Source organism: Syngnathus leptorhynchus, chromosome 14 (genome assembly GCF_054491065.1).
Source record: "Syngnathus leptorhynchus isolate UIUO chromosome 14, UIUO_Slep, whole genome shotgun sequence".
In the NCBI taxonomy this organism is placed as follows: domain Eukaryota; kingdom Metazoa; phylum Chordata; class Actinopteri; order Syngnathiformes; family Syngnathidae; genus Syngnathus; species Syngnathus leptorhynchus.
Window position 1 is genome coordinate 9,372,424 of NC_141208.1, and position 135,969 is coordinate 9,508,392.

The window sequence follows — 135,969 nt, forward strand, 5'->3', positions numbered from 1 at the left end:
TAAGACCCTGGAAATCCCGTGCCATACTGATTTTGGACAGTCGGAAAAAATTGCCTATTTGGAAACCCAGTCATGTAAGTCTACCTGAACCTTTTTCCATCAAGGCAACAGTGCATCAATCAATCTCGGTTAGTTATCATGACGGGCTGCCTTACATCACCTGCAGGTTTTGTCCTCAAATTTGCCAACATCCAGATTCTTGGCTTCTGCGACGCTCCATTAGCGCAGGAGATGTCTCCGCCGGTGTCAATAGTCACACATGCGCCAGCTGAATAATTGATGATGATCAGCTTGGGCACTTCTACCTACTATCCCTGTTTAATTGCCCTGATACTCACAGAGGCTCGTGGCATGCAAATGCATCATCTTTCCACCCCTAACCTGTCTCGTGTTCCAACCTAAAGGGCTTGCTCGCTCGTCAGCGTGGCCCTCAGGGAGTCATGTAAAGACACTAAAAGCTGAAGTGTTGGCAGGAGCCTCTCACACTTCAACGAGCCTCAAGGCTGATTTTGTGGAAGCGAGGCTTCAACGGTAATGAACGAGCACTCGGGGGGTTACCGAACACCACAGTAGGCACATGTGGACTTGGAACTGACATTCAATCCATGAACATCAGCACCTAAGAAAGTAACTTCCAAAAAATTGGTGAGTCCTGATTTCGAGTTACTCCTTTGTGCTACTAATCCATAATTATCTACTAATCTACTTATTCTTCAGCATCAAATGTGTCATCATGGCAGGATGCGCTCATCTATTTATATGAAAGATGACACCTCAGCTGTGTGCCGACGCACCCCTGCGGTGGCAACATGAGGCTCGCATCACATGCAATCAAATATGCAGAAAAGGCTTTGCTAGCCCAAAGGAGGGTGGCGGGGAAAGTCGGACTAGCAGGCGTGCTCAATCAACGCCGGAAAAGATGTCGCAATGACACAAGTCGACTCGTTGCTATAACGCGAGCACGGGCTTCATTACTCTTCATTAAAAACACATCTTTTATCCCAGACATGTTTTTTCCTCACACCCCCGAGGAACAGATGTGCGGAAACAGCTTGACATTTAAATGACAGGAAAATGGGATCTACCATTCCTCGCGCATTTGCGAGACACCTTTTTATTATGACGTGTCATTAGCGGCTAAATGAGAACCAGTACAGTTGCGTAGCCTCAAGGGTGACAAAAATGATCTTCTGTGAAGGCTTATCTGGTTATGTGGCACTATAAAGACTCCGCATGGTCTCACCCATTGGAGTCTCACTAGACAATCAATCCAATACAAAAGAGATCTGATACTAAAATTTTGTCTCTACATAGATACCTCTGTTTTGATTGGCAATGTCAGAGAGATATTTACAAAATATTTACGAGTGTGTTTACACCTAATATTTTGATACATGAGGCTGTCAAAATATTACATATAGTATAGATAGAAACAAAGATTTTAAGGCACAAGGTCAGTTTGTACTTGCCAACACGGCATTATAAAAAAAGACTGATCAATTATTTTAAAATGCCCAACTGTAACTCCAACCGTCTCTAATGTACAATTCAGCAAAGTCAATATTCCAGCTGTCACTCATAAGTGCTGATGTAGCTGCGGGTCGATGCAGCAAGTACCCGGGAGTTGGAAATGGCTGCTAACTGTCATCCAAGTTCTTTTGATTAGCGCACGCTCGCAGAAACGATGACTAAGGCCGATGTCAAGTGCGGCCCCCGTTCTGTAGCGTTGGCCAGAAAATGGGATCAAGACATGTTGAGCAAATTGAAAAGTTGATGGAAGAATCTTCTTTGTCAAGTCTTGCCAAAGAATATAATTATGAATAATGGTTTGAAAGTTTTGAGGCAAATCATTTCGTAACACCTATCCAAGCCAAAAATGACAAATGGAAGAGAAGTTAAGAGACGTTTAGCGAATCAATTTTTCCCAATGATGTGTGAAAAAATTGCGAGCATAAGACTTGCCCTCAATGCCCTGTGGTCAACATTTCTAGGAAGCTTAGCGGAATGTTCCGTGTCCTTTTGCGATTGAGCTTAAAAACAGCATGCAGGAGGCTCCACTAATGCCTCTGAGAAGTGTGACTTTTGCCGCTGCCTCCTTGGTGTCGGGTTTAAGAGAACATCCGCCCCGGTCGAGAGGGCGGACAAAAGAGATTACGTCCGGTCATAGGTTGTGATTTAAATCAAAAGGTTTGTTTTCAAGGGACGGGGTGACCAGTTCAACACAAGTATGTAAATTGTCATGTGGTGTGTGTGCCCCCTGTGTCTGAGCATGAGGTCATGGCATTGACACAGAACCCCACCTCCCCAACTGTGGGTGGGGAGCACGGTTCTATCTGTGGAACTGACAAATGACAGGGCCAGCTGGGGAATGAAATCCTGTAAGACTGCCACCGTGTCTGTGACGAGCAGACCACGCGCAAGCCCCCCGCAGTGCCCAGTTAGCTCAGGAAGGATTCGGTGATAGCACCTCGGTGTGGCCCAAGCAACGACTAATGCAGACGTCTTGTGGCTATGGGCGGGAAACAGTCTCATGGCTTCTCCAACAAGGAGCTAAGCGAGGTGAGTGTGAGCCAAGGAGGCCGAAGGAGCACCAGTAGCGACCAGACCAGCCTTTCCTCGGCCGCAGAGAGAATCCGCAAACACGCTATGGTGCATTTTGGCTACAGCACCCTGAGCCTGGCTATGCGCGGGCTTGACGATGCCCCGGCCGAGTTGTGGGAGCTGCGTGAGCTGCAGAAGCTCAACCTGTCCATGAACTGCCTGTGCTCGCTGCCACCAGCCTTGAGTGCGATGGACAACCTGGTGGTGCTCAACCTGTGGGGCAACAATCTGAGCAGCCTGCCGCCCGAGATCGGCCTGCTGAAGAAGCTCCGTGTGCTCTTCGCCTGCCGCAACCGCCTCAGCGAGGTGCCCGAGGAGCTGGGCTCCTGCACCTGCCTGGAAGTGCTCAGCCTGGCCAACAATCAGATTAGCAGCCTGCCCGGCAGTTTGGCGACCATGGGCAACCTGACCAAGCTTAACCTGAGCCACAACCGCATCGCCCACATCCCTACCTGCGTCTACAGCATGAAGGGCCTGGTCTTCCTCCACCTGGCCTGCAACCGCCTGGAGACCATCGCCGACCAGATCCAGGACCTGGTAAACCTCAAGATCCTCATCGTAGAGGGGAACAGTATCCACACCCTGCCCAAGACACTCTGCTTCCTGGAGTCCTTAGAACTCCTCAATGTAGACTTCAACGAACTGCAGAGCGTGCCGGTGGAGATGTACCTGCTTATCCGGCTCAGGAGGCTGGCCTGCCATCCTCTGGACAAGGGGCTCCATATCATACATAATCCCCTGCTCAAGCCCATTCAGGAGGTTTTGCAAGGAGGACTCAGCTCCCTGTATAACTACCTCAAACCTACGTGAGGCGCCGTCGACGACCGGCACCCGGCCAACATTGGACACGTGGACGCTCACGCCTCAAACAAATAGCCGGCCCACCACGGATTCCACAATCACTATTACATCACAGGGCATTTTTGAGGCACACAAATAGATTCAAAGTGTCGTTGGCTGTAAATAAATAACTACAAACCGCCAACACGTGCGCTATGCCGAACGCGCGTGTGAGTCTAATCCACAGTTAAGGGTTAAAAGGAGGCGACAAAATTTCACAAGTCCACATTTGGAGGCTGATTAGTGGCGAGTGGTTGGTGCAGAGGTGGATAGCACACATGGTTTGTTGCATTCAGGTCACGGGTATCAGGCAGTGGAAAGAACAGTAAAGCAGAAGGGGAAAACTTATGCAACAAGGAGCTGACAAGAAATACCTCCAGTGTGAGATGCATTACTGAAGGATTTCTTAAGGTCCGTAATGGAATTGTCAGTGACACATTTGTGCTAGGAAGTTAATTATGAATAAGTAGTAAAATGCTCAAATAAAATAGGAGGCTAATCATCACATTGCGAGATTTGAATTAAGTTTAAAAAAAACATTTTTTTTTTACCATTTTGTTTTAAGGATTGAAGCAAAATAAAAAAAAATACTCATCTGGTTATTTCATGTCACTATGCAGTTTTTGTTGTTGTTGCAGCAAATGAGTTAATTGAGGTTCTGATTTTATTCACTTGTTTGCCAGCAGGGTTGTAATATTATTGCTTTATGTATTTCTGTAAATATTTTATCACCATTGGAATAGTTTCGAGAACACGATCAACCGTAAACTTTTCATGATTCTCTGGTCTTTATTCTCAGTTCAACACCAAGAAAAAAAGTGACCTCTGCTGGAGCTTACGGGTTATTTCAAGTGTCAAAGTAGAAGAGTCTTCACTCTCTTTGACACAGACAATGCTGAACAAGATTTTCAAACACAGCACAGCTGCCAGATCACGTCCTGGCCACATGACCACAAATGTGTCTTTTGGCTAAATGTTACATTAATCAATGTCTCACATTGCTCCATCCTGGGGCTGGTTCTTTCAAAATCTCCATAATAAAAATAAGATAATAAAATCCAAAGTCTTATTGGAGTACATAACATGACCATTTTGCCTTTGTAAAACTAAACCGCTTTTTTTCTCCCATGTAGAAAAACATGTTCACCAAAGTGACTGAAGATGGTTCCTTGCCCGTAAATGGGGGAAAACAAATGCAAAGAAACATCATATACAAGAGTCAGCTTCTACTGAAAACAATCACCATCAAAATAAGGATGAGTCAAACATCATTACTACACCATCTTTAGTGAACATCACTTAGATCATTATTAATCCATAAAATATGTAAGAGTTATCATTTTGGAAGTATCGTTTTGGCCCGAATATAAGACGATGTTTTTTGCATTGAAATAAGACTGAAAAAGTGGGGGTCGTCTTATATTCGGCGTCTAGACATTATACCCATTTTCACTTGTGCGCAGCGGTAAATTAAAGGTTGCTGGTATCGACTGAGAATGTTGCTGTGATCGTGTGCATCTTTGACACAAAGTCAGTATATACATTTCATTTTTACTACTGTCCACTGTTGTGCCGTTGTCCGATCGCGGTTTGCTTTGTGTGCGCGCCGTTTGATTGACAGCTCCGGCGCGCTCCTTTAAGTTTGCCCCGTATTGTACGAGTAGCCATTACGCAGCGGCTCGGCGACTAACGGTCGCCAGCAAATGTATTTTGTTGTCTCGATCGATGACTTATTTTTGGTGTGTTGCCGAGAGTATTTCATTTATGGTTATTTATTATTAATTTTTGCCAAGAATCTTTTTTTTTTTTAATTCAATGTTTTGCCAGGTAAGCCAATTGAAAACATTTTATCATTTACAATGGCGACCAGTGATTCAGTAAGGCAATCAAAACTGAACCACGTCTTCCCTCCTCTGTTCTGACCGACACCCGGGGGCGAAAAGAGCATAACTATCCGAGCCTATCCGAACTATACAGTCCTCAGGTTCCCCAACAATAGCGGTAGCAGTTTGCATTATTTTATTACAATGGTTTTCCTTATTCAAATTTGTCTCAAGACTAAAGTTAGTTAGACTTTACTTTGATGGTTAATGCAGTTATTGCAATTTTGTTGTTTTATCACAGTGGATAGGTTTATTTACATTTCAAAAACCTGAAGCCATTAATTTACAAATGTGATTGCACTTTAGTTTACATATTTGAATGTTCAGATATTAAGGTGTGATAAACAGGTTTTGCATGATTTCAATGAGGCATAATATCATGCTTTTTCTCTCAAATACATTGTTATAATCATTTGTTTCAGATGTACTGTTATTATTTTCTGTATATAAATTAAATTTGGTGTTCAAAAAGTCTTTTTTCAAACTTGAGTCTTGAAAAAGAGGGGGTCGTCTTATAATCGGGGTTGTCTTATATTCGGGCCAATACGGTAAATGATTAAATTACTCGTATTGCTACTGCTGTGGCAATTCAGACTATATTTGATTATTTTACTTGCTACAGTCCAAAAGTAACACATTCAAATCTCAATCTCCTTTTCTTCCTGCTTAAATTTAATGTTAGTTTTACTTGGATCCCTGTCAATGCTGATTTTGTCTATTCCCCCCTCCCTTATTTCTTTAGTTTGTTATTTCCTCCAATTTCAAAGTCAAAGTCAGCTTTATTGTCAATTTCTTCACGGTAAGACACACAAAGAGATCGAAATTCCGAAATTAGTAATTATGAATATTGCTGTTGTGACAGTTAATCATTTATGTGTCATGGTAGGTTCCATTTCCTGTTCTATGGTTATCATCATCTTCAACAAGCCCAAATTTGAAGTGGCGTAAAAAAACAATATCATCGGATGTGTTATTACAGCTCATCAGTGCCTCACAGAGCCTTTGACGATCAAGGAGGTTAATTAAAAAGCAAGTCTCTTTCTTGTTCTCAGGATGAAACTGTGCCATTGCTCCACAAGACACTAAAGAAACCTCATAATGGCACCTATTGACAAACATCACAGAGTTGACACTTAACTACTCCCTCTCATTTATCTCATTATGTCTGTTTAATGGATTTTGTGTCGCTGTTGGTGGGGAGAAATATGATAAAGGAGTATGGATTTGTATGATGTCACTGTCAATATCAGTGGTTCAGCTGCACAGGATGTTGGCCAGTGCAGCGCATAAAGCAGACATTTGTGTTCTAGTTGGTATTTTTGTACATTCTTTGTCATTTTGAGGGGTGTAGGCATGACAATGCACAAAGAGGCGGCGGCCAAAACAATTACAAATCATGCCTGCTTAGTGACACATAGTATCCTCTGTATCTATAAGCACATTTATGTTTTTAAAGTGTATGTTTTCTTCAGCGTTATTACTTTAAACCTCAAATAGTACTGGCTGGTAACAGGGTGGACCATGTTTTTGTTGCTCTTCTCTATGACGTCATACCGCGCGACGTGTAATTTTTTTTCTCATCACTTTCCATTCTAAACGATAATTTATCTACTCTCATATTGGTAGACAATTGTATTCATTCGCCACAAAACAAATTTATTGTTTGGGATGATTGACTTATGCGTCTACCCCGCTCACACACGCCCTCTCCCGGCCACGAGGCCCGAACACAGCCGCCAAGGCGCCACTCACTCCATCCACGCGCAAGAGTGCAATCGACTCACTCACAGTCCTCCTACGAGTGTGGACGCGGAGCAAGGAGGAGGAGAAGGAGCAGAAGCAGCAACGGAGCTTCGACAGCTCGCCTATAAACAAAGCATAAAAAGGGACGACCAAGGAGGTTTTTTTTTTGTCATTATTTATTTTTAAGGATTCGAGCCGTCCAAGTTGCGAGACAAGCGCCGAAGAGTTTTGTTTTGCCAACCCCGCGGTCGCCTCGGTGCGGTCGACATGGATAAAGTTGTCGGTTGGTGGTTTGCCACCTTCACGCTGCTGCTATCCGTCCGGGGAGAAGTTTTTAAAGGTAAGTCAACGCGCCTGATACATACACTGTGGCAGATTTGTTTTTTTTTTCTTCCAATTATTAGGATAATTTGATTTGATGCGACCCTGTAACCGGGCACGGTCACCGGGCGACAGTCAAGTTGAGGGAGTTCAGTGTTTGTGTGCGTCTATCTTTATAAGTTGCCCTGTCTAATGTGATTAACCTCAAACGGATTCCCCGTGTCACCTGCGAAAATAAGAAGGTAAAAGCCGAAGTCGAGCTAAAACATTCATTTCATGCAACAGTCAGCTTTCACGGCAACGAATGTGTTTCTCATGATGTTTTGATGCTGTGTTTATCATGCTAATCTAATCATTTCCATGTAAAATTGATTTGGAGAGGAGAAAGTTGTGGGAATGCGCAGTATTATAATGCCCGAAGGTCCTGAAAAGGCTCGTATTGACATCCGATGAGCACATTAATCCATTTTGCATCTGATGAGCCCTAATGGATGACCCATCTAATCGATTCATCTCCCAAATATCTTTTTTTAAAGCTCTTATTTAAAAGTTGTCTGACCGACTATAAGCACTACCGCAGTGGTGCTGTTGGGGGCGATATTGCACACGCCTACAGCATCAATAGATGGAGAGGATGCAGATCTGAAGGAAACTTTGAACAAAGTCTTGTTAAATTATCAAATATTTTTTATTATTAAATAGTACTGCTTATTCAGTCACACAACATAAATGTGCCTCATCTTGTCCTACTTTAGTGAGGGTGCAGAGATTTATTGGCGGGGGCTCCCAACGGTGCTGCAACTGTCGATAAACGTTCTCCTAATTGCACACGCGTGTGTGAGGGAGGGAGTGTGTGTGTGTGTGTGTGTGTGTGTGTGTGTGTGTGTGTGTGTGTGTGTGTAAATATGTAAACCAGGAAGAAATCAATGTTTAACTCTTTCCCCTTGTGAGGTGACGGATTAGCTGCACGGCGGGCTCGAATGTTTGCTATGGAGGGGACGTGCTAACAGCTCATGTGCTAATCAAATCACGCACAGTGTTGGTCCACTTGGACCCCCTTCCCCAGTTTCAGCCCCTAGAATTCATCTTCAAATTTAACCTTTTGTTGCTCTTTTGTTCCTCCGCACATCGCCTCCTCATCCTCCATGCTTGTCTTCTCATTCCCGGGATGCCCGGAGACAACAATAAATCACTTGTGTCGGGCTTAGTTTTCTCCGCCATACGACAGCTAGCATTTTCCTTCCTGAAAGTTTTTTTGGGTTGTTTTTCGTTTTGTATTTTTTTTCCTCTGATGTCTCTACTAGGAAGGGCTTTTGTGAATTTTATTTTTTATTTTTTTTAAAAGCTTCTTCAGTCGCCACTGCAGCCCGTTTAGGCGGGAGATTATTTGGGTTTGCGCTAACTGTATACTCCGCATTCTGAAATAAAGTGGTGAAATCCATTTTGCTAAATAATTCCACACTTAACTTTGCTCTCATTGTAGTTACTACATGTTTACATCTCTCCTGCTGCCCATTTAGGCAGACCGCTAGTAATTGTATCCATCTTATTCCAACACACTGAGTATATGCACTGTTTTGCAGGAGGTTTTTCTTGCTTTGGTCCTGTTAATCCATTTGTATCGTGTTGTATCAGCTAGCTCGTGCTAACCTAACTTGTCCAGTGTCCAAATGCCCTTCATAAACTGTTGATATGGCGTGAGAGGCAAAAGTTGAATATTTGTTGAATATTTATGAAATATTCATTTAATATTAATTGAAAGGTGAATTGGGTATGAAATGACCCATCTGCTTATGGCCACTGTGCTACCAAGTTGTGAAATCAACTTCCTGTTTCCTTCCTGTTCTACAGCAGCATGTTTAAATGACAGGCTGATTGAGCTTATTTTGTGTCCTCTGCAGTGGACGACGAGTGCATTTTTTGCTTTTTTTTTTGGGCCAAATTAATTAAGCACCAAATTTAGATCTTCTGTTAACTTCCTGTTTTTATGTCTACAGCAGTTTGTTTGGTCAGGTAACTCATTGGGCTTGTACTGTCCTCTCTATCCGTTGCCAAGTAGTTAAATCCAGTTTTTATGTAAATTTGTTCCAAATAATCCTTCACCGAATCTTGCTTCTTTGCTTTTCAAACAGATCCACTCCAATTCGTTCTTGTCTCAAACCTTAACTAACAGTTTTATCTGCTTGCTGTTGCTAAGGAGGATAACATTTATACACAAAACCTCCTTCAGAAATTCATTTTGGTTGTTTGCATAGCGTGTATGATATCTCCTGCGACCCATCACATTCAATTCCAGAGAGACTTGTGTTCTGTTACGTTGCCCATCCTTATTCCAGAGACGAGCCATGTGCCGACCACGGCTTGTCATTCTTGAGTGACTCAGTCGGTCGGGCCTGATTGGCGTGCGCACTCGGACCAAAGAGAAGCAGGCACAGACTTTCCTTGGTGAGATAAACAACTTAATTGGAAGCAATCATTTAGTTCTTCACTCATTTTTTCTCTCTCCCCGGTTCCCAGCTGACTCGGATTCAATAGAGTTTTTCTGCAAGATGTCCTGACGGATGGCAGCTTTCTTTTGTAGGCGCCATTACAGAATTAATTTAAATATGCATGATTTTTTTTCTCCCTTCCAACCATGTTGGAGGATTGATGATTGTACAAAGCAGCCAGCGAGGTGTCTACATTTGCTAACTTTGCTTCTCAGACACTTTTATTCTGATGGTAATGAAGGCAATGGAAAGCAGGTTTTTTTTTGTTTGTTCGTGGTGTGCCTCCCCCCCTCACCAAAATCCATACAAAGCCATCATCTCATTCTGAGAAGTTTCACTCCTTAAGCCTCACCTCCCTAAAAAAAAAATGACATTGATTGTAACTGTTTGATTTCCTTTCCTGAGGAGAAATTTGAGAAATTTCTCAAATGCTAAGTGCTGCTATTTAAACGTGTCTTTTGATGTGACGACTGGCGGGGTAGCATTATGTTTATTTATTTTTTTAAACCACGTGGAGAAGCCCAACAAAAACACTCAGTTGAATTTGCATATTATTTCGTGTCTGATGCCTCAATCTTGAATGACAAACAGGACTGTAATCATGTGGCGGTGGTTATCACATTCACCATACTTAAGTGTGTTCTGGCTTGAAGGTCGGGATACAAAAACTGGATTTGAGGCAGATTAGTTTGGAAGTTTTAGAAATGCAGGTTGAGAAACCTGCTGTGAGTTACGTGCAATGTGAGCAAATCCAAACAGAGGATTAAAACTCGAGTTGTGTTTTGGTGTGCTATTCCTTCAAAAAAGAAAAGTGACACGCAATTAGTACGGACACACCCAGTTTGTCGCCTAATCGGGCTGCTGTGGTGATCCAAGCAGGAAGGAAGGAAAATTTAATGCCGGTTTATTTGGAAACAATACAAGGACCAAGCACTTTGGCGCCTCAATGGCCTGCATAACCAATCAAAACAGGATTTATTTATTTTTTTTCTGCAAGGCTGTGAGAAAAAAGTACTTTGCGATTGTGACACAGCAGCAGCAAAAAGCACAACACGCAATTATTATTGCCACAAATAGTTTTCCACCTGAACAGGCAAAAATAAGCGTAGAAATAGTTTGATGTGGGATGATTTGGAAACAATGCTTTTTGCTACCAAATAGTACAATCCATTATTTCAAAAATATCTCTACCTTGAAATTTGCTTCTTTTTGTTTCCATCCGTCCCCTTTAGGCGGCAAACTGGTTGCACCTGTACTTAAAAGTACAGTTTTTTTTTTCTACCAAGTAATGATATAATGCAACATTGTGGAAAATAATCCCACACCAAATTTTTCTCACTTCATGTTTTCTTTCTGTTTCAATCATGACAGCCACCCTTTTAGCAGAAAATTTCCTTTTTTATGCTACCAAGCAGTAAAACATGGCCACTTTATTTTGTTGCCGTAAGAACATTCGCAGTTGAATCACTGAGGAGTGAAGAACGTTGCAATTAAGAGAACTGAGGCCCACTCAAGCCCGTTTGAAAATAGTCCCACACCGTACACATCATGTGACTTCCTGTGACAACCAACACAGCAGCCCTTTTAGGTTTCGTCTTTGGGGTTGAATTCCATATTTTATCGTCACATTAAAGATTCTACTGTATTGCACTAAAAAGAAAAGACAAGACACTAAGATTGTGACGTTAAGCACCACAAAAAAAGAAACACATCCAAAAATAGCCGTGGTGGTGTAAAAAAAGAGCGGCCCTATCCTGAGCTCTTCCAAGCAAGCGTGGTGCAAACTCATCAGTCCTTATCTCACGCGTCCCGAGGGTGCCACTCCACATTCGATCATTAGCCGCTGATTTGCCAGCCATTTTATTTACATTCTTGAGAGGCCATAATAGTTTTGAAGTCGACTCTCTAGGCAGCGGTGGCGGTGACGGCGCTATGAGGGAGCTGTTGCCACGGAATGATAATTGGCCCTGAGATGATGCGACTGAGTGAAGGATGCCGGACAAACAGAGGCGCTCTAATTACGGAGTGCGGAAGGAGGGAGGGGGGGGGACTAATGAATTGCACGCGGGCCGACGCAGGGGCCGTCTAATGAAGCGAGCGGCGCGGGGACTGTTTGTGTGTCTGCTAGGCACGCTTGAACAATTATGCGATTGCGTCAATACTTGTAAGGAGAAAAAAAAAGTGGTGCGAAAAACAAGTTGGGATGCAGCCAAGCGCGACCGTGTGCATCGTAGGTGGCATGGTGTTGAGTAAAAGTACACTAATTAATGCTCCCCATTGTTATTAATGATGATGACCAGAAGAAGGAAGAAACTGACTTTTCCAGGATGTTAAAAAGGTTTAAAAGGAAGAATGGCTGTGCTGGAAGGAGACTTGCCAAAAATCTGCCAGTGTTGCTGTTAACTAGTCGCAGTGCAAGTAGTGGCACTAGGGGGATGTATGTAGGGCGGGCAGGGGTGCGCCACTACTGCTTGTTCCACCTTGTCTCCTGTTATTTATTAAGCATTTGTCAAGGCTCTGGCGGCATGCAAGGTGAACTCCGCCCCCTTCATCCGCTGGAAGAGGGGGTGCTGGGCTAGTTTTGTGTGTGTGTGTGTGTGTGTGTGCGTGCACGCGTGTGTGTGTGCGCTTATGAGTGTAACCAGGGGCAAAATTTTCCATTACTGTCAGCGTGAATCTGTTGCCGTCACATTAGCGAACGTCACGCTCGCTCATTAATGCATTAGGGTCTCGCTAGCTCGTCAGCCATTTGCACCGGGCCGTTTGCCCTTGTGCTAAAAAGGCCGCCCGGCGCTCCACCTATTGACCATTTAACTGTTCAATAATGAAGCCATCCCCCAGGATGAATAGACCCTCGGTGGGGGCTCTGAGTAAAGGAGAGGAATAATAAAAAAAAAGCCTATATTTCGAGGAGAGGGCACACATGAAGCATAATTGACCGATAATTCTGATTTTACTCCCGTGGCTGGGAATCTGCTTCCTATTTCTGTAGACAGTTGTTCTGTAAAGGGCCACCCAACCTCTCTGCTTTTAGTAGTTGTTGTGTTCTGCCACTTTTCTGCCTCCCTGTAAGAAGGACATAGTAAATAATAGGCCAGTAGAAGCAAAAAAGAAAAAACGCATAGACAAATGTCAGACACAATATGAAGCCGAAATGGGCACTTGGGATGCGGCAGTTTCCTTCTCTGGCAAGTTCTGAGCTGGACCAGGAAATAAATGCTGATTCTGCTTTTCGCTTGATCTTTTCAGCATCATGGTGCAGTATGTAAACGGAAATATTAATATTGCTACTTTTGCCGTCTGACATCCAAATTTGTCTTCGTGTCTTGTCAACAACGCATGTCAAATTGATAAATGAGAACCCATTTTATGACGGTCACTTGTTGATATTTGTCTGCTTTGCTGCGGTAGTTTCTTTGCTTTACTAGAAGGTGCAGACAACCTTGGAAAATGCAGGTGAATAACTCTACAATTATGCTGATTTTCAATTCAACGACCACACTTTCCTAACATCGTCGCCTTTATGTCTCCATGTCATCTGACTATTTTCTATTCATCGTCAACTGATAAGAAAACCTTCAATAGAAGATCAACAAAATAGAGATTTATATTTCTGCCTCTGCCAAGTACATCGACTTGTGTTGTGTGTCACCAAGTGTTTCGTTTAAGTCTCCAAGCCTTGAACGGCTCAATAACCGCACGGTTCCAAACCTCCTCTGGCACAAAGCAGCTGCTGTTGAGCCTGAAGGGCAAAACAGATGGAGCCCCAAATCTTGAAGCATGTCACAAGAGTTGAAGCTGTTTTATCTGCCAAAGCAAGACCAACTCCTTGTTTTTGCTTTAGGCATGTCACGCAGATAGTACGGTGTATGCGACCCAATAATTTCGCGTCATAGTGTAATCTAATTTTTATGTTGCTGAAGGTGTTGTATTTCAGTAAGAAGTGCCTCAAGGCTCTATTATTGGACTGTAGCTGTTCTACTAAAGTGGACAGGAAACTCTCAATAAATGACAGCTTTCTCGATTACAAGTTATCCTGCTGTCCCATTCGTTTGAGAATAGTTATTTTAATCCCTGAATCTGTATTTCATAATGCGGGTGGTCAGTGTCAAGTTAATTTTTGTCAGCCTGGCTGAGCACACAAGGCGCTGCCAAGCACGCCAAGTCTCACTCTCACCCTCAAAAGCTCACTTCGTTGACGACCAACAGCTGCATGGCCAAACAATAACGAGGGAAGGATGAGGCTTGGCCTGATGCTGCGCTCCCACCCTGTAATCACGCAGCGAAATTACAGGGCCGCTGGAGTCATGTGACGTGCGGCCTGAGCGGGGAGGGTAAAAAAAAAAAAAGTTGAAACACATTTGAACGTGCATCTGTGTAAACAAAACAAAAGAGGGTGCAAAAAGGTGACATCACTGGGTACGTTGCCATTTAACAGGTAATTTGCATTGTCTTCAGTCTGTGCTAGTTTTATTTTTTTACTCAACATGCGTTGCAATCTTAATTCATTTCTTTTTTTTTCTGATTGTTTTTAACATTTTGATTGTTTCACTATTTGATATTTTGCATTTTAGTGTAATACTTGTTAAGCTTACCAAAAACACATGTTTTATCTAAAAAGATTTTTTTACCAACTTTTAGAAATTTCTTACATTCATATTAAATGTCCTTGTTTTCACTTTATCTGTTTTTAATTTTTTTTATTTCATTTTTTCACATATTTAATTGAAGCTTTTATCCAGGTTTTTCTATTTAATTGTTTTTATCTACCGTAATTTTTGGACTATAAATCGCTCCGGAGTATAAGTCGCACCAGCCATAAAATGCATAATAAAGTGAAAAAGAAAACATATAGAAGTCGCACCGGTGTATAAGTCGCACTTTTGGGGCAAATTTATTCGTCAAAATCCAACACCAAGAACAGACATGAACGAGCAACAACAGGCTAAACGATAGATAGATATGCTAACGTGACATATACACAAACGAAGCACTGAGAACGGGCCTGACGTAACATTCAGAGTTATTCTAATAACTATTACATAAATAACACATTTATAAAACCATCTGTGTCACTCAATTCATTAAATCAATCGATTGTCCTTTGTGTAAACAATGCCGCGTACGCGCGCCGTTGGACTTGTTATTCCACAGACCCATATAACAATATATAAAGTATATTTCAAATAACTATCATATTACAACAAATTATCAAACCATCTGTGTCACTCCAAATCATGAAATCCATCGATCAAATTCCTCGTCCTTTGTCAACAACGCCGCGCGTGGGCCCTGACGTCAGCCTCGTTGTTATTCCACAGATCTAGTATATAACTATATTGTAGCGTTAACAAAGTACAAGCAAAGACGTGGGTTTGGTAAACGGCTCTTTATTTAATAAAAGAAGAGTTCAAGAGAGCTCCATAGAATAGGACTGGGCATGCGTAAAAGCCATGTCCGAGCCCCATCAACCGTCCCCGGACAGCCCCCAGGCTGAGCGCCGGCCCCAGACTTCCATCCACGGAGGTGAACGAAAGCTCCATAGAGTATGAGCGGGCGTGCGTAAGAGCCATGTCCGAGCCCCAGCCACCGTCCCCGGACAGCCACCTGGCCGAGTGCCGGCCCCCGACTTCCATCCACCGAGGTGAAAGAGAGCTCCGGCGAGTCGGACCGGGCGTGCGTAAAAGCCATAATAGTTTTTCAAACCTTCTGTGTCAGTCCAAATCATTAAATCCTTCAAACTCTTTGTCCTCCGTGTCACTTACAAAGCCGCTAATGATGCCGGTAGTACGTGGGGCCCTTCGTCATCTTCGTCATCCTGTGCGCTGCTGACGTCACTTGAAATTCTAATTACAGCAATCCCTTGCTACATTGTTGTTCGGTTATCGCAGTTTCCCCCCCCCCCCCTTTTTTTTGTTTTTTTTTTAAGAATTTTGAAAATTTTTGAAAAAATTTACATATAAGTCACTCCTCAGTATAAGTCGCCCCCCCACCCAAACTAAGAAAAAAAACACGACTTATAGTCCGAAAATTACGGTAGTATATCTTTACTTCTCTTTTATATATTTACTTTCCATTTGATAATTGTGTTTTTACTACCTCACTATAGTACACATTTTATTTTTTTCTTTATTTCATGCTTTGATTATAGTGTATGTTTTGACTCACTCTTTTTTTTCCTACTTAATATGTATTACGTTAATACACATAGCCTCCAGGATTAGTTTACTTTGGCTACACTCCAGCGTCACATATCATAACTGAAAGAAAGCCCATTAAAGTGGCCTTTTGAGAGCACCATCGTATTTTGCTTGGTGTGCTCTCCGAAAGCTAAAGTATTTTGAAGTCCCTTATGAATATTTTTTTCCCTCAATTTAACCCGCTACCGGAGCTTCGGCTTGACTCAAATGTAAATATATCTTTTCCTTTCCTCCTCTAAGTCTTTGAGCGAGTCCCCGGGCTAACCACGGATTTCCCTATTGCCATTCCTCGTCGATCTTAATGTGGAATTAGTCATAATAGGATTCTAGCTGGAGGTAGGCAGCCCAGTTTATTCAGGCAAAGATGCCGGGGACTCTGACTGAATTTGTACCCCTAAAACCCCCCCTTTTTTTCCCCATGTTTGTAAATGTCCACCGTGCTGCAAACTTGGGCATCTTGAAATGACGGTGTAGACTGTAGACCAGGGGTCGGCAATTACTTTTGGATGCGGACAAAAATAAAATTCAGACAATGGCATTGCGGGCCATTGCTTTTTTTGGGGAGGGGGGAGTCTCTACTATTTAAATTATTATTATATTATATTAAAATAAACATCATCTTACTTTTAAAATGCATTTAATTTAATTCCATTTGAACAAACCTTATTGTTATGTTGTTAATTTAACGAAATATAGACTATTTTTTAGCTTGCCCACAGAAGGAGGGAGACAGGACACTTTGAGTTTTTTTGCCTAAGATTACGGGCACTCGCGTGTCAATACCGTTCTGACCTGTGTGTCATGGATAACTGAAACAGGATCTTCCACCTGTTGTTGTCACTCAGGACTATCATACCTCAATAAATGTTTTGAATTTGAAACATTTGTATGGCATACAACAATCCCATCAAATGTTTGCCCTTATTTTCTTTAAAAAAATATGGGGTTGAAAAATATATTTTTTTATTTCATTATTTCTTTTTTAATACATATTAACGTCATCTCGCGGGCCAGACAGAATAGATGTTGGGCCCCTATTTGCCGATAACTGCTGTAGACACTCAAACTTTCTTTGCTAAAAAAAGAAAAAGATGGGGAATACACTGGCTAACAATTGGAAAGTTATTTCATAAGTTACAGCATTATGAGAAGGCTGAAAAAAAAAAAAAAAGGTTTTGTTGGAAATCATTCTTTTAGATGACCAGGGTGGAGATTATGCTTATGGTTCGTGCCGAGCTCAATCTCCACCACCGTGGTGGTGGCACCAATTAGCCGGGCCCTCGGTTTCAACTGGGCCTCCGACGCCGTCGCCTCCTGTCACATCCCGGATAATAAGTCGACATGTAGTCACTAACCGCTGCGCTCCGTACATGCTGAGGTGCAAACAATGTGTCAGTACACCAGTATCTTATGGACCAATAATTACAGGAAAGGCCACAGAAAAAAAAACCCATGAAGGATCTCGATGCGTTTTGATGTTCGGGAAATGCCAAGGAAGCCTTGAGCCTTGGCATTGGAACCGTCGTAACATTCTGCCAGCCAACATTACATTTTTGCATCCTGAGACTGCAAGGTGTTTAATTCCTGTCCATTGTGCCCCTTTACTGAAATGTTTCTGTTAGTGAAGTTGATTCAAGTAGTCTAGTGTGTGTGTGTGTGTGTGTGTGTGTGTGTGTGTGTGTGTGTGTGTGTGTGTGTGTGTGTGTGTGTGTGTGTGTGTAAGTATATATGTGTGAGTGTGTGTGTGTGATCCTCCCCTGCTCTACATGCGCACATGAAAGAAGACACAAGACATTTCCATACGAGATTAAGTGCGAGTGCGTAATTAGAGACTCAGTCAGCGGTGACAACAAGAAAATATGTGATTTTCTCGTCCGTGAGATGAAACGGGGAGGCGGGCCCGGTCGCTCGAGGTTGAGCGGCACATTTTTAATTGGATGCAATCCCCAAAGGTGGCCTGGCTAGTCCCAAGGCACCTGAGTCTAGAAAAAGATGGATTAGGATTAGATTTATTAATTATGATTTTTTTTTTTTTGGTGCATGCATTCGTGCACGTTGAGTGCCAGCGAAATAATGAGGTGTTTGCCTATTCTCGGCTAAAGCGCTAACCATATTTATGGCACGTCGGCAATTTCCCTGAAGATGTGTCAAATGCTTTTTAGGCGTCATCAGCATTATAGGTAATTTCCCCATCTCAGAAAGGATCTGTGATCGCTTTGTAATCGTTCAAATCGTTGTCAGTAGTTCAATGTGAATGGGACTCAACTCTCGGGCTGGATTTGATGATACATGCGTCAAGTGGCACAATTGGATTTGGGATTCAAGACTCTTTCAAATTTGATCTGGAATGAGTCAGAGTTTGAAGTAGAATTTCAAGGAAGGGTTGGAAATTGGGATTCAAATGAAGGATAAAGTTTCATCATTCCGATTGAGTCCGTCACGCCTTGTAAGGTTTGCCTTCTGAGGAGCTCGGCTATGCGTGCGTGCTGGACTCGACGTCTCTTAAAAATGAGCCAGGAGACAGACATGCGTTGACATTGCGGACGTTAGCCTGCGTGGCCGCGTGCCCAGCTGCTGCGAGCAACACGCTTAATTAATGCTTCGCCTCACTTACTGTCTCAAGAAAGGACTTGGTGTTCAAGTATGGCTTCAGGTAGAAAATAAGTATGCATTTAAATAAGGATTTGCATTTCAAGTGAGGTTTTTGTTTCAGGGTGTGAAAAAAGTGTCAAATTAACGATGAAAATTAGCGTTTCATGTTCAGATTATTTACATTAGGCTTCCTGAAAAGGTTTCAAGTTCAGCTTTCTACTCCGACTACTGATTATTTAATTAATATTTAATCTGTCAATTATTTGTCCAATTCGCCAATTAACCGGTTGATTGTTTTTTTCAATTAATCCATGATTTGGATTTTAAACTTTTTTCTAGATCAGGAGAAAGAACACAAGACAAAAAAACCCAGACTTCATCTTTGAAGATTCTCTGTAATATGTTGAGATTGGCTTTGTGCCATCTCAGATGTAACTCTTGTTTCTTGGCGGCAATTTTCTCCGTGCAATCAAAAGACTTAAGAGCAGCAGCCTTGAACACACAACGTCCTTAAATCAGCAACCACATGCTCAGCAGCCAAGCGTCAAATTCCTCCGCTAATCAGTCGACCTCACTGTCTGTTCGGGGCCTGATGTCAGGCCGGCTTCCGCTCTGTCGGCCCCCGCATTGACGCTAACGCAGCCTAATATTGCCAGCCGCACTTTGGGAAGTCCAATTTGCACTGAGAATAATTCCACTCGGCACCTCACTCGCAATCAGACCGACGGCATCTGATTGTTTCAAATGATGGGCAGAACCCGTGGAGTCAACTGCGTCCAATTGACAGAACAAAAGAGCGTTTAGAGCCTTCTGAAGGACTACTCATTACTCACATGGTGCACATAAAATTCTTGCCTGACGATACTCGAAGAACCGACATGCTGAAAGTTCTCAAAATTGACAAGAATCCTGCTTGAAATGCACTTGAAGCTTCAAATTCTTTCTTTATAGAATAGAATGAACGCTCTCAGCGAAGTGAGTACACCCCCCTCACATTGTTTTTTTTTTTTTTTATTATATCTTTTCATGGGACATCACGGCAGCCATGTTGTCATCACGTTAACGTCGACACTGCCTGAGTATAGGACATTGGTAGTCTCCGGGGAAGAGATGTCTCCGGCGGGACGCCGGATGACACCTCACACTGAGCCACCTGCCATTTAGCAGCGTTAGCTTACTCGCAAGTGACATTTAGGGCCACACACCATTCACTTGCTGGTTCTTCAGCAATACCCAGCCACAGACATGTGTGCGGTGCCTTTAGGGACCTCCAGAAATTAGGAACACACAACTCCCCGTGCACCCCCCGCCGGCGTGACCACCACCAACTTAATCCCCTCTCCCCTCTTTCTCAACCCTCCCTCCAAACAAGCGGGTTTTGTCAGCCGCCAGGGCCGCCACATCCCTCTCTGAGGCTGCCAGCGGAAGTGATATTGCGGCCTGCCAAACGCTCCGGGAAAAAGAATGGAAGAGGACCCAATATGCATATTATTCTAATACCGGCCGTCGGTGCCTGGAATCGCGCAACGTGATACCGTAATGAATGTGCGCTGCCTCGTAGGGGTCTACATGAAGCTGTTTTGCCACAGCCATGAATAATTCATTACCGAGCCCAAAGGCGGTGAATCAAGCAAAGCAAGAGCTAAGAAAATTAGCTACCAATTAGTGTTTATTTATGGCCGCTGTGTGTTTTGCTTTCGTCCTAGCGAGGGAAAGGGAAGTTTCGGTTACCTGGTTGACCTTGAGGCGAGAGTGGGACTCGAATCAGATGGACAAGGAGGAGGAGGGGGGGGCGACAACCATTTTCTGCAGTTATTTTATGCTTGCAAACATAATTGTGTGCCCAAATACCTTTACAATTTATTTAACAAGTCTGTTTTAGTAAGTTTGAATATGTTCACCATTCATTTGTTGATTTTAAAGTGTCTTTGACCAGCATCCCTTAGTTCGTTGATCTGACATTTGTGTGTTTTTATGATTATAGACATAATACTGTTGTATTATTCAAATGATAGATTTATTTTCGAGTTATTGGTTAATATATTAATTAATAGCACAACTTTCCACACATTTTCCCTGAGACTAACTGTACTGTGTTTTTGTCATCTTTGTATTGTGCTACCAAATGATATTCTTCTTATCGAAGGTACAGAGGAGAAACCGAAGCTAAACCAGTAATATTTTACTCTGGTATTGATCACTATCAATGTTGGACTCATGATTATGAACGTTGGTATGTGTTTTTATAACATGTATGACATCATTGATGGTATGATACAGCACTACCATCTGTAGTAGATGGTCTGTCTCTCGACAGTGAGACTCGACAGCACCAATGGTTGTTTTAGCATAATTAATTTACATATACAAGCTTTGATTAGCTTTGCTGTCATCCATTTTTGCAACAAGGAATTTTTTCGTATCATATCATGGATGGTATGATATAGCGCCGTTGTCGGATGATTCACATGACCGCGGCCCGTCATATGCATTAGGCCACAAATCCTCGCTTGACTGTCACATCTTTCCACATTGACACATAAGAGACTTTGTTGACGCAGGCAGTCAGGCACTGCTAAATCTCTGTCTCCTTGAAGACTCCCCACCTCATCCTATCTTCCTCCCCCACTTTGCCCCCGGCTCTTCCTACCCTGGCGCGCTGGCAGCCGGCCCGGATGCATCGCCGGTCGTCACTTGTCAGCGGAACGACACGACACGTCGCTCCAATTCGCGGCGCATGTCGTTGAAAGCGAATTTCCCCCCCCCCTACTGAGAAAAATGGCCGCCAAAATAGCATGTGACTGCAGATAAATAAAATAAACAGAAACACTTTGGGTCTGATGTTTTACCTCACGTACGAAGAAGAAGACGATGAAACTTTAGGTTGTCAAGGTCAAAGAAGAGATCCCAAGCTAATTCAATTAAAGACAGGCAAGGAAGCCTGTGGAAAATCCCCACAATCGGTTGACAGGTGGATAAAGAGGAGAAAAATACCCACCAGAGATTGGCCAAGATAACTCTGTGCTGTCTTCTATTCTTCTTTTCTTTTGTGAAGCTTTGATTTGGAAGGCAATGCTGAGGATGTCTCTCATCCAAAAAGGCAGAATTGCACGCACGGCCTCAATAAGGCAGAGCAGTTGTGCAGAGGAAGTGATAAGACAAGCCGGCAGACGGCCATTGTCCTCTTCTCACTTCAGGTCACATCATTAAGGTCTCGTTCAGAGTGTGGGGGAAAAAAAAGGGGAATGAATTATAGAGTGAATCGTTCTAAATTCACAAAAGTCATTGTTTCAGCTCTATTGTTTGTCTATTAGCTCCACAAAATCAGCTCAGCTTTGTTTCTGAGGTCATTCACTGAAAAGGATGAGTGTACAAGAAAGGTAACACAATAATATACTATGGAATGAAATTTATAAAGAAATCTCAAGCTTTTATTTTGACAAAAATAGCGTGCGTTTTTTAGATCCCATTTTGGAATAAGGTTTTAATATACAACGTAGTTTTTGTTTCTTTACCGGCTGTTGGCAGGACATGCATGTGACCTTTTTTTTTTTTTTTTTATTACGTGAAAATCCTCGAAAATTCACATATTTACTGTTGGTTGGCTCGGTTACTGTTTTGTTAGGTTGCCAGATATCAAAACCCTCATGTGAAATGGTTTGACAAAAAAAAACCAAGACCTTCAATGGCTTGGTGGCCCACAGCCAGGCCTCATGCAAGTGTTGCAACATTCCTGTCAAATTTCTGTGGATTCCTTGAGTGTTGCCTAGCAATAAATAAATAAATAAACAAATAAATAAATAAATAAATAAATAAATAAAACAAAAGTTCCTATTTTGCGCTGAGCTACTTTTAAAATTGCAGACTTGTTCTTGTTTCTTGTCTCCTTCCATGTTACAGATGAGACATGATTGCGTCAGGAGTGTTGAATCATGCCGATATCATGTCGTCTCTTTTGGCTTTGCTGCTGTCACGAGTCGTCAGTTTGTTCTGTCACATGCCCGTCAAAGCGGTTCTGTCGTGTTCCCAGACAGTAATTAGCCACGGGTCCGACCGCCCCAAATAATGTTTGTGCATGTCAGCAGTAAAGGAACTCGAGGTTAATGTTATGTACTGTGAGTTCGCTGGAGTGAGAGAATTTTCATATTCATTTAAGCTACATGTTCGCTCAATGGACAGTATCGATAACCATGCTACTCTTTCATATTTAAAGGCAATAAAGACGACAGTGTCCGTCCAATGGATATAATGTACCGATAGCGATACTAATTATTACTGTAATTTTTGGACTATAAGTCGCTCCGGAGTATAAATCGCACCAGCCATAAAATGCACAATAAAGTGAAAAAAAAAATACACAAGTCGAACCGGAGTATAAGTCGCACTTTTGGGCCAAATGTATTTGTCAAAATCCAACACCAAGAACAGACATGAACCAGCAACAACAGGCTAAACGATACAGTATGCTAACATGACATATACACAAACGAGGAGCTGAGAACGGGCCTGACGTAACATTCAGAGTTATTCAAATTAGTATTACATAAATAACATGTTTATTAAACCATCTGTGTCACTCCAATTCATTAAATCCATCGATCGTCCTTTATCAAAGTCAAAGTCAGCTTTATCGTCAATTTCTTCACATGTTAAGACACACAAAGAGATCCAAATTACGTTTCCCACCGTCCCACGGTGACTAGACCACAACATGTAAACAATGCCGCGTATGCGCCGCGCTCCTGACATCGGACTCGTTGTAAGTTGCATCTCTAATTATTCCACAGACCCATATAACGATATATAAAGTATATTTTAAATAACTATCATATAACAACAATATTATCAAACCATCTGTGTCACTCCTAATCATTAAATCTATCAATTAAATTCCTCGTCCTTTATGTCAACAACGCCGCGCGCGCGCCGCACAGATCTAGTATATAACTATATTGTAGCGTTAACAAAGTACCAGGAAAGACGTGGGTTTGGTAAACGGCTCTTTATTTAACAAAACAAGAGTTCAACGAGCCAACAACTACTGAACTGTAACGATAAGAACATTTACAAGTTGCGACACGAAATAAAATATATCAAATAACTATAACGTAAATACGTTTTTCAAACCTTGTGTCACTCCAGATCATTAAACCCTTTAAACGTGGGGCCCTTCGTCATCTTCGTCATCCCGTAATCGAATCCTTTGTCCTTATGTAAACAACCGCCGCGCTGCTGCCGTCACTTGCAGTTCAAATGACAGTAATCCCTTGCTACATCGCGGTTCGTTTATCGCGGTTTTACTACATCGAGGATTTTTGAATTTTGAAAATTTGTGAAAAAAATCACTCCTGAGTATAAGTCGCCGACCCACCCAAAGTATGAAAAAAAATGCGACAGATAGTCCGAAAATTACGGTACATTGATAAGGATTTTTCAAGATTTTTGTATTTTTATTTGATTAAGGTTCATGCGAAATCAGAATGAATTTTTCATGACCTGTCAGTGTTTTTTGTGATCCGGTATCAAGTAAATATGAGGTCAGTACTGCTACCACAAATACATTTTAATAATTATTTTCTCACTGACAAATTAGAAAATTTGGTCCAAACCTGCAATAAGACAAAAAGCATTCAGAGCGGTTTGAGTGAATAATTTGGTGTATTAACACTATGTTTCATGTCGACGTCATTCATGTCCTTGATGTTGGGATAAATGACAGCGCCTCACGTTGGGTGTGTGAAAGAGCACTATGGCAGCTTTCCCTTATTCCATGATTGATTCGTCGCCTCTGGCCAAACTGAAAGAAGCTCTACTGGCTTCTAAGACGGTCAAGCAGGAGCTCTCGGAGTGACGCCTGACCGGATGAGTTGCATCCCCTCAAATGTATGATTATTATTATGAGTGGCATGACCTTTGCAGCCACATTTTCTCGGCAGACATGAAGGATTAGATTTGACAGATGCAAGGCTGCCCACAAGCACTACAGATCAATTTGGATTTAAAAGTTTTGAAGCGTTGTAGAGATTGGTAGCAGGAATTCATTTAGACAGTTTTGATTGGGAGCGTGATCAATCAATAGAATCATGCGGTGTAATTGTTTCATCTTGAATGCCTTACATACCTGAGAGTACCACCATTTTGTCGCCGGCCATTTAAGACAAAGAATTACTCCTACTGTATGCTATCCAGAGATATGCACCCAGGAAGACTATGCAATGTTGTGTGCGTACCTGTTTTAGCAACTCTGTTGCAAATCAAAACAGCAGCAGTGACCGAAACATGCAGTGTAACAGGTGGTGGCCCTTATGCAAGTCGTTAACAAGATTCCCCAGGGCAAGTATTAAAGATAAGCGTATTTTATCTCTGACATGGTCACCCCACAATATTGTGTGTCTCTGTGTAAAATTTGAACTCTAATGCTGACAAGGGCAACAGAATGTAAAACGGTTAAGTCTTGATAAAGCCGATTTCATGTTGCGTGGGTCATTTTTTAAACTTTGACTTCTGTTATAAATATGCAAATGTGCAGATGATGCACTAATAGACACTTACTGAATGCATTTTGGACATGTGCAGATTATTTCAAGTGTTCCAATGTGAACAGTGATAATACCGGTAATTTGGTGATACTGTTGGGACTTTTAAAGTGCAGCTACTTTTTGATGTGTAAGAATTTGAAAGGACACTTGAATTAGAAAATAGGTCAGCATCCGTTGAACAATAATTGGATTTAAAAATTAATACTATTAATGCGGTTCTGGCAATTCTATTCTTTGGCGTGATTTATTCATGCCACTTGACTGTCTGAGAGGTCTTAATTGCGCTATGCTATTTTGTTAGGGAACACGTAGAGATAAAGCATATGAACCAGATTGAAGCAAAGCGAGTCCATCTGAAAGGAGACCTCACGCTTTCAATGTTGAACCTGGGAAGATGAAGCCTCCAGATGATTTATGGCACTTTAGAGCAAGAAACAAAGAGCACCTGACATGTTTGAAGTGGGCGTGAACACCCTAAAACAGCACTTTTTGAGAGCGTGCTCTTGCCAGGATTGAAATCTCTTCAGATGCATCTGTCAAGGCTACGTCATTTGCAACCCTTTGATTCGAGCTCACACCTGTCTGTGCATGTGCTGGCTCTGCAGACCAATTACAATAGAATAGAATTGAAAATAGAATTTAAAAAATATATATTTGCAATGGGGGAATTCTGATTTTACAAAAAGACATCAAAGAATAAAAAAATCCCCAAATATTTTACCAGCGGGAAAAAACATATATCTATAGAAGTGAACAGCAAGACTCATTGGTATCAAAAAATATACGTATCAATAAATAGTTTCTATATAAATACGTCAAAAATGGAATAAACAGCAGTAATGCTATTACCATTGAAATGATGTAAAAACTAATGACTTGAGATTTTTTTGTAATAGACGAGGTTACAATTTTCAAAACGCGTCTCGTCTGAAAAATTACCGATTAGTTTGATGATCGCCTAGTAGTCAATTAATTGTTGCCCCTCTGAGCAGAATCCTATACTATTGCATTGCTAATGACATTTGAAATTGTGGACGTGATTCATATATAATGGAAATGCACAGTAAAATTAATTAGCTAAGTTAGTGTGGGAATGAAAAATTAATAAATAATGATTGCACAGTTGTTTACAAGCTATCGAGGGCAGCGATGGTTGTAAAGTCAAATTAAGGCAGTAACTGAGGGCATAAATGCAGATTGTTGGTATTTCTGCTATTTTCACATGATCATACGATAACCCAGATTCTTCCCTCCAGAGGAATAGTTTCAACCATTCTTGTCGTTTTCTAATTAGCCTCACAGTTTCTATTTCTTTGACTTTCAACCTTGAACCCCTCCCGATTTTGCTACATAAGTGATTGTTCCACAAAACAAAAAAATCTTCTTATTTATTCCATGATCAAACGCGGTAATTCTTCCCTTTTTGCGTGAACTTCTCCCTCCGGACTAATTTACGCTATTGTTACCATCTTGTCTGACAAATTAGGCACTGAGAACGACATAGAGGGAAGAAAAGAAAAAAGGGAAAAGGAGGGTAAAGCCACTGATAGCTACATTAGCATTTCACCCGCGGTTTGTAGGGCGGCTCAGGCAGAATTCAAAGAAGTGTTGATTTAGTGGAGCTTGGGAGGATTGAAGCGCCTTACACTGAAGGGTCATTGACTTTCGGGTCTGGATGTTGTTGTCTATTGAGGGGCAGGGGAGGGGGGGGATTTAGCACAGAACTCTTTCTTCTTCGTTTTTTTTTTTTTTTTTTAGATCTCCCAGTCCGGAATCTATTATTTACCAGAAACCAGTTTTATTTCTCCTTACATCTTCTTCTTCTCCTCCTTCTTTTTCTTCTTCCCAGCATTGATTGACACCTGGCTGCACCTGCATCAAATGTGAAAGTAAAGGAAGTTTCGGTTACTTGCGGCCTCGGAGTATTGAGCTTAGCGCTGTTAGGAATCGATGCCGGAGGCTAATTTTGGTGTACACCATCTCCTTGTCTGCATTCAGTGGACAGCGGGACATGACACAATAAGAGTATCGGGCAAGTTACTTCCAATTTTTTTCGGTTTGTTTTAAGCAAAACAAGCCAGATTTATTGGCATAGAGGTTTTTATTTATTTTTTTAAATTTTATTTTTAGCCATACTTTGAAGATGCTTTTAGCTATCAAACAAAAACCCTGTACTTACATCATGGGAGCAAAAATATTGCGATCAGCACCGCTTCGGTCATTCATGGTAAATATCATTGCTGGCGAGACCTCCGCCAATGCTTCCCATTAGCGACCTTCCTACCAAACCGTCCAGCTCGCCAAGGCAGAAATCCGCCCGTCGGCCCAATCCACCTCCGAGTCTACACTTGTTTTAACAAACATCTCGTCTGCTGTTGGTGGCCCCCGAAGACCAAGAGCGAGAGGCAATCTCGGGTAATTTAAAACCAATGTCGACTATCTCCCTCCATTGCGGCCAGCGTAGAGCTGCGGAATCCTGCGGCTTAAGCCCCTTAGGGACTGATAGGCCTTTTCACTCCGGCCCTATTTCACTTATCTATTGGCAGCTCCTGCCAAGAGCCATCTCTGCGCTGAATTGCATGTATATATATTATCTGTTTGGGGACTTTGAACTGCAGGAGAGGATTTAGACAATCAATCTCAATATCATTATCAATCACGTCTCGCTGTTTGCCACATCGATTTGCCAGGAAATAAAGAAGTCGGCACTGAACGTTTCCACCGGGTAATCTGCCGAGCTAAGCGGCCCGGCTCGCTCGTCGCCCGGCGTTTTGCAAAACAAAGTGATGTTTTGAGGTCTCTTTCAAAAATGCGCCGGGGAAATTCATTACTGAGAAGAAAGCCCTTCCAGCCCCGCGTTGTCAAAATGGCTGCGATCAACTTGATGAATGCACTTTCCAGTCGCGCAAAACATCACACGCAGCCTTCCCAGCCACTGACAATGACAGACAGCCTTCTACTCGTATATGAGACATTCTGACGGATGATTTTTTTTTTTTTTTTTTTGCTCGACTACTATTTTCTCAGTCAGATTCTTCTTAGGATCCTGCTGAAGTAATTGCAAATATGATGCTAATTAGCGCTTCCTAGAATTCCACACTGAGTGACCTCTCATCGGTTTAAAGAAAAATTAAATGTATGGTGTGTCATAATTTTTCATAGCTTGAAAGTTTGAGATGGTGATTTTGATTTTTGAAGACAACTTGTTTTGAGCTACAAAGCTACACTGTCTTTTTCAGGACTCCATGTCTTTCATATTTGTCCTCGACAAAGCTCCCCCCTCAGTCACGAGACGGCGTGTGCGAGGTATGCTGCATGCCGCATGCCGCATGCCGCAGTACAGCGCAAAATTTTCAAGGCAAAAAAAAAGAAAAAAAGTCGACTTTTTGTTACAGGTGCTGGAACAAAAGGCCTTTTAAGTCTGACTTGCGGGTGAAAATCTTTAGAAGAAATTGGCGGCGGCACGGAGGGGTAGACGTATTGATTGTGGCCTCTGGCTTCGTCCAGGAAAAAAGATGGATAGATTTCTTTTGAATGTACTCTGTGCAAGAATATAAAGACTGTTATGCGTTGGCACTCGGGTATAAATTGTTTGGTGGCACATCCAGCGGGCCTGCTGTTTTTTTTCTTTTTAGCTGGATGGCGACGGGGCGGATGATATTAACCACCCGTCGAGGGGGGTGGCATTCTGATGCCATTGATTGATGCCTTCATTTGCATGTGGGGCGTCTTCACCTCTTTCCACTGATGGATTGGGGCCACCGGAAAGTTTGTGTCATTTCTAGGTGACAAGATCCAGAAAAACGGATCACTAAAAAGCAACACTGGTGATTTTCCAACGACTGCCACCTTAATAGTATCAATCGAAGCCATTGCCAATGATTTATTGCTTGTTCACAATGGATAATTGTATAAATAATTGATAAATAAATAAACAACTCCCATAAATGTCTGCTCAGCTAATTTGCTTTTCTATTTGACCAGGTTTTTGTTTTTTGTGTACATGTGGCTTCTTCAGACAGAAAAAAATATTTTTAGCCACCTCACTGTTTCACCATTTCACAACGGTTTTGTAAATATCAGCGTGTACCACGCTCTTTGGTTTTGTGAAATCACGCATGATCACGTAAAAGGACTTAGGAAGCTCTAGCAGCACTAATGAAGGCTCTAGCAAAACTGTTAGCATGTTAAGAGAACTAAGAGAAAATGTCTGAATGCAAGAAATCCATCCATCCATTTTCTGAACTGCTTAGTCCCCACGGGGGTCACGGGCGTGCTGGAGCCTATCCCAGCCGTCATCGGGCAGTAGGCGGGTGATACCCTGAACTGGTTGCCAACCAATCGCAGGGCACACAGAGACGAACAACCATTCGCACTCGCACCTAGGGACAATTTGGAGTGCTCAATCGGCCTATCAAGCATGTTTTTGGGATTTGGGAGGAAACCGGAGTGCCCGGAGAAAACCCACGCGGACAACATGCAAACTCCTCACAGGGAGGGCCGGAGGTGGAATCGAACCCGCACCCTCCTAACTGTGAGGCGGACGTGCTACCCAGCGCACCACCGAGCCACCCTGCAAGAAATCCCAAACGATCAAATTACTTTGTGGGTGTTGTGTAAAACACGAGTACAGAGAATAATGGTATTTAAAATACACTTTGCTTGAAAGGCCGTTAGCTTAATGCTAACACACATAATTGGAAGCACCATGGCGTTGGCACAAATGGACTCCACCATTTAATATCATCTTACCCGACCAATACTGTGAATGAACAATTTGCCTCGATCCCAGAAAACTGGATTCCTGTATTATTCTGTCTACTTTGAAGACAGCGAGCGACACTGATTCATTATTAAATGTGAAGAGTTCATTTGAAATGACCCCCACCCCTCCCCCAAAAAATTATTCTTTTTGATGACTTTTTCTTCCCGCTCGCCATCTTCTCCTCCCCTTTCCCCGCCGAGTCAGAATACATTTCGCCACTGGCCGACGCCATCGATTTTGAATATCAACCCTAACCGATAAAAGCCACCTCTTTTGTACGCGGTCGTGCTGTGAGAGGACGGTGGGCGGCCTCGGGAGATGCGGGGAGGCGAGGCAAAGGATCTTGGAACTATTGAGTGCAAATATTGATGGAAGCCAGCCAGTGGCACCGAAGCCGCGGCCAAGGAATCATGTAAATGTCCGCCGACTTGCATCTTGGCAACGCATATATTTGTATTTATTTCAAACTCTGAGTATAAAGTACATGCTCTTTTATTCTTAGTGGAATTTTGTGAAGGTAATGGAGGAGGTATTCATAATATCCATGTGTGAATTTAGTTTGTTGGATTCACTTTTTTTTCATTTTTTAAATGATTGTTTTGAATTTCCTGGAATGCTTCCCATTACTGTGTTATGGATGTCTGTGGCTAATCTGCCAATTGTAAAAATTGAATCTCAAAATGTTTCCATGGCAAATTGTGGTATTAATAATACAAAATTTTTTATGTATTATTTGAATTTTTCTGTACAAATTATTCATTTTGAATGTCATTTCAAAGCCATTACAGTGGCAGTGGAGATATTAATAATCTCCATTGAGAATTGTCATTGCTATTCACCATTTTAAAGACTTAATATTTATTCTAATCTTTCCATAGCAACAATAAAGTTATTTAATAAATTCCAATCCAAATATAATTGTCAGCCAAAAGAAAGAAATACAAAAAAATCAAACTCAAAATATTTTTATTTTTCTTCATACACATGACTGTTGCTCATATTATGCTTTTGAGAGCAAGTGCTTTTGTTGCCAACAATATCCATCTAAAGTTAGCTTGCATAAAGTCACGTTCTTTGCTTTAATGACCACAAAAAATATCCCGTGGACCATTCCTCAACATGTTACCTCTGACACTTTGGCATTTTGTATGTCTGCCCACCCCACCACCACAGCCCAAAGCAGACAAGTTGGCAAATAAATCATTAGCGGCTGCCCTATACAGCTGGATATTAATTATCTTGTGATCGCCGCTCATTTGCACGTTGTACTGAAAATGTCACAGCTGAGATGAATTGGAAAACATGGAGAAGAAAAAAGTAAAAAAGCACATCAGCTTGTAGCCTTTATGCTGCAGAATGTCAGAAGAGATGACATATTGTTTTGGTTTGCCGTCTCACAGCAACAGTGGATCAGGAACATGGAAAGTTGGGTGGATTAATGTGGTCTTATGTGGGTTTTATTTTTGTTTTGTTTTTGAGGGGGGGTCGATTTGTACCTCTAATGAAAGCCCATTTCTGAAAGGAAAAACAGCTCAAGTACTCCACGTGGCCTTCAAGGTCCCCGGAATAAAAGGCTGTATGTAAGAATCGATCATGCCAGTACAATAGCGTCACAGCAATAATGCTAGGGGGGGAAAAAAAAAAAAGATCAAAAAGGCGCATAGGTTTGAGTGTTGATGCAGGAAGTCTGAACCAAATTACGGCAACTTTCCTCTTTGTGGATTATTTCAATCATTGACCAATCATGTCGTGGACTATTTTTGGAATCGTTGTTACTCTTCATTCTGTTTTGGAAAATGGTGATTACAAAGAATAACTACAGAGAGGATCGAGAGCATGAATCATTTAATGCAAAGATTGTGCAAGCTCGTTGTGGACTATTTTTTTAACTGTAGCTTAATTTTCCCATTTTTTTATTTCAAATATACAAGTCGGGTGATGGTTATCGGGCATAATTGGCGACAGGGTCAATTGTTTTAAAAACTACTAAATATATGATGACAACTAACTCATAAATAATGACTCAAAATAGATTTTCTGTGTATGATAATTTGGCAAGGTGCTTGACCAAAATTACTTTGGGTATTTTCTAGTTGTGTTTATTTTCTGTCTTGATTTTAAATTCCTTATCTTTGTCACAGGTGACTGTAACTTTGCAAAACCTCTGGCAGCGTGTGGCTACAGCCAAGGCAAAGACGATGACCTGGACTGGGAGCAAGTGAATGCACAAGAGAAGACTTCCTCTGATCCATGGATGCCCTCAGGTAAGGATGGAAATGCTAGTATTTTAATTTTGTTTTTTATGTGAAGTTTTGTTTTGGTTTTCATATTTTGTTTTTTTTTGTGCAAAAAAGTGAGCCGGTCATTTATTATTGGGTGTGTATAATCAATTTTCAAAATAATTATTATATTATTATAATATAAAAAATAAAAGTGATATTCTGAGAAACGGCATTTGATTGCCCACTGAAGTTGTCGACACGAGTTTCCATGAGTGAAAATATTCTTTGTCTGGTATCCACCTTTTCCAGTCTCAATTGTTGCATTGCTAGGCCACAATGGATTTTCAATATCAATCTGCTGCTAAAAATGTTTTGTGTCAAATGTGGCAAGTGGTCAAGGCTCAGTGATGAACAGATCACCACATTTATGAGCATTTCTTTTTTTGAAAAACATTTCAAGTGGCGATGCCTTCAATTACCCCCCTGTCGATGCACAGCCATGGGTCGGGATAACAATCTCTTGCGAGAGGTCATTTTCGCTGCAATTCCTAAGTATGGGTGAAGAGTGAGGCGGTAATCGGAGGTGAGATAGCTTTTTACGCCACCCCAACGCCTTCGGAGCGTAAAACAATTCCAGCATTCAGGCACGCTGTCTTTCTCCATCCCTTTCAGAGTGGTCAAAATGGAGGAGGTGGAGGTGACAATTTGACATGACAGGTTGAGTGCTGAGGAAGATGCTAATTAGGCTGCGGTGGAAATGAACAAAAAGGACAAGCTCAATCGGTGGGGCGGTGCTTCAAGTCTGCACGGAATGGCTTTTTAATCGGCGGTGGTGAATTTCAATTTAGACCAAGCATGAGGTGTTCATGTGACTGCGGATTATTTCAAATTGGTCTTTTATTGTGCAACATGGGCATTTTGATTAGCAATTGCTGAGTTGTCATCGCAGGAATTAAGACAGGTATATTGTGAACACAAATAAATACATTTTGGTTTCCGGGCTCATCGCCTCTTGTGAAGTAATGTCAGAGCGGAAACAAACTGATGTCAGCAAAGCTAGTTAGCTGGTTAGCTAACATGGTTAACTAGCATCTGCCTCAGTAGCGAGTTATTTCACCATTTGTAGACACGAGAACTCTCGCTGCTGATTGGAAATATTTGGCGTCATAATAATACAGAATATGAACATCACCTTGAATTTGTTGAAGAGTGATAAGTGACAATGTGATTTAAATGTGATATCATATTGGCGGTAATGCTTCTTCTAGTGGCGACTCTTCACGAGCATGAACCGCATATCCTTCCTCAACCAGGATTCAGAAAATAAAGTCTGAGTTACTGCCCCCTGTCTACCTGCCAACCTTTTATGATTTTAGTTCTGTTATATCTATTTTGCCAAATGGTTGATATTTAACTGGCAAGTGATGTAGTAACATTAATCACAACGTGTTTTAATTATCGTTAAATTTAGAACACGTGCGTGGTGTTTATCTGTTGGTCACCCTCTTCGGAATTCTGCCGTGACCTTTTGCCCAGCCTCCCTGTGCCCTGACATTAATCAAAAGTGGAAAGCAATTTCTTCTTAACATTTGGCCACACATGGCAAACGGGGTTCTGGTTAAAATTAGCGAGGGCTCTGCTAATTGACCGTGTCACCGAGGGTAGACCCGACATAATCGAGGCCCGGCGCAATCCATCCTTTGGCGAGGAAAACAACATCCATCACCGGCTTTGTTAGAACATGAAAACTTTGTCGTTCCATTAGTGCCATTCCTCAGGTGTCTGGCAGTGTCTGTGCATTTTAAGCAGAAACGTGGCCTTGGAGTGACTACAATGCATTCTAATTAATTCTAGCATGCGCCTCACTGATGGAAAGGCTCACATAATTAAAATTGATCGACTTATTATAATTTTAAATATCACTATAGGGAGCCCATGTGGCTGGTACAAGGAATGAGGAGGTTGTATGGACCTGAAGTAGAGTTTAACCTCATGCCCGACAGCCATTTACATACATGCACTTCATCATGCTTTGCTGTGGACTTTTGATTGTAGATGACTTCCAATTATTCTATTTTGTTCTATTATGCAAGGTGAATGCATAAATTATTTCCAGTGTTCATGATTTTTTGTATTTTGCTCAGTCACGGTCCAAACAAGTAACTGGTGAGCGTGATTATTTGTCATTTTAGTCATGTAATGTGTGTAATTTATTTTTATGATTTGTACATGTACATTTTTATTGATTCAAGAGTTTTTATTCACCATGTTTGAGCGTGCCAAACAACGAATTTGACTTCGATACATCACAGCCTCTGTTCAACATTTAGGTGACTAACAAGACTCAGGACATGTGAAAAATGACAAATATTGTCAAACATACATATGCATACACAAACACACAATATACGCTTATGTTGTGGGACTTTTGGAGAGGTTCCACTGTTGTCTGTAAAAAGAACCTCATTCTGCCAGTCCTGCACTATTGTTTTAGGTGTCACTATCCAACAAGGCAACAAAGGACCTGACCAGTATGCTCAATTGGCCGGCGTGCAACATATTTAGAGCGAGACAAGAAGTCATTAAGCTGGAGCTGCACTTTCCGTTGTGCCCAGCATAAGACACAAACCCTAATTAATCTCAGTTTGAGACTCTTCCACCGTCCTTTTTTGCTGTGATTCCTTGAAATGAGCCCCAAGGGAGGGCCGGGGAGGCTGCAGTTTTTGGAGAGTCAGCTGGGATTCTCTTTTCAAAAGCCGCGTCCTCCCCAAATAAATAAAAATAAAAGACAGGGGTGGTATTAACGGTCTTCGAATTGGTCCGAGTCACCCTATAGATGCCCAAGCATGTAATCAGAGCTGCAGGGAGGCATAAACAAGGCCATTTGCCAGTCACATGTAGCAATTAGGAGGATAACGCATCGAAGCAAACAACCAAAGGGACGGAATCACTTGTCACATTTCCTTCGTACCAGGGGTTGGATGACAGTGTTCACTACGCAAGTTTGATTTACACCACATGGGTGACACCATTTGCAAATATGTTTACTTGCAGAGTATATTAATTTGAAAATAAAAAAATAAACATTATTATTTGGTTATTTGTAAAAGATTTTTTTTACTGTATTTTACTAAACTACATTCTCTAAAACTATGTCAAAAATATGGTGACATCATCACCATAAGTAGGTCAAACTGGATTGACTTAAATAAATTCTACCCAGTTGAATATCAATAGTTTGTAACTACAAATAATGTAGAAAAATATTAAATAATAATATTGAAAAGTATTTGAACCCCAAAAAAGTCTTATTCATTCATTTGCTGAACTGCTTATCCTTGCTTTTTGTACTTTACGATTTGTACCAATCTCAATAGAACAGGTTGTCCCTTACAACAGGTTGTCCATTGTTGTTTTGGATGTACTTTGAAGTGAACGAGCAACGAGGGACGACGGGAAGGGCATCCTGAATTGAATCAGAATTCAAATCACATCAGCCAAAGATGGGATTTGCCGCCGTGGGACGCAGAGGAGGAGGGAGGGAAGTCTTGGCCTTGGGGGTGCGCTCTGTTTCACAAAATAAACTAATTGCTTTTAGAGCCATTCACAGGTTTGTGTGAGGTCCCGCCGCAGAGTTGGCAAGGTTAAGGAGAAAGCCCATTATCCGATTAGAAGACCAAACGCAACGTCAAATTATGTCATCTTGATACATTTGTGGATTAATTCCCGTGTGGGGACACACGCGGTGATATTTGAGACGTTTGTGCATGCATATGGAGCCGCGGCAAACTGGATTTGGACAAACGGGATTAAGACGGCAAGAACACTGTAATGTTACCGTGGAGGACTTCTTTGCATATTCCAACTTCATTGTATGCACAAGTTTGTGAAAGTCTGTCATGGAATGTAATAGGGGTGAATTGTTGCCCGCCAATGACGGAAGCAGGCGGGATCGGTGGTCCTGATTGACGCTTTGAGGTGTCTTTTCATCGGGGCCACCTTTCATGTTGGGCCATATTAGCAGCCGGGCCATTTTGATGGCAGGCATGCAGGACGGACAGACGGCCTCGTCTTCATTGACATTTCCCGAGTGGCAACTGCACTTTTCTGCCGCCGCGACCTCTCAGAATTTTATGAGCAAATGAGAGCTGCGAGGCTTTCGGGGTTTCAAAAGCGGCCCTTCATTTTCATTCAAGCCCTCCTCATCCCCGCCACCGCACACATAATGATTTTCTCAGAGTTCAGGACCTGAGCACCGGAAAAATAATGAGTCCACGTCTTTATTGCAAATTATATCTTCTGCTCTGAGCGTCATTTGCTTTCAAATTCAACTAAACACCTTCTAACTGTAGACTTTGATCATTGCAATTACATTTTTTAAATCTTTATTGTGGCATATGAACGCAGCGTTTTCGTATTTGGACTTGTGGAAATACTGTATCAAATAAGAATCATGCATAAAATGACACTCATTGATACTATATCATAAATACATTCTCTCTCTGAATTGATTATTTGTCCCCATCTGTTTGACAAACATGTCAATCATGATTAAACCTTATACATTTTTTAATGCTTGCCTTTGGAAAGTGTATCAAGACAGCAAAAAAGATGCACAATCTTTATTTTGTCGCACCCCTGCTTGCCATAGTTAGTTGATGCAATTCAACACAATTCAGTCCTATATAGTAAAGGTCTCTAAATAGGTCAGAATCAACCAAAGTTGGGCAATAAATCAAACGACACAAAACAGAATTCTAAGGCTGGTTGTAATCTTGTGTAGCCCCTCAAATTTTCTTTTCATTCCAAATTGTACAATTTCAGGACTAGCAAGATGGTGTCCAGGCATCACTTTTTTATTCAATAGGGCTATGGCCTGACTAAATGAAGCTCCTCCTCTTACTTCAACACAGTTCCTTAACACCAAGATGGTGCCAAATTTGACTTGTTCAGCCTTGGGAAAGACGTGGACTTCACAGTGCTAGATTAAATCATTAGTGGCAGTAAATTAGCAAACAAGTAATGGGTGAGCAAACAGGAAAGAAGAGAATTCAACCCCCCAAAAACCCCAAACGTTTTCCTGTCAATTAATTACCATCCAAGTACTATCACCTTCGCCATTTTGTCTTCCGCCCCTGTGACCACGCATACTGTGTGGACTCGCCACAACCACCACCAGCTAATTAGCCAGCAAAAGCACACGAGTGAAAGATAATGACACTGATCTCAATGTCGTGCTAGGTGTATTTTTCCTTTTTTTTTTTTTTGCCTTTACTGGTGGCGTGTTGAAGATCAATTAAAAATGGAGCGCACTCTCAAGGCTGCCTCACTCGGGTACTCGGGCCATCAGATTTCTTATTATTACAAATGTAGGCCACCTTCACCTTCCATTACAATCACGAGGTGCAGAACACATAGTGAGGCTATGAAAAATGAATTAGATTAGAAAATGAAGTGTCCCTGACGTTAATGTTGCTACTCTACACATGTGAGTGTGAGAAACTGAAAAGAAATGTGGATCTTTGAAGTTTGATGGCGGGGGGTCTTTGATTTAGTTCATCAATCAATGTTTAGTTCTATCAAATTCACATGAAGTTCATTGTGGATTAATCTCAGCCCAATAATCGATTGATACGTTTTAATGCTTGTTGATTAGTTTAATCCAAAATGACTACCCAAACATCAAAATAATGTATCCTCTAAATATAGAGCGACCGAATATTGACATTAGCATGCTTATGATAGTTTTGCGACATGAAGATCAATACAGTAATCCCTCCTACTTCGCGGGGGTTACGTTCCAGACCCACCCGCGAAATGGGAATTTCCGCGAAATAGAAACTAGATTTTTTTGAGCTATTCTTGGAAGATATTCTATTTTTATCGCTGACATCAACCAGCTCGCTGCTAGGGGACTTTCATATCAATGGACTGTGCGCTCCGCATTCATGCCTTAGCGACGAGACTAACAGTGTATTGCTATGTCCAGATGAAGGCCACCGCCGGTGGAGAGTGTTATATCTTTACTATTTTCCAGGTTCTGATGTAGCAAGCATGGTTCGGACAACGACGTGATGGATACTGCTTTATTCCTTTCATCACAGTCAGTTCACTGGCCGTACATCACAACACTGAACGTCCCCGAAGCTCCCCCTCCCACATCCGGGGTTTTCCCACTACGGAACATGAGTTAGTCCAAAATATACAACATCTAAATATACAACAGAGAGAACGCCCTGAAGTCACATGTGACGATAAAGTATACTGTACTGACTCTTTAATTTATTCATTTCAAAACAAGAAAACGACTTTTAAACATAAGCTATCATTATTAAAGGAAAATGAAGAAACTCAAGTGGCCGCGAAACCTCGTGAAATGATGAAATTTCTGCGATAAAATCATTAATTTATTTTTGAAAACCCGCGATACAGCGAAGCCGCGATAGTTGAAGCCGCGAAGTAGGAGGGATGACTGTATATAATTTTAACTATGGAGATGGGACAATGCTGTAAAAGAATCATGCAAATTTCACTGGGAAATATAAAAACATAAAATAAAGATTGGTTCTCTGACAAACATGTCCACCTAATGTGCTATTATTTATTCATTAAGAGGACTTTTTAAAAAACTAGGGGTGTACGCCTGTGATATTTTCCTTCCTATTTACCAAACAAGAAGTGCTTTGCTGCTGTGATCGAGTGTCAGCGTTGACATTGCAACATGAGCCCCAACTCCACAATTCATCAAGTCCTCTGGAGGTGTTGATGCCTCACCTCACCACATGGCAGATGGCTAAGTATTAATAACCTAATATCGGCCGTCAGCCGACACCTGAAACGCGTCAAAGTCGGCCGCTTGTTGGGGCTTTGCTTCCTGTATCAGAAATAATGATATGGCTTTAATCAGAACGCGGATGAGAATAATGAGCCGCACACCGGCAACCGTAATTATGGTGGCCTCACTCATTAGGGGCACTTACCGCTGTCACCGTATTTGGATCCAAATACTCAGCTAGCCTCGGGTTCCAACCAGATGGCCATTCCCAACCTTCTCCGTCTCTCCTGAGCTGTGCTGCACCTGTTGCATAACTTATTCATCAAACACCCCCCCCCCCCCAAAAAAGGGATTTTTTTTTTTTTTTAGCTTGCTCTGGGTCATCTCTGGAGCTGTTTCATCTTGCGATTTGTTCGGTTGCCATGGAAATTGCCCGGCGGTGGCGGTGCAGAACGTACATTCTTGAGTAGCACAATTTATTTATTTCCATTAAAATAGAGCATCCGCTGAAGAGAATAACCAGTCTAATCGTTTTTAAGGCAGGGGTGTCAAACTCGTTTTTGTCGCCGGCCGCATTGTAGTCATAGTTTTCCTTGGAGGGCCATTATGACGATCAACGTCTTCTACTGTATATACATACAGTATAGGCCACTAAACAAACTGATGAATAAGTAGTTTTGAAATCAGAGACTAGTAAAATCGGTTCAAATAGTTTAAAAAGATGAATGGTAATAAAAATTGCTAGCAATAGCTAAGTGAATAGAGATGCAAAATTTTTCTTCACGGGCCACATAAAATTATGTGGCGGGCCGTATCTGGTCCCCGGGCCTTGAGTCTGACAGCTATGTTTTAAGGTAATTAAATTTTACTCTCAGAACCCTAGGGCGGTATAGCAACATAAGATGTGATGGCCCTCAACAAAAAGGGGCCGGCCAATTCAAATTCCTCGAATTGCAGTCCTGAGTGGCTCTTTAACACCAAGCAAGCAACTTCCAGGGGTGGATTTTCAAATCCTTCTAGTGGCTCTCTACTCAACCTAAGATCTGAAGATTATGGTGTTAATTTTAAACTTATGGTCATCTGTGACATGAATTGAACATGCAGTGCTTCTCAAGAATCATCTTATCGTTTTAAATTAAAGCCATAATTATTGCGGAATACAGAAAGCTGCTACATAAGTCTGCATAGATGTCCCAAGAATAGAGTGGCTTAATGAGAAAATGCTCTTATCTCTTGATATATTGACCTCTCCGACTATTACCATTAATAAGAATACAAAACAGGCCATCCTAAAGATGAAAGATATTCGTGGCGACAGTTTTCCTTTCGCGAGTGAGCAAGAGCAAGTGATGGGAAATCAATATGTGCCCCCCAATTTAGATTTTATTGCTTGGGTTGGATATTAAAAGTTAAACTAATGCCCCCCGTGTGGTTGCCAATAAAACACAAGTGAGAAATATTATGCTGGCAGACTGACAAGACGACACATTTGTTTTTGTCGTCGTCCGAAGCGAGGCTGTGCGAGGTGGAGCCGAACGTTTCGAATCTCTGTTGTTAAAGTCAACATCTTGCGACAGGCTTGGACGCGCCGGCGCTAAAAAGGGGGCGAATGACGCCGAGTGCATCAGGCGCCCTCGGCCCGCCGCTCTCTCACAATAGCCTGTTTGTTCAGTCAATGAGTCGAGCGCGCGCCGCTTGTCTTGTTGTGCCGCGCTTGTGACGCTCGACGATTCCATCTGTCTCTGACTCGAGATAACGAGCGGGTGGGGTGGAGGGATTCTGTCATGTTTACACGACCAAGCCGGAGTTTAGGGGAGGCGTAGAAGGGAGCCACAGTTGACAGAATCCTCTACTTAGTCCCCCCCCCCCACCCACCCCAAGCCGGGTTCCCTGAGCAGCAAGTCGTAAAAAGTCTCGAGATGCCATGCCCGTAAAGAGACAGAATATCTAACATTTTGGCCAGAAGAAACCATTTTAGATGTTTTCCATTTGGACGTTTCCAGGGGTCCTTCAGGTGAATGCTGCCCAAAGATTTGGTCCAATCACAACCAAATTTGATGTACTTGCACTAGACAGATTAAGAGAACTTGAGGTTTTGATTGTTGTGTGTGGGCAGAATAATGACAAAAAAATGATGACTCACCATGAAAACACTCCCACCAAGCCAGTTGGCAACATGAGATGTATATCACGAGAAGAGGCCATGTCTAAACAGACACAGCAAGTCTGCCATTTTAGTTTGAAGCTAATATCTTTTTTACCCCTCTTTTTTTCTTTTTTAACTCATTCACTGCCATTGATGGCTATAGACGTCAAATGCCCATTGTGCTGGCAGTGAATGAGTTAATATTATCTTATACTAGAGATTTTGTCTGATCGTTACCAAATTTGGACTCCATTTATTGGGGTCTCTTGTTATCTACATTGCAGGTGCAGCCTTTATGATGGTCAACACTTCTGGACGTTTTTCTGGGCAGAAGGCTTCAATGCTCACCCCCAAGTTACGGGAGAACGACACCCACTGCGTCATCTTTCACTACTACATCGGCGGGCGGGACAACAGCCACCCGGGCCACCTCAACGTCTACATCAAAGAGAACAACAGCCCTCTGGGCACGCCCGTGTGGAACGTGTCCGCCCCGGCGTCTCGCGCTTGGGGTCAGGTGGAGCTGGCCGTCAGCACCTACTGGCCCAACTTCTACCAGGTGAGGAAACCCCCATCTTCTCTATTTGCCTTATATGACAAATAAAAAGACAGGGCTTTTGTGGTGACTCCAAAGTCATTAAAGCCTCTTAGCAAGACCAAGGCAGCAGACGGCCCTTCTTTTGAGGAGCCCCAAAAAATAGTGTCCCATTGAAAATACCTCGTATTGTTTCAGAGGCTACCTCTGTATCCATGGTAATCCGTTAGCCGGCTCCTCCATCTCAAGCCTATTTCTGAAACTCATTTTCACTTACCGGTGCGCATCAGCGACGGCCGGGGCAGGGTGATTTCACACTCGCCTTCCTATTAGTCTTTCGCCAGGCTTGTTCCCCGAGCCCACCAAATGTTAATTGATGCAGAGAGACCCCGTAACCTCCAGACGGTAAGGCCGGCTGCTCCGTCGGTGAATTATTTCATTATGTGCTAGGTGGGCGGTAGTGAAGAGAGGAAACCAAAGGCAGCCTGATAGTTCGGTTAACAAGGGACACCGCTGAGTTTCTCGCTGTCGAAGACAAGATAGGAGAGGGCACTTAATGAGAGGTCCGCGGACACCAGAGAGCGAGAGGCAACAGTTGAGAGCTTCTGCAGTAGCCTTATGAGACAATTTAATGCAATTACAATCAGATTGAAACTTTTGTAAATTATTTAGTAACTTGGTGGTTTTATTGATAGGTGAATTTAAGTCTCTATTGAAGGCCCAGGTCCGCCACCGACAAAAGACTGTGTACCTGTTCCTGTGGATGCTTTGTACCTGTACCTGTGGGGATGTGCATCTCATAAAGAATTGTTTTGAATGATTTCAAATTAATTTTACATTTCTCTTGAAAATTAAGAGCTTTTGAAAAATTTTTGCTATTGCCACCTGTAGAAATAGCAGTCATGAGAGTGTCTCTCATTTATTACCGTGAGCGTTTTAAGGTCGCCAAGGAGAGCAAACACATACACATATGGCAAAGAATCTTCTAAGTTTTGTCCACTCCTAATGAAGGCTAAACGTAGTCCTACACAATAGACAAATGTCTCAGAGCTTTTGACGACCATCTATTCGGAAGACAACTGAGAACAGGTTCCTCTGGAGCAAATGTGACTAGGTGAATATTTCTAATGTGAAAGGTGGCAATTATCATGATTAACTGGCAAGGAACAATCACATTAGAATAATTATATGGCCCAATTTTGCACTATTTGTAGAACAAACTATGAATCGAAAATGAAGCGTGTCTGCCCTAGCGCTGCGTGATGGAACGGCAAGGGTAATGATCCCCATCCAACCCGCAGCCACAAAAGCGTTTAAAACGGTCGATAATTACCAACACGCCGCTAATTACGGCTATCTTTAATTGCCTGCTAACCTACACAATTGTCAAAGGGAAGCCACCTGATTCTTAATTATTTTTTAATTATCAGCAAGGCTTCTTAGGCTGTCACGCCAAGGAGATTGGCTAGGTCATCCAGAAAACTTTGAATTCTCGTGCAATTACAACAATTTTTGGTCATGTGCTGAGCTGTCGTGCGCTGTGAAAAAGCCCCACGTGCTCATCCTTCTTGATTTCAATACAGTGGGGCCAATGGCCGAGCTAATCAATCCCACTGTAATGTACTACTTAGTAACATCCCTTGGCGTGTGGGGTGACGGCAGCATTGGTGTGCCACCCGTCCCTCTGACAAATGAGGGAGTTGAACTTTTTCCGGCGACATCGTTTGCGGCTCGCGATTACCCCTCGCGAATACGAGGTCAGGCCCAATTATGCCGGGCGCTATCATTGACGCCGGAATCAATTATATCGGAGCTATTAAGACGGGTTGACTGATGTCTGTTGCGCAAACAAAAGGATTTCAATTAGGCAGCCGGGTCCAGTTCATTTGTCTGATGGCAACGCGCAAAGTGCTCTGCCTTTTAATTTCCTTAAATTAATCTGTAATGAGGCCATCATTGGCAGCCCAGATATTTGCGTTCATATTTTGTGCGGAATTAATAATTAGACAGCCTTATCTGAAGGCATCCGGCCTCCCCGATGACAATGAGCTAGCGCGTGTGGAGGCTGCAAAAGGAATCCGAGATGCTCAGTGAAAGCCTTGGGACAGCATTTCAGTGCAGCGTCTTAAAGCAGAAACATGCCCAGTTCTAGCGTATGTATGAATGTATAGGTGAATGGAATGCAGGACATGTGTAAAGGAGTCAGCTTGCCCCACCCTGAGATTGGCAAGGCGCGGACATTCTGTTTCCTTTTTTATCACAAGCAAGTGAATAACTGACATTGTGCAGGGACACACCCTCAAACAGGCCTGTGGAGCCTTTTTTTTTTTTTTAACCCAGCATCTCATGCAATAGAAACGGGATGACATGGCTTTCCACATGACACTGCTGCATGCTTTATTCAGAATTTTGGTCAGTCAGATCAACACTTGACATAGCAGCTGTGCAAATTAGTCATCAGACAAATGCCATAATGCTACCGCAAGCAAATCTTTTTACCCCACCTCTCAACAAATTTTCCCAAACCCCAAAGCACTAGTCCCTGATTTACGAGTTGAATTAATTCCGAGACCACAGTTGCAACTCAAATCAATTTCCCGACTAAAATGAATCCGTTACCACATATTTTGTTTATTTTCCAAAGAAAAATTGCAATATATTTTTAATCTCAATAAAGACATTATAAAATCCAATGGAAATAATTTAAAGCGATGGTTTTAAAAAAGTATAATTTAAGCATTTATGTGTCAATCAAGTTAGTTCTGAACATCCACAGCCTTGCTTATTTTTTCAGAACACTTTTTTTGTATATACGCATGACTTTTGAAATGCAACTCCAATGCAATCCGAATGACCTTGCGCAAGTAAACCCAATGGAAACTGGATTACGTACCAAAAAGAAATAGAACTGATAGTCTTCCACGTGACACTGCACATCAGCTTGGACATATTACAAAAATAATGCAATTCACTCGCTCTCCTAAGCACTCAGGTAGCTTCTTATTTTTTTATGGCCCGCCTTATGAGTCTTCTCTCTGCTCCCCCAGATCGTGTTCGAAGCCGTAACCTCTGGGCAGCGCGGCATGCTGGCCATCAAAGACGTCCTGGTCCAAGGCCATCAGTGCAGTAAGTCCCGCCTTTTCTTCTTCTCCATCATAAAACATCATCAAGAAGCCATTGTCCCTTGCATGACACCCTTCCCAATATACACTGTTGTTCTCTTCAAGGCCCACTCGTCAAACAAAGGACAGCGAGAAAACGTTCTCCTTGTAGCTCCCTTAAGATTTACGAGCATACGGTTTGCCCGGGATGTCAGAGCGAGAGATTATAGAGGCGAAAAAAAAAAGTTGAATGAAAAACAAATACCATCTTGATTCTTTCATCCCTGAAGGATCTTCAGCGAAGCTGCTCATCTCTCAGGCGTTAAAATTCCTGTTGGTATGCTACAAGTAGCGGTATATTTAGGACTTCACATTTTGGGCTGCTGCTGCTTTTGGGACAGTGAAACCTTGTTAGCATTGTGCAATGTATCTGTGTGCTTTTGAGTCCAGGTGGGAAAGTGAAAATAAAACTTCTGTCTGAAACTTTTTAGCCACTCAACCCATACGTTGTTAGCGCACATATTTTTTTTCCCCACTCCCTAATTTAGCCCGAACCTCTTTAACAAATACACCAAGAGGTTCTTGGACTCTGATCTTTAAATCAATAGTTTGTATGGGTTTTCATCTATTGATTTGGACTCCACTCTGGCCTTCATACAGTTGCTTCGTTTAAGACGCTGATTGTTAAATGCTAACGACCTTCTAACCATCTGAAAGTGGCCCAATTCCTACAACTGTTGTGTCAATACGATAGATTGGTACAGCGATGTGTTGCATCTGAATGCATCCCAGGCGATCGATGATGCTTTTTGCGACGTGATGAATGCTTGAATGTGAGGGAGAAAGCCCGAGTTGGAATCAATGTTTCTCTCAGTGGCAATCAGCTCTCTTTGACTGATAGGTAGCGCCACCAAAGGATTTATTTTCAAATTATTCGACCAATAGGGTTATTGCCGTGAACCTCCACCATCATTAAAACATATGAAAATAAAATGGACTAGTCCTTTTTGGAGCTGAAGGATGAGGTTGTTAAAAGGAAAAAAAATCCTCTAAAGCACAAGTGGAACTCTTAACGATGAAAGCGGTAGAATTAGATTTCTTTTCCCGCAGTCTTTAGAGATTCCGTTACGTTTCAAATCAAGGTCGTCCTGGCAAAATTGCCCTATTTTTCCCTGCACTCATCAAAAATGTTCCACATAAGTTGTTTCCCCGCATAATATCTGTCCATCCATGTTCTAATGATTATGAGCACCGTTTGGGAAGGTGGAAAAACGCTTTTTGTCAGAACACTTTGCTGCTTTCAGTGCTGGGATTAGGACAAACAACAGTGCAGATTAGTCAAGCCTCAAATAACCAACCTCAACACCAACGCTCAACTATTCTCTAACCCTAACCCAAGTATCCAGAAGTCTTTCACTAGGAGCTCCAAACTTTAAGTACAATCTCTAAACCTTAATCCCAAAAACTAGTTCTACCCCAAAACGCTTATGTAAAAGACTAACTGTGGGCCCCTGAACCGAACCACAAAACCAAACACTTATTCTTACACATACTCACTTTGACCCCTCTTCATGAACCCCGTAGCTCTAATCCTTAACAATCTATGTGAAAATACTTTTGTAAGAGTGGGGTCGTTAATCTGTGTGTGAGGAAAGTCAAACCACAGTGCAATTAGCAGAAGAACGGCCTCTTGCGTGTCATTCTGGAGATTTAGGTAGCCGCCTTCTCCCTCCCAAAGCGATTGGAGCCAGAGACTTCATGAGGTAGCACATAGTAAAGTATAAAGGCGGCATCCATTTAAGTCTCCCTCGCTCACTCCATTTATGTTTACAAGCGAGTTCTGCCGCGGGGGTTGTAACTTCACTCACAACCTCCACACACACACACACACACACACACACACACACACACACACACACACACACACACACGTCAGATATTCAGCTTCATGGTTTAATCTCGCCTTAAATTCAACGCACCTGCCTGTTGAACGTCTTTTTTGTTCTTCTTAGTGAACACGCCACACTTTCTGACGATAAAGGGAGTGGAGGTCAACGCGGGACAGACTGCGTCTTTTCACTGCACCGTCAACGGACGCAAACGGGACAACTTCCGCCTCTGGCTTCAGGTGAGGCTTTTCTCCATTTTCTAAGAGAGTCTTGGTCTAGGTTTGTACTTGGACTCTTGGTCTTGAGTCGGTATGATGCATTACTCTTTATCTTGACTTTGTCTTGTGTTGCCTCAGTCTTGGTTGTGACTTGGTCTCACATTTACTTGGTCTTGGTCTTTATCTGGTCTTGGTATTGACTTGAATCTCACGCTATGTTTTGGTCTTGATTTAATTTGACATTTACTATTTTTAGTCTTTACTTAGTCTTATATTATGCCGGTCTTTGTCTTGACTAGCTCTTCCACTGCTTCTTGGTTGCATTGGTATTACCTGATCTCACATTGTCATGCAATCTGTTTTGGTCTCGATTCAATCTCTTGCCTTGGTCTTAATTCATTCTAACATAACCTCCATTTTGGTCTTGACTCTGTCTCTGTTCCTGTAATTTTCCACTGTAACACAACCTCCAAGATTCCGTTTTATCATTTTTTTCAGTCTTGAAATCTGAGCGACAAGTCTAAAGTTCAAGGCGTGACATTCACACATTGCTTCATTGCATCCTGGATGTAACCTGCTGGCTGGCAGACAGGGGATTACAGGTGTCAGCTCACTGCCGTATGCTCTTAACCCACATAGACCGGTCGGCCGGCACTGTGGAGAGTGCCTTCTATATCCGGCACACAGCAGTCTGCCGTCGACCTTGATCCGAGCGACAAAGGTAGTGCATCTGGCAGCCGGAGCCTTTTCGGCCTTTTGACGCTAACGCACGCCGTCACTTGTGTGATCAGCGGGCTTAAAGGTCCCGTGCCAGGTACTCCATCATTTTCACAAATGCCTGCTCATTAGCCGCAAACCAAACATTAGGCCAAATCCCGGCTCGATGACAGCGGTGAAGAAATGTTTGTAATGAACAAATGCTCCCCCCCCCTCCATCTGCCTGCTGTACAGGGTGACAGCTGGAGACAAGCTGCTGCCTCTCGCTGTGATTAATGCATCACTCACAATTGGGAGTGAGGCAAACAAATAAAAGTAAAATTTCTACAGTACAAGGTGAAAGTACTTGCACGGTTGTATTCAAACAGGGAATGGGCGGACGAGAGGCCCCGATGAAGGCCACTAAACCTTGGAACAACCGCCGGTTCATCGGCACCTTCGATGTGGAGAACACCACCAAGGGCGACTCGGGTCGGTACCGATGCATCGTCCACTCCGACAAAGGGGTTGGCGTGTCCAACTACGGCGAGCTGACCATTAAACGTGAGTGTTGATTTCGAATCGTTCAGCTGCTGGATTTTACACAAAAATGATTATCGGATTTTTCACCGTTTCCCGTTGTGGTTGAACCATTATGTCATATGTAAAGCACTTTGTTAGTATAAGGATACGAGAATTCAGATTTATGAGCGTGTACACAGAATAAAACAAACTAAAAGTCAGGAAATCATAAATTTGTTAAAAATAGGAATAATAATGAAAAATTCTTTAAAAATATGGAATTCTTCCCAAACCTTTTAACAGTGTATGATTATAAATCAATGTATGCTTTTATGGCAAATTATTTGGGTGACCGTAAACAATAAATGACCTGAGTACAAAATTATAGAATACTTTGTAGGATTCAGTGGAATTTCAAAAAATAGGAGGTTGTCATTGTTATCCAAATCAAGTTCCCTTTTCAAAATCATTTTGGACATTTTGGACTTGGACGCTCTTTAAATTAAGCCTTGCACTAACCTTCATGCAAAGTCAGTGGGAGATGAACAGCAAGTGAAAACTGTGTAAACATTGTTTAGGAAACTTTTAACCCCTTTGACTCTTTTTTTGTAATGGTGATTTGTTATCTGGAGAACTTTTCCGCTTTAAGATGAGGACTGTCCTTGAGTGAACACAATGACGCTTTAAAGGATCACAAAGGCAAGTGGCGGCTGGGTTTACAGTAGCCTCACTGATGTTTGACTCCTCCAGTCATTTGATATGAATTTATGGAGTCGTCTCTCGCTGCAAGGCCTCACTTTCCTTACAGCCCCTATAGTCGTCCAGTAATGGCCTCCTATATTTCTTCACCTCAATCTTCTCTGTGTGCTCTCAATTGAATTTACTGCCTTGATTTTTTTTCCTCTCTCCCTGCTGTCTCTTTCTTTCTTTTTTTTTGTCTCCGAGCCTTTGGTGATTGATAGGTTTAATCCTGCTGCTGCAGATCGAGCTCTGTCAATCACACCAGAACGGACACAAAAGAGAGTGGGTGAGGGCGATAATGTCTAATAACCCAGATCAGCCTTCCCTGTTAAGAACTGACTTTGAAAATCTTAACCTCTTGTGAGCTTTTTAGCACAATTTGCTACAAAACATTGTTCACTGTGTAGATTCGGATATTACGGAAACCCCCGGGGTCATTAACACTTCCTCAATGAAAATTCATCCTTTGGACCTTTTCCAAACAGCACTAAGCGTGAGATGCCTTCGTCGTAAACATTTGGTCGTAATAATCCTCCCTTTAAAATCTCTACGAGGAAGAAAAGCCTCGTTTTCACACTTCAAAGTGTCATCTCCTCTTATCTCCACATCCGTTGCCATAAAACAAACGCTTAACCCCCGCCCCCCGACCACAACACTCCTCGGAGCCATGACTTGAACCCCCCCATTAAATGTATATGGGGATGACCTCAGAGTGCGGATTTTTTTCATCCCGCCAAGCGCCTTGGTCAACAGGAGGAGAATGAATGCTTGATTATCCCTGATAATCACTCCTGATTTTCATGCCAGATTTATGTGGAAGTGTGCCGTGCCATATGGATCGAACCCGCCCGCCCCTCCCTTTTTCATTCTGGTGATAGACCTCTCCCGTAGCGTTTCTGAAAGGGATGATAATTATTCCCCCCCGTCTAGACCCGGGCGCCTTTTCCTTGGGTTCACTGAGCTCCAGCTGAGCATTCTGGCCAGTGTCGGCACTAATGAGAATAGCCACCAAGAAGAGGGGATGGAGGGGGGATCGAAATCAAAACCAGGCTCGCTGGTCATCTTCCCAGAGGCGATCTATTGTCTTTTCCAGGCCAGTTAGAAGAGTAACGAGGACCTCCCCCATCTTTAAGAGAGAGGAGTACTAGGCTGTCGGCAAATGAAAGCAGGATTTATTATCATGAGCATGAATCAACAAGACAGTGGCAACGCTTGGACGGCTGAAAGGCTTTGTGTGTGTGGGGGGGGTGTAGGGTTTTGGACACTTGCAGGAACTGGAACTACCATAATTTTCGGACTATAAGTCGCGGTTTTTGTCATAGTTTGGGTGGGGGGCGACTTACACTCAGGAGTGACATATGTGATTTTTTTTCACAAATTTTCAAAATTCAAAAATCCGCGATGTAGTGAAACCGCGATAAACAATCCGCGATGTAGCACGGGATTACTGTCATTTGAACTCCAAGTGACGTCACCCGTGCCGCGCGGTGGTTGTTTACATAAAGGGCAAAGGATTCTATCACAGGATGACGAAGATGACGAAGGGCCCCACGTACTACCGGCATCATTAGCGGCTTTGTTTGTAAGTGACACGGAGGACGAAGAGTTTGAAGGATTTAATGATTTAGAGTGACACACAAGGTTTGAAAAACTATTATGGGTTTTACGCACGCCCGATCCTTCTCGACGGGAGCTCTCTTCCACCTCTGTGGATGGAAGTCAGGGGCCGGCGCTCGGCCGGGTGGCTGTCCGGGGACGATGAATGGGGCTCGGACATGGCTTTTATGCACGCACGCTCCTATTCTATGGAGCTCTCTTCCACCTCCGTGGATGGAAGTCGGGGGCCGGCGCTTGGCCGGGTGGCTGTCCGGGGATGGTGGATGGGGCTCGGACATGGCTTTTATGCACGCCCGCTCCTATTCTATGGAGCTCTCTTCCACCTCCGTGGCTGGAAGTTCAGTAGTTGTTGGCTCGTTGAACTCTTGTTTTGATAAATAAAGAGCCTTTTACCAAACCCACGTCTTTCCTGGTACTTTGCTAACACTACAATATAGTTATATACTAAATCTCTGCAGCGCACGCGCAGCATTGTTGACATAAAGAACGAGGAATTTGATCGATGGATTTAATGATTTGAAGTGACACAGATGGTTTGATAATATTGTTGTAATATGATAGTTATTTGAAATATACTTTATATATCCTTATATGGGTCTGTGGAAGAATTAGACATGCAACTTACAACAGGTCCGACGTCAGCATATGCGGCGCATACGCGGCATTGTTTACATAAAGCAAGATCGATGGATTTAATGAATTGGAGTGACACAGATGGTTTTATAAACGTTTTATTTATGTAATACTTACTTGAATAACTCTGAATGTTACGTCAGGCCCCTTTCAGCTCCTCGTTTGTGTATATGTCATGTTAGCATACCGTATTGTTTAGCCTGTTGTTGCTGGTTCATGTCTGTCTTTGGTGTTGGATTTTGACAAATAAATTTGCCCCAAAAGTGCGACTTATACTCCGGTGCGACTTATATATGTTTTTTTCACTTTATTGTGCATTTTATGGCTGGTGCGACTTATACTCCGGAGCAACTTATAGTCCGAAAATTACGGTACTGATACCGGAGTTCCACCAAAACTAGATTTTATTTTTGTGTTACAGGGTGACATTCATTATTTTTCTGTCATTTTTCCTAATCTTACTTAGGCTATCCTGAATTTAGTATGATTTTGTACACAAATGGTGAGGATGCAATTCTGCTCGGACTATTCTGTTGTTGTAGTTGGGTTTTTATTTTGGGCGGGATGGGTTGTTGTTTTTTAACAAAATGTTGCACAAATTCTACTTGGACTGATTGAAAATTAGTACCTACATTATTTTCTACAAAAGGGTTGTGTAAAGTAAGATTCAGCATGATTTCATGCAAAAATATTTCTTAATCAAGAATTTAATGGTTACACAAATCATCCTTACTTTATGAAATAATTGAGGAAAATGACACAAAAATTTGTCAATTGAGAGAATTTCAATATTGCCCCCCCAAAAATGTTCGGTGGATTTGATCGCTCAACACCTATACACTGCTCAAAAAAACTAAAGGAACACTTTAAAAACACATCAGATTTCAATGGTGAAAAAAAAAGTTGGATATCTATACTGATATGGACAGTTTAATGTCTCAGGAACAAAAGAATGCCACATCTTTTGATGGAAATAAAAGTTTTCAGCCTACAGAGGGCTCAGTATATAGACACCCCAAAAATCAAAGTGAAAAAATGATGTGGCAGGCTCGTCCATTTTGCCGAAATTCAATTTCTGCAATTCAAAACTCTTTTCAATATCTTGTGTAGGCCTCATATGTTTGTATGCATGCTTGACAACGTCGCGGCATGCTCCTAATGAGACGACGGATGGTGTCTTGTGGAATGTCCTCCCAGATCTGTCTAAGGGCATCAGTGAGCTCCTGCAAAGTCTAACAAGGAGCCCGGCGGCGTCTGATGGACCGAAACATTATGTCCCAAAGGTGTTCTATCGGGTTTAGATCAGGTGATCGTGAGGGCCATTCAATTGTGTCAGTTCCTTCATCCTCCAGATACTGTCTGCATACTCTTGCCACATGAGGCCGGGAATGTCGTGGATCAGGAGGAACCCAGGACCTACTGTACCAGCGTAGGGTCTGACCATGGGTGCAAGGATTTCATCCCGATACCTAATGGCAGTCAGATTGCCGTTCTCTAGCCTGTAGAGGTCTGTTCGTCCCTCCACGGAAATGCCTCCCCAGACCATCACTGACCCACCACCGAACCGGTCATGCTGAATGGTGTTGCAGGCAGCATAGCGCTCTCCTTGGCTTCTCCAGACCTTTTCACGTCTATCACAGGTGCTCAGGGTAAACCTGCTCTCATCTGTGAAAAGCACAGGGCACCAGTGGCGGACTTGCCAATTCTGGTGTTCTATGGCAAATGCTAATCGAGCTCCACGGTGCTGAGTAGTGAGCATAGGGCACACTACAGGACATCGTGCCCTGAGGCCACCCTCGTGAAGTCTGTTTCTGACTGTTTGGGCAAATACATTCACACCAGTAGCCTGCTGAAGGTCATTCTGTAGGGCTTGGGCAGTGCTCAACCTGTTCCTCCTTGCACAAAGAAGCGGATATCGGTCCTGCTGATGGGATGAGGACCGTCTACGGCCCTCTGCAGCATCTCTTAGAGTAACTGCCTGTCTCCTGGAATCTCGTCCATGCTCTGGAGATTGTACTGGGAGACACATCAAATCTCCTTGCAACAGCACGCATGGATGTGTCATCCTGGAGGAGTTGGACAATCTGCGCAACTTCAGGAGGGTTAAGAAATCGCCTCATGCTTCCAGTCGTGATAATGACTCTTGCTAAAGCCAACACTTGTGGAAAAACCGTTCAAAAAGATCAAGAGGAAGGAGCTTGAAATGGCCTCCACCTGCAAAACCAGTCCTGTTTTGGGGACCATCTCTTTGTTGCCCCTCTAGTGTACTAGTTAATTCCATCAACACCAATGCAGCTGAAAGTGATTTAAAAAACCCTCTGCCACGTGCCTGACCAAAACCTTATCAGAAAAGTGTAATTGGATTCATGCCATACCCTGATAAAAAACTGTTCCTTTAATTTTTTTGAGCAGTGTATATAAAATAAACATTTCTCCAGGAAGATGTTAAGCAACGATTCATGTGTTATGCAAAATTATATATTTCCACCATTTTCTGAGTGTAAATGTCCAGCTTAAGCACAATATGTTCATATTTTCACACATCCAACACATCTATAGTAGACTAAGCCTTCCGTTAGTCTGCAGATGCTGCTATCGAGGACGTCGCAGCTGTTGCCATTCCGATTGGCCGTGTGGTCAAACATCGCAACGACAGCTGCTCGCCGACCCCCGCGTTTGGGTGCTTGTGTCGCATGCCTACCGTCGCCCATCTCTGAGCCTCCAAGCTCGGTCAAAAAAACCAAGACGTTAATACCCCTGACGTGTGCCAGCGCTCGAGTGTTTCACACCGTTAATCCGTAATTTTCAACATACCAGGCTTAGTGCACCTCCATGCTTTCGTCATCGTAACATACTTGTGCGAACACAAAGGGGTGCAGCACCTCTATCAGGATGGCGGGAAATGTTTTCCAAAGGCTGCAGATACCCAGTGTTTTGACCATGTTGGAATTCAATACATTTTAGGCCAAATTGCTCAGCCTTAGTTTTGACTTTTTTTTTCAGAGCGTCTGTTAAAGATCTGAGAAGGCTGCCCAAGAAGCAATACATGACACCCAATGATTTGCCATTTGTTTTTGGAATGCATTTGAAGGCCTGTGACATCTCTGTTTGGGATGTTAAAAGGGGCAGCGTGGCTTAAAAAGACTCAGACATGTAAAGACATCTGACCTGAAAAGCCATCAAAACAAACACAGATCCTGATGGATTAGTTGGTTGGCTCGAGGTGATGTTGGACAGCTTGGATTAGATCCAGTTTAGGAACCCATGACTTGAGGTCAATGTGAGCTAACCATCTGCTTATTATGAGGGACAACCTCCATCGGCTATCCTCGAGGATGATTTTTAAGTATGCAAATCAGAGTTGGATAGAAAATTAAATATGATTTAGAGTTACAGGGAACATTAAATAAACTCAAAGTTGTGGCCAATTTAGTGAACACAGTCATATGATAGAAAGGCCAGAAATAGATGAAAGAACCTGTGCTGACATTTGGTGGAGGCTCATTAAGACTAAGATGTCATAAGGTTTAAGACAGATTAAACAAATATTGGGAACGCGATAAAGGAAAAGGTCACTGTCAAAGTCGTGACGTTTATAACGATGTCTTTCACACAAAGCCCCAAAAAGTGGGATACTTCCATGACTGTGTGCGTCACGTCATTTTATGACCAGACAATTACAATATCTCAGTGCTAGCTAGTGCTAATTCACCAACGTCATGCCTGTGTTGTTTGGATACTACCTCCAAAGACGTGAAAACGATCTGGTAAGTATTAAATTGGACAATTATGTTCAACACAACAGGGCTTCAGAAGTGAATGTTTGGAGTTAAACTTTCCATGGCTGTTCCAGTTTCCCACTCTCCTACTGCTCCCCTTGTTCTGAAATGACCTCCTAAGGTACCAAATTGCTCAGTGACAATTGCTTTCAACACAATGAGGTAGAAGAAGTCAGTCTTGTTAAAATTTGTGTCTGAGCTATTCATCCTCTATTATTTTCACTTTTGAAGGTAGTATCAGAGCCAATAGTACCGACAGAAATTTTAGCAGTGTCAAGTGTGAAATATTTGTGGGACAGTAAGAAATGCTTTTGACACAAAAGGATGACAGAAGTGAAGATGGTCATCAAGCTTGCAACTAGTTGTACTATGTTCATTTTGTTTTCGCTTGTCAATTATTTACTGGTTCTTTTCTCACAAACAAGATATTTAGGTTGCATTACTGACATGTTTCGGCTTGTACTTGTTTGTGATAAAAGAACCAGTAAAATAAGCTTGCAACTAAAACACGTCTCCCCCTCCAGAGCCTCCGGTGCCTATTGCGCCACCCCAACTGACTGCCGTGGGTGCCACATACTTGTGGATACAGCTCAATGCCAACTCCATCAATGGCGATGGCCCCATCGTGGACCGAGAGGTGGAGTACCGCACCGTGTCGGGCACCATGTATGACCTACAGCCCGTGGACAAGACTACGCACAAGATTGGACACCTGGACCCTGACACTGAATACGAAATCAGTGTTCTTCTCACCAGGCCTTTGGAGGGTGGCACTGGTGCACCCGGACCACCGCTGAGGGCCCGAACCAGATGTGCCGGTGAGTTTATGCTCAAATTACTGTCAATTTGGGATAACATTAGTCTGCCTGATTTGCATTGACGTTAAGTTGTACATGAACTGGCTAGCTATGAGAGGTCAGCATGAGAATCTAACTTGGCCATATTTGTCGACTTTCAGTCAAACATTTGTGATTTATTTTGACGTCTCTTGCAAGGTTGTTCATGGAATAGGCAAGCTAGTTTGTAGCTAGCGTAATACAGGTAAACAAACTTGGTGGTCTGTGTTTATGAGTTTGTACAATTTTAGTAAGACCGCCAGTTAGCCATTGATGGCTAATTAGTTAACAGCTAATGCGAGAAGCTAGAATCACAATGATACACAACAGATGAGGCCAACTCCCACGTGGCGCGGCCCAGCCAGATGGGAGCAAAGTTGCTGGCATGATAGATGTGGAGTCTGAGCAGGTGTTTGGAGTCTGTGTAGATGTGGTGTACTGCCACAAATGAGGTCACAAGGCTTAGTACAAAGAGAAGCTAACTGTATGGCAAAAATAACAGTTGGGTACATACCAAATCAATAAAGAGTACCTTTACAAATGTGAGGGATATTTAATTGGTATTAAATAGGCAGGATGGGAAGGAAGGCAGCTTGAAGAGGACTCTGAGTGAAATGGCTAGCTAGGTCGTGACTAGCGCAGGAAGCAACTGCAGCGTCTCATCACCGAAGGATGTTAGTGGTAGTGCCGTGATGTATGTTTGCCAATGGGGCTGTTTCCCATGCATTTATTGATGATGTGACTGCTGACAAAAACAGTGGGATGAATTCATAAGTGTTTTGGGCAATGTTATCTTCTCATACTCAGCCAAATGCTTCAGGACTCAATAGAGTGTCAACAAAACCTAAGTGAAAATTCCCCAAGAACAAGCGTTATTTATGTCTATGGATATGTGTTGGTATTTGGAGCCAAAAAGATGAGAATTCTCGGTTGACCGGACATCTTCGCTTCAAAAACGCGTGCAGAGTTCTTGCACAACATTTTTAGTTCAAACGCTTATGCAGCAACGTATTGTAGCTGTCATCATCTTTACTCAGTTTTCACTTTTCATATGAAATAATTTAAGTTCAAATGCTGTCAACATCTTCACTCAGTCAATTCTTTTTATTTTTTCATATAAAATCATTTAAGTTTGAATGCTGACGTGGCTAAAGTTAGTGGCTAACATCCGAAGCTAACTTAGCTGTCGGCTCTAGTCAAAAACTTGGTATGGCAACAAGTCCTTCCTTCCCATCACAAATGACACTTTCAGTGTAATTCTTAATGTGCTGTCATTTACCAAAAAGAATAAACCCTGTCAAGAGCGTAAATCAAAGTGAAGCACTTTGCGAAGCGCTCACCGCCGCCCCACTCAGGAGATGCGTGAAATCTGAGATAAAGCTTTTATAGGAGGGACTAGAAACGGCGAATAAATCGCGTCTCGGCTGGCGTGTATGCGGAGATGTTATGAGCGACGCGAGCCGACTGAATGAGCGCTTCCGAGCGAGCGAGGGGAGTGCGACATCCATAATTTAGCAAAATGGATGGAGGGAATGGGAGGGGCGCTCAAAAAAAAATCAGTGAGAAAAATTACAGCAGATAGCGTATGAATAATTAAAGGCGGTGAATGGAAAACATTTAAAGACCTTGAGAAGCACTTCTGTTTGAATTTATAAACACGAGGAGAGAGCGCCAAGCAGCACCACTAAATTAATGCAACTTGAGTTCTCCAGTGGCTCCCGAGTGGAGGTGACAAACAGCCGTCGTGATGAGTTTTAGCATGCAGCTATCAGCAGGCATGCTTTAAAAAAAGGCTAATGTGAACAAAGTCTAATATGCATGCCAGGCTAGTCGTTGGTGAAAAGGACTGAAGTCAGAAGTGAACATTATCATATGCTCCATGTTGTTATACTTCCCAATTTAAAAAAAACAATAACAACTTTCAGACCTGCTTCTAAATGTTTCTGACCTCTCAATTGATAACATTTTATTTCCAACGAAGTGTTGTACATGCACTTCCCTGGCTCACCTTCAACTCAATAGACGAGTCGGTGTCTGAAGATGAGGAAAATAACAAAAACGCTGATTCTATACCGTCTGCTCTGCCGACTCTTGGTTGAGGACGCGTCCTTGAGTGATGCGCAAATCGCCTTTTTGCAGAACTGACATTATAGGAGCACAATTCCTTTTACTTTCAACTGGCTGTGATAATAGGGAAAAAAATATTTTTCATTGTAGTCGTCCTACTCCTTCCCACAGAACTCAATCTGCTTTTTTTTCCCTTTTCTTGCCAGGGCCAACTAATTATGAAGCTCTTTTCACTCATCTCACCAATGCTAGATCACGTGACCACTTGCCATTGTACGTAGCTGCCCATGCTTTCAGACACCATGCGTTGAGGAGGCTTTTCATTCTCAGTGTTAATTAGATCTGTCTCACCGGTAAACAACAACAAGAAGATGGATGGGGTCCATCTTCAACTTTTACATGGGAACATGCAGATTGTAGACTTGGGGTGTATTTGTCAACCATTTTAGTTGGTGCAATTTAAGCGTAACTCATGTTCCTTATGCTTCCATATTCTTCCTTATTCCTTATATTGTACTAATTTTCCTTATTATTATTATTATTAATACAGTACAGATGCTATTTGTTAGCTCGTCTCTGGCATTTTACATTGTTTGTTAGCATTGACCTAAACAGACTTAATTAAGGCAGTTATGTGGTTGTGTTAAATACACAAGACAATTTTCAGTTTTATCTTTAGTTTGACCGTCAACTTCCAACGAACACTTTGAACGCTTTATTGATTGATTGATTGATTGATTGATTGATTGATTGATTGATTGATTGATTGATTGATTGATTGATTGATTGATTGATTGATTGATTTTACTTCATATATGCCATATGACCTATTGTATCTTAAGGCACCACTGTGTGTAATACAACTATATATGAGGTTTTACTTTTGCCATTGCTTGGAGTCAACAAAACACTACGGTGTTGTTAAAAGTTTAATACACCTCTTCGCTGGGGGGCTGGAAGTGGTTATCTCCATGCGACAACGGACCCTCGACAGTGTTATCCTAAAGTGTGAGTTACCACCCCGGGTGGCGCTCTGCCGGGGCCACCACCTGATCATTTGGAAAGAGAGCTTGTTAAACTTCACAGGAAAATGGAAGAGAGAGTGCTATTGCCAAATACTGAAAAATGAAGACATTTGGAAAATGCTAGCAAGCTGTGAAATCTGTGCACTTAAGCGAGGTGGATAACAAGAATAAAATGCACAAGCAAATCCTTTAAAACGAAGAAAAAGTGAGCGGCCGACAACTACGGTGCTTTAAATGTGAAACCTCTCAAGCCTCTGCTTTTGTCTCTTAGTGAATGCTGAATGTCCTCGCCCCGGCATTAGAACGTCCTTTTTTTTTTCTTGTCGTGGCAAACATTGCTCAGTTTGCAAAGCGACAGATGCGGCCCCGCAGATTTTCATTAGCGCGTCCCAGACAAGCGAAAGGGAGCGCGAGGAAGTGTCCCGTCCTGTCTGGGGGTGCCGTGATGTATCGCACCCGGGTCTGCCAGTCCTAACCACTCAATTAGGAGACGAGGCTGCCGCTCGGCCTGTCACGGAGAGAAGCCGGACGAGATCAAGAGCCGCTTCCTCTGCAGCCGGCGTCATCCATCTTGCGCTGTTTGACTGGCGGCCCGGCAGTGGAGCGGCGCAGGTTGGGGCCATTCATTCCGATCTGTCCCGACTAAACATGAATAATCTCGTGACCTTCAGCGCCTGCGAGAAGGAAACGAAATCTCATTTTGTGCGGACACCAAAATAGTGTTGCAGCCTCTTAAAAATGACCACGCAAGGGCTACAGCCTGGGAATTTTGCTGGTTAATTTGTAAAATGTCGTTGAAGCATTCTCGAAAGTGCTGATTCCCAACCACCATGCCCTGAGACGTTCTCGTCTTAACTGCGTGAAACGATCCAAATATTATCTTTGACAAACAATGTACTCGGTAGCTTTGCTCAGATATCTATTCCCAGTGACATATAATGACAAGCAGAAGACTGGTCACAAAACAAGACTTGAATTGAGGTCCATTTCTTTTGCTTGGAAGGCAGACAATCAAACATCTATCGCCACCTTCACAGCTTTGTGGTGGGTGGAGACTGAGAGGAAGCTCATCAGACAGCTCATGCCGCTCTAGCGCCTCATTTTGTACTTTCAATTCCACCCCGCACCACCAAACTCAAACCACCTCCTCCAACCTCAGTTAGGGTGGCAGTGTCATTTATCAGCAGGCCTATAAAGAAGGACTTGATAGAGTGAGGAGAAGCCAGCACCATTCAATAAATCCTAGTGATTATCCACTCCTCCAAGGTGTACCGCCCCGCCTGTGTGTGTATATGGATATTGTATATACGTTTGTGGGGTGTGCACCCCCCCCCCCCCTCACAGAATTCCCAAGCATTTATCTTTGACTTGGTAATGGATGTAAAGACAGACCAGGAACACGTGGGCTGCCTTCCTAAAGGCCATCTGTTAGAAGATGTGCACGTCTGTCAGGCTGAAGGCTTCCACTTGTTGCCGTTGATGCCAACACAAACCTTGTCCTTGGGGGTAAGGCGGGGGGCAGTCATACATAATTCAATGCCATACAATGCAAGAGGTCTTTATTAGTCCCACAATGCCAAAATGGCAGTTGTGTATCGATACAGTAAAACACATCAAAACTATTCACCCAAAATTATTTCATTGAACCGCATCATAATAAGAAATTACGATTAAATTCCGATTAATCGTCCAGCCCTAAATCCAAGTTGAAAATGCATGCTATTTGTTGCGTTTTGATCCCATGTCCGAGTTTGCCCTGGCCGTTGCTAAAATTTGCCAATTTTATGTTGATACTGCATCGTACTTGGGCAATATCGTAATATTTTGTCATATGTACCCTTCCATTTTATTCCCTTTCTAACCCCCCCCCCCCTCGCATTCCGAGCCCGAGCCTCTTCTTTAGTACTCAAGACAGGTGATGGGTACTCTGATTGTCGGTTATCGCCAGCTATCATCATGTCTCGCTTCTGCGAGATATGAAAATGATATCCTGAGTGTTCAAGTCGTGTCATTACCTCAATAGCTGCCTCCACCGCAGTGTAATAGAAGGGAGCAAACAAATATTCAAAGCCTTTTTTTTTCCACCTGAGGGGCTGAAAAATAAAAACTCTTAGGCAAGAGATTTAATGTTGGCCATTGACATGTTGTTCTGCCAGTGACAGACCAAGATGCAAATTAAATATAATTTCTCTACTCTAAGGATGAGCAACATGCACACTCCTTCCTGTGTTAACGTTCCTGGTTAACAAATTGTATCTGTATTGATCCACACTATTCAGTTGTGGCAACAAGCGAGATAAACTATAGCTATATTCTATCTAAGATGTAAAGATTATATCATACATGTCATATATATATATATATATATATATATATATATATATATATATATATATATATACTTAAACCTAGTAGTACTTGTAGTACATATCAATATTCCAATGTATTGTATCATTTTACAATATACGCAACCGCACATAGGTTGCTGTAGCAACGAGATAGCGACTAGCCTCGGAGCCGTTGCCTCGACTCCATGTTGATGTCTAATCACCGGCAAAGGGTTCTCATCCTTGTTTGGGAGTCGGCAACGTCTCTGCACTTAATCGATGCGGATCCGATAAAGACTCTGTGTGCTTGTGGCGCCCGAGGATGATCTGATAAGCTAATTGCACAATAGTCAGGCCAAACCAGATGCTACGCAGACAGTGCTTTAAGTAGACAAGCGCCAAACATCAGAGGAGGAAAATAGTATCATACATATCTTGTCATCTGTGCGTGTGTGTGTATTATTTTGTATTTTTTCTTTAGATTAGCCTTGTCGTGCTTGGAACAGGTGGGCAAACCTTGTGCTTACAGTAGAATAACATTTAGAACAAAAAAGCTGAAAATATTTGATGATATAAAATATTGGATAATTTTTTGACGGCATGAAAAATAAAACAAAATTAGGAAAGAAATATTTGAAAGAAATTCAAAAATATTGGACAAAACCAATGGGAAAAGTGTCATAATATCGTCCCCTGGGCTACTCTAAAAATTTGTACCGGTGAACCATGCAGTGAAAAAGTGGCAAAAGATGAAACGCAACAAAGAAAAAGATGCAATTCACAAGCGTCTCATCGGGGTGAACCAAGCAGAAAATGCAACTTTTAAGCCCCTTTATTTGCGGAACTATCAGGAGGCTGCACTCAGGCGGTCCAAAAGGGACGTGCTTAACGCCAGCAGAATTGCAGGGTGGCCGGCCACACAAATCAAATTAACGCTTTGAGGAGAAAAAAAAATGAAAGGACAAAAGCGGCAAAGTGTGTATCTCGAGCCGACAAGCCCGAGCGCTGTGATTTGTGCGGGGTGTCACACTTGCATCTAGTGGAACGTCTTTGATAAATGGGCCCGTGTGTCAACAAATGGGCCCGTGTGTCAACAAATGGGCAGAGATGTAGAAAATATCACAAGAGTCTAATGTTTGCTTTTGGGCGTCAAGAGAGTTAGCCGTGTTCTGTACAACTTGTGCGACATTTGACGTTTACAAGTACGCAAGTATCAGAGTTATTAAAAAGAAAAAAAGTCGTACTTCCATTCCAACATGTTAATTATAGGGAAACTCAACATATTTAATTTCCAACAAAAACTTTTTGTCCATGATATATTTCGCAAGTTTATCTTTTGTCATGTACAAATAACTTTGTTAAAAACACCGTTGACTGACTATGACATAAAAGTTTTGCTTAGTTTTTGGTTCCATAGAAAAGAAAAAGAAAACACTATTCGCCATATTGCCTTTTGCCTCTGTTTCAAACAATTTTTTAGGTTGATGCATAAAATCATCGATTCAGACTCCCCGCACCCCACCCCGACAGATGTTTTCCACTTTGCAGACTGGCACGTTTGTGATGCTACTGCGCCCGCAGTGGTGGTTTGCGTCTGTGTTTCATCTTCCCTTTCGGGAGGGAACGCATCCGCCGCTTCGCAGCTGCTCCTTCTGTCGCTCAGCCGTCAGGAGGCCTCGCTTTCTTCTAGCTTTAGCGCCTCCCAAGCTAACGTTATGACCTCGTTTGCCGAATGTTACCCTCAATTTTCTTCCTGTCTCGTAACTTTTCTTTCCAGATGTTGCCGTGTTTCTTCACTAGGCATCCCACAATGTTTCAGTGTAGACTCGGGCACACAATCAACCGCATCGGTGCTTCCTATGAATGTTAAACATGGCCATGGCTGCGTATCCCGGGGGGTGGATAGGAGCCGAAATGAAGCCCCCTGTCTCCTCCCTAATGGCTGCTAAAGTGTTAAGTTCCAGAGAAATGGGCTGCAAATTTAACCTGGAATGGAAATTGATCCCATTACCTCGATGCTGCCCGCCTTGGTGGAGACGCAAGGATGGCCGCAAAATAGGGATTAGGAATTGGGGGGAAAGCCTCGGAAAAGGCAGTGGCAAAAAAAAGCAAGAATGGTTCCAGGTGATAGGATGGCTTGGGGGGAGTCATGTCTCACCCCGGAGACCAATTCCTTATCAACAGGAATTGATAGCAATAGATGGAGCAGGAAGGAGGGCGACTGCTGCTGTCCTCCAGGATAGAGCCAAAATATCAATGTCAGTATCATGACATCAATAATTATCGACATTAGACTTTTTTGTCATTCCAATAGATATCATTAGGATTGAAGATCTCCGATCAGCTGTTTAAATGTAACATGATCTACTCGTATTCCAATCTAGTGTTTGGATATGCCAACAATTTTTTTTTTTCTGTGTGAAAATAACCCAAAGTTGGGTCAAACTAACCCAATCCCACAAAATTTAGCAAACTGTCCTTGAAGCATATCGGACCCCATGTATCGAGATATGTATTGAATCATTATTTTAAAATTGAAGCCATTCACACCCTTAGTGATAATGTAACACCAAGTTAGTGTGAACTATTCTTTTTCTACCAAGTACCATTAATAGCCACCTGCCATTTGAAAAAAATGGCATTCTGTGAAGGGATGACGCGCCCCCTGCAGAGGCTTTGCACCGGTTCGGCGGGGCCATTGCTGGAGCGTCGGCATGCGCGCGGCGCCGGGATGTGCTTTTGCTCCTTTGCCTCCCATCAGGCTGCGCCTTTGAAACAGGAAATGCATCAACTTCAAACAAATGAAATTTGACCGGGTGTCAAATGTTGCGAAAAGAGAAAAGAACAGCAGCGGAGGGTGTGTAGCTGCATACATTACATCTATTTCCCTTGTTTCGCCCTGCCTAATGCGTAGCACCTGGCGTTTCACAAGGCTTAATTGATTGTCTGCATGGGGCCTCACACTCTTCTCTCCCTCCCGTCCCCGCAGAACCCATGCACGGTCCGCGCCGTCTGGAGGTGCTGGACGTCCAATCCAAGCAGGTGACGGTACGCTGGGAGCCGCTGGGCTACAACGTGACGCGCTGCCACAGCTACAACCTGACGGCGCAGTACCGCTCACGCGTGGGCAGCAAGGAGCAGATCCGGGAGGAGGTGTGCTACGAGGCGCTCGGTCGTGACCCGCAGCACACCATCCACAACCTGACGCCCTACACCAACCTCAGCGTCAAACTCGTGCTGCGCAACCCCGAAGGCGTCAAGGAGAGCGCCGAGCTGGAAGTGCAGACGGACGAGGATGGTGAGCTTCAGAACTCTTTGAATTGGGTTCTTCATGCACCATCCAACTCCCTAAATAAGTCTTGGTAGCTTGTTTTATCGCTGCTGTGTCTAATTTTATAATCAATTGCATGAGTTTTACTTCATTATTTTTTTAAAACCAAAACTTTGGTCAGAAAATGTAGCACAACTTTTCAAGCCACAACACCTTCTTTAGCATTAATATATAAAAACAGCGCTTCTTATCAAAAAAGTTCCAAATCAAAATTGTGTAAAAATTTGTGGCTCCACCAATTTCACACACCCCTGCCAAATACCGTCTTTTATTTATGTGCGCCCGCCTGCCACTCATCTCCGCCGTACGACATGCGGCATCCGTGTCGTTATTGTCAACGACTTGAAATATTCACATCAAAATATCTTTGACTTTGACTGTCAGCCATTTGTGTCATGGACGTCCTTGAAAAGCTCTTTGGATGATTGTCGGGAGCAGGATAAATCACAGTGAAGGCGACGTGCGTGACTTTTATTCATTGGTGTCGCTAATCTGTGCCACGTGTGGGGTGTCCCGCAGTGCCCGGCGCCGTCCCGCTGGAGTCCATCCAGGGCAGCGCCTACGAGGAGAAGATCTTGGTCACGTGGCGAGAGCCGGCACAGACATATGGTGTCATCACGCAGTATGAGGTACGCAAAAATCATGGCGATTCACCTTCGACACATGCAAATAAAATAATGTAATACTGTACAAATAAATTATGCACACGTTTTGGAAAACAAAATAATTGCTATGAATAAACTATTTTAATCATTCATTTTCAAATGGGTCAGTCTCTAAAATACAAATAAAATACAAAATAAAAATTCCAAATAAATAAAAAAAAGAAAGAAATACTTGAAAATAAATTTACCTATTTAAATGGATATGTAAGAACAACACTCTTACCAGTATCACAGAAAAGTGCAAATAGAACCTAACCACTCTCAATACACGGTCATGTGAACAAACAAGCTAACCATGCTTGAATGCAAAATGTGAAAACAAAACAAAAAAAATCATAAAAGTTGCAACAGTGTAATAATAAGCTAACACGTAAAAACAATGACAAGTACTAAAAAGTGTGACACGTAAACACAAACACTCTTACAATGAGATAAACATAAGACTTTCATGTACAGAACCAGTAATGACAATAAGAAACTCACATACGTAAGTGTAAGACAGTCAGAAATATATACTGTATAAGGTTGTCTTTTGACCTTTGAACTATATTGAAAGTACAATCTCTCTCGACTTGGCTGCGGTGGGGAGTCAATGTTGACTCTTGGCCGCTCGCCACTCTTGTACACGCCTCAACAGGGCAAATACGCACACACAGACACACACACATTGATCTTAACCAAGCCTTCAGTTTGGGAAGTAATCCCGCCGCCTTTCCCACAGATTGATTCCCCTCTCTGGTCAGTTTGCTCAGCGCGCTATGCTATTTTGATTGGGTTAGCGGGGGTCTCCTTTCATTGGTCGAGAGCGAGGATTGAGCGGCAGCAGGGGGGCTTTGTTTAGTCAAGCAGATGCAGAAACAATGTCCATTAAAAAAATGAGAGGGAAAATACACCACACACAGCAGGTTGGCTTAATGGCTTAAAGAGCGACACGTCTCGGCTGTTTATCTTCTTTAAAATTTCATACGACATGTAAAAGGGAAGTGTGTGTGTGTATGTGAGATCCACTTTATGAAGCAGAACTGCCTCCGCTCTCAGAAACCACCACTTTACAGCTACTACTCACAAACATGCTTTTTGTTTCATTTATTCCATCTAAATAACCCCAGAAAATCTGATAATCCATTTTTTAGTTTGGATTGAAAACAGTCCATCTGATTATTTTTGCTGCTTTGTTTTCAAATTCACAACCGCATACTGTCGTATTTTGTTTATAAGATAAAATGTCGATATATAAATTTTTTGGATCTTTTTTTTTTTTTTAATTCAAACAGTGCAAAATTGCCACTTAATGTCAAAGGGACATTTGCTCCTCCAAAATTAGCCTACAGCAGCAACAAAGCTCCGATTGTCAGGTACGTGTCGTCGCGTCCTGGAAGTGGCAGTGCCTTTCTTTGTGTTGGTTCTGCGGGGAGGCATTAAGGCAAGTACTTTTGCTAATATCCATTCAGAATAACTCAAGTCCCCACTTGGAGAAAACACTACACGCGCCGCTCATAAAAAGAAAAAGCTCCATTATCATTCCAATTAAGGGACACAAAAGGGAGTTTGGAGCGCTATATAATTTGTGTCCATCAAGTTTGGAAATGCTCGGAAGCCTTCTCTCATTTAGTCCTTTTGTCTGCGCCGCCCAAGCACATATCGCAACGTTTCAGTTTGAAATTACCCGTCACCGCCTCTCTCAACGTCCTTAATGAATGTGACAGCAAAAATAATGGAAAACATGTCGGCAAATCCCATTCTGCGTAATATTGGTTTACATTTTTCCTCCTCCACGCTGGTTGTTGGGATTTATGAAGCATCTCCAAGGCATAAAATATAAATACGTACACCATCATCAAGTCCTTAGGTGTGTGCGAGGTGGGGGGGCGGTGAACAAATGGGCTGTAACCTCACCACTTAAGCTCTTAATAAACGAGTCGGGTAAAGCGGTGAGTTATGGCCAACGGAAAGGCGCAAGAAACCATCAACTTAAAACTTCATGAGGCCACTTCACTTTGATGCCATATTAGAATAAAAGCCTTTCAGCTTTTGATTGACCGTCAAAACAGAATTCAAACTAAGACTAAAAAGAAACAAAATGGTCATCTCAGCATTGTAAGTAGCAAAGCCGCCATGTCAATAAACAGTCTATGTATAAACAGTTGAGCATTAGAAAACCAAGTGTTGGTTAGAAATCCGACGAGAGTCTCACAAAAACAGGCTAAATGGTTGGAGATGTATTCAAGCGCATACCCCGCAGCAGCAGCAGAGTATCCTGCGCACGCCATTCTCACAGTTTCAGCCCTGCACGCTGCTGAGCCTTCTGCACTCGTGCATTCTGGTGGAGAGGTTTCCGGTCAACGTTGTTTCCAGCAGCAGCAACTCTCACTCAATACTTTCCCTAATGAATATTCATCTTCTCCACAGATCTCCTACAAGGCGGTGAGCTCTTTCGACCCCGAACTGGACCTCTCCAACCAGAGCGGCAAAGTGTCCAAGGCGGGCAATGAGACCGCCCACGCCTTTGCGGACCTCCACCCGGGCTCCACGTATTCCTTCACCCTGCGCGCCAGCACAGCCAAAGGCTACGGCCCTGCCGTGGCAACCCAGTTCACCACCAAGATTTCAGGTCAGTGTCTGTGGGCCTTGTTGAATAAGTCATGGAGCGAGTTCGTACCCCTGTTCAAGTCATGTCAACGGATGTTTTAATTTTCATTTCCCAACTGCCTCATGCTAATGTGCTAATATACTGTGAACCGAATGAACCAGTTCTGGAGAAGTTAGCAGATTTGAATAAAGACAATTTTGAGTACCGTAATTTTTGGACTATAAGTCGCGTTTTTTTTTTTCTTAGTGTGGGTGGGGGGGCGACTTATACTAAGGAGCGAATTATATGTGAATTTTTTTTCACAAATTTTCAAAATTCAAAAAATAAATAAAATAAAGGAAACCGCGATAAACGAACCGTGCTGTAAAGGATTGCTGTAATTTGAATTTCAAGTGACGTCAGTGGCGCGGCGGTTGTTTCCATAAAGGACAAAGATTCGATCACAGGATGACGAAGATGACGAAGGGCCCCACGTACTACCGGCATCATTAGCGGCTTTGTTTGTAAGTGACACGGAGGACGAAGTGTTTGACGGATTTAATGATTTCACCTCCGTGGATGGAAGTCGGGAGCCGGCGCTCGGCCGGGTGACTGTCCGGGGACGGTGGATGGGGCTCGGACATGGGTTTTACGCACGCCCGGTCCTATTCTATGGAGCTCTCTTCCACCTACGTGGCTGGAAATGCCACCTCCGGGGATGGAAGTCCACGCCGCCGCACGCCTGGAAGTCGACTTTGTTAATGCTACAATATAGTTATATACTAGATCTGTGGAATAACGACAAGGCTGACGTCAGGGCCCACGCGTGGCGTTGTTGACAAAGGACGAGGAATTTGATCGATGGATTTAATGATTTGGAGTGACACAGATGGTTTGATAATATTGTTGTAATATGATAGTTATTTGAAATATACTTTATATGTCGTTATATGGGTCTGTGGAATAATTAGAAATGCAACTTACGAGTCCGACGTCAGCATACGCGGCATTGTTTACTTAAAGGACGATCGATGGATTTAATGAATTGGAGTGACACAGATGGTTTTATAAACGTGTTATTTATGTAATAGTTATTAGAATAACTCTGAATGTTACGTCAGTCCCGTTCTCAGCTCCTCGTTTGTGTTAATGTCACGTTAGCATACCTATCGTTTAGCCTGTTGTTGCTCGTTCATGTCTGTTCTTGGTGTTGGATTTTGTCGAATAAATTTCCCCCAAAATGCGACCTATACTCCGGAGTGATTTATATGTTTTTTTTCACGTTATTGTGCATTTTATGGCTAATGCGACCTATATTCTGGAGCGACTTTTAGTCCAAAAAATACGGTATGTTGAATGCGCCATCAGAGCTAAAATAAAAATGCTGATTCAGCAAACGGTATGGGTTTTCTGTACATTGTTAAACCATACTTACCTTTTTACAAAAACAAATGACAAGATCTTGATTTCCTCCCCCAGCTCCGTCCATGCCTGCGTACGACCAGGAGACATCGTTGAACCAGACGGACAGCACGGTGACTGTCCTGCTGAAGCCCGCCCAGAGCAGGGGCGCACCAGTCAGGTAGGCCCAGACACTAAAAGTAACTCCAACCCAATCAACAACAGTAGCAAGCATGTATGTCAACGCTGGGAAAATTATCAAAGAACTTGCGGCTTCCAGCATTTTGGCTTTGAAAATGACAATTTTAGACCAGTTGGCGCGAGTCGGCTCCAGGTTGTCCCGCCTCTACGAGTCTTTTTTGTTAGCGTGGCGTCTCACCCTGCACCTTAACTTGTTTGAACCTGTTTTTTCCCCGAGGGTTTACTGGGCATTGTTAGCATCTTTATGTTGGGCGTTATGCAAAGTCATTGTTTTGGTTTGCTGAAGGCACAAGTTACTATTTCATCGTCTTTTTAACAGCCACTATATGTTTTATGTCTACTATATGTTAATGCAGCGATAATACGTTTTTATAAGATGCAAAAAAGCTTTGAATGTCGGCTCTGGAGCTTCCCTTAAAAAAAATTAAATATATTTTTTTGGGGGGGGCGGGGGGGGGTGGGTGTCTCCCGGCTGCCCTTTCTCGACTGGCGAAAATCTGAGCAAGCTTGTTTGGGCCATCATACGTGATCCCCTCTTGGGAAGGCAGCAAGATTTGAGGGCCACAAAGTTGCCATTGTCTCCCCCCAGTCGTGACAATTTCCGAGTTTAACGCAACGCGTCTTCACAGCAAGAAAAAAATTTTTTTAATCCCCTCGCAGGTACTGTCCAGGCGATGCACTCGTCAACGGGCCAATTACAAAGCTCAAACGATGACGAAGCGTGTTGTGAATCACAGCCCCCATTAATTAGCACAGCGGGGCTGCTGCTTTTGTTTACCGCCAACCTCCCAAAATTCTTTGGAGATGCCAACTTTTATTTACTTTAGCCCTACTTTTGTGGTGTGACTGACCTCAGCATATTCTTTGACCAAAATATTATTTATTAGATGCCCAGATTTAAAGGAGGAGGTTTTTAATTTTTAGCCTCCCTTCTCAGCATGGGTGTGCTGGCTCCAAGTGTATTTTTAATGGGGAAATGACCTCATTGACACAAACGACCTTGCATGTTATTTGGGAAAAGGTCTGTAATTCAGATGATGTTTACTTCAATTTTGAAATGGAACATTTTAGGAAATCACTTTTAAAGCCCAGATGAGAGAAGATGAGCAAGAGGGATTTGGTCACTTTTTTTGTGAGGTTTACTGTACAGCAGCAGCAGAAGCATATTTGATTTGATCATGTGACACGCTGATTTGGTTTGGGAACTAATAGTGGCCGCAGGCATTTTCAAATGCTTTGCAGGAAGTTCGCTGGACGATGACACGATAACGGCATGACGACTGTCCGTCAAGCATCCACCAATCCATAAGAATTAAAGTCAAACTGGAGATTATCCAAAGAGATGCTAATTGCTATCATATGTAAAACATAGACCGCTCGGATTGGGCCGCTAATCTCCGAGAACATTTTTCACCAGAGGGGACAGTGTTCCTTTAAAAGGATTAAATTGACTGTCTATCAATAATGTCGCTGTAACATTTGCCACCCGTCGTCAGCGGCCAGAATCCACCCACCTCACATCAAAAGAAATGTTTACAAGCTCGTGCAGCAAGAAATAATTTGAGATGCCTTTGCTTATCTTTACTGCCACTAAATCAGACCTCTTCTGCCGCCGTCACCTTTGCCTCCAGCCTGCGAAGGCGTTTAAAATACCAAGTGTGCTTGTGCAAATGAGATGCTTTCTTGTTCCCTTTAGCGTCAGATAATCTGTACCGGAGCGTAGCAAGTGGTTTGGCACAGTATAAAAAAAAAACACAGTTCTTCGGTGTGAGTTCTTCCCTTTAGATTAATATTGTCAACACTGAACCACACGGCCTTGGCCCACCCTTAAAATACGTAACTTTATTTGCCGAAGTGCGCTAATAGCTGCGACTAAACACGGCACAAAACTCATCATTATGTCACGCTTGTAATACGACATGAGCTACACCGATGACGGTTCTGGAGTTGTTTGGTTTACGGCCACTTTAAATCAGCCCCTGTTAGCATTAGTGTGTGTCAAGATGGTGATAGAGAGGCCGGCGCCCCAGTTATCAGCCCACATGAAAAATAAATCTGACTCCCGTGGCCTCTGTCCGCTCAATGGCGAGTCAATCAGGCATAATTGGTCTGCGGAGGAGAAATCTATGAGACGAGTTGGGCAGTGAAGTTAAGGGGCTAATTGGTGTCGGCACAGGTTGTGATGGGACCACTTGGGCCACTTTTAACAGTTGAATGATAAAACAAAAAAAGTAGCTGCAACATTTTTTTTTAAACCAAAAGAATGAAAGAAAGAAAAATAATTTTCGGACTATAAGTCGCGGTTTGTTTCATAGTTTGGGTGGGAGGGGGGCGACTTATACTCAGGAGCGACTTATATGTGATATTTTTCACAAATTTTCAAAATTCAAAAATCCGCAATGTAGTGAAACCGCGATAAACGAACTGGCATGTAGCAAGGGATCACGGTCATTTTAACTGCAAGTGACGTCACCGGCGCCGTGCGGCGGTTGTTTACATAAAGGACAAAGCATTCGATCATTGGATGACGAAAATGACGAAGGGCCCCACGTTTGAAGGATTTAATGATTTGGAGTGACACAAAGTTTGAAAAACTTATTTATGTTATAGTTATTTGATGTATTTTATTTCGTGTAGCAACTTGTGGATGTTTTTATCGTTACAGTTCAGTAGTTGTTGGCTCGTTGAACTCTTGTTTTGTTAAATAAAGAGCCGTTTACCAAACCCACGTCTTTCCTGGTACTTTAATGCTACAATATAGTTCTATACTAGATCTGTGCGGCGCGCACACGGCGTTGTTGACATAAAGGACTGGGAATTTGATCGATAGATTTAATGATAAGAAGTGACACAAATGGTTTGATAATATTGTTGTTATATGATAGTTATTTGAAATATACTTTATATATCGTTATATGGGTCTGTGGAATGATTAGAAATGCAATTTACAACGAGTCCGACGTCAGCGACGTGACGCATATGCGGCGCATACGCGCCATTGTTTGCATAAAGGACGATCGATGGATTGAATGAATTGGAGTGACACAGATGGTATGATAAACGTGTTATTTATGTAATACTTATTTGAATAAGTCTTAATGTTACGTCAGGCCCGTTCTCAGCTCCTCGTTTGTGTATATGTCACGTTAGCATACCGTATCGTTTAGCCTGTTGTTACTGGTTCATGTCTGTTCTTTGTGTATATGTCAAGTTAGCATACCGTATCGTTTAGCCTGTTGTTACTGGTTCATGTCTGTTCTTGGTGTTGGATTTTGACAAACAAATTCGCCCCAAAAGTGCGACTTATACCCCGGTGCGACTTATATATGTTTTTTTTCACTTAATTGTGCATTTTATGGCTGGTGCGACTTATACTCCGAAAATTACGGTATGTTCCCTATGTGAGCCAGGTGAAAACAAGGGGAAGAAATCTTGAAAAAAAACAACCTCCAAGCCGATTATCTGGCCTCGTACGTAGGGGGTCCAAGCATATTTCAAAGAAGGGGGGCAGTGCCCCCCCCCTAGCACTGCCAGTAAATGACACATTAACAGTTTCAAGGACACATTCTTGAAATTGAACAGGAAGTCAGTCATTTGCAAAATTGTAAAGTTTTCTGGCATACGCCAGCAAATGTGGGAGTTGAATTCTGATCTTTTTGAGAAGTCTCCATGAAAAACAGAGCTGCAAGCGCCGTTCGTTGCAGCTTTGATGTTGTTTGTTTTCATGTATTTCGACATCTGTGTGTTTGTGTCCTAAGCCTTGGGCCTGTCCAAGTGAGTCATCCTTGTGAGCTGGGTGACAAGCCATCACATGAAGATGACAGCAGTGATTATTTTTGAAAAACAAGAGCAGAATATTTGCACCCCCCCCTCCCTCCAAATCATCTCGTGAATTTCTTGCTTCTCCATGTAAACAAACTGCTGAAAATTGCTTGGAATTTGTGAGCCTTCTGAATTGAGCGTTTGCGTCTGCAGCCGCTGCTGGCGCGAAGCAGCAGGTCGAGATTTGCACATGACACGAGTTCTTAACCCTGGGAGCCCCCTCGCCTTTGGCACTCGTAACTTTGCCGCGGGAAAGGAAAAGCAGCCGTCCCTGTGCTGTATCATTAAATAACACATTGAACAGCCGCATCATCATATCACACAGAGAGAGACACTTGCGGGAGCCTCATTTTTATTTTTTGTGGTTGTTTTTTTCCCCCCCTACAAACTAAAGATATGTGGAACAGAAAGTTAATTCAGCTCTTCTGTTAGTAGTTGTATTCTTCTGTTCTGTAATCTCCTGTTGTATTGATTTTACATTTGAGCAAAAGTACAAGTTTTGGCTTGTGAACACTTTGTGTAGTTTTCGTAGTTTGGGTTGGATATGCCACTGATTTACTGATTTATTGCTATTCTAACATTTTCACCTGAGCTGTTTTTTAAATTTGTTGTACATACAATATTTACCCCAAACATTTACTTTTTATTATATAGTTTCATTGTAGATATTTCTTCCTAGTAGATTTGTTTATTTTAAATGAAAATACTTAAATTGATTTTACCCTACATAATTCTATTTAAACTTGTTTGACAAATATTTTAATATATATATTTCCCTCAAAGTATTTGTTTTTTTATTAAAATATATTTTGAAAATATTGTTCGTATACGTATGCAGTAATTTTCTCATGAACAAATGTATTCAAGAAATGTTTATTATTGCATAATGATTCAGCTGGTAAGTTAAAAGAATGGCGTTCACACCTTGGTGTTAGCATGTTCTCAAGACTCAAGAACAGGAAATGTGAAACGCTCTTTGCATTCCCTCCCTCCCTTAACCTCTGGTGTATCACCACTGCGACCCCTCTGTACGTTTGACAGATCCCACTTTGTCCACCGAGTCGGCCAACTGGGCTTGGGGCAGACACTCGCTGGTCTCGTCGACGAGCCGATTTATCATGCGTGCCGTGTCCCGACGGAGGTCAGCGAGCTGCTGACTGACAAAGAGCGCACTCGCAGCTGCTGTCGATGTTTGCACCGTAGTTGCGCTACGAATTCATTGCCACTGAGAAATGTTACATGCTTGAAAACGTGATTGCGGTGTGAAGAAAAGAAAGTCCTATGAACAAATATGCCACTACACTATTTTTTATTATTCAAGCAAAATATTGCAAAAATAGTTACCGTAATTTTCAGACTATAGGTCGCGGTTTTTGTCATAGTTTGGGTGGGGGGGCGACTTGTACTCAGGAGCGACTTATATGTGATTTTTTTCACAAATTTTCAAAATTCAGAAATCCGCGATGTAGTGAAACCGCTATAAACGATCCGCGATGTAGCAAGGGATTACTGTCATTTGAACTGCAAGTGATGTCACCCGTGCCACACTGCGGTTGTTTACATAAAGGCAAAGGATTCGATCACGGGATGACGAAGATGACGAAGGGCCCCACGTACTACCGGCATCATTAGCGGCTTTGTTTGTAAGTGACACGGAGGACGAAGAGTTTGAAGGATTTAATGATTTGGAGTGAAGGTTTGAAAAACTATTATGGCTTTTACGCACGCCCGGTCCTATTTATGGAATATAGTTATATACTAGATCTCTGTAGCGCACGCGCGGAGTTGTTGACATAACGAACGAGGAATTTGATCGATGGATTTAATGATTTAGAGTGACACAGATGGTTTGATAATATTGTTGTAATATGATAGTTATTTGAAATATACTTTATATATCGTTATATGAGTCTGTGGAATAATTGGAAATGCAACTTACAACGAGTCCGACGTCAGCATATGCGGCGCATACGCGGCATTGTTTACATAAAGCACGATCGCTGGATTTAATGAACTGGAGTGACACAGATGGTTTGATAAACATGTTATTTATGTAACACTTACTTGAAATACTCTGAATGTTACGTCAAGCCTGTTCTCAGCTCCTCCTTTGTGTATATGTCACGTTAGCATACCGTATTGTTTAGCCTGTTGTTGCTGTTTCATGTCTGTTTTTGGTGTTGGATTTTGACAAATAAATTTGCCCCAAAGGTGCGACTTGTACTCCGGTGCAACTTATATATGTTATTTTTTTCACTTTATGGCTGGTGCAACTTATACTCCGGAGCGTCTTATAGTCCGAAAATTACGGTAATTGGAATTTTATAATGCAAACAACGACAACAAAAATGCCCATTATAAAAAAAATAAAATAAAGCCAGCGTCCAAAGATTTATTGATTTGGAAATATGAGTTTGTTATTGAAGTTCTATTGGAAGTTCTACAAGATGTAATCAGATCCCGATGAACAATTCTCTCAACCTCTATAGCTGAATGCCTTCTACAAGCGATTTGAATGGAATCAACAAAACGTGCTAGCTAAGAGACACTCAGTTGGTCACGCGCGCACGACGCACCGAGAGATGATCAATTGTTCCCTGCGGTTGGTGTGGGGATGATGAAGTGCGCCTTAGCGTCTACAGCATGCACCCTTTAACCCAACACTTTATCTTGGGGGCCCTTGCTCAGGCTGTCAAGGCGGCTTCTCTGTTTAGCCGTGGCTAGAGAGGTGATGAAATATTTAATCCTGTCAGGAAAAAAGGTGATGCTCACATTGTTTTTTTGCAGCGCTTACCAGGTGGTGGTGGAAGAGGAGAGCCCCCGACGGGCACGGGGCACTGCTGAGATCCTGCGCTGCTACCCAGTGCCCATCCACTTCCAGAACGCCACGCAGCTCAACTCGCATTACTACTTTGCCGCCCAGTTTCCCGCCGGCGGCATTCACGGGCCGCACCCCTTCACCGTGGGCGACAACAAGACATACAGTGGATACTGGAACGCGCCGCTGCTGCCGCAGAAGAGCTACAGTGTCTACTACCAGGCTGTCAGCACTGCAAACGGGGTGAGACGCAAAGGATTGAGACAAGGCAGACGATATGAAATGCTTGCAGCGTCAGTGATTGTGATTTATTGCCAAACGCCAGGCTTGCATTTAACGTATCGGTTGCGGTAGCAATTAATTGTGACAAGCATCGCGACCTCAGTGCCAGGACTGCCGCCCGATCGTACAGGTCGCCGACCCCTAGTCTTCAAGTGGATGCTACGTGACCCGCACTCCCATCCCTCCTCGCTCGCCGCTCGATAGCAATTTACAGAGCGCGCCAGTCGATGGAGCTGAATGAGAATGTCCCAGCGCAGGCCTCCTTGAGCATCGGCGGCACGTCCGTTCCGGGAGGGCAGTGCTAATAACATGTGAGGCCCGGCCTGAAATCAATTAACCAGTTGGCACTCCAGAATAGAACACATACTCAAACCTTTCGTGCTCTAGTCAGTGAGAGTGGAAATTTGGATTTGAAAAACCTAGTGACCTCTAGAACAGGAGTGTCAACCTCTGGCCTGTGGGCCAAATCTGGCCCGTAGCGTAATTATATTTGGCCCGCAAAGACAAATTGTGCATCGGCTTTGTGTCAAGACAAAAATTGCAAATTGTCTTCACTTTTAAAAAACAGGGATGTTGCTCACAGTTTTTACCATTCATCTTTTTCCATCCATCCATTTTCTGAACCGCTTTGTCCCCACGGGGGTCGCGGGCGTGCTGGAGCCTATCCCAGCCGTCATCGGGCAGTAGGCGAGGGACACCCTGAACTGGTTGCCAGCCAATCGCAGGGCACACAGAGACTAACAACCATCCAGACTCGCACTCATACCTAGGGACTATTTAGAGTCTTCAATCGGCCTACCAAGCATGTTTTGGGGATGTGGGAGGAAACCGGAGTGCCCGGAGAAAACTCACGTGGACACGTGGAGATTATGCAAACTCCACACAGAGAGGGCCGGAGGTGGAATCAAACCCGCACCCTCCTAACTGTGAGGCGGACGTGCTACCCAGTGCGCCACCGAGCCATCATCTTTTTAAAAATTTGAAATTATTTTACTAGCCTCTGATTTCAAAACTAGTTTGTGTAGCCTATACTATATATAATATAAGGCATTAACAGTCATAATGGCCCTCAGAAGGAATCTAACATGCAGCCCGCGACAAAAATGAGTTTGAGGTGTCACCCTGCTCTAGAACATTGAAAAATAATCAAATCAGCTCACATATAGTTTTAATCACATTATCCATCCATCCATCTTCCTCTGCTTATCTGGAGTCAGGTCGCGGGGGCAGCAGCTTTAGGAGGGACTCCCAGACTTCCCTCTCCCCAGCCACTTCATCCAGGTCATCCCGGGAGATCCCAAGACGTTCCCAGGCCAGCTGAGAGACACATTCTCTCCAGCGCGTCCTTGGTCGTCCACGAGGTCTCCTGCTGATGGGACATGCCCTGAACACCTCCCCAGGCAGGCATTCAGGAGGCTTCCTGATGAGATGCCCAAGCACCCTCATATGGCTCCTCTCAACGTAGAGGAGCAGCGGCTCTACTCCGAGTCTCTCCCGGATGACCGAGCTTCTCATCCTATCTCAAAGGGAGAGCCCGGACACCCTACGGAGAAAACTCAGCTGCTTGTATCAGGGATCTCGTTCTTTCGGTCACGACCCATATCTCATGACCATAGGTGTGGGTAGGAGCGTAGATCAACCGGTAAATTGAGAGCTTTGGCTTTTGGCTACGCTCTCTCTTCACCACGACGGACCGCTGCTCCGATCCGCTTGTCGATATCACGCTCCATCATGCCCTCGCTCGTGAACAAGACCCCAAGATACTTGAACTCCTCCACTTGGGGCAGGATCTCATCCCTGATCCGGGGAGGTCATTCCACTCTTTTCCGAACGAGAAGCATGGAATCATATTTGGAGGTGCTGACCCTCATCCTGACTCCTTCACACTATGCTGCGAACCACTCAGGTGAGAGCTGAAGATCACGGTTTGAAGAAGCCAACAGCACCATGTCATCTGCAAAAAACAGAGGCGCAATGCTGAGGTCCACAAACCAAACACCCTCAACGCCTCGGCTGCGCCTAGGAATTCTGTCCATAAAAGTTATGAAGAGAATCGGTGACAAAGGGTAGCCTTGGCGGAGTGCTACCCTCACTGGGAATGAATCCAACTTACTACCGGAAATGCGGACCAAACTCTGGTATCGATGATACAGTGACCAAACCGCCCTTATCAGTTGGCTCGGCGCCCCGTACTCCCGAATCACCCTATACAGAACTTCCCGAGGGACACAGTCAAACGCCTTCTCCAAGTCCACAAAACACGTTGACTGATTGAGCGAACTCCCATGCCCCCTCGAGGATCCTGCCCAGGGTATAGAGCTGGTCCAGTGTTCCACAGCCAGGACGAAAACCACACTGCTCCTCCTGAATCCGAGGTCCGACCTCCCGACGGACCCTCCTCTCCAACACCCCTGAATAGACCTTACCAGGGAGGCTGAGGAGTGTGATTCCTCTTTATATGGAACACACCCTCCAGTCCCCCTTCTTAAAGAAGGGAACCACCACCCCAGTCTGCCAATCCAGAGGCACCGTCCCCGATGTCCATGCAATGTTGCAGAGGCATGTCAGCCAGGACAGCCCCACAACATCCAGAGCCTTTTAGAACTCTGGGCGGATGTTGTCCACCCCTGGGGCCTTGCCCCCAAGGAATTTTTTAACTGCCTCAGTGACTTCGACCCCAGAGATTAAATTGCCGCCACGACAGGCACCGACGACCTTATGGCCACAGCTCCGGTCGGCTGCCTCAACAAAGGCACGGAACATGGTCCACTCGGACTCAATGTTCCCCGCCTCCTCCGGGACGTGGGAAAAGCTCTGCTGGAGGTGGGAGTTGAAGCTCTTTCTGACAGGGGATTCTGCCAGACGTTCACAGCAGACCCTCACAGTACGTTTGGGTCTGCCAGGTCGAACCGGCATCTTCCCCCACCATCGGAGCCAACCCACCACCAGGTGGTGATCAGTTGACAGCTCCGCCCCTCTCTTCACCCGAGTGTCCAAAACATGCGGCCGCAAATCCGATGACATGACTACAAAGTCGATCATCAAACTGCGGCCTTGGGTGTCCTGGTGCCAAGTGCACACATGGACACTTATGTTTAAACATGGTGTTCATTATTGACAATCCGTGTCGAGCACAGAAGTCCAACAATAGAACACCGCCCGGGTTCAGATTGGGGGGGGGTTCCTCCCAATCACGCCCTTCCAGGTCTCACTGTCATCGCCCATGTGAGCATTGAAGTCACCCAGTAGAGCGATGGAGTCCCCAGAAGGAGCGCTCTCCAGCACTTCTTCTAAGTACCCCAAAAAGGGAAAACTAAGTCCATATATTTTATTCTTCATAAGGGGTCTTTTGAGCCGTGCTTTGTCTGGCCCCTCACCTAGGACCCTTTTGCCATGGGTGACCCTACCAGGGGCATGAAGCCCCAGACAACATGGCTCCTAGGATCATAGGGGCACGCAAACCCCTCCACCATGATAAGGTGACGACTCACATCAATCTCATTATTGAGATGAATATACATTTATTTTTACAAGATCCCATGCATTTGTAAAACAACTACGTGCGTGCCATGAAGCACCACTTGTGCTTGTAAAGGCACAATGTTTTGCTCTTGGCCATTAAAGTGGCCGCTGAGTGTCTGGCTTATTATTGGGCAACCTTAGCAGGCAGACCCAGCTCAGGGACACAACATCCATGACCTTTGTGTCACAGCCTCCTTGTCCCTGCCTGTGTCCTTTTCTTCTTTTCAGCACTCGAGTGTTTGGCAAAGTCTTTCTCTGCGCTGTAAACTTTTGAGAGGCTGAAACTAGCCCTTTGTTATTAATTTAAATACAAGGTCTGTCGATGCGTGTCGCTGTTGGCAAGATTGCCGCCGCACAGCTGCACCAAGGGTTTTCTTTTTCAAGAATGTTCCTTTGTGGCAGTCACAAGGCTCTGGACTGTTTTATTGCTACTGACGTCCGCACATACACAACTTATCATAATCATCCTCTTTTCTCCATCTGTTTTTTTTACAGGAGACCAAAATCGACTGTGTCCGGGTCGCCACCAAAGGTAGGACTCATTCTAAGATCGCTTGAGTCTCTGCCTTTTCACAAATGAATGCATTTTATCAGAGATGCTTGAATTGTTGAACGAGTCAAGTCAACCGCTCAACTAGTTGGTTGAGTTGCATGTGACTTGTAGCATAATGTGTACTTACAATATGAAGAGAATGATTTTAATTGTTATTTTTACTGCGTAAAATATTCACAAATGTATTTGGGATTGGGCTGTCCAAAATCGACTTTTGTCAGCTATAATGCAAAATCCATAGGATGCTTGTATCATTTTTGAACTAAATAAATAAATTTAACATTTTTGGTTCAGTAAGCTTACATTACATGGACAAAAATATTGGGACACACCTTTGCCTTAAATGGCTCTCAACATGCTTGGATGATTTTGATGTGGAAGAAGGCCAGAAACCTTTAAAGGTGTCCCAATACTTTTGTCCATACAGGGTCCCTCATATTGGTCATCAATGTTATGAATCAGAGTGGTTTGTCTTTTTTGTGTGCATGTGTGTCTCTCGCCTTCTCAACTTTCTGCATGGTGTGGTGGATCTACTCACCCTTTGTCACACTCAGCCGCCATTCTGGTGACTCAGCTCACCACGCCGTACCTCCGCATCGCCCCAGCGGCCGGTGACCACCAGCACACAGGTCAGAAACGCTGCCAACTCAAGTTTACAAAATATTGGCCCAGTTTAGAGAAAATGAAAAATGTCTCAACTGATTGTTTATGTCAAACGTTATAAAACGTACGTCAAGGTGAACGAGAGATTGAGATTTGTGTGCGCCAACGTGCTGAGGGTTAAACAGTCAATGCGCAGCTATGTTAAGAACCGCAAATGTCATTAAAGCTTTAGCGTCTTTAGATAAATGTCGGCATCTCCGTATTGTCCTCCCAACCTTTGGCTGCATCCTGCGCCGAGCTCAAAGCAAGATAAGTTCACTCTCACATAATCACGTTTGCAGCCAAGGCGCACTAAACAAAACATGCTGGAGACAACACTAAAACCAGAAAATATATATTTTTTAAAACAACCAAAGTAACCAATGCACTACATATCAGCTGGGTGTGGTAGAGATATTGCCCGGACGCAATAGTCAGGAATAGAGCTGTAAGGCGATAAGACACAAAATGTCCTCCACTTGAATATCAGCGTCTCTAAATTTAGAATGATGAATTGCCACGTCAGCCAATTGTGACGCCGTGTTGTCTCCCTATCAAGGAAAAAGGTGCATATCCATCCCACTGACACATTGTTCTCGCTTCAGTGGGCTGCTATCAACAGATTTCTTTCTTTTTTTTTTTTTTATTCCATTGGCTGCACTGACATGTTAGCAATCAGCTGTGAACTGATGGAGTTGATGCCACACACCAGTTTTTTTTTTTTTCCTTTACCGCAAACGTGTGACAAATCCGCACTTTGAGCTCGTCAGGAAAGAGGAAGAGGCTCGTCTGTATTCCCGTCTCGACCCCCCGGCGGGATTGAGATTCTCCGAGTGACTCGCACAGCAAGTGGGAAGCCGGCGGAATTTTAACAAGATCTGCTTTTTATTTATTACCCCCTCCAAGGAGGTGGTCTCTTCTCATGGCTTTAATGTCTACCATGAGGAGACCTAAAAAAATAATGTCTGAAGTACTCATGTCCCAAATGACACAGGAAGTCTTCTAGTTTGGTTTGAAGCTGCCATTTTGGTTTGAACAGCTCAAAATGTGAAAAGTGCTTGGATGGTATTCTTTGGATGATGGAATCATCAAAAATGGAATTTTTTTTTTTATAGCTAAACATGATTGTTTTGACAGGGGCTGCCACCCACAAACCCAACGCCGTGGAGCCGGAGAAGCAGACGGACCACACGGTGAAGATCGCCGGGGTCATTGCCGGCATCCTGCTCTTCGTCATCATCTTCCTCGGCGTGGTGCTCCTCATGAAAAAAAGGTAAGCGGTCATTTCTCGTGTGACTTTGTTTTTGCGTAAATAATGAATTCAATCAGCCAGTCACGCCCTATTGAGGAAATATTAATCCCTTTCCACTGCACACTCCAACAAATGCCCTCAGCGGGGAGCTTGTGAAGCCCTGCGAGGGAGATAAACCGTAAAAAAAAATTTAATATTACGAAAGTGTACGTATGCGTTGCTAAAGGGTATGTTTACATAAGGCCCCTTGCTCATATGGCTGCGATAATAAGAAGCAGAGCTCTGCAAATATCGAGCATCCTTCCCTCTAACGCTGACTGTTTATACTGCTGCAATGTGAGCCGTCACGTTGACGACAGAGGGCTGAAGCTCCTTTCGTGTTCTTAATTTGATTATTTCTGTGCGATAAATATGGCAAAATATATCCAAAAGAGGTCATCGGTTTATCGACTTTTATTCAACTTTTTGAGGGCCTCAACTTTAAAATTCCCTGAATTGGCGCTAAATGTACTTCTAGAAGTTTTTTTCCTCTTTTCATTTAATTTTATTGTGTTGCGATACAGTGGAAGATAGATAAAAATGGAACCCGTTCATTCATTTGTGTTTTGTCGCCCACTAATGAAGAGTTTTCATTTTTCCGTTCGGTTCCACATCCGAGCGGTAATTGTTTTCACTTAGGCTCAATCAAAGCCGAGGCGGGAGAAGTTGACACAAATGACTCAGGCCATCCGGGGTGGCGGGAAGGCCAATCGAAGTTGCGTGCCATCACATGCGAGCATCTCGTTAAGGTTTGACCCAGAGGTCAAATGTGGAATTTTTTTTATGATAGTTAATAATGCGTGCATCACATTTCTGTCCAAGAGTTTGCATGTACACAATAAAGTCATGTCTATTCCTTAGTTGTCTAAGGGCTCAGCTTGCGACTGATTAAATGAAAACAGATGAGCTGTGATTGGTTGTCGGGCACTGTGATGTCACAAGTAGCAAAATGGCTGCCCTGAGAAGAATAAAAATGGCTGATTCTGCTGCTTAAATCATCTTCCGCAAATGCAATTTTAATCAGAATGCCATGTTTAGGCTAGTGGAGGCGTATAGAACTTTTTACTGTGAAGAAATGTTTTGACTTACCTCTAAGGTCAGATATGAAATAAAAATACGATGGTGACTACCATCACGCTCATCTCCCTAAGTCGAGCATCCACGTGTTGCCACCATGTCTGATTTTGTTCTTTTTTTTTTTCAAAAACATTAATATATTTTTACTTTTTCTTTCCATTCCATCCCCGTCCTCCCCCCTTTCTCTCCTCGTCCTCCACTGCTTAAAACCTACCACCACCAACACCAACACCACCACCACCACCACCGTCACCACCACCTCCACCACCACCACCCCACTCGGCAGAAGAACCTATCACTCCTACACTTACTACCTGTAAGTAACCAAACCCGGCGTCCATGTTCTCTCTGAGCCACACGCATGTCAACGCACCACAGCCTCCTTATTTCTGTCCATGCCACTTCTGATTGCCGTTTTAGCGCTTCTCACACACTCAGCATGCAGATGTTCTCATTCCCCATGTCATCCTCTCACACCTCGCTTCTCATGCTTTTTGTTTGGCTCACCTGATTCCCCCCACTTCGGCATGCTTTTGGCTTTCTGCATGTGTACTCCTTTTCTTCCAGTTCCCTATTTAAATATCGAAAAGGTACACAAAACAATCAAATATAGTCGTGAATGGCGAAGAGGCTTACATTGTGCAGCGTAGCGTTTTTGTAGCTAATCTGCGTTGATCACAGGAATGGCACGGAGTCTGCCTGCCTCGCTTCAAAGAACATCCCACAATGCACCTGCAGATAATACAGCCACGCGTAACGCTCGGCATGTCGCTCACGTCCGCCGCCTTGATGAAGCGAATCAGTTGAAAGTCTGTACGTTATTGAATAAAAGGATTTCATTCACGTTTTAACACCAAACACGCCGGATGAATGCTAGCTGTCTCTGTTTAACGGCTAATTCCTTAAAATTTGTTATACTCTTTTGGAACATCATACCAAGTTTAGAGTGGACATATTGGTACTTTTGGATGCCTTATGACAACTGTTATTTTCCGTCTTTTAATACCTAATAAATAAAATCTAGCTATAGGGGCTCCTGTGGAGTGTCACTTGTATGATTGATGAATCCTGTGAATACTTTTGCGCACGCATCAAAGGCCCGCCTCCAAAATATGCATTTCAGCCACCCGACTAATGTCGCTTGGCATGCTTGTTATGCATGTGCCTACATGTGCCATCAAATGCGATGTCAAAAAGCTTTAATCAGGTGGCCGGGCAGCCTGAGCACACGGTGGTATTGGCATGATGTTGGCGTGGCAGGAGGACCTTCAAGGGCTCCTGAAGTCCCTTGAGTAAGCAGTAGCTTTGCTAACTGCTTTCCAAGAAAAGCGTGCTGAAGCTCATTTGAATGTATGGATTCCTTTAGATCAGTGGTGTATAAACTACTACTAGCTTTTGAGGGAAAAAAATGAATTCTTTCAATAGCAAATTAAAACTGTGCTGCAGCCTTGGCAGATCCAGTGGTTTAGCGGCGCTACATGATGAACGGGCAGGACGAAGAAGTGGAAGGACGGGACCCAGCCGGCGGGGTGTTGGGGGGGAGCCGTTTATTAGACGGCAAGCCTTTAGTTCTTGGTATGAACAATGTTATGATATCAAACTGTTGAATGCAAATGCGGATGCCCAAGTATATTTTTATAAATTTCCCCCGCTCCTTCGTTCTATTGATTTCTATTTTGCAATGACGGCATTACAGTAGTTGTGTGACACACCTGACGGAATGCGGATTCTATCTTTATCTGTTTCTTTCTTTGCGCAATAATATAATACGCCTACTATGCATAGTATGAATACTTTATTTTGAGTGTGGGCTGTTTCTAGCTCTTATTAATTTCTGTTGTTCCTTTTTGACTTCTCTGAGAAGCAGGTCAGCTTAAATTTGTGTGTAAAAAGATCGATTTTCTCTGAACCTCTTTGTTTCATGTTCAAAATAGTGATGCATTGTGAGAGCATACTGAAAGAAAAAGAGTCCACACTTGAGCACTCACGATTTTGGCTGTTCTTTTGTTTTGGTTTTGTCACAGGGGCTGGAAAAAAATCCCCAAATTTAGGTAGCATGTAAATGATGAATTCCACCTGCTAGATAAATAAACTGAACAGAAAGTTGCACACAAGCAAAAATGAGCAAACACAACTTATTTGGCGGAAGTAAAAATAAAAAATAAAAAAATACAGACGACAATAGACGAGAGCGAGAGTGCACGGAGGTGTTTGCGAGGGCAAAGCAAAAAAAACGCCGCGGGCGACGACATCAGTCGCGCCTCATTAGCGCTAGCGTCTGCGGCTCTGAGCTGCAGGAGTTCCGCCCACAACCGAACGGAGAAACGGTGACGGCAGGAAATGACACTTTAAAGGCGGAGCTTCAAAACCCTGCGACTCAGCATGGATTTTTCGGTTGTTATGCTTTTCACTGGTTCTTCTTCTTATTTGTTCATACATCTGGAATGTATTCTTTTATCCAACTGTGTGTACCCGTCCCATTCCTTGGAGAGCACATTTAGTGAACTCGGTCACCTACTGTACGTGCCATCTGTTTTTTTGGGGTTTTTTTTTGGTTTTGTTGATTACAGTGTTGCTTTGAGACACGCAATTGGTTACTTAACTAAAAAACACTTGCAACTTAAATTATCTTTTCCAAATGAAATGAATGGAAACACTCCTATTCTGTTCCAGCCGCTTCTACACAACAGCCACATGTTTTGTTTTAATGGAGAAAAACGGCATTATAATAATAAACATAAAACATAATAATATGACACACGAATATACTCCACTGGAGGTCAACACCTCACGGATTCTCAATACGGCAGTAATATTCACTCACATTGATTTCACAAGCTTTGACAAAGTTTTGCTGAGCTCTCTTGTTGTTGTTATCGCGACATGATGAATGGTCCCATTTATCAAGTCGTGCAAACATTTTACGCCGCACTTTTCTCCGACTTAGTGCTGGTGGTGCGTAAAAGTTGTTAATCCAGTCATCCATCATTAAATTCCCCCCTCATATAAATTAGCGCAGCATTAGCGCCGTCGTTCATCTTCATCAAGCGCGTTGCCGAGCAAGCAGCTTCCCTTCATCTGTGCTGCGTCACCCCATGACTTCAACTGGTACCAGATGCTGAAACTAAACGTTATCAGTTATGGGTTGTTGTTTTTTTACACCAGAATCCTGATCGTGTAAAGCAGGGGTGTCAAACTAATTTTATTCGTGGGTCGCATTGTAGTCAGAGCTTCTTTTGGAGGGGCATTATGACTGTCAACCCAAATAAATACTAGTTTTCAAATCAGACAAGTAAAAACAGGTGAAATATTTAAAAAAAGATATTATTAAAAGTGAAGACAATTTGAAATTCTAGTAATGACACACAAATTTGATGCACAATTTGTCTTTGCGGGCCACATAAAATGATGTGGCGGGCCATATCTGGCCCCCGGACCTTGAGTTTGACATAGGTGGTGTAAAGTTTACAACTGTATTTTTTGTTTTGGCGGAGGCATAGACGGAATATTGACATTTGAAAGCAAGGAGGGAGGCTTCTCGCCACCTCCTCCTGTGTCGCACTTACACACAACCTCGTCTTTTTGTATGCTCTCTTAATTGCCGATTAAAAAGAGCAAATGCGACCAGCGGCATGATAATGTCACATCTTTGTCAATTTTTGCTCGCCAAGAAAAACGGCTGCACCATTAGCATCACGCCGAGACCCTCTGAGCAATCGGACGGCAGGGGGTCTCCTCGTACGTTGCCATATGCCGGGAAATTGAACAAACAGAGGAGATTTGCGGCAACAAAGCAGCGGGAGAACGCAGCGGAGGGGTCACCAGGGCGAGGCGATCATTCTGACGGCATTCCAGCTACTTTTTGCGGAATAACGGCGCATTGACTCAATGTTTTATTAATCGCCGCAGGGACGCTCTTCTATTCTCTTCTTCCTCCGTCGTTGAGGTCAGGCTTTGCTTCAGAGAGCCTGTCCTTTGGGAAATCTCCCTTTTATTCTGTCAAAAAGAGGAAAGAAAGTCCATATTTTGACGTTCGAATGACTTTCCAGTTTTCCACAGCAGCACACACTGCTGTGATAAGTTATACCAAAAAATCCAAATTAAACATGTCGGGAAGAAACAAGATGAGGCCTTAATTAAAGAGAAAAACAGTCAGCATTCCTAATCAAAAAGAAAAATACTACAAAAGAAATCACTTTGATTAAAAAGGAACCCCTCCACTCTACTCGCTCTTTGTGAGCTATTAATCTTTTTTTTTTTGTGTGGCTTTTATCCAACTATCAGTGACAGGTTGACACATACAAAATGTAGTGCATGCACAATTTAATCCACATTGGCCTTTGTTGCTTTTTCAACACTTAAAACGTAGCCTTTTTGCATTAAGAAGAACCCTCTATGACTTGGGTGTAACATCCTGGTCAAATAAAAATTAAAAACTCAGAGTATAATCATGCAATTTGACATTTTTTGACCACAGGTTGGTTTATTTTGTTGTTGCACTCAATAAACAAAGTTAAAGTTTTGAAGGCCTGACTTTTGACAGTCGACAGTTGTTGTTGCCTTGAGTTGTTGATAAAAGATTCCTGCATTGTGCGCTCGCCTTTGCCTTGTGTTCAACCCATTTTACACAATACAACAGAAATTTCAGAGTATCGACTCTTTGTTTAAGTTCAGAAACAGAAATTGTATTCAAGAAAATACATGTTTTGCCAGACAGAAAAATGACTCACTTTCTCCTCCTGCATTCCATGCACTTTATAGTCTTAAAAAAAAAAGACAAACGTGAACGCAAAACATTTTTTACAAATCCCTTTTATTAATTACCTGTCTTTATTTTACACTATTTAGACATGGTTATTTTTCAAAATGAATGCTTGGCAGTTGTAACCGAGCACAAAGTGCTTTTGTAGGTTCAGGGTGGGTGAACACAAAAACGTGAGTTCACACTACTGTGTCCAAGGTGGAGGACTTTTAATCATGAGAGCCTCTGATGGATTTGGGTCAGGAAGTCCCACCTCTTCCATATTTTCACTTTTTTTTTTTTTAAAGATGGAAAAGTAATTTGACGCCTAATAAAAATTAATGTGACAACAAACCAGAGCTCATTATGTGGCACGCCTGCTAATGAATAATGACTTATGCACAACCTGAGCAGTAATTTACTTTGATTTAGCTGCCATTTTGGTTGGTAGTGGACATTTTAGGGTCATGTGAAACATATCCAGCGGTCCTTCAAAGATTTTGAAGTTTCGCCTGATTGCTTAAAAAATAAAAGTACCTTTACACCAAATTACAAAAATTGTGAATATCATTTGACTCGCATTTGTTCTCCCCTCTTCCCCTGAAGGAAACTGGCCAAGAAACGCAAAGAGACCCTGAACAGCACCCGCCAGGAGATGACGGTGATGGTCAACTCAATGGACAAGAGCTACACGGAGCAGGGCACCAACTGCGACGAGGCGCTCTCCTTCATGGACACGCACAGCCATACGCTCAATACGCGTAGTGAGTGCGCACTTACCACTGTCAACGCGCGCAGCGAGTGCGCGCTCACCCTCAATGCTCGCAGTGAGTGCGCGCTCACCCTCAATGGCCGAGGTAAGACGAGGAAAAACGGTCTTCTGTAGTTTTCTGTGATTTTTCATTCAACATAATTCTGCAAAATCTCAAAATTAAAATTTAGCACTCTAGTGCCAAGAGGACAGTGTTTAGCCACGCCAAGCTAGCTAGTGTGGCGTGAACTAGCATAGCATCTATTATTCCGATGGCCGTTCGTGCTTGTGAAGCCATTTTGACACCACGACATGATCAACAAGCTTTATCACATATGGTCGACCGAGTCCATTTGCTAAATGTTAGCTAAATGTTGAACATTCACCGCATATACCTCACAAATCTAGTCAACAGGTTGTCAAAATGCTCCTCTCAGATATTATTACAATATGATTTAGCAGCACAGACACACACAACACAATGCGGTATGGTGTGATGACCTCTTCATTTCGACCCCTCACAGGGTCCATTTAATCCTCCGTTGATGGGCAGCTGAGCTAAATCTGCGCCCGGGGCCTCGACTCGCCGTAATCCCGCCTCCCGAGCGTCAGATTAAACATACAGCGCCCACCACGTGGACACACAATCAGCCACATACACACCCCTGCCGGGTCGGAGCCCCAATGATGCGCTGACCTTGATTAACTGTCTGTCGGCGTGGACTCCAGCTCTGTTGTCTGCGAGCTTTTAAGATTTAAACGGCTGATTTATGATTAGCGTAGCTGCCGGCGACCTTAAGTGACAGTGCCGCTTGGGATTAAGACATGATAGATTAGACATTGGACTCGTAATAACACAGTTTGCAAGTCTTGACATTGAGCATATTGACTCTAGAATGTAGTTTTATCCACCGTCCACTTTATTTTGTACTTAATCTCCACCATACTGACCCTTTTAAATCCTCGTGTTCATTTGACGGTTACTGTAGCCTCAGAGCTCGCGTCTTAAATTTAGCAAATAAACCTTGACCGCAGAGGTTAACTAGCTTCTTGGATGTTTTCAAGTGGGATGCACGCACAACAGTCTGAATAAGAAGCACAACGTGAGAATGTGACAACAACAGTGGTGTGCTACAAACATACACAGTGACGAAGCATGATGGCAGTCAGCAATATCAAAATAATATAAATAAACATGATAATAAAATGCATGATTCCTACTCAATCTCAGCGTGTTTTTTTTTTTTTGCAGCAGGGTCGTCGCCTTCCTCTTTCACACTACCCAAAGCCAACACACTCAGCACCTCCATCCCAACCAGCGCCTTCTACCCAGGTAATCTGTCGCTTAAGATGCTAAAATAAACCCGCTGTATTTCTTCTGTATTTATATTCACTGACACTTTTTGTTTCCTCCTCCAACTTGTGCCCTCAGATCCCTTCGTGCCGACCGCCATTTTGGGTGAGAATTTCTTTCTTTCATGCTGGAGATGATGTTTTACTGAGGACCCCTTTAAGGTGTCACAACAAAGAAGCTAGACAACATCTCGCCATTGTTCGGGCGAGATGTTGCGTAACACCTTGATATAAGCAGTTAGCCTATTAGCAGTGAGTCTTGTTTCTTCCTTGTCACACCTGCACTGACTCATTTACACATTTTAGGAATGAAAAGCACAGATTCTCCTCTTCGCCCATTCCCTTCCTGCCATGGTTTCAGCTTTGTTTGGCTTTTTCTTTATTTCTTTTATTTTTATATTAAGATCCTCCCCTTTTCCATACCTGCCTGCTCTCCCCCCTTACCCCTCCTCCACCTGCTCATCCTCATCCCCACCTTCCCGCTCAAATGAAGATCTCTCCGGTGGTGGTGGGGTGCTGGCTTTGCTCCATCCCATCCATGTGTGATGTCACATACGTGTTTGACCAGTCCTGCATGGACAGACGTGTTGAGCGGGTGTGTGAAGCGGGGTTGGAGGCGGGCGGGCGCTACATTTTAGCATTTTTACACGCACGTAAATGCAGTTTAGGAGGCGGAAACAAGTCCTACCACCTTTCCAAAAACATCCATGTCTTCCCCTCCCTCTTCTTCATCTAGCTCCCTCCCCTCGCAGCCCCCCCCCCCCCCCCCGCAACAAAACGAGCTCTTCTTTAATTCTTTTTAATGTCGTCGTCCCCTCGCCGTCGGCAGCCTACTTGTTTGTGTTTTGCTTCTTGCTTGCCGATGAAATGGAATGATAAAAGGACGCGGCCCCCGTAACTCATCACACGACGACAAATTGGGGGCGTCGCGCAGCGTTTTGAGTTCTCCAGAAGAAAGAGAAGCGGAGTTTAACAGTGCGCGTAATTTAAAGGGGCGGCTTTCATCACCGCCATATGCCGCTGTTAGTTTTTAATGAAGCGGGACGTGGGCGATTGGCACGGGTTGCAGCAGTGGCAGTCGTCAAAATAATGAAGAAAAGTCATGTCAGCAGGAAATAGAAATATCGTGTTTCTGCCTTCACACTGTCATTATTAAAGTTTTATTAACTCTTCTGACAATTTATTGTCATTTAACTCTAAAATGTCACAGTTTTAATATGAATTAATGTAATGCCGCAAATTACAATTCCAACAATCCACATCCCACCCTTCATTTTTTAATTCATGGCCATGTTATCCTTCCCCTTTAGCGCAAACTAAACATCATTGACAATGCGCTCCACAAATATGGCCTATATGTCAAAAATATTTTGCCATCATTTCAAAATTGATAGGTATTTTTTCATGAATTCATATGAAATGTTTATGATGCCACTATTCACAATTCCAACAATCCAGATTATGCCATTATCCCCCCCCAAATATGGCTAATATGCTTAGCTAAGAAAAAAAAACATTTGCCACCCCAAACAATTTTCATAGCGGGTAAGGGTAAGAGATTTTCTATGTGTGATTTTTTTTATTTTATTTTTTTTTAACCAAACTCCAAAATACCATCCATTCTTGTATAAATTCCTACTAAATTTACGTGACACCATTTCACAATGCTAACGATACAAATCTTGATCTTTTCCCTCCTTTAAACCCAAGACTTCCTTGTTTGATTCTTTTTACTTTTTTCATGCTAATTGCCCCACCATCCGTCATCCAGGCCCCCCCCCCCCTCTTTGTCACCGCCCCTCCCACCCTGACTGGGCCGAAGCTGGCCCGCGTATAGCGTAGCACTCAAACACTGTATCAGGTTCTCATGCTGTATTGTTGCTTACCCCTTCTTTCTCTCTGTCTCTCACTCTCTTCTCCGTCCTCTCTCCACCTCTCTCTCTTTTCCACATCCATCACCTCTTATGTCTCTGCTATCTAAAAAGTGCCCATTAATGGTAAGTTTTCCCAGGTGGGATCATGGGTGGGCCGGGGTCGAGGGAATGGGGCCGTTGTTCTGTCGGACAGCGAGCGAGCGCTTCCGACGTTTTGTGACATCACTTGCATGAACCAGTGTTAGCATTTCACCCCCCGCCCCAAAGTCCCGCTCCATCCCAATGCCTCCATCAGCAACATTAGCATAGCATGAGTTGAGCATCATCTTCATCTCCACCTCCCTCCGGGCCACTTTGTTTTTTATTTTTGTTAATTTATCAAAAGTTCAGGTCAGCTAGGATGGAATCGCCGCTGTGTTTGTGTGATGCTTTTCCACTAAAAATCCTCCGCCCCTCTACCACTTCGCCACATCCCCTTCTTCCTTGTTTCCGGGTGCACCACCACCACCACCACCTCCTCCTTCCCGCCAACTACATCTGTGCCTCACATCTGCCACTGACTGGTTCTTTGTGGTTAAAAAGATGAGCCAAGACAAACTTGTTTTTCTACACAAAACTGCAGTAGTGTCCATCAGATAAATTTAATAGGAATTCATACAAAAACGATGACATTTTGATATGAATTCCTCCTAAACGTACATGACATCAGGCCTCACAAATCCAAAGCCTCCCCCTTTAAATTAGAGGAACCATTTTAACATTTTTAACTTGTTGTACACTACAAGTGTAAAACTGAGTTAGCCGGTATTGATGATTTTTCTTTTTTTTCACCTCCACAGTGTCAGGAAATAATCTCAGGACAATGTAGTCGGAAATCATATGAAATATCACGTGCATAAATTTGATTAGAAAAAATCCAAAATACATTCATAGGTTTGATTTGTAATGGTTTTGATGGTCAGCTAAAGAAACACACACTCAAAATATTATTCTACCTCGGTTTTGAACCAAACAAAAAATTGTGAGTGCGATTGCTCGACTGTAGGTTTAGTAAAGTGTGTTCTGGGACAGATGGATATGAACCTTACCACCACATGACTCATCCTCTTACTCAAAGGCGTCGTGTTGTTGTGACCATCCATTACAAGCAGATTAATAGTTTTGGGAGAGTTGTTTGTCAATCTGGAGGCCGGTGACATAATGTTGAGCAGTAAATGAGATAAGCGGCCATCTGCGGCATCCCAGGACGCCACAACGTAGCATTTACTGCCTTTAAGCATGGTGTCACCGACTTCCGTTAGTTTGCTTTTTTACCGCACCGGCGCTGATTTGCGGGCCTTGTCCCTGTGCTTTGCGAAGCAGACGAGAGCCAGAACATGGGCAGCGACACCAGCAGTCTGGTGCAGTCACACTCGCTGAGGAAGCGAGAAACTGTGGACGTGCCGTATCAGAGCGGCCAGCTGCACCCAGCCATCCGCGTTGCCGACTTGCTGCAGCACATCACGCAGATGAAGTGTGCTGAGGGTTACGGCTTCAAGGAGGAGTATGAGGTAGGTGGACGGGGTGTCCCCAAAGCTGGCCCGCATGTCCACATGTACACTGGGATTTTTAAAAGCAGTTTTAAACACAACACTGAACCCCCAGTTGCTCTGATAAGGAAGCAGTGTGAAGTGCTTTGAGTAGCAAAGGTAGAAACTCACTATACAGCCCATTTACCATAACAGAGCCAGACACTAATGAACCAATCAGATTTAGAAAGAAGATGCTGGATAATAATGGAGAATCATGAAGAAAGTACAGTAAAAAATTCAAATAAAAAAAAAAGGGGGGGGTAAAGGCGATCCTCAGAAAAGTCACTAAATAATATTAAACAGAATCGTTTAGGAAAACCAAGATAATTCTTTAGCAACTAAGACAAAATATGTTTTAAAAAATTCAAAGAGAAAAATCAAGGATATTTTTTCAAATTTAAAAAAAAGAGTGTTTTTTAACAAGGATTTAAAATACAATGTGGGTCAAAAAGACGTTATTTGAAAAGACTTGTGTGGGTTTGGACATGTGGTGATGCTTTGCTATGCCTCTGTGTTCAGCCTACTTTTTTCCAACTTTTAAGATAAATTGTTAATGTTTCTCCTGTCTCAGTGTGTTTACACTGTCTTTTGTTGTTTGTGTTTTCTCACTGTTTGCACTGGTTATGCACCTTTGTGTCAAATGCTGCCTTCTTCACATTCCCCCCCCACCCCCCCTTGAAGTCTCGCCTTACCTGCCTTCCGTCAAATCCCTCCCGAAAACAACATCAAACTCTCCTTTAAACCACCACACCAAGGCCCATGTAAAACGTTTAAGCCGCCATCTTAGCCAGCAAACTTGCTGCTTTTTTGGAACAGAAAATTGCTCTATTTTAATTTGGCGTAATTCTTAGACTCTTGGACATTTAGACAGTAAAAAAAAAATAATAATAAAACTAGGCAATTTTTATCTATTATTGATACTATTGGGCTGACAAAAACAATCGTAATTTAAATACGATAACAATAAATGAAACACCCCCCAAAACTTTAAGCAAAAAAATTAAAACCATGTCCAATGCAACTGATTTCAATAAATGGTATTTTGAAGATATTTTTATATTTGTTTTGTTTTTGTGTTAAAAACTGCATCCCTCATGTTCATCCGGGTGCAATCTGGCAGTGTTTTGGTTTCATGGTGCCACCAAAACCACTTGAGCCCCGCCCCCCACCCAACCACTTTCCCACCCACTACATTCTATGCTTGCATGTTGTGTCCCCGCCATGACATCACCGTGTCCTCAGGTTAATGCCCTTTTTCTTCTCCTTTACTGATGAGTGAAGTGGAGCGTGTGGTGCTGTTGACTTACCGTTGTACTATATCTCTCTCCGACCCATGCTCTTTCTTGTACCTTAACTTTGGATCAGATTAATGAGGTAAGACCACCGTTGTTGTTTTTTTCAAATCATGTACAGTAGATGACAAATGTTTTCACATCCACAACTAAAAGGGCATTTACCAAACCAAGTGACCAACCTCACCGTCACCCCCTCACACGCACTTTGATGGATGGAATGTGTCACACCTGTCATGTAAACTGCACTTGTGTCAAGCTTTTGAAAGAAACTTTAAGCCCTCGCAAAAAAAAAAAAAGCTTCAGAATGTAGTCCTGCACTTGTCTTAGGATACCATCTTCCGATTTAGATTTGTTCAAAATGGCTGCCATTGTATCTTGTTCAAAATTGCTGGGTTAAAAACATGACGCAAGTACTCAATTCGACCCAATTTTGGTTTGTTTTGTGTTGTTTCCTACAAAAAAATGGGTTCTGGGTGGGTCAAATTTTTAATCCAAATTGGGTTGATTTTGACGCAGCAGTTTTAAGAGTGTATGGCTAACAGCTTCCACTGAATGATGGTCTCACCCATGATGATGTTAAGCACTTTACCCCTTTGTCCTTTGCATTCAAGGGCTTCCCAATGCCGCCATGTTTCACCTCTCACTGGTGTGTCTTTTGTTCACAGCGCTTCTTCGAGGGACAGTCTGCGCCGTGGGACTCGGCGAAGAAAGACGAGAACCGCATGAAGAACCGATACGGGAACATCATTGCATGTGCGTACGCCACAATTTTTTTTCCCCCCGGCTGCTGATTTATTGCAACCGGCTTTGCAATGCGAGATAGGAAGCGAGAGTTTTATTATCAGCGCAGCCGAAGCAGCGTTGACCTTTCTGCTCCGTGGTTACATATTTATCTTTCCGCTGTTGCTTCGCCTACAATCCTTGTTGAATTTTGTAGATATTCCTACAACAAAAAGGGATGGGCGTTACTAATCAAGATGTAACATGCTCTCCTTCCATTGCTACAGCTTTGGAAGCAGACAGCATTTTGACAAACACAGACAATTTAAAAGCCACTGTTACATATAAATTTAAATATATTCTTAGAATGTGACAAAATAATAAAAATAATAAGATAAATATATAAATAATAAAAAATAATATCAAAAGGGGAGTTTGTGGGTTCAAAAACATTGGCTGCCCAAATTGTCCTAGGGGTGATTGTGAGTGTGAATGGTTGCTCATCTATGCGTGTCTGGTGATTGGCTGGTGACCAGTTCAGGGTGTCCTCCGCCTACCCACCCTGTGAGGATAAAGTGGTTGGTGGCCACTATGCTTTAGAAGCCTTCAAGAGTGACAGTCGCTTCCCCCCCCCCCCCTTCACCATGTTGTGGCCTGGTTAATGTCATTAATTCCATGCTGCTTTCTTCTTCCTCTCTGCCTCTTTTTCCAGATGATCACTCGCGTGTCAGGTTGCAGGCCCTGGAGGGCGAACAGAGCTCTGATTACATTAATGCAAATTACGTTGATGTAAGTACACACGCACACGCGTGCACACGCACACACACACACACACACCAGCCAGCACCGCCAACGCAAAAAGGTCACTGCGCTTTCTCTCTGGGGGGTGGCAGAGAGGGTGCCGGTGCCGCCGTCGCAGGGGGCCCTGAGGGAGCACGATTGCTCACGCACGCACAGACACACACACGCGGTAGCGAGCTGTTGTATCAGTGTGTGCTTAAATTAAGAGCAATAACGATCAGAGGATGACAGCATTTGTACAGAGTGGAAGAAGAGCAAACACATAATAGCAAAAGAGCTTGATACTAAATAGGTGAAATTTTGAATTTATTCAAAATTGCTTTCATATTGCCTGGAGGGTTTTATGTACTTTTAATTATTTAATAATGTTTCGAATTAAATTTGGGTTTACAGTGGAGCCTCGGTTTTCGAACGTCCCGGTTCTTGAACAAATCGGTATTCGAACAAATTGAGATTTTTTTGCTCGGTTGAAATTTGGTTGTCGAACCTCGCGAGATGAGCCGAGAGGACCCGCATGCCAACTGACTCCATTTGTTATTACATTCTCGTTACTCTGAGGATTGTATCAACTCTAATCATGCCTCCAAAGGAACCAAGTGGGAGCAGTAAAGCCATCCCAAAACACAAAGACGCTCCAAAAACAATGCGACAGTGAGCGCCCGGCGCGCTGCGGTTGCCCGATCGGACCAAATTAAGGTCCCTGCGCACTGAGGTCCACTTAAATTTTGGAAAGTACATCAGGACCTTAAAAATATTTTCTAAATTTTACCGACCGCTCTGTCACAATAATGCCACCATCGCGGTGCAGTTGCACGGTCGGCGGCACGCTACGGTTGCGTGTTCGGCGGTGCGCTGCAGTTGCGCAATCTGACAAAATTAACCTCCCTGCGCACTGAGGTCCACTTAAATTTTGGAAAGTACATCAGGACTTTAAAAATATTTTCTAAATTTCAGCGACCGTCCTGAAATAAAGTGCGACTTATACTCCGGTGCGACTTATATATGTTTTTTTCCACTTTATTGTGCATTTTATGGCTGGTGCGATTTATACTCCGGAGCGACTTATAGTCCGAAAATGACGTTGTTGTTTTTTTTTTTGTTTAAAATAGGCTTTTTAAAAAATATATATATTTCCATTTGTTTTTCTCCCCATCTTCCGGTCTGTCCGTTCCATCCCCTGCGTGCTCAGCAACACTCGTATTTCAGCGCTTACATGGAGTCTAGTGTCTAGTGGCACGCCTTTTTAAAGTCGTTAAAAAGACACATGAAGCGTGTTGCGAAGCAGCCTAACTGGCTTACATAGTCTGATTCAACGCGAACGCCGCCCTTAGGTAGACGAGCCGCTAATAGCCTGGTGATGTACCTGCCCGATGCACTCATTTGTAATCTCTTGTTGCGCTCTCTCTGCATCATTTCATAATGCAAGGTGCACCTTCAATTATTTACCTTTGGCTGCTATTGGTTTTATGGTCCATTATGTTGCACCATACAACAAATGTTGAAAACACGTGCATATTTAAGAGCGTGCAGACAGACGGCTAATGATGTATTTTTTTTGTTTATTTGTTTTTTCACTCTTTAACTCATCAGAACGCGGCAATAAAAAGCCTGTGCAGGCAACATCCCTGCTGCTTTTATTATTGCGTAGAAGCCGCCAGATGATAATGATGATGGTCTTCTCAAAGGGTCGGTAGTAAGCGAGTCAATGTACCCCCAAACATGTCGAGTCATTAGGCTAAGAAAGAGCATCCTCGTCCTGATTGCATATTAGCATGCATAGTGGCAAATGCAAAAGTACTCACCATTAATCAAGCATGTTAGTAATTATTATATTATGTGTCATGTAAAAACACATTTTTAAATAAATGCACTCTTTATTGGCATTAGCATTAGCAAAGATAGAAGATGATCTTATTTTAGCCAGTGGAACTATGGGGAGAATTTCATGCCTTATTTTAGGATATGCAGCTTTTGAGGATTTTTAGGTATTTAAGTTACCGTAATTTTCGGACTATAAGTCGCTCGGAGTATAAAACGCCCCAGCCATAAAATGCACAATAAAGTGAAAAAAAACATGTATAAGTCGCACCGCAGTATAAGTCTCACTTTTGGGGCAAATTTATTTGTCAAAATCCAACACCAAAAACAGACATGAACCAGCAACAACAGGCTAAACGATACGGTATGCTAACGTGATATATACACAAAGGAGAAGCTGAGAACAGGCCTGACGTAACATTCAGAGGTATTCATGTAAGTATTACATAAATAACACGTTTATCAAACCATCTGTGTGACTCCAACTCATTAAATCCATCGATCGTGCTTTATCTAAATAAATGCCGCGTATGTGCCGTCGGACCCGTTGTAAATTGCATTTCTAATTATTCCACAGACTCGTATAACGATATCCATCCATCCATTTTCTGAACCGCTTTGTCCCCACGGGGTCGCGGGCGTGCTGGAGCCTATCCCAGCCGTCATCGGGCAGCAGGCGGGGGACACCCCGAACTGGTTGCCAGCCAATCGCAGGGCACACAGAGACGAACAACCATCCGCACTCGCACCTAAGGGCAATTTGGAGCGCCCAATCGGCCTACCAAGCATGTTTTTGGGATGTGGGAGGAAACCGGAGTGCCCGGAGAGGGTTTTCCTTTGTCCTTTATGTAAACAACCGCCGCACGGCACGGGTGACGTCACTTGCAGTTCAAATGACAGTAATCCCTTGCTACATCGCGGTTCGTTTATCCCGGTTTCACTACATCGGGGATTTTTGAATTTTGAAAATTTGTGAAAAAAATCACATATAAGTCGCTCCTGAGTATAAGTCGCGCCCCCACCCAAACTATGACAAAAAACAACGACTTATAGTCTGAAAATTACGGTACTCCTATTTTACCTAAAACAACTTTAGTGGGCCTTCACAACATTCTTGTTTTAAGTAGTGCAACCTTTTATGGGATTTATGGTAGTTGCATTGTGACCATGTGATTATAGTTGTTTTAACCTCTACATGGCAACTTTTACGTGAGCGTTATTTTAACATGTGCAACTTTTGTAGGTTCACTGTAGTTTTACCTTTGAAAGCTGTACGTCATTTATGATAATCTGCCCAGTTTTGCAGGGGATTCGTGCACTGGTGGAGCTAGTGGGGGGGGGGGGGGCATGTGAGGGCCCTGTCCCCCCTAAATATGCTTGCCCCCCTTCCCCAGTTGATGTTTGGGAAACTTTTTTTTGACAATTCCCACCACATCCCAGAAAGAACATGTAATTAATGTTAATCAGGTTTTTTTGAAGAATTCTTTGGTTTTGTAAAGATAAAAATATGTAGTCTTGTTGAATTTGTACAATTTGTGGAGATTATTGGTATTCTTATTTTAGTAGCTATTATTGGATTCAAAGGCAGAAATATTTTAATGCATGCAATTCTTATGGAATTTACATAGTGAAGTTGTTTGTAACCTCTGCAGCTTCACTACTTATTTAATCCATTCCCTCCAACGTTTATTTGTCAAAAAAGCGGGATGCATGTTACAGTTACAGTTGTGGCTTTGAAACTCCCATTAGCATCCATGTGCTAATTCAGTCAGAAAATACAAATAAAGGCCTGCGGGTGGACACTACCGCTTGCTGAACGTTTCAGACAGGCCACGCTAATAACTGGCGAGAACGTGCGGCAATACTAAAAACATCATGTAAATGATCACAGCTGCCCAAAAAAACACAAACAACCACGAAGCATGTTTTATTCCCGTTTTCGACACGATTTATTCCAGTCGTGACCTTTTTCTTCTACGGTGTCCATTTCCTCACCTGACAAGCCTCTAATGTGGCAATGCCGCCTGACAGGACGTTACATGAAAGCACAAACAAGATAAAGGAGTCATTAAAAATGAAGGAGAGCGAGGAAGGCATCTTTTTTGCATCCGCATGCGTTCGTCAGAGTCCAAGCTCAATTGAATATGAAGGAGGAAGGTGATGATGAGGATGATGATGATAATGGTGGAAGGAAGCCTTTAAATCCTCCTGATGTTTTGTTTCCCGCCTGGCGTCTCCCGGGAGAAGACAAGGAATTGGGCAAGCGCAACCTGAAGGGATTAGCGTAATCCTGCAGACTGGAAGCCCGTTGTGAAGACGGATGCTGTTTGTCGTATCGCAGGGATTATCAACACTTTGGCGCCTCGCTCCAAAGGTGTTTGTGTGTGTGTGTGTGTGTGTGTGTGTGTGTGTGTGTGTGTGTGTGTGTGTGTGTGTGTGTGTGTGTGTGTGTGTGTGTGTGTGTGTGTGTGTGTGTGTGTGTGTGTGCGCGCACGTCACACAGATACGATGTGTAGATGTCCACATCTATACAAATATACATAATAGTCTAGATTTAAAGAAATATATGTTTCTAGGTTTATTTCTCATACGTTGTCCTCTCTTGTTTATTCTTGTCTTTTTTCAGGGTTACCACAGGCCAAATCATTACATCGCCACTCAAGGTAATGCCTGTTGCCGAAAAAATAAAAAAGCATTGAAACATAATGTAAATAGAATGAGTGAATTTTGGTGCTGCATCCTTGCAAATTCCAATGAACTAAAACTGAAGTCATGTGTGTGCGTGCGCACTCACGGATGTCGCGGCATGCGTCGTCATGATCTCTCTCTTCCATCTGTGTGGCAGGAGCAATTAATCAGACTGCCGGATGAATAAAAAAATAAAATAAAAGGATTATCTGACATTTGCGGACACATTTTGTCACTGTGTGCCTCTGGCTGGCAGATTTGCAAGGCGATGAACACTTATCGCACCTCTGGAGGTTAACGATTGACCGATGCTCAATCATTAGCAATTTATTGCCTTGTGTATTTATTGCTTCACTTCTGTAATACTAAAAAATGATAACTAAAGGAAAGAAAAGTACAAGACTTTCTTTTTTTTTTTTTTTTTTAGTATTTGTTGTTTAGTGAAGAGAAGTCCTTAATGCATTCACAAGCTGCTCGGGGGGTGCTGGGAGTTGCATAATTAGCTGTTCATTAGCGCGGCGCAGCTACTCCTCAGCGTCTCAATTAAAGCCGAGCCTCTGTTTGCTCACCAAACGTGCTCACATCACGCCGATCGTCCAGCCAAACACACACACGTGACTAATCCGTCTCCTCTGGATCAATTTATTGATTTTTGATCGTCAAGAGGTTTGGAGGATCACTTGAAATGTTGTGTTGGTGTGGCTAGTTTTTTGCCTAAAGTGTCTGTTGTGGAGATCGAATGTTGAGCTGACAAAGTAACATGGCACAAAAACTGCCTAAAATGCCTGTTAAAAGTTCACAAACACAAAGGTGCAAGGTGATATTTTGTCACGGAAAATTTAGTGGCGTTTAATCTAAGAATTCTGTACCGAAAGTGAAAGAATCATGACTCGAGTAAAAATAACATGACAGAAGGCACTTTTGATTCAGGCGCAGACAAGTTTGCCTGCCTAAACGGGCTGCTTGATAAATTCAAACCCAAAGTAAACAGATTGGTGCAAAAGAATTAAAATAACATGCCAGAGGACATTTTTAATTGCATTCCCGTGAGTTTTCCTGCCTAAAAAGCCCTCTATAAAAATACAAATGTGTGAGAAGTTTTATTTTTTAACTAAAAGACTGAAAGGAACATGTCAAAGAAATCCATCTATCCATTTTCTGAACCGCTTAGTCCCTACGGGGGTCGCGGGCGTGCTGGACCCTATCCCAGCCGTCATTGGGCAGCAGGCGGAGGACACCCTGTACTGGTTGCCAGACAATCGCAGGGCACACAGAGACGAACAACCATTCGCACTCGCACTCACACCTAGGGACAATTTGGAGTGCTCAATCGGCCTATCAAGCATGTTTTTGGGATGTGGGAGGAAACCGGTGTGCCCGGAGAAAACCCACGCGGACACGGAGAGAACATGCAAACTCCACACAGGGAGGGCCGGAGGTGGAATCGAAACTACACCCTCCTAACTGTGAGGCGGACGTGCTACCCAGTGCATCACCGAGCCGAAATGTCAAGCTTTTTTCATTCAGACCTGACTATTTAGCTGGTCAAATGAACCCAAATGTAAACATCTGTATCCTCCAAGAGAAAGAGAACAATATATTTTTTAGCAATTATTTTGTTAATGATAAGAAGCCTGAAGGAACGTCGACCCTCCGAGAGTCGCAGCTGGCCATTCGGCCAAACCGGTGAAACGCGGTGACAAAAGCTCAAAGCCAAATATGGCGTCGCTCATTAGTTTTCGGAGCTCCCGACGAGTCCCTCGGCTCCGCCGAGGTGACGACGACAACGAAAGGTACAACAGCTGTCACTCCATTCAAAAGCCCTCATTACCCATTTTGATGTATTCGCACTGCGGCTCATTTACTCACTGCAGTAAACGTCTCACCTTGCTCGGTTTTTATGAGGCGCAGATCATTTCAAGCAGCACACCAACACCTGTTTTTTTCCCTTTTCTTACTGTTGTTTGTAGTAAATACATTTTAAAATTTCCTACAACCGTCAATTTATGTTGAATCTTCACGACTCGGATTCCCACCACCTCACACCTCCTTTCAAAATGCTGCGCCGCCAAAATCATGCGAGACTTCAAACTTTGCAGACAAAGAAAAAAACTGCCGCTCTCACCTTGGCATTCCCCAAGCGGGTGAATGTTCAAACGCTTCAGCTTCTTCTTCAATCTTAGCGAGCGGCCCCTCAGCAAGGTTCTCCACTTAGAAAGAGCGAAATAGGCACACGACTCTCATTAGCCACGTTAATGTGCTCGTGTAAGCTTGTGCTAAAGAATTTGCCAGAAATAAAAAAATAGTCATCAAATGTTGGCCACACATTGATATTGTTTTCTACGAAAAAGCTGATCTTGAATACCAGTGGCCTTTTTATAACATGCATTTCACCTGAGGGTCTGTTTACGTCCTGCTGTTTTGGTTAGCAACAGAGTTCAAAAGAGTAACTTTGTTCGCCTCTTAATGCTCAAATAAATTCCCAGTCGAGTTGTTGCTGTTAGACTCTTCCTCTACCGATCCCCACACACATATGGAACAATAAAGTCCTCCAGGATGCAACTTGGCATCAGACTTCCACTGAACAACGTTTTTATTCTTTTTTACTGCGGTGATAATAATAATGCCATGTGCTCATGAGCTACCTACACACCAGCTGTCCCGCTTCTTCGTCACCCAAACTCCTCTTTCCTCCTCGCTGGCTCCCACGGGGACGACAAGCGTGGGAGGTGGTCGGCCTCGACGCTACGGATCGTCCGAAATTCTTCTTTTGTTATTTTGTAAAATGACGAGCACAGGTGGTTATTTTACATTTGTCCATTAAAATAAAATATAGAGAGGGAACACGAGGTCACTTCTTGCTTGTCTTTTTAAAATAAAACTGTTAGATTTTGTTTTCCAAAGCACAAGCTGGCAGGAGTAAAACCAAAAATGAAAAAAAAATAAATGTGACAGATTGCAGTCTTACAATCAAGTACAAGAAATACAACATGTAAAACAGATCAAAGGAGATGAAGACTTAAAACATCTTCTGAGCAATCTTACATTGAAACAAGACATGTAGAATTTTTGCTGCATGCTTTGAATGTGGGAGCGTAAAAAAAACCCTCAAATACTCACTGTCATCATTGATGTTGGATGTGCATTTAAATAGTGTTTTACCATTTCCCCGTGTTTGTATTTGACCTGGTTCTCATCATGCGCATGCTGTATACAAGTAAAACAAGGAGTTCATTTTAATAATTAACTTTGCTCGTCTACATAATATTACACATTTCTCCAGGTAATTGCTGTTGATTGGGGGCTTGGGTGCTGACTTGATTTGCATATCCTAATTAATTTGTAATAATTTCAAAGTCGCACGCATGATTAAACAAATTTTCATCATTCTAATTAACCAAAATAATTCTAGTGAACTCCCCACTTGAATTGATAGATTAACTACAATTCATTTCCTGGTTTGGTGTGTAAAAAAAATTGCCAAAAAGTTAATCATTTTACAAAATAAAAGCAAATGTCCACAAATGTCTTACTTTGAAGAAAAAAAATATAAAAAATAAGTCTGCTTTTATAGGACTGACATAATCAATCATTAGAAAAGGAGAAAATTAGCTAGTTGGAAAAGGAATGAATGAATAAAACTTTGCTTCGCTCCATGCTTGGAATGGCTCTTAGTGCCCTCTACTGGTCAAATATGCATATTGCAGCTAAAGTTTAATAAAATCAGTTTCCTTCAATTTCTTTTGCATCTGCAGGCCCAATGCAGGAGACGGTTTTCGACTTCTGGCGGATGGTATGGCAGGAAAACACGGCGGCCATCGTCATGGTGACCAACCTTGTGGAAGTAGGCCGGGTGAGTGGCATGCATGCTACGCTTCCGACTCTGGTCACATGACCCCCTCGTGGGCTTCTTGTGAGGTTGGACAAAATGAAGGCAGCAAGGAGGGTTCTCATTGAGTCACTAGAACCGTTGATATTCTTAAAATATTGCACGACGTGTTATTATCTCCCGCGGCCTGAATGTGTTGCACTTGGCTCGCTGAGCAGCGTTCAAGAGCGGCACCAAGCAGTTAATTTAAGCACCCCGGTGCTGAGAAACAAGCGCACCTTTTTCACATTCTGCTGATTTTGCAGCGTAGCAGAGCTGCTCAATGATTCACGGTGCTCGCCCGCCGATCTCCTGGTACCTCATTAGGCTGCTTCCACGCCCGCCGAGCCCCGCCCCTCACCTTCTGCACACCTGCTTAGCGGCGGCGGGCGGCGTCCTCTCCCATGAGCGTCTGCTATATGATCCCCGGCCAATGGCCGCTGCCGCTGCACAGTCGAGCTCGCTCGTAAAGTCGCTCAAGCGTAGCGCGGCGGCGGGCCATCTGCTCACTGATGAATTTTGGAATACCTTGCCGCACACAACTCCACGGCCAAAAGTAGGCGGGTCGGAGTGCACCTTGATGTATGAGATAGTCAGATTTTCATTTGGAAGAAGTGAGCAAATTCACTTGGCTTCCCGCAGGTTTTACCCATCGGAAATAATATGTTAGCCTTGAAGACATTTACAAGAAAAAGAAAATCTACTTGCATTGGCACACATGCAGGATTACTATTATCATTCCTTGTCAAGTTAGCAATATAAATGTGCTCAGTTATTCTCAGTTGTAAATGAGCCACAGCGGAAAATATAAATGCGTAAAATAAAATCCAGAACATGCCAATCACATAATTGTAAATGGCATGATTATGCATTCTTTCCTCTTGTTACTCATTAACAACTGCCACCTTGCACAATGCAAACGAACATAATGAGTGGAAATAATCCAGTCTGGGTAAAAGACCGAGCCCTTAATGAGGCCAATTGTGCCCGAGTGGAGCGGGTCATTCCGACATCCGAATGGCTGGAAGTGGTCGTCATCCTGGGATGAGTCAACCCCCACGTGCGCGTGTGCGTACGTGTTCTGAAATTCTCATTTCACTGCTAACCAGTTCATGAGCTCCTCGAAGGACCGATGAACGTGGTTCTTCGTCATCTCTCCATCTCCCTGACTAGCAACAGTTTAATTGAAGAAGAGTAGGAGGAGGGCGGGTAATTCTGCACTCTTATTATGGCTAGTACCAGTAATATTTCCACTGGAGTGTTTTAGATTCCTGTAGGGAAATCTGTTCTTAACAGCCCAGGGTTTATTATTTCACATCATTATTGGGCCGCCACCTCCCTTCCCTCATGCATTTTTTCATGTTCTTTCTCCCCGGCCGCTCAAGTTCTCTACCATTTAACTCATTTTCACATGGCCGACGCACCGCCGGATGGAAAGCAATAACGTGCGTATGGAGCCCAGCCCCGCCCCTTCGTTGACGGGGTTTTACAAGAGGCCGCCCGGCTCATTTTGACGTGCCCAAAGAACCAAGACGTCAGGCGGCGGCGTGTCGTGCCAATTACCCTTTTACAAGTCCAACTTTACTGCGCTCATCAGATACGATTTATGGCGCCTTTGTCTTTTTTTTTTTGTTTAGGTGAAGTGTTGTAAATACTGGCCGGATGACACGGAGATCTACAGAGATATCAAGGTGACGCTCATCGAGACTGAACTTCTCTCTGAGTACGTCATCCGTACTTTTGCCGTGGAGAAGGTACGCTCGCCTCCTGACGATGATTCATGAGTGCCGTCGCCTTACGCAATAGAAATGGACAGAACAGCAAAAAATAATCCACAGTCGAAATAAAAAAAGTCAGATCATGCATTTCCACAATGACTGTGTCATTCAAAATACTGCACACATAAAACCATTTAAATGCTGCTTCACCGCGTTTGCAAGGAACTCTGGGTTTCTTTATTTGACCCGTCTGTGCGTCACCATCCCCTCAGCGAGGCGCTCACGAGATCCGGGAGATCCGTCAGTTCCACTTCACGGGCTGGCCGGATCACGGCGTGCCCTACCATTCCACGGGGCTGCTGGGCTTCATCCGCCGCGTCAAGTCCAAGACCTTGAGCAATGCCGGGCCCATGGTGGTGCACTGCAGGTATGCCCAGCAAGCTCACAGTTTAACATTTAAGTCTATATTTTAAAAACTTGATCTTTGCTTCTGCTCAGTGCCGGCGCCGGTCGGACGGGCTGCTTCATCGTCATCGACATCATGCTGGACATGGCGGAGCGCGAAGGTGTGGTGGACATCTACAACTGTGTTCGAGAGCTGCGATCTCGTCGGGTCAATATGGTCCAGACTGAGGTAGTCCGCCTCCGGGACCATAGAAAGCTTTTTCCACCATCTCCATTTTCCTCAAAAGACAAATAGCAACGTCTTGTATCAGGCTTGACAGATTCCTGACATCATCAGGTTGTTGTTTTTTTATTCATGAAAATGTAGGTGACACTTCCTTCCCACTTTCACCTGAGCGCACCTCACAAAAACGCTTTATTGCGCCGCTCGCTCGTTTGGCATGTCCCGCCGTCATAAAAGAGCTTTCGAAGCTTATAAGCGGGCAAAGAACTTTCCTGAACGGCAGCCATCTGGTGCTACTTGAACGCATCATTTGCTCGTAATTCCCTTTTAAATCGGCAAGCGTCGTTGGGCTTAATGGCAAAACGTTTCAGTGCCACTGCTGCCCGAGCGCTGCTCACCCTGACTCACTCTTTCCTCAAGTTCAATGACCTTCAGACTGCTGCCCCTCCCCCCAACGCAGGTGTTTGTTTTTTGTTTGTTTGTTTGTTTGTTTTTTCTTTTACTTGGCATCCTGCTTCATAGTGATTGGCTGCTCTGAGTTTGTAGTCAAATATTTATGTTGATTTAAAAAAAATAAACTACAAAAAAAATTCAGAAAATAATATTATTTAAGATAATACAGAGACAAATAATGCAGCTTGATTTTTGGAAAAACTTCATTTTACTTTTTTGTGATTACTTTTTGTACTTTTCAGATTTTCTCACGTTAAAAAATGAAATAAAGATATATAATGTTTAAATTGTATAAAAACAAAAAAATATACATGATTGCTATTTTAACTATTTTAACTATTTTCTGATTAATAGACTTAAAACAGAATAAATAAAACCAAAATAATTGACTGGGATTTTCTTGATTTTGTGTATAGTACAGTATATTTCTAAAGTTAGAAAAATGTAATAATATTAATATGAAAACTCACAGAATAAAACACAACAAAGAAGAGATTAAACAAAAGTATATGAAATACATTATTTTAATCGCCAAACATTGTTGAGCTTAACCAGGAGCCGTTTTATCGGTGACTCACTTCTTAAGTTCAGTGACCTTCAAAGTATACCCAAAGAGCTTTTTTTTTTTCTTGGCCTTGCAGGTGTTTCGCGCTCACCTCCCTGCTCCTCTGCAATTGGCTGGCGCTAGTTTATTGCTACATGCCACACGGCGGATTGTGGCTTGAGCGCCACACCAATGTGATCTAAAGGTCGACACGTATTCACTTGTGCATCCCTCCCATCGACAACCTTATGCGTGTGGATTTTACGGGACAGACTACAAGCGGGTGTCGGCTGAAAATGTCACTTCAGAACAGATTTCCGTCAAGCCTCAAGGGCTGTCACTATGACAGTTTCTTGACTGATTGATGCACGAGGCGGAGGAATTCCAGCTTCCTTTTGCATATTTTGCCCCTTTTGGCCACTTCATTAGGCATACCTACAAATTTGTGCGGTATCAAAAATCTGCTTTACTATTTTCAAGTAGTCTTTGGTTTTTCCTTTTTTTTTTTCTTCAAAGGGATGAGGGGTTATCAAAAGCGGTGCGTTGCTTTGAACAAAACAATAATAAAAGCGCTCAAAATGTAAACTGGCAAGGGCCAGGGGTTGTCAGTGCGAATTTGGGTCAGAGAGGGTTCTTAAAAGGTCAAAGTATTGGAGATAGAACAGTTCCTGCAGTGATAACCAAACGCAGCAAAATATGTCATGTGACCTTTAAAAATGAAATCAAAGACAAACATTAGTCAGAGTAAACAGCTTAGGGAGGCGCAGAGGGGACGGTTCATGGAAAGGTTTCGATAGGGACATCATTGCGCCATTTTTCCCGTTAATTATGGCGCTGATGAAATTTGGGGTTGACTGTCCTGTACGTTATTCCCTGACGGATTCGCAATGAGGATGCCCTGTCTCGCAGGAGCAGTATGTCTTCATCCACGACGCCATCTTGGAAGCGTGCCTGTGCGGCGACACCACCATCCCCGCCGGACAGTTCCGCTCCGTCTACTACGACATGAACCGCCTCGACCCGCAGACCAACTCCAGCCCCATCAAGGAGGAGTTTCGGGTAGGCCTTCCCAATGACAGCAGTAAAAAAATGAACTAGAAATAGTACATCATGGACACTGTTAGCTTATCGGGATAAAACAGGCTTGGTTTTTTTTTTGTTTTTTTTTACATTTGTTCAGACTCTGAATATGGTGACACCCACGCTGAGGGTGGAGGACTGCAGCATTGCGTTGCTGCCCAGGAACCATGAAAAGAACCGCTGCATGGATGTGCTCCCTCCCGATCGCTGCCTGCCCTTCCTCATCACCATCGACGGCGAGAGTTCCAACTACATCAACGCTGCTCTCATGGATGTAAGAGACGACTTTTATTGGAACTGACTTTGTAAACCGGTTTGGCCCCCAAATTGTTTAGTATGAGCTAGCAAACAATGACAAAGAAGAGTTTGTAAACACTCCTGACCTTGAAAGAGGTATGTCTCTTTCCTGTGTCTTCGGTCAAAGCAACCATCTGACGTGTCAGCTTTGACTGCCAGATGGTCATCCTGTCAGCCTTTGGAGAAACATCAAATCTCCCTCGCATTATGGAGTTTGTACACAACGCGCTAATGCTTGTGCACTCCCGGGTTTGTCCAAAATATTCCAAACATGCCTGTTGCTGTCCGTCCCGACAGAGCTACAAGCAGCCGTCAGCTTTCATCGTGACGCAGCATCCTCTTCCCAACACGGTCAAGGATTTCTGGAGGCTGGTGCTGGACTACCACTGCACCTCTATCGTCATGCTCAACGATGTCGACCCTGCCCAGGTGTGGGATGGATGGATGGATGGATGGATGGATGGATGGATGGATGGATGGATGGATGGATGGATGGAGGGAGGGAGGGAGGGAGGGAGGGAGGGAGGGAGGGAGGGAGGGAGGGAGGGAGGGAGGGAGGGAGGGAGGGAGGGATGGATGGATGGATGGTATATTGTTAAAACAATATAAGAAATAACATTGAAGTTAAAACTGTAAAAGGCCAAAATCCATAGATAAGTTCCGAAATCCCAGCGGAGGCCACGGTATGTTGTGTAGCAATGCACTTTGGGTTAAACAAATCTGTTTGTGCGTGTGCGCGTGTTGTCAATGAGCTGAGCGAGCAGCTTCGGTCGCTCTCCACCTTTCTCAGCCCGAGGCTCCGTCATAACACCCGCCCATCAAAGCCATCGTTCCTCCCACTCTTCCTCCCTCCCCGGGTGAAGGAAGGAGAGCGTCTTTCATTCAATATTCTCACTGTAGCACACCGACGTGCGAAGGCAGGAAGTGCAGCTGTTGATGGCGGCAAGGGAGCGTACCGTGTTCGCCATCAGCATCTGTATTTGTGCTTGTCACACATCAGCGCGCAAACACACACACACACACACACACATATACGTCGTACTGTACTCATGCTTGTGAGTGTGCATTCTCAACTCTTCTCAAGTGGGCTTGTTTTCCCTTGTTTGCTCGCTGTCGTGTGACCAAGCATTTCTCCGTGTGGCATGACCCACAAGTGGGATGCACACACACACACAAAACACACGTAACATACACACTCATTCATCTCTAGGGAAGTGAGAAAAGGGAAAGGCACCAGAGGCAAGGTTTTAAACTTGCAAATATGGCTGATGCCTTCATTTGAGTTTTTTTAAAAGCAGAAGTGAAGTCCAAAATGTTCTTGGCAAAAATATGCTACATGTGTCCCCATTACAAAATGTTGCTTTATCTTTGAAGCTATTTTTTTCTACCATCTTGAAAATGTAGACTTTTTCGACTTTACCTCTCAAGTGTGTGACTTTTTTTGACGCACAGTGTTCCCTCGTTTTTCACAGGAGATGCATTTCGGAACCAGCCGCGAAAAATGAAAATCCGCGAAGTAGAATGAGTAGATGCATTATTTAGAAATTTAAATACCAATGTAGTGCAACTTTGTCATTTCCTTTGGAAAGACACATATGTTGTCGATGAAAAATCATTTGTGTGGTGTTTTTTTGTAGTTGTGCCCGCAGTACTGGCCCGAAAACGGCGTCCACCGCCACGGCCCCATCCAGGTGGAATTTGTGTCCGCCGACCTGGAGGAGGACATCATCAGCAGAATATTCCGCATCTACAATGCAGCACGGGTGAGCGCATCCATAAAATGCTTAGCTTGTTTTCTCTTCTTTTTTGTTTTTAATGACTTTCTAACTTGTTTTCTTCATGCGCCAAGTTATTCTGCCTGCGCACCTCACACGTCCCACTCAGTCGCCGCCATTTGTCCGTTCAAACTGTGCTGAGGCTGAGGCCTTCTGTTCTTTAGCGAGGATGCCGCTACGTTAGCTCTCACGTGCTTTTTTTTTCTTTAACCCCAAAGGAGTGCAATCAACATTGTTGAAGAAAGTTGGTTTTAAAACTTGCCGTCTTGCCAGCGTGGAAAAAAATACTCATTTAAAAAATGAATAATTATAATACAATTAAAATGGATAGGTTCAATACAAATGTTTTTTTTACATTTTCATTTTGGTGGGGGCGGCTCGGTGGGGCACCGGTTAGCGCGTCCGCCTCACAGTTAGGAGGGTGCGGGTTCGATTCCACTTCCGACCCTCCCTGTGTGGAGTTTGCATGTTCTCCCCGGGCCCGCGTGGGTTTTCTCCGGGCACTCCGGTTTCCTCCCACATACCAAAAACATGCTTGGTAGGCCAATTGAGCACTCCAGATTGCCCCTACGTGTGAGTGCGAGTGCAGATGATTGTTTGTCTCTGTGTGCCCTACGATTGGCTGGCAACCAGCTCAGGGTGTCCCCCGCCTAATGCCCGATGACTGCTGGGATAGGCTCCAGCTCACCCGCGACCCCCGTTGGGACAAAGCGGTACAGAAAATGGATGGATGGATTTTGGTGGGGGGTTTTCTTTTCCGTGTTCAGTCCTTATTCGGGTCGATTGTACATAATGAATTGATGGAAACTTTAAGTAGTTAATTTAACTACATTTTCAAAATGACCAATTAAATTACCAAAATATTTGCTAACTTCTTTTTATGCTTTTGTGAATGTCTTTTTTTTCCCCCCCTCAAAAATTACATCTAAATCTGAAAGGAAATTCTTTAAAAGAAAATTCTCTTAAATAAATTAACTTTTTTTTTTTTTTTTACACAATACATTTTGTTTCTTGTTTTTTTTTTCCTTGAACAAATGTCTTGCATCCATAATTTTTTCTTGAGAAACATGTTTCATTTTCTTATCTTTCTTTCTTATCCATTCCACTTGATTGTGCAGCCCTTTGTAATGATTGCCTGAATCTTTTTTATATATAGTCAATAACAAAATCCCCAAAATACTTTCATAGTCTTTTTTTCTATGTTAATCCACGACACAAAAGTGTGATTTCAAACAGGACCAGCGCGCTTTTTAAAAGTTTTGATGACGCCAAAGATTTTATGTGTGCGTGCTGCATCCAAGCCCATATAATCACGCATGATCGCTGACAGCAGATATCGATCGACGTGTCCGGGTGCGATTTAGAGCGTCTTGATCTTTGCTGATTGCTTAACTCTGCGTCTCCCACGGTAACCATGCTCATCCATCAACGTTGGTTTCCCAGGAGGGACGACGCGCTTAGCTTTTGCATCTCACACACGTGCGTCCAGGCTACCTCGTTAATCACCTCGGGCCCCTAGCGAGAGAGGGGACCGAGAGACCATAGCTATTGGAATCCATATTAAGAATGCACTGAGACCGATATAAGTCCCGGACTCACACCTGCCGTGTGGTTCTTAACCCCATCGTGTTTGTGATGTTTTGGTTTGGTCAGCCTCAGGACGGCTACCGCATGGTGCAGCAGTTCCAGTTCCTGGGCTGGCCCATGTACCGAGACACGCCCATGTCCAAGCGCTCCTTCCTTAAGCTCATCCGGCAGGTGGACAAGTGGCAGGATGAATACGACGGCGGCGAGGGACGCACTGTGGTCCACTGTTTGTAAGTTCACCAACTCATAAATATAAATAAATATAAACATGCACCAGCTCAGTGGCATAGTAGTAGAGTGTCCGCCCTGAGACTGGAAGGTTGTGGGTTCAAACCCCGGCCGGGTCATACCAAAGACTATAAAAATGGGACCCATTGCCTCCCTGCTTGGCACTCAGCATTAAGGGTTGGAATTGGGGGGCTAGATCACCAAATGATTCCCGAGCGCGGCGCCGCTGCTGCTCACTGCTCCCCTCTCCCCCAGGGGATAGATCAAAATCACATGGGGATGGGTTAAATGCAGAGGACAAATTTCACCACACCCAGATGTGTGTGTGACGATGATCATTGGGACTTTTTTAACTTTAACTGACATTTGGTTTGAAAGGAAACACTACCATCTAGTGGAATTATGTGTTTACTGCACCAGTAATTTTCTCTACCCAAGAAATAGAACTGCAAGCAAACTATCCAATTTTTTTAGTGTTTTAAAATGTCGAAGAAATTATTCTAATAAAATAAAATCTGAATACACACATCTATGAAGGTTTTATATAACGTTAAAATGTAATAATGGTATTTATGAATAATAAAATAATGCAATGTTTCATCTTTTTAAGAAACTTTTGTATTTCATCAGAATCAATTGTATTTCAGGAATGGCGGCGGGCGAAGCGGGACCTTCTGCGCCATCAGCATAGTGTGTGAGATGCTGCAGCACCAGCATGCAGTCGATGTCTTTCACGCCGTCAAGACGCTAAGGAACAACAAGCCCAACATGGTGGACCTGCTGGTAAGCCTGTCTTCAACACTACACCTACAAATTAAGAGCAATAGCGGCAAGAACCTTCTTGATTTTAAGTGATCAACATTATTTCATCAGCTGCAGTGCCTTAATGTAACTTTAAAGCCATTCTCATATTTTATTTTATACATTTGAGACCCTCCTCATCTGACAAACTAACCCACCCCGTTACAGGAGCAGTACAAGTTCTGCTACGAAGTGGCTCTGGAATATTTGAATTCCGGCTAACTCGGAGAGTGTGACTCCAAAGACTTTGACGACGTGTCCGACGTGCCAAGTGTATTGTTCGGCAGTGAGCCGACACAAACACACTATTTTACTCAATGACCCGCGCTTGTTGTTTTTATCCTGACTGGACAACGAGCATCAAACATTTACGGAATGGGAACGTGTTGTTCCATGTGTACATAATGAAATGGCCTCCTTTTCTTCTTCTACTTCTTTTGTCATTGTTTTTTTCTTTCATTTTTTACAGTACTGCTGATGAGTTCATTAAAATGTCAAAATAAGAAACAAAAGAGTGGCTGAATGTTGCTGTAAAGTTGCGAATCGTGTACGTCCGCTTCTTTTTCTTGTATGGGGGACCCAAAGCTACTCTCATCTCTGTGTGCATATTGTACAGATTTCTGTAGATTATTTATTATTTCTCGACTTTATTTGTGACTGGCAGTAAGTGAGTGACAATCATATGTTAATATAGTTTTGGGTTTATGGACCGTATTGTGTGTGTTTTCCTTTGGTCCTCCTGTATGACGGCTTGTAAAGACAAAACTGTTCTATAAATGTAATACAGTACAAAGCGTGTCACGTGTCTTTCTGTATGTGCGTGTGAAAAAAAGGCGTTATGAGGGCACCTGTTGGATCGTTGTGGAACTGCACAAACAAATTTGATCTAGTTTCTATCCATCCATTCATCCATCCATTTTTTGTACCGCTTTGTCCCCACGGGGGTCGCGGGCGTGCTGGAGTGTATCCCAGCGGTCATCGGGCAGTAGGCGGGGGACACCCTGAACCGGTTGCTAGCCAATGGCAGGGCACACAGAGACAACCATCCACACTCGCACTCACACCTAGGGGCAATTTGGAGTGCTCAGTCGGCCCACCAAGCATGTTTTTGGGATTTGGGAGAAAACCCACGTGGGAGTGGGGAGGACATGCAAACTCCACATAGGGAGGGTGGGTCTAAGATGGAATCGAGCCTGCACCCTCCTAACTGTGAGGCGGACGTGCTAACCCGTGGCCCACCGAGCCGCCCATGAGCTAGTTTCTGTAATTTAAATGCATCCTTTCCATGCAAAAAAAAAAAAAACATTTTTGCAGTTGTTTGCTTTTCAACATCTCTTGCATTGGTTTTAGATTTTGCAAGTTTTGTCCTACAGAACCTGGAGTATGTCTCACTGTTGTGAGACTTTCCACCACAAGAGAGCAGTACAACGCTACATTACATTGTTACTCCGGGTTTATTGAAAGAATGCTTAATCAAGTTACGCAAATAGGTTGCGGTTCCTCTGCCTGCCTGCTGATGATGATGATGAGTGGCCATTTTATATGTTCATGCTAAACTACGACTTGTTTGACTTTGTTGCACCAACTTGAAATTTCTCGCAATTGTCACCTCAGTTTACTTCAGTGTGAATATCTTTCATTTTTCATTGGCGGCCTACTTTTGAATCTTTACACAAACACATACACTTAAAGCCATACACACTCAAAGTTACCTGATCATGAGCTTGGTGAATGCCCACATCACACATGTGGTACTGTTTTTTACGAATGCAAATCTATTTTTATCACATAATTTGATTAATTGATAAGATAGAATCTGTGATGATAACCATAAAAGAGGAAAGTTATTTTCCAACTATGTTTATTTTTACTGCACAAGTTGGCAGTAATCATGACAAAATATCCAAAGGAGCCATACATGTACTTAGCTTGCTGAAGATTTTTTTCGTATTGTCCTCTGGAGTATGTCTCACTCTGTTTTTAGTGTGTAAGACTGCCATTGCATTTATCACATTAATGATATGAATGACATCTACATTGTGTGCTTTTTTTTTTTTTTTTTTTACTTCTAGGGTAAGTTTAATTATGCAAGTTTGTATGATATACAATTATGTGTCATTTTGGTTATTTGTTTTTTGCATAATGACAGCTTGCAAGCATGAGTGAGCTGTAAGGATATGATCACATTCCAGTAATTGTATGTAACATGTGATGCAGCGCCTTTTTGATGGTGGATTATTTCCAGCCATTCTATTTCTTTTTAGTGCGCATGGTCACAGTTGATGCAATTTGCCCCATTTGGACTGGTCACATGATCTAGCCTAACCTGCAAATAGCATTACCTGATTGCCCAAAGACCTGGCCACACTTTTTGGCAGAAAGCGGGCGCAGGTGCTCATCGCCGCCTTCCAATAATTCCGTGGCATTAGCTTTGCTCGGCAGTCTCACCATTGAGCGCTTGCCAGCCAGGAGCAGGATCAATCATGTGGTGCAGATGTACAATAAGCGCATCAAGTGCTCACATCTCTGGAAAATCAATTATTTTGCCCCATAGACAGGAAAGGCAAGATTGAACGAGATGTGTGTTGATTTACTGACGTGTTTGTTTGAGGTGAAGTGTTTATTTGGAAGGGGGTCTTTCTCCAATGGCATTTTTTACATTATTATTTTTAGTATTTTTGTCAGATTTTTATGAAAGGTCAGCCATTGCGATCTCCGGGTGGCATTTTCATATTGATTATGCTTTTAACCTGGTGTTTAGTTGATGTAATTTATATAATTATATATAATTTATGTATTTATTGTTTTATATTTATTATTTCATTTGTTTTCACATTTTATAACATTTGCTAATATATGTATAATTGATTGTTTATTGTTTTTGGTTTTAGTCCGGTGTTTATTAAAAGTAACATTGCTGTAGGATATTTTGTTTTTGTGAGTGCGACTAGTTTATATTCTATTTTTTTTTAAACAGAAAATCCTGCCTAGCAACAAAAGATGTCACCACTTACAGAAATCCTACTTGCGCATCACTTTGTCCATGGCAGTAGTACAACAGGGGTCAAGTCCTTTTCAGGGCCATGTCACTTCCTGCCCTGCCCTCCACATTGCCATGGTAGCCAGTCTCCTCTTCCTCCCTTCCGCGTGAGCAGTCTGTTGCCATGGCAGCCCCGCCGAGCTTTTTCTGATGAGTGAACTGGCGGTGCCCCACTCATCCGCAGAGTACCGTACGTTCTCATCTGTTGCCATGGTGACGTGCAAGCATTTTTACCAATAGATCTGGCGCGGCAGGCAATGAGGAATCTTTTTCTTTATCGGGCATACGGCCTCGTATCGAGCCGACGAGCGTTCAAAGGGGAGGAAGCTGAACGGGGGTGAGGTCACGAGTGCATGCTGGAGCTTATCCTTGCAATCTTTCAATGTTTTTTTTATTTCATTTCAAGATTGAAGGCATTTTTAGCCTTTATGAGTCAGGCTTTTTGTTAAATTGATATTTTCTCTTTAATCCTCATGATTATGGAATTTAGTCGCAGGCCAGATTGGACGGTTTAGTTGGCCATATTTAGCCCGCAGGCCGTGAGTTGATGATCACTGACCTAGAATATTACCATTAGATTCATCCATCCATCCATCCATTTTCTGTACCGCTGTGTCTCCACGGGGTCGCGGGGGTGCTGGAGCCTATCCCAGCAGTCATCGGGCAGTAGGCGGGGGACACCCTGAACCGGTTGCCAGCCAATCGCAGGGCACACAGAGATGAACAACCATCCACACTCGCACCCACACCTAGGGGCAATTTGGAGTGCCCAATCGGTCTGTCAAGCATGTTTTTGGGATGTGGGAGGAAACCGGAGTGCCCGGAGGAAACCCACGCGGGCTCAGGGAGAACATGCAAACTCCACACAGGGAGGGTTGGAGGTGGAATCGAATCGGCACCCTCCTAACTGTGAGGCGTAAGTGCTACCCAGTGCGCCACCGAGCCGCCCCATTAGATTCAGTTCTATGTAATAATGTATGTATTTTTATATTACCACTACATTCAGTTCTATGGAAATTAAACACATTTATAGTTTTTTTTTCTCATGACGGCCTATTTTTTTTTTGCATAAATGGTTTCTTAAAGTGCTGATGAATGTTCTTTCAACCTGATATTTGCACTTGTAGATGACTACAATGTAGCCCATGTCACGCTGTGGGCAATGGTCATTTACAACACACCCTTTGTGGGCAAACAAGCTGGAACAACCAAGGCCACTAAATGCTCCCGGAACATTTAGGATGCATTGCTCTCATTAAAGTTGAGAGAAACAATGCTGTTGTCTCTGGTGCAGCCGAGGCGACACAGTCCATAGTTCAGTTTCTCGCCAGCCACGCACCGCCCGCTTGCTTAGTTTGCGTTCTTTAGGGTGGCAGGAAAGGTGATGAATCGGCATTTGGACCTCAGCCAACAATCGTTCACCTTCCTTGGTCGATGTTGTCCCTCCCACCGTACTGTTTTTCTTTCTCGTGCCATGTGGAAAAGGGAGAATATCAAGTGGCTTCCATAGTCCTGTTTGTTATTATGCGGTCCAATGTCTGTGTGTGTCTTGTCTTGTGTGCCAGCGAAAGCATCATCCCTTCCGTGACCCTGTGAAGGTGCCTAGATGACAGATAGTCAATAGGTATCACGTGCTGCCATTGTGGCGGATGTGCTTAAGTGCAGCATTACGTCACTGCCTTCTGCTGCCGTGTGCTGTTGGAGTCTCTGGACAGTATTACCATGCGTACAGCTCTTCAAACACTGATAAAGGCTATCTCCGGCTAGATATTTTCGTAATTTCAGACTGTCCTTCCAGTCGTGAAGGTTAATAACGGTGATGTGCTTTAATGTTGATGAAGTCATTAGCATGTGAAAAGATGAGCTGTCTCAAAAGAATGATGTCGGCTAAAATATAAAACCATGCGTCACAGTTTGATTTCAAATTTAGCCCATTGAGTCAATATACACAACTTTGATTTAGCAACTGTTTGACATTTGATATGGCTCAAAGTGATATGAAACAGTTACATTAAATACGGTTTAATACCATCTGGTTCAATTCAAAAGTAACACAGGTGCAAGGTTGCCATAGGTCATAGCGAGCAGCAGGTTAATCTGCACAGGTGACATTGCCGTGGCTGTCGCCACGGCAACAAACCCCTTCACATGGCCTACCCTTACAATGTGCATGTTGAGGAATATAAATATCCCGCCCATTAGTTGTCACTTTTGCCCCAAGGCTTGAAGGAAAAGGATTGGTGTTTTGAGGTGTTTTTCTGTGCGTCGTGAAATGGTTGCCATGGTAACCCAGCAGCCATCTCCTTTTCCAAGGCAAATGAAAAGGGAAAGAAAGCATGCAATATTTGAGGAACACACCCTGGATTGGTCACCGGTCATTCACAGGGAACACACAGGGTATATAAACCAGTATGAACAACATTGAACCAAATATGCATGTTTAAGGAATCTGTTTGGTTTTTTTAACTTACCAAAAACATCCATCCATTTTCTGAACCGCTTTGTCCCCACGGGGGTCGCGGGCGTGCTGGAGCCTATCCCAGCCGTCATCGGGCAGTAGGCGGGGAACACCCTGAACCGGTTGCCAGCCAATAGCAGGGCACACACAAACGAACAACCATCCGCACTCGCACTCATACCTAGGGACAATTTTTTGAGTCTTCAATCGGCCTACCAAGCATGTTTTTGGGATGTGGGAGGAAACCGGAGTGCCCGGAGAAAATCCACGCGGGCCCGGGGAGAACGTGCAAACTCCACACAGGGAGGGCCGGAGGTGGAATCGAACCCGCCACCCTCCTAACTGTGAGGCGGACGTGCTACCCAGTGCGCCACCGAGCCGCCTTACCAAAAATATGAACAAAGAAATTCCTTCATAGCATTTTATCAATTAAAAGTCGATTAAATGGATTTATTCTACTTAATAAAATCTGATTTTGTTAAAAAAATCCTCCAAAAAAAGAAAACTTATCCTGAGAAAAAAATAACTCCACCATGCTGCCCAGATGTGAAACAGTCATTTTCCGCCTTTTTTTCCTCTTGCCTCATTAGATGTTTGTTGTTTGTCCCCAAAGTGATGACCTATATGTTAAGATGAAAGACTTTATTTTTTTTCACCACCATCTTGGCGGCAAAGCGAGAATAATCCCCTGGTTACATAACTGCGGCCTCGCTGCACTCAAAGAAAACAAAACAAAACATGGCCGCTGAGCTCATGAAGATTCTAACTAGTGCAAGCAAACTCAGCTGTTGTAGAAAATTTGTCAGGAACCGAATGGAGCTGGACGACCAAATGCAGCTTGGACCAGGGTTTATTGAACGAACTCAAAAGACAGACTATAGAAGCTTGACTAGGGACGAGAATAACTGAACAGAAAGACAAGACGACAACAGACAAGACAACAGACAAGACAACAGACAAGACAACAGACAAGACTACAGACAAGACTACAGACAAGACTACAGACAAGCAACTAGAAGCAACTAGAAGCAACTAGAAGCAACTAGAAGCAACTAGAAGCAACTAGCAGACAAGGCGCAACAGACGAGAACAATCCAACAGGGCGTGACACGCAGACAGGATTTAAATACAAGACAGTTAATGAGAGGCAGGTGACGGCAATTACACTGATCAGAGCACAGGCGGGGAGGGGCGAGCACACAGACACGCGAACCAAAACTATGACATTAAAACAAGGACACGAACTGTGACAAATCGTGACAAAATTCTCGCAAAAGTTGAATGTGCTCTCGGGCTCAATCACCATCCCCAACTTCAAATTATAAACTCAGTCTGCCAACTTCTGGAATGCCCTATCAAAAATCATTGATGCTGCTTCTCTGGAGTTTTAAGTCAAGTAAAGCCTTTGAAATTTTAATTGTGTTACACAAGTCTCACATTGCGGATTTGTTTCATCCGCTCCAGCAGCAGTCCAATAAGTCAATGCCAGCCTGCCAGTGATTATTTCCCAGTGTGCCACATTCCTGGATGTGTCAACAAATCCCATAAGGAGACCATAAATGTCTACAAGAACCTTCAACAAACCATTTCAATAGAGTTGACCTTCATTGCAATGCGCAATCTGTGCTCACTGTGTTACCCGCTCGTAAATCAAACACCTGAAGTTCTTGCGGGCTCCATCCGACTTAATGAGACGTGCGGCGTGGTGGGACCGGTGGAGCAATGCGGGCCATGGAGACAGATGGACATATGGGTGGTTTGGTCGGGGGCAGCCATGCATCTCTGACAGCAGGCGGGCAAGGCTGGAAATGGAGCAGGGCGGTAATTGGGTTAGCGGGAGAAAGCACCATGAAGACACATCTCGTTATGATACTTGATATGATAGCTCTGCATTCGGTAGGTCAAATCATCTTATCCCATCCAAATGAATGAAATTGCCACTGATCGATCCTAACCGATCCAATATAAGTACCGTAATTTTCGGACTATAAGTCGCTCCGGAGTATAAGCCGCACCAGGCATAAAATGCACAATAAAATGGAAAAAAACATATATAAGTCGCACTGGAGTATAAGTCGCACTTTTGGGGCAAATTTATTTGTCAAAATCCAACACCAAGAACAGACATGAACCAGCAAAAACAGGCTAAACAATACGGTATGCTAACGTGACATATACACAAACAAGGAGCTGAGAACGGGCCTGACGTAACATTCAGAGATATTCAAATAAGTATTACATAAATAACACGTTTATCAAACCATCTGTGTCACTCCAATTCATTAAATCCATCGATCATCCTTAATGTAAACAATGCCGCGTATGCGCCGCATATGCGCCGCTGACGTCGGACCCGTTGTAAATTGCATTTCTAATTATTCCACAGACCCATATAACGATATATAAAGTATATTTCAAATAACTATCATATAACAACAATATTATCAAACCATCTGTATCACTCCTAATCATTAAATCCATCGATCAAATTCCTCGTCCTTTATGTCAACAACGCCGCGCGCGCGCCGCACAGATCTAGTATATAACTATATTGTAGCATTAACAAAGTACCAGGAAAGAAGTGGGTTTGGTAAACGGCTCTTTATTTAACAAAACAAGAGTTCAACGAGCCAACAACTACTGAACTGTAACGATAAAAACATATACAAGTTGCTACACAAAATAAAATATATCAAATAACTATAACATGAATAAGATTTTCAAACCTTGTGTCACTCCAAATAATTAAATCCTTCAAACGTGGGGCCCTTCGTCATCTTTGTCATCCCGTGATCGAATCCTAAGGACTCTTGCTGCAGGATTTTGCACCTTCTGCAAGACATATGAAGCCCAAAAACAGTTGAGGTCAATTATAACAAGTGGATGCCTCCCCTTCCAGACTCTACGCCAGGTCTTAGAAGCTTTAACCTTTAACCTGGCCTGCTCTAACTATAAAAGTGGACAAGAAAATCAATAACCTTGACGAATCACATCCAGACAGTCACGGAACTAACCTCTCCTCTCCTATCATGAACTGTGAAATGATACGTTTGACATCAGTGATACCCTGTGGATACTTGATTGGCTGCTTGGTTGCATTGTGCGGAGAATGGATTTATTTTGCCCTTTATCGACGTAGATCCTAGAAACTGTCAGTCATCTCCCCATAATTCTTCCCTAGTGTTGAATACGGCTGACCGTCAGTGTCATTTATATCCTTTTAATGCTTCATTGTGGCTGGCAAAGCTTAGGACCACCGCTCCTACCACTTTAAACCATTCAGAGCATTCTGGCCACTGCATTTTTAATTCTAAAATAAAAGCCAGAAATGTATATATGTATATTTTCTTAGTTTTAAGAAATTCAAAATTTTTGTTACTAATTCAAACCGCTTTTGACACTCTGATTCATTCCATTTGATCTTCTGTTTGTTATTTCACAATTTTTCATTCTGCAACTCAGCTGCCTTCACACACAATTTCTCAAGATATTGCATTCTCCAGTATCGACAAAATGGACTCCAACATAAAAAAATACATATACATATATGAACTAATAACTGAATGATATGAATGATAATCTGATTTTTAAAACTCTATCAAGGCTATAGTATAATACGACAATATAATTTAATCAAAACTAATAAAAACCAATTAAAACGATTTTAAATAATCCATATGCCATAATTTTAGATAAAAACATAACTAAATGAATTCCCTTGAGAAGTAAAATTAAATGCAACTCGTTTGACTCCCAGTGTGATGCATTGCAGTCGCGTAACACACGCAGCAACCTAAAAGACTACAACAATAAACACCGTGATGCTGCTCTGCATTAGATTCAAGTGTGTAGCAATGGATTATTGCCAACATACATAAAAGTCAAAAATGACAAATCGGCATCATGTAGAGCAGCTCCTCTTCTCCTCTTCAGCTTGGCCCGCCCCTCGCCTGCCTTTCCTTGCTTCCAAGCTTTTGCCTTTGAGCTTGAGGCGCATCCATTGAGGCGAGCACGGAGCTCTCTCGCGCTCCATCTCTCCGTCCCTTTACCTCTCTTTCTCTCCCTCCCTTGCAACTCTGCCACCAAAGTGGCGCACATCGACGACGATGCCTCCCTTTGAGGATGCTCATAATTTCTAAGCAGGTAAGCCTGATTTACAGCCATCTCTGATATCCACCAAAATGAGCTATGTTTTAAAAGAACATCCTGTTGGATTGAAGTGTTTGTGCCGCGTTTATGAAAGACCATGAACGCACCACGGTTCCGAGAAATGCAGCCGAACTTTTCGTTTTTCTGGTTCTTACGTGCTTGGATATTTCGCGTGTGTATGTGTGTGCGTGAAGCAAATTCATGCACGTGTATTTGGGGGGGGGGGGGGGGGGGGGGCGTCGTGCGCCCAAATTTGGCCGTGTTTGGAGCTTCATATGTCTATCTGGACATTTTCAGCCGCACGCGCGCACGTACAGAGGGGAAACAGATGTGCTGTCACGTCAACGGAACATTAGTCGTGCAACATTGCGCATAAATAAAGCCCTCCAACCGCCTCCTTTTCATCCTCCTTTTCTTCATCATCTCCAACATGTAGACCCGAACCGAACCGAACAGCCACACAAAACAGTCCACACCCACCCAAGAACCCCCTTCTACTAACTCCCCCATCGCAAAAATCTCCACCCACACGCTTTGATGAGAATAAAAAAAATAGAGAATAAGATGCACCAATACATATTTCAGGAAGCTAGATAGTAGCCTGCCCACCTTCAAATTAATTATTCTGGTGTAATTACCCGATAAGGCTGATATCTAGTAATTGCACTCCTACACGTGTGCATGAGACACTTCATTAGGTACGCCTGCTCAAGTTAATGAGGTCGAATGTGAATAATTTGTCTTTGCAAATTAGATTTTGATCGGCACGTGTCACGGAGCTTCTATTTTATGTATGCGTGTGCCAATGTGTGTTCACTGGGGAATGATGCAATCGAGAGAGTGGGGAAATTGCAAGCGGACACGGTATGGAAGCAGGGATTGGTAAAGAAAAAAAAACAACCATATTTTGAAAAATTCTGGCACCATAGAAATCCAAATTATCTTTCCCCATTGAGATGAATGGGAATGCCATTAATCAGTTCCAGCCTCCCTCAACCAAAACCAACAAAAATGTTTCCAATGTTACATAGCATTAGTATTTTTAATGCAATTAGGCAGTGGAGCCTTAAGATATTGTCAAATTTCTGTCTACATCTGTTGCAACACAGTTTGTATTCATATATGCATTGCATAACTCCACTGCCAGCTGTTTTCAGCACAGCCCTATATTAGAAGTCATTATTGAGTGTTTTGATTGTTTTTTCGAAACGTCTTCCACACACCAACTTTGCTTTCCTTTGGAGGGATTGTTTATCCTTGCCTCCATAATTCTTGCTCCCGAGGTTCAGTCTATCTTAGGAGCGTACTTCTCGACCCGTTTTATATGTAAAATGCCTTGAGATGTGAATACAATTGAGCAGAATTGAATTGAATTATGTTTGCGTGGTGCACCACAAGGCCATTACAGTTTCCAATAAAAAGAATATTTATGGCTTTATATACTCTACAGTGCAAGCAAAAAGAATTTACAATCACTTTCACAGCTGTGTCCATATTCCGTACTCTTCTCAAAATTCCATTCCAGTGTTATATATGAATATTAGATTGTGCATGAGTGCCTACTTTCCAGGATGTCACGATGAAACCTTTCGTGAGCACACTCAGTAAGCCTCGAATAAACACTTTATGACAAAAATGAGCATTATTACAATTTTAAAAGCATATTTATTTACATTTCATCAGGTTGTGATGTGTACCTAATAATGTGGCCTGTGAGTCAGAATATGAAATCGGCCTCACATATGAGCATTGTCATCCTTGTGGCGTGTACTTAATGAAGTGTCCTACTAGCGTGTGCGTGTGTGTGTCATCTCAAGACACGCTGGTGCTGAGATGGATTCACTCAGAGAGGAGGAAGGAGTGTGGGTGGGAGAACGTAGGTGGGCTCAACACGCCCGCTGGCCTCCTGTCTGGACACATCACATCCTCTCGCTGCCGCTGAGGCCCTGCTCGAAGACTTACCGTAATTTTCGGACTGGAGTCCGGAGTATAAGTCGCACCAGCCATAAAATGCACAATAAAGTGAACAAAAAACATATATAAGTCGCACCGGAGTATAAGTCGCACTTTTGGGGCAAATTTATTTTTTCAAAATCCAACACCAAAAACAGACATGAACCAGCAACAACAGGCTAAACGATACGGTATGCTAACGTGTCATATACACAAAGGAGGAGCTGAGAACGGGCCTGACGTAACATTCAGAGTTATTCAAGTAAGTATTACATAAATAACACGTTTATCAAACCATCTGTGTCACTCCAATTCATTAAATCCATCGATCGTGCTTTATGTAAACAATGCCGTGTATGCGCCACATATGCTGACGTCGGACTCGTAAGTTGCATTTCTAATTATTCCACAGACTCATAGAATGATATATAAAGTATATTTCAAATAACTATCATATTCAACAATATTATCAAACCATCTGTGCTGACATCTGACTCGTAAATTGCATTTCTAATTATTCCACAGACCTATATAACGATATATAAAGTATATTTCAAATAACTATCATATAACAACAATATTATCAAACCATCTGTGTCACTCCTAATCATTAAATCCATCGATCAAATTCCTCGTCCTCTATGTTAACAACGCCGCGCGCGCGCTGCACAGATCTAGTATATAATTATATTGTAGCATTAACAAAGTACCAGGAAAGGCGTGCGTTTGGTAAACGGCTCTTTATTTAACAAAACAAGAGTTCAACGAGCCAACAACTACTGAACTTCCAGCCATGGAGGTGGAAGAGAGCTCCATAAATAGGACCGGGCGTGCGTAAAAGCCATGTCCACCGTCCCCCGACAGCCACCCGGCCGAGCGCCGGCCCCCGACTTCCATCCACGGAGGTGAAAGAGAGCTCCCGTCGAGAAGGACCGGCCGTGCGTAAAAGCCATAATAGTTTTTCAAACCTTCACTACAAATCATTAAATCCTTCAAACTCTTCGTCCTCCGTGTCACTTACAAACAAAGCCGCTAATGATGCCGGTAGTACGTGGGGCCCTTCGTCATCTTCATGATCGAATCCTTTGCCCTTTATGTAAACAACCGCCGCGCGGCACGGGTGATGTCACTTGCAGTTCAAATGACAGTAATCCCTTGCTACATCGCGGTTTGTTTATCGCGGTTTCACTGCATCGCAGATTTTTGAATTTTGAAAATTTGTGAAAAAAAACACATATAAGTCGCCCCCCCCACCCAACTATGACAAAAACCGCGACTTATGGTACAAAAATTACGGTAGATAAACATACAGAGCGACGTCTAACAGCAGCCAGGCAGCCAGCACTCCTTGTTCCCGCTTTTCGCTCCATAGATCCAGTGGCATCAGATTGATGACTAATATAGCTGAAGTTTTCCGTTTTTCCGCCTGTGGGTCAAACTTGACTGGATTGACTCGCCCACTGAAAGTAAAAATAATCGGTTGCGTTTCTATTTTTGCAAGGTGTACGCTTTTAAAATATTCCCCAAGGCCGTACTTGTTGACTTTGTGTCAATGGTTGTTGGAGAATTAGCTCTTACGGTCAATACTGTTGGTTGAAACGAGATTGAATCAATTGTACCTTCTGCCTTCTAATGGAACAGCCTTTAACTATCACGGCACATTATTTGTAGTGAACAAAAAATAATTTTAGCAGTAAAATGTTGGAAATAACTCTTTACAAAAGAGATTGGAAATCATTTTGTTACTGTAGCAGTGATCTGGTGGTGGAACCTTGATTGCAAATCCATCCATTCACTGTTCTAAAACTCAGGATTACACATATAATCTCTCTAGCAAGCGTCTGCCATCTGCTCAGCGTGGACCCTCACGTTCTACCACTTGTGCTTTCCCCTCCAGGTTGACTGACAAGCCCGCTCCCCGAGCGCCGCCATGATTGCCACGGGCGGACTGCTGCGCATGAACCGGCGCCAGGACTCCCTGCGCTCCAAGAACCGCGCTGAAAACAAGAAGAAGCGGAAATCAAAGAAGAAGAAGAAAAATGACGTGGTGGTAGTGAAGGGCAAGCTCAACCTCTGCTCACCCGCTGGCCTGGTTGCGGCCGTCGGGCTGATGGTCCTCATGGTGGGCATCTCCATGGCCGTACTAGGGTACTGGCCCAGGCAGAATCAGCAGCAATACCAAGAGCACGGACAGACGGGGGTAAACTACGGCACAATGAGTTACTCACAAAGCCCCAACGCGTCCTCCGAGAGCCGAGCTCCCCCCAACCTCAACCCGCTAAACCAGAGCCACTCCAATGGCAGCGACTTGGCTCCGTCCCCCGCCAACTGCGGGTTCCTGTGTGACTTCCTCGACAACTACCTGTACTCCGACAACCTCAAAGTCTTCGGACCGTTGGTGATGGGCATCGGAATTTTCCTCTTCATCTGTGCCAATGCCGTCCTTCACGAGAACCGCGACAAGAAAACTAAAATCATCAACCTGAGAGACATCTACTCCACGGTTATAGACCTACATAGTGTCCGTTCCAAGGAGTACTCACCTCTCAATGGTTTGGTAAACTACACCCAGTCCAAGAGCGCAGAGGGTCCATCGGGGGGCCACCATGCAGGCCGCAGTTCCTGGCCTTCCTCCGCCGCATTGGACAGCGACGAGGTATTCCGGCGTACGTCGCGTACCTGGTCCAGGGACGTCCAGACTTTCACGGACACGGTGTACAGCATCTACAAGGACTACAGCAATGGCAGCGAAGAGGCCCCCCAACCCCGCCAGTGGGACCCCACCTCCATTGTCGCCTCCTCTGTAAATGCCTTCACCCTCCCGGTCATCAAGCTCAACAACTACGAGGCGGAGGAAGACGTGGTCATTGAGGTGGGGAATGACCACGAGGAGGCACAGGGCGACGAAGAAAAGGTGAGTCCTTTGCCTGAGGACGTAGCTGCCGCTGAGCCACCGCCCCAGCTGTTCCCGCCCTCCCCGGTTGTCAGGGCGATGGGGTCACGCCTGTCCCTCAACTCGCTAACGGACCCGCCGAGGTCAGCGCGCCGTTGCAGCCTGTCGGTAAGCGTGTGCCACCAGAGCGAGCGGGGCAGGCGCTTCAGCTGCCCTCGTCTGGAGCGCTCCAACAGTAAGGGCTACATCAAACTCAGCGACCTCGGGGGCGAATCCTTCGACGCGCCGGACACTTCTTTAGGGGGTGACGGCGAGCAGGAAGTAGCAGCGACGGATACGGTGACAGCCGTGGAGGAGGACGCTCAGGGAGACAAAGGACAGGCGACACCAAGCACTTCTGCAGAATCCTAAAGGAAATCTTGGGAAACTCTTATAAAGCCCCTTTCACACTGTTAACCACCACTCAGCATTTATGACTCTGGCTTTCAGACAGTGGGATATTATCATATCCACATAGCCACCGTAGATTCACACATCCAGATAACTAGGTGCATGGTCAGCATCACACGGGTACAACTGCTTTCAACACAAAAGGAGCGTTGCCAGTGGGTCTCCAGTATTGATCCTTATACACAAGTGGCTTTATACCTCTGATGCGAGCTAATTCTAAGCCACAGTTTAACTCTGTTCCTCGAGGGCCACTATCCTCCATGTTTTAGATGTTTTCTCTACTACACCACACCTGAGTTAAATGATCAGGACTGATATCAGGCTCCTGATCGTTTGACTCAGATGTGATAGAGAAGCGGAAAATCTAAAACATGTAGGATAGTGGTCCTCGAGAACCGGAGTTTGACACTTGAGTTCTCAGCCCTTAAAAACTCATAAGCCACTCTCACACTGCCCCGACTGTCGGATCAAAAGCCGTAGATGGGCAGTGTTTTAAGGAGTTTTTGACACAAAGTCGCGGTTCCAGCTTTGCACTAATCCCTGAGACCAGGTCTTAAAATGGCAAATTCACTGGTGGACATCCCACATCTGTACCTTACACGCAGGACACTGAGAAAATGCCTGCATGGATGGCCAATGTGAAAGGGGCTACAGTCTGTCTTTGCTTCATATGTTCCGGAAGCGAGATGCGACATCGCCATGAAGACTCAAAGGGCAAGGAGCCTCCTTTTCCGCACACAACACAGCTCAACCGTTCAGATGTGAGTTTTCTATTTTTTCAATGTAGCAAGAGCAATACTAATGATTGTTGAACGGATTTGTAAAAGAAAAGCAGGATTGGATTTTAGCTTCTATTTTGATATAGTGGTTGAGGTGGGTAAAAACTGTAGCTTGTTATAAGTGTAGATGTGACTGGAAGGAAACTGAAGCACCTGTAGCATCAAACTTTAAAAGTCTACACTTGTCATGAAGAAACTCAGGTAGACGTTTGATTTAGGAGCCGATGTGGACCTCCATGAGGGGATGACATTTTTGCTGCACACTTCACTACATGGTGGACAAACTTTTGAACTTCTACTACAATCCCCGCTGACCCACCACCTTCAGCCCTGCTTTCCCGAACACTGTAGGCATTCTGTTGTGCACAAGTGAATGCAAAGTAGAATGTTTGCACCAAATAGTTTCACTTGCATCATGGAAAACCATTAAAAGATAACAAAACAAGTTTGAGAGTCTTGATTTTTTTTGGTTTATTTAATCATTTATTTAATTTTTTATACAATAGGAGCTAACGGTGACAATAGAAGCAAAGTTAGCCGTTAGCGTGACATAGTGAGGAGTCAAAGTGTCAGCATCAACACTGAGCACAAAAAAAATTAAACAAATTAAGCTTGTTATAGCAAGTGAGATGATTAGTCTGTTTCTTGTCACGTGGTGACACACTATTATGACATTTTCTGGGCATTTCACAAGCAATAATTACACAAAAAATGCACAGCAATGCCAATTTTCACAACGACTGTGTACTCGTTGGCCTCTTTAGCATGTTGCATAACTTTACAGTCAGTTACAATGATACTAATACTTTTTAAATAATAAAATCTAATCTTTTATGGACAATTAATGTGTATGACACTGATATTTCAACATTAATTATGTTAAGGGTAATTGTTGTCTCATGGGTGATATAACTATTGAACCATTGATATTACTAAAGAAATGGATATATTGCAGTACAGTAGATCTATGTTCCTGTTCAATTGGGCATAGTGAGAATATAAGCGGTTCTGAAAATGGATGGATGAATATTTCATTTGCAGTCTGACAGCCTTCTAGTGGCCAAAGGTTGCAGCACTTCTTCAAGAAGCCTGTGGTCGAGCAGTTGTTGTGAGAGGGCGAGAAGGTGGGGGCGAGAGTGTCCGTTTTGGAGCACTGCAGGGGGCGGGCGGTACGAGAATTGGAGAGGGGAGGGGTTAAGGCCGGCTTGGTTCCTCCTGGCTGTAAAGTGAATGCAGCTGACTTTACAGGTGCCTGCTCCTTTCTTCTGCCAGGAGACTCCAACTCAGCCTGGGAGTGATTTTGGAAGAGTCAGGTACAAAATATATCTTCAATTGTATGAGAAATCATGTTCATGAATTATGTATCAGGCTGTTTTTATACCTCCTCCTACTGGGGGCATGAATACACAATCTGATTTAGATTTTATTTTTATGTGTGCTTCTGTTGCCGGGCCTTCTCCTGCAAAATGTGACCGACGACCCGGCCCACCCTTTCTGCCCTCCTGGAATGTGAAATGGTGAGTCCTCACTTTCACAAGAGCAAAATAGAATCAAGCGTATAGGCATGTGTCACCCCATGTCAACAAGTGGATAAAAATATATAGAAACAGAAAATGTCACAAATGCCAATCGTTGGGTTGCAGCACAAGGGTGAATGACCTGCAGCCTTTGCGCAATATGTATATGTAAAAGAAAAAAAGGTGGGTGTTGTTGTTTTTTTTTTTTTTTTAAGAAAATGTCTTTTGTATTATAATTTTTCTTTTTACTTCTTTATTTTTTTAAATTATTTTTTCTTTAAAAAAAACAACAACAAACAGATAAAAACATTTGAAGATAAAACATGCATGGGGTCACGTTGGACTCATTCTAATGGTTTAGAAATATTTTTTTTACAATGTAAGATGAAAGACAAAACTTTTTATTACTTACAAAACAGACTGACATTAAAACATGTAGCAGGTCACATTGACTTAGGAACATTTATTGTAAAACAAACACTGGCGTTTCTAGTGGCTAATGTGTTTTTTTATTATGTTGACTGGCCAGAGTACTGAGTGGACTTTTTTTTTCCTCACTGACACATGTATTCAGATGTTTCCCGTGGAAATGGGATGTTTGCTCAGCATTTGCGTTTCCGCTTACTACCATAGAAACTGTGAATGAATCAAAAGTTACTGACTGACTACATATTCTTTTTATTGGCGGGTCATGTCCATGGACATGTGGACCTTCTGCTGGTTTATGAGTGAAGTAAATGATGAAGGTGAATGTACAGGGCCAGAGAGATAAAAGCAGACCAAAGTCCGTGAGAGTTATAGTAGTCGTGGCTGTGCTCTGTCAAGCTTGTTCCTCTTTAAGTCTCTTAAAAGAAATGTCTGAGTATTAAAAATAAAGGCGATGCAAGCAAAAATGGATTTAAGCCCCCCCCCCCCCCCTTTTTTTTCTTTTTTTCCAAGGAGTCTACTGGGGACACAGGGAGAAGCTAGTAATTACGGGGGAAATCCCAGGTTCCTTTTTGGGCCTGCAGTGCGGCATTTTGAAACATTTTCAACCGTGCGTTTACAAACTTTTACTCTGCTGCGATGTTGTTGGCATTGGAGGCTATCGGTCCATCTCTCGCCGTTCATCTCGGGAATGCCAATCAATACCGCTGCCACGTCAGGTCGAGATCAATACGTCTGCCATTGTGGTGGTGGAGAAAGGGAAAGAAAAGGAGGCGATGTCGCGCACCACACAAAATGGAGGATATTTTATGGATGATTCGAAACAAATGAAACGATGATATGAAAATATGGTTTTAGAAGAAAAAGTATGACCTTGTCACTAGCTTGCCATATTGGAAATGTGAATAGGAAGAAGAACAAAGTCAAACAAGTGTGCGCGGTGCTTTCAGGGCCCGCGGGACTAACGCTTATGACTCAATCCTGTTAAGTGGTGAGATAAGTCATTTGTGAAAGGTGTTATCTCACCACCTAATCACTTGACACCGATATAGAAGAGCCGGCCACTCACGGACCTTGACAGTGCGAGTTTTTTATTTTTAGTATATCTTTTACTAAATATTTGTTGGGTAAGACTCAAAAACGTTTTTTGAAAATCACAAAATTGTCTTTGATGTTGACAAAAATTAAGTGCTCTAAAAAGACTATGCAACCCCGATTGAAGCTAAAGTCATGCCATGTACTGCAGCAGTTTTTCAGCATCATAATTTCCTGCAAAACTGCTTCCTTGACATTCACAATCATTAGTGCGTCACATTCTAAAGGTTGCAAACACTTTTTTTTTTTTTTTACAACTCATGATAAGACACACTTTCCTTCTGCTGACTCTGTTCACACGCTGTTCCCAAAAAAAAAGGGGGATGCTGCAAAACCTTTGGCCCACTTTGTCACATCCAAATGGCGTTTTAATGATGCCATTTGTGTGCTCGCTGACCCGGCTACTGAATAGAGCTGGACAGCAGGGGGCGGTAGCTTTGACTAATTGGAGGTGGAATACAAACAGGAAGGCTGAGAGCCAACTTGTTTGGAGTTCATCCAGTTCAAGCTGTAGACTCCAAGCTTGATGACACCAAATGGTACAGTGTACAACAAGGAGAAGGATGACCTTGGATGTTACAAATAAGTACACAAATACTGCAGTTGTGGATGTTGTTTGGCACAAAGTTGTTCTGTTCAAGTGGTATCAGTGAATACTCAGTTGAGTACTTATACACTGCTCAAAAAAACTAAAGGAACACTTTGAAAACATATCAAATTTCAATGGTGAAAAAAAAAAAAGAGTTGGATATCTATACTGATATAGACAGTTTAATGTCTCGGGAACAAAAGGATGCCACATCTTTTGATGCAAATAAAAGTTTTCAGCCTTCAGAGGGCTCAGTATATAGACACCCCAAAAATCAAAGTGAAAAAATGATGTGGCAGGCTCGTCCATTTTGCCGAAATTCAATTTCTGCAATTCAAAACTCTTTTCAATATCTTGTGTAGCCCCCACATGCTTGTATGCATGCTTGACAACGTCGCGGCATGCTCCTAATGAGATGACGGATGGTGTCTTGTGGGATGTCCTCCCAGATCTGTCTAAGGGCATCAGTGAGCTCCTGCAAAGTCTAACGAGCAACCTGGCGGCGTCTGATGGACCGAAACATTATGTCCCAAAGGTGTTCTATCGGGTTTAGATCAGGTGATCTGTGAGGGCCATTCAATTGTGTCAATTCCTTCATCCTCCAGATACTATCTGCTTTCACATGAGGCCGGGAATGTCGTGGATCAGGAGGAACCCAGGACCTACTGCACCAGCGTAGGGTCTGACCATGGGTGCAAGGATTTCATCCCGATACCTAATGGCAGTCAGACTGCCGTTCTGTAGCCTGTAGAGGTCTGTTCGTCCCTCCATGGAAATGCCTCCCCAGACCATCACTGACCCACCACCGAACCGGTCATGCTGAATGATGTTGCAGGCAGCATAGCGCTCTCCTTGGCTTCTCCAGACCCTTTCACGTCTATCACAGGTGCTCAGGGTAAACCTGCTCTCATCTGTGAAAAGCACAGGGCGCCAGTGGCAGACTTGCCAATTCTGGTGTTCTATGGCAAATGCCAATCGAGCTCCACGGTGCTGAGTAGTGAGCATAGGGCACACTACAGGACGTCGTGCCCTGAGGCCACCCTCGTGAAGTCTGTTTCTGACTGTTTGGGCAAAAACATTCACACCAGTAGCCTGCTGAAGGTCATTCTGTAGGGCTCGGGCAGTGTTCAACCTGTTCCTCCTTGCACAAAGCAGCGGATAATGGTCCTGGTGATGGGATGAGGACCGTCTACAGCCCTGTGCAGCTGTCCTAGAGTAACTGCCTGTCTCCTGGAATCTCCTCCATGCTCTGGAGATTGTACTGGGAGACACATCAAATCTTCTTGCAACAGCACGCATGGATATGTCATCCTGGAGGAGTTGGACAATCTGCGCAACTTCAGAAGGGTTAAGAAATCGCCTCATGCTTCCAGTCGTGATAATGACTCTTGCTAAAGCCAACACTTGTGGAAAAACTGTTAAAAAAGATCAAGAGGGAGGAGCTTGAAATGGCCTCCACCTGCAAAACCAGTCCTGTTTTGGGGACCATCTCGTTGTTGCACCTCTAGTGTACCTGTTGTTAATTCCATCAACACCAATGCAGCTGAAAGTGATTAACAACCCCCTCTGCCACGTGCCTGACCAAAACCTTATCAGAAAAGTGTAATTGAATTTATGCCATACCCTGATAAAAAACTGTTCCTTTAACTTTTTGAGCAGTGTAGTATCGATTTGAAAAATAAGTGGTATGGAACAACATATGTTACCAGGCCAGGTGATTAGTCGTAGGGAGATGCTGACAAGGAGGTGTACAATTGTGCAAAATGTCAAAGGTTTATGTCATTGGTTATTCGGCATGATGGTGTCCAGGAGACTGGTTCAGGATTAAACTAGGTCAAGGTTGGTTCCTGAAAAGCAACGCAGGAAGAGGAATAGGGAAGTAGTCTGTGCATGCAGCATAAAAAAGTGAAGACTTAAGCAGCCACATAAGCGAAGCAGAGTCCACGCATCACATGTCCCATGATATGGTGCTGAGCCAGCACATGTGAAGCGGCATTGATTTGCACACGTACACACTTTCCCACTTAAAAAGTCACAGAGCACATAAACACAATGGACACGTGTACTTTATTGCAAGTGTTCGCTTATCATTTGCATTTCCAAGAATTTCGTCATTACGTGCGGGTGAAGTTTGATGATGTGTATTTTTGAGTAACGGGACCATTTTAATGGCATTTTGGATTCATTATCCATTAGGTACGGAGAATGGGTGGAAATGTGGAAAACAATTTTCAGAAGAATCAGAAAATACTCAAAAGGCAGTTATTTAGCCTAGCCCCTGGAGGGTCCAAACATATTTCAGTGGGGGACAGTGCCCTTGCAGCCCTCCCGCATAGCACCGCCAGTGCAGTTGTAACCTCAACAAGGCATGATGGGAGAGTGGTGTTTTGTAAATAAGAGCTTGCTGACAATATGATCATTATTAGAGAGAATGGAAAGCTATTTTAGATTCACTAACAAGGGTAAAATTGTATATTTTCATCTGGGCTGAAAACGAGTTCCACCCGGCGCCTGTACAACTTCCATGTGGAGTTCTTCCTTGAATCCGTCAGCCGAGCAGCGCATGATGTTGCCTGCCAAGTCAAATTGGTTAAGAATGTTTATGGTTAATGGCGGCATTGCATTATATTGATGACAGTGACATTGCAGTACTTGTGCACAATGTCAGTGTGAAAAAAGATCTTTTGTTATTGCTTTGAGGGAGTAAAGGAATATTTTGTTACCTCCATTGTCAAGCCAGAGGTAGGCCTCAC

General features: G+C 43.2%; 3 protein-coding genes across 10 annotated transcripts; all 3 read left to right on the forward strand.

Moving 5' to 3' along the window:
- Positions 1-2,511: 2,511 nt before the first annotated feature.
- Positions 2,512-3,411, forward strand: LOC147046530 (uncharacterized). The gene has a single exon (XM_085930734.1). The coding sequence runs from the start codon at positions 2,512-2,514 to the stop codon at positions 3,409-3,411; it is 900 nt and encodes a 299-aa protein (XP_085786860.1).
- Positions 3,412-7,303: 3,892 nt separating this feature from the next.
- Positions 7,304-114,647, forward strand: LOC147046531 (receptor-type tyrosine-protein phosphatase mu). 8 transcript variants are annotated; one of them, XM_085930287.1, is made up of 34 exons: positions 7,304-7,407; positions 32,115-32,237; positions 41,401-41,675; positions 44,699-44,777; positions 46,765-46,880; positions 47,945-48,119; positions 55,372-55,665; positions 64,092-64,400; positions 64,953-65,062; positions 67,508-67,709; positions 69,147-69,249; positions 75,879-76,152; positions 80,209-80,245; positions 80,821-80,895; positions 82,046-82,181; positions 83,563-83,592; positions 88,624-88,874; positions 90,021-90,101; positions 90,201-90,227; positions 93,355-93,545; positions 95,527-95,614; positions 96,294-96,370; positions 100,827-100,863; positions 104,644-104,741; positions 106,394-106,510; positions 106,747-106,901; positions 106,973-107,108; positions 109,009-109,158; positions 109,280-109,453; positions 109,774-109,905; positions 111,114-111,239; positions 112,905-113,068; positions 113,714-113,849; positions 114,036-114,647. In XM_085930287.1, the coding sequence occupies exons 1-34, from the start codon at positions 7,335-7,337 to the stop codon at positions 114,087-114,089; spliced, it is 4,605 nt and encodes a 1,534-aa protein (XP_085786413.1). In that variant the 5' UTR covers positions 7,304-7,334; the 3' UTR covers positions 114,090-114,647. The 8 variants fall into 8 exon arrangements, with proteins under 8 accessions (XP_085786413.1, XP_085786407.1, XP_085786409.1 ...); XM_085930281.1 differs by lacking the exon at positions 7,304-7,407 and adding an exon at positions 31,342-31,549; XM_085930283.1 differs by lacking the exon at positions 7,304-7,407 and adding an exon at positions 31,342-31,549 and having other exon boundaries at positions 109,015-109,158.
- Positions 114,648-123,440: 8,793 nt separating this feature from the next.
- Positions 123,441-128,771, forward strand: tmem200cb (transmembrane protein 200C, genome duplicate b). The gene is made up of 2 exons (XM_085930804.1): positions 123,441-123,508; positions 127,365-128,771. Exon 2 carries the CDS (start codon positions 127,398-127,400, stop codon positions 128,769-128,771), a length of 1,374 nt encoding a protein of 457 aa, XP_085786930.1. The 5' UTR covers positions 123,441-123,508; positions 127,365-127,397.
- The last annotated feature ends 7,198 nt before the right edge of the window (positions 128,772-135,969 follow it).

Excerpts from the sequence above, each read along its gene's own strand:
- LOC147046530 (XM_085930734.1), top strand. The coding sequence starts at position 2,512 with ATGGGCGGGAAACAGTCTCATGGCTTCTCCAACAAGGAGCTAAGCGAG.
- LOC147046531 (XM_085930281.1), top strand. The coding sequence starts at position 31,342 with ATGACATATTGTTTTGGTTTGCCGTCTCACAGCAACAGTGGATCAGGA. Across the intron at positions 32,238-41,400 it reads TGATCCATGGATGCCCTCAG|GTGCAGCCTTTATGATGGTC; the intron begins GTAAGGATGGAA and ends TCTACATTGCAG. Across the intron at positions 90,102-90,200 it reads AACCAGCGCCTTCTACCCAG|ATCCCTTCGTGCCGACCGCC; the intron begins GTAATCTGTCGC and ends TTGTGCCCTCAG.
- tmem200cb (XM_085930804.1), top strand. The coding sequence starts at position 127,398 with ATGATTGCCACGGGCGGACTGCTGCGCATGAACCGGCGCCAGGACTCC.